This window comes from Acomys russatus, chromosome 24 (genome assembly GCF_903995435.1).
Source record: "Acomys russatus chromosome 24, mAcoRus1.1, whole genome shotgun sequence".
NCBI classification, from domain to species: domain Eukaryota; kingdom Metazoa; phylum Chordata; class Mammalia; order Rodentia; family Muridae; genus Acomys; species Acomys russatus.
The window spans coordinates 55,740,521-55,884,699 of NC_067160.1; the positions used below are offsets into that span (position 1 = coordinate 55,740,521).

The 144,179-nt window shown below is 38.9% G+C and overlaps 1 protein-coding gene and 1 long non-coding RNA gene across 4 annotated transcripts; one reads left to right on the forward strand and one right to left on the reverse strand.

The window, feature by feature from the left end:
- Positions 1-1,302: 1,302 nt before the first annotated feature.
- Positions 1,303-61,887, reverse strand: Spopl (speckle type BTB/POZ protein like). Its single transcript, XM_051167028.1, has 11 exons — positions 61,716-61,887; positions 19,495-19,630; positions 19,193-19,314; positions 18,780-18,931; positions 17,696-17,823; positions 11,825-12,002; positions 11,695-11,747; positions 7,365-7,487; positions 4,690-4,832; positions 4,546-4,599; positions 1,303-2,405 (listed from the first exon to the last, which is right to left on the reverse strand). The coding sequence occupies exons 2-11, from the start codon at positions 19,570-19,572 to the stop codon at positions 2,261-2,263; spliced, it is 1,176 nt and encodes a 391-aa protein (XP_051022985.1). The 5' UTR covers positions 19,573-19,630; positions 61,716-61,887; the 3' UTR covers positions 1,303-2,260.
- LOC127207575 (uncharacterized) lies at positions 34,663-35,028 on the forward strand. Of its 3 annotated transcripts, none has more exons than XR_007832934.1 (3): positions 34,663-34,707; positions 34,798-34,817; positions 34,920-35,002. It is a non-coding gene; the product is annotated as an uncharacterized LOC127207575 (long non-coding RNA). The 3 variants fall into 3 exon arrangements; XR_007832933.1 differs by lacking the exon at positions 34,798-34,817 and adding an exon at positions 34,838-34,857; XR_007832935.1 differs by having other exon boundaries at positions 34,684-34,707; positions 34,798-34,857; positions 34,920-35,028.
- Positions 61,888-144,179: the final 82,292 nt, after the last annotated feature.

Sequence of the window (144,179 nt, forward strand, 5' to 3'; positions counted from 1 at the left end):
ATGATAAGTGACAATGGATTCAACAGCTGAGGAGAATCTTTGTTTTTGGTCAGACCATGGGAATATCTTGTATTAAAGGTGTGTGTGTGTGTGTGTGTGTGTGTGTGTGTGTGTGTGTGTGTGTTAAAATTGTACAATGTTTATGTAACAGGTTTGCATTACTATGAAAATAAGGGAATAAATTTTTGCTTGTCATGATTATCTTGTAACAGGGTGAAGCCCACTGTCAGTTGAAAATTTTTCCTGTATTCCAAATAATTATTTCCATGAAGTGTAGTAAAAGGAGAAGAGTGATAAGTGAAAAATTGGAACTCCAGATAAAACCCGTAAGGAGGTAAGTGTAAGAAGGGGAGAGACGGGGGGGGGGGGGGGGGGATCGGTACTTGGTACTTGGAATAGAAATGGCTAACTCTGAGTGGCAAGCTTTGGGAACAACTGCGTATGTCTCAGGGTTCGAACTTCTAGAAAAATCTATTCAGTTTTGAAAGAAAATGCTAATAAGATAAAGGTAATGCTTTTAAACATTCAATTCTTGCTAAGTAATTGTTGCCATAACAAAGAATCAAACTAAAATATCTAAAAAAAAAAAATAATAACTTTGCTTGCTTTTGATTGATAAGTAATGCTTATTTGAGAGCATTGGTTCAATATAAGGATTTTAAGATTGCTTCTGTTAACATCTAACAAAGTTATAGTAAATTAAGGTCCATTTTAAAATCATAAGCTTGGTTTCTTTCCTGAATTTTAAGACCAAATAGACAAATTACACACATTTTAATATAGGGAATAAAAGTATATATGCAAACTGTAAGCATATACACCTGTTTTCCCAGTAATATGCTCTCTCTTTATGTAGAAAGCAGATGATCAATGTTTCAGTCGCATATGATCTGACACTGACCACTTCTCTTTCTCTAGGGACAATGCATCAAAACAGATCTCACAACGATCAAATTCCAAATATGTGTGGGTTTAAACCTAAACTCCTAATAAAGAACTGGCTTATCATAAACAGTTGGTAATGTTTATTCTGTTCACATTATGCAAAATTTCAATAATCTACCATGTTAGTAACTGAGCCACCAAGGAGAAAACAAGGGAAAATAAAGTTTCCTAGTGTGGCTGCTCACACTCTCAGAGGGTTCTGTTTTCCCACAGACCCCCCAGATCCCACAGGCATATATTATCCATTCACTGCTTAAAAAGACTGTCCAGGACTCATTTATTGTGAGCTGCCTTTTCTAAGTGTGATAAAACAGTAACAAATTCAATAATGATAATTTGAAATACAGGTCAATTTATCTATTATCACAAACATCCAAGTTGAATCCATGTGTCATAAAAACTTCTTTTAAATGTTAAAGCATAATTATACCTTACTAATTTTCACAAAAAGAAGAAAATATATATATGTACCATTCTTCATAGAAAACTTCACAGATAAAAGTGCATATATATCTTTCTTAATTGGCCCACTCACGACATGTACATTTGGTCATCCTGACTTTAACATCTAGTAAATTATTCTTTCAAATGTAAGTCATTGTAAATTTAAAACATTAACAAGAATCATGCTTTCTTTTTACTCAAATTTTAACTTCAAATTATTTTTTTAATCACTGCAAATGTGCATAAGCCCAGTTTCTTGAGCAGTTAATATACAGACAAATACCGGAAATATTAGTAAAGGATTAGGTCAACTCATTTCTATCTGCTCCCTGAAAAGAAAAGTAAATTAAGCTGGAGCAGTGTATGGCCATCACTTACCCGGACGGTAACAGGCTCTTTAGTGTCCACACAACTGAGACTGGAGGTGCCTTTGACAATCTCCAAATTCAATAGAATCTAGTTTTATACTTGGAGATTGCATAGAACAAAACCTAGAAAATTCTTTTGTTTCCAAAATAATGGAAGATCCTTTGAAACTCAGCATCTTCAGTTATCAGTATTACTGCATTGTGGAGCTAGTGCAATCCTGCATAGCCTTGGCAAACTGACAAGGCACAATAAAAAAATTAAACTACTATAGGAACAAGAGAAGTCACTTAAGATAATTTAAGGCCTTGAAGTGAATTCATCAGTCTGATTTAAAGCTGAAGTATAAACCATAAATTATTCACCAGAAAGTACTCAGTATGCTTTTCCAGCTTCTTCTCTGTAGACATGAGACAGAAACAACCGTTGCTTATGGTTTGTGTTGGAATCCTCCTGGACCTGGAGTAGTGAAGGCAAATACATTTTCCTACTGTTTTTGGAAGACTCAAGACTGCTTTAGCCTTTTGCGTGGAATACCAAACTGTGGACACTGCGCGGATGCTAGTGCTCGGAATGCCTCTGCCACTAAGTGAGGATGAGACTGAATCATGGACTTCCACCCTGATGTTTCCATTATGTCAGTTGCTTGGCTGAAAAAGAAGATGAAGTGATTTTACCGAAAGTGACTTCTCAAATACATTGCTGAATTACCAATTTTTGGTTTTGTTTTGTTTTTTTAATGTGTGGATTTAAAAATTTTAGACACCCTACTTCTTTTTTTTTTTAATTTTTTATTAATTTATTTTTGTTACATCTCAATGGTTATCCCATTCCTTGTATCCTCCCATTCTTCCCTCCTTCCCATTTTCCCCTTATTCCCCTCCCCTATGACTGTTCCTGAGGGGGACCTCTTCCCCCTGTATATGCTCATAGGGTATCAAGTCTCTTCTTGGTAACCTGCTGTCCTTCCTCTGAGTGCCACCAGGTCTCCCCCTCCAGGGGACATGGTCAAATATGAGGCACCAGAGTTTGTGTGAAAGTCATACCCCACTCTCCACTCAACTGTGGAGAATGTTCTGTCCATTGGCTAGACCTGGGTAGCCAGCCAAAGACAATACAGACACCCTACTTCTTTCCATACATTCACTTGAATGTTTAGAAACACCACCTTTATCTTATTAGCATTTTCAGTCAAAACTGAACAGAGTTTTCTGCAAGCTTGACTCCTAAGACATGTGCAGTCCTTGCAGCAGCTCTCCACCCAGGGTTAGCAGCCTTTTTACCCCTCCCTCCCACCAGGCTTTCCCTGGAGCCCCCATCCCTCACTTAACACACTCTCCTCCCTTCACCTCACTGCGCATTCTATCTCATCTAGTTGTCACATTCCTCCTAATCACAGGCAGTAGTTAACTATTGCTAAATTAAATCCTACTGCTTCATGGTGGCCTGTGAACTCTGTAGATCAACCTTTGATAATTTTCACAAGTAGAACTTAGGGGTTTATATGTAAAACAAATTGAAACCTCATGAACAATCTTTAACTTATCATCTCTTCCTTATGTTATTTCAAATAATTACAAAGAGTTCTCTAAGAGAAGTAAAAAAGTAGAAAATTAATTGCTTTTAATACTTTGTATATAAAGATCTAGGCTCAGCACAACTCAGCAATCTTCATGCTGCTGATTTACAGTATTAGGCAGCTTAATATATAATGAAAGGTAATTGGCTGATGTAAATAGTAGTAAGTTAGCTCTGGAAGTAGAGCAGGAAGCCTCTTGAGTTTGATGAAGGTCTAGAGTATACAGCAAGAATTTAACAAAAAAAAAAAAAAAAAAACCAAAAACCAAAAAACAAAACAAAACAAAAAAACCAAGCAAATCCAACACAAAAAATGACAATGTTTCATCGGACTCCTGAAGTACTTCTAGTCTGTAATCCTAACTATTTGGGAGACGAGGGCAGGAAGAGTCAAGTCTGAAGCGATCCTAAGAATCCTACTAAGATCTTGTCTCAAAAATAAATTTCAAAGAGAGTTAAGATTTAGGTAGCTCTGTCGTAGAATCCCTGTGTAGCAAGTGCAAAAACTGGGGTTCAATCATCAAGCATCATCAAAATCATCAAAAAACAAAAAATTAAAAAAATAAAGACTCCAAGGAAAACCGTGAGCATTTACTTTTCCTTAAAACTTCCTGACAGAACAGAGAGCAGCTTTCTAGCAACACTTAGAATGCCTGTGCTCAGCTATATATGTGACATGCATGCGTGTGTGTTAAAGAAATGAAGAGCAAGGTGTGGTGGCGCACGCCTGTAAGCCCAGCACGTGGGAGGCAGGTGCAGGTGGATCGCTGTGACTTTAAGGCCAGCCTGGTCTATAAAATGAGTTCCAGGACAGGCAAGGCTACATAGAGAAACTCTGTCTCAGAAAACCAAAAAAGAAATAAAGAGCACCCATCCTATGCCAAGCGGTGGGAGAGCACACCTTTAATCCAGGCACTCTCAAGGTAGAGGCAGGCGTATCTCTGTGAGTTCCAGGCCAGCCTGCTCTACAGAGCTAGCTCCAGGATAGCCAGGGCTACAAAAAGAAACCTAGTCTCAGAAAACAAACAACAACAAAGAGCACCCAGCCCAGTTCACATGAAAGGCCAAATGTCAAGAAATCTACTAACAGTGGTGAAATTATTATTTAAATAACTGACAGCTTCATCAGGAGCCACACTTATCGTTCAAGAGCAAATGGACACACAAAACACGTCACTGAACTTATGCAGATAGAAACTGACGCAATCTTACCTGTTGTTCCAGCTCTTCCCATCCTTACACCCAAGCTGTCGGAGAACACTGCACCTGCATAGAAGATTTGAACAGGGTTTAAGAAAAGCTCAGTGAAAATCATGTTAAACGCATCATGTCTGATGAAATGCAAGCATAGCTTACCTATTAATAAAGTCTATTGCCTGAGCTTTCAACTGTTCTGCACTGTGCAAATCTGCAAGGACAAGGGTATCAGCAACATTTTCCACGGAGAGGCTACTACACAGAGCTTCCTCACACATGCCCTTGAGTCGCTCCAGGGCGTACTACCCAAAAGAGAACACAATTATTAAACACTGCCACTTCTCTACTTGTAACTTAGCAGATAAAGTTCAAGAAAATTTGTTTTCAACTAATGTTATTTTAAATCAAAAACTACTGTAAATGACTGCATTTAAGAGAGAAACTAATTTGCTTTAGAAAGTTTCTTAAGCATAAAATATGGTGATTTTTAAAGTACAACTTATGCAAGACAGCTATCTTTGTAATAAGTTATCCCAAAGAGTATGTTCTCATCAGGTAAACATTTATCTCAGTTTTTGTCTTGCCAAAGGAAAGAATGTAGCTAAGAGACAATACAAGCTATATTTTATTTAGTAAAAGAAAGCAAAGTAATGAGCATATCTTATAAAGAGACATCCTCGTGGGCTGCCCTTGCCTAGGGGAAGCATAGCAACCGTCTAGCAGATTCTACAGTATAGATTTTCACAATCCCTGTTTCATGTGACATCATTTTTAACTTTCTCCTTCAGGTTAGCAACTTTGTTTCATCCCACTCTAATGTGTACAGTCTGGAGCTAAGGTGCCTTTGTTTTAAATTCCCTACTTATTAGATCTCCACTGATGAATATACACACCATTGTGAAAAGTGCCCTAATACCTCACTTTCTAAATTGATGGGAAGAACCCAAGCTCGGCTTTAAGGATGATGGGCCACAGAAAGGCATTCCACTCTGAGGAGACATAGGCAGGCTATGGCTCAGCTGGGTGTCCAGAGCTCATATGTGCTTTCAGTTACACACTACAACAATTCCTTTTCTTCTCTACTACTTCACACTTAGTGTGCAGCATATTATATTTATTTGGCTAATATTCAATCTTGAAGAATGATAGGACTGAAAGCTAAGTAAATATTAATAACCACTAACTTTTTCCAGATATTGGTGTGAATCTATGGCACTACTAGGTTTACTGAGGCGTAAGGACATAAAATAAATAGCACCTGCAGAAAGTTTTTACTTTGATGACTTAATACCACCATAAACCCATCATCTACTCAAAAGAATGAATATCCTCTTTGAAGTCTATCTATCTCCTCTGTACCATTCTAAGCAGTGTCTGTGCCACCGAGAAACCAGCTTGGATTTTCCTGAAGTTATTTTTACAAATGAATTACACAGTATGTACTTATCTAGCACCCCTACTCAGTGCAAGTATTTTCAGAAGCATGAACATCTTTGCTTAGAGATCAGCCCCTTCTCACTATTCGGTGGTAAGCCATTAAACATTACCTTCTCTTTCCCTCCTCCCTCTCTTGGTCTACATACTTATACATGTGTGTAATACCTACACATATGCACGTGTGTGTCAGCTACCTACTATAACAACTCATTTTCTTTTCTAGTACTTCAAACTTAGCATTTACCACACACTATATTTTCTTTGCCAATACTCAACCTTGAAGAATGAGCAATGAAAGTTATGTAAACATTAATAACCAACTATTTTTTGCAGCTAAATATAAACACATACATATATTCACCAGTTGATGAGCATTTGTATTAGTTGCCAATTTTTAGCTATTAGACTTATAAATACTTTTATAAATCTTAAATCACATTATGTATTATGTTTTGGAGATTCAGGGGATAAAAGTTTGAAAGTAAACTCAATGGCGTACATAGTAAGTTTATATTTATCTTCAAAAGGAACTGCTAATTTTCTAAAGTGGTTGTACCATTCCATACTCCTATCAGCAGTGTCTGAGAACCCTAAAGCCCCCAGATCTTTAACAAGTCCTATATTTTATACAGTCTTTGTAATTTTAGCCATTATAAGAGGTATGTAGAGGTACATCTCTATTTCTATAAGGATACTGGACATCTTTATTTAATGATTTTATTGGTTTTATTTTAGAATTATCTATTTAAACATTATCTACTCTTAGGAATAACATTTCTTTTAGTTGAGGGTAAAACGTTCTTTATATAAAACTGAACATAAAATTCCTAAGTATATCTACCACGAATATATTTTAATATTGAGAACCACAGGATTTAAAACTTCTCTAACTTTAATTTCTGCAATTTTTCTGTGTTCAAAAAGACAGAACATATTTATAATACATTACAAAATTATTAAATTTCCCTTCTATGGTATAGTAAAATAAATCTATAAAGAGAATAATATAAAGCATATTGTTTTCAAGGAGAAACACAAAAGCTATGCACAGTACCTTAAGACTAACAACAGCTGCAAGTTCCAATACATTTTATATACGGCTTTATGTTGTATTGGCCCTAGAAATTATTAAGTTTATGGTTTAATCTTCCATAAGAGTAAATCTAGGTTCCTCATGCTTTCCTATCATGTTGATATTTTACACAATTTTACTATCATAGTATTCTACTTTATGCTATTTTTTACAAACTATCCAAGCTATCTAACAAATAGTACAAATTTAGTTATTATGTCAAAAGCTATTTGTAGTTCTTTTTTTTTTTATGTATGAAAGCTTTCTATAAGTGGCAAGTTCTATCTCTGTTTTGTTTTGTTCCTTTCAAAGCCATACTACTTACTTTGTCTGCAGCTGCCAACAAGTTGTCAGCCATTTTATCAAGATTTGGTGCTTTTCCTGTGTAAACAAATCTCATCATTTCTTTAAAAACCTCAGGGTCTAAATCATTTATTTCCACTCGGTTCTATTATTGAAAACAACACGAAAAATTAGAAACAGGTGCATATATGTGAGTCCACATGAATTTTTGAGGTAATACAAAACATTTCAAACTATTTTAAAATTGAGGTTAAGTAAATCTGTAGCTAAGTTAACCATCCAAACTACAGCATAGGCAATGCTAAAAGCAAAAGCATACACTGTGTAAGAGCCAATAAATCCTTATATTAAACTTAAATCAGACGATGTAAATAGATAGTGAGACCATGTTGAGTATTACCATGTGTTAAGATTCTCATTTTTTTCATAATTAAAAGAGTCCAAATAAAATACATCTGTGTCAGTTTCTGAACACAGTTTCAGGAGAAAGTCCCTGACTTTCCCTGAGTACCTAGTACAACACCTAAGCCCTGTAACTGTAAGCTCTAGTCACAGTTACAACGTGAGAGAAGAGGCTGTGCAGCCTTGTGAGGAGCGCTCACGAGCAGAGAATACTTGCTTTTGCAAACTGCCCTGTGACATTACTGACTAGTCCTTCTGTGTTACTTGAGACATACTCCAATTCAAACAAGACCGGCTGCCCTTATACTTCTGCGGCCTTATGTCCAACTCTCTTCTAAGATAAAGGAAGCAGAAAGTGTTGACACCTTAGAAACCATCTTGGGTCATTTTGTGAAGTCAAGGTACTACAAACATAACATGCCACTCTTACTATCAGACAGGTCACCCAGACAAAAACAGAGAAACATGGAATAAAACTGCTTCAAAAGATCCATTAGACCTAACAGATATATAGAATAGTCCTCCAAGTAAACACTAAATTAATCAGAGGAAATTTTAAAAAACACACTATTCCAAATCTAAGATGATATTTCTATCCTAAACATGTGCACCAAACTCTCTGGCACACTCAATTTCATAGAATGTGTATTCCTGGAGTTAAAAGCACAGATTAATATCAACCCATTAGGTAGTTTAAATACCCCATTTTCTCTAATAGAAAGGCCAGCTAGACAAATAAATAAATTCATGCATGCTCCTTATTTCAAACAGACCTGACACACAGACACACAGACACACACACTCACACTCACATGGGGCATCGGGGTAGGCGGCGCACTTGGGAGAAGGCAGAGAGGGAGAGGGAAAAAGAGAGGAAGAGAGAATGCACATCCAAGCCTGTGTGGATTATACAGATTTGCGATTAACTCTTAGTAAGCAATAATGCCTAAGTATCACGTTCAGGAAAGAAATAAAATCACTTTCTGCTGGGAGTCTTTAACCAAGAGCAGTCCAAATTTAAATTATCTCTGCTTCATGCTCCCTCTGTCTTCTGCCCTGTCTGTTGTATGAGTCTTAATCTGTGCCTGCCTGAAGGCTGTCTTGTGAATCTGTGTTTGTATCTGTGTGTTTGTCTGTCCATTATATGAGCTATGTGTGTCTCTGTGTTTGAGTGGTGTCGGCCTGTTGTTCTGTGTGATTGTGTGTGTATGTTTTATATATCGTCCCATCACCTCTTCCAAGAAGATCCCTGAGACGTGAAAGGAGGAGTGTGGTGCTTACAGCTGAGGACTTTGCAGTCTCTTATTCTCTCCCTGTTGACCAGTTGAATGCCTCTGGATTAAACGCCAGCTACTACAAGTAGTTTCTCTGATGATGGTTGAGTGATACACTGATCTATGAATATAGCAGTAAGCCATAAGGAGTTGTTTTTAATATTATGTCAATACAACTCAATCACATTGGGTTCTCACGTGTGACCTAGCTAGTGAGACGGATAAAAATAGGAAAGGGAAAATGAGAGCATCCCTGTGTATATGGTACTGTTCCTTACTTAAGAGACCCTATGGAGATTCTATTAGAAGAAAACTCTCCGGCATAGTAACCATGATAAGCTGCAGGATGTAAAATCAGCACACAGACAGACAGACAAAGGGCTGGAGAGATGGACGAGCCGTCACGGGCTAGGAGACTGCAGGTACCAACAATGAACTGGAGGAGAAAGAAACCAGGAAAACACCTCATTCCAAAATTTTCCCAGAAATAAAGTGTCTATGAATAAACTCAACAAGGTTGTGAAAGACACATACAACTTGGCTTTAGGATACAGAAAACTTATTTTAAAATTATACAATAGGGAATCATTCCATATGCCTATCTGATAGTCAATATTGTGAAAATGGCAAAATTACCAACTGGCAAAAGTAATTCATAGGTTCAATGTAATTACCATGAATTTGCAATGCCATTATTCATAAAATTTAAAAATACTTAATAACAAGAATGACCATACATAACCAAATATTATTTACCAGAAAGGATAATACTGGAGATATCACAACATTTGACCTAAAATTAGGTACATTGTGACAAAAATCAGACTGGCACATACAGAAAACATACATGTAAATTAGGGGAATAGGATAAATGATTCTGAAAGAAACCTAAATATTGTTAAAGTCCAGCTAATTTTTGACAAAGTTATTAAGAACACAGTGTTGAAAAGACAGCACCTTCACCAAATGGCGCTGGCAAAAGTAGATCTTAGAGGCCAACATCTCTCACAGCACGTGAGTCTTGATTCAATAAAGACCAAAGAGCTTAGCTTAAAGCCTGCAACGCCAGAACTGCTGGAGAATAACAGAATAATCTGAATATCTGAAATAGTTTACAGACGCAAGAACTTTCTTAACAACACTCTAATAGCACAGAACATAATCCAAGGAATTAATAAATAGCGCTACATAAGACTTAAAATTTTCTAAATAGCAGGGGACTCTATTAGCAAAGCAAAGAAACAGTTCATGAAATGTGGAAAATGTTTCAAGCTATACCTCAGACATAGCACGATGCCTCTAACGTCAACAGAGCTGCAAAAGTTAAACTACGAAACTTCCGACCAATAAATGGTCTGACAAGATGAATGGATAGATCTTAAGAGACAAACAGAGATGACTAATAAATAATAATAAAAAAAACTGTTTAACATCCTCAGGAAATGTCAGAAATACCAGGGAAATGGAAATCAAAACCACTTCAAGAGTCTATATCACCCTAATTGGAACAGTTATTATCAAGAAAAAATGACAACAAATGCTGGCAAGACTAGCAAGAAAGAAAGTCAGTGGGAATATAAGCTAGTGTAACTATTTCAAAAATTAGAGCGGCGGTGTCTCAGAAAATTAAACACATACATATCATATGACTCAGCTAAAGCACTCCTGAGTATATACCTAAAGGACTCTCTGCCCTGAAAACCATTATTAAAATTTGTGTGGATATTTCTTCAAAACAAAACAAAACTGGTCTGCCATATGACACAGTTATACCACTCTTGCGAATAAGTCCAAAGGAATAAATACATTTTTCTAGCCATTCATGTTTATTATTATTCTATTTAAAATAGCCAGGCCAGGTAAGCACAAGACGTCCATCAGCTGATGAGCAGACAACGCACTTTAGAATTTTATCCAGGTGCAAAAAACAAAAAGAAATTATGAAAATTTCAGGTAAACAAATTGATCTGGAAAATACCATATATTAAGTGAAATAATCAGGCCTTGGACAGAAAATTTTCCCTAAGGTCTTTCTCAGGATACTAGCTTTGAATTCTCCTTCTATGCTGTTTAACTTGTAAAATCATGGAAGTGGAACAAAACACAGGCCTAACTGGAGGGGACAGTAATACAAGACATGTGCTATGAAAGTGGGGGGGGGTGGACACTAGGATGGAAACGATTACTTACATGGGAAACAAGTCAGGCAACACAAGAGACGGTAGAGGAGGGAGAGTCAAAAAACAATGACATAAAAAAAGTTCCTCAAAGCTAATTATTGATTATTTTGTAAGTCAATTTATTAAAAGTATAATTCAAAAAAATTAATATAGCTAGCTTACATGGGTGAGTAAATTATACCCTAGACGCCAGAGGTTACTTAGCAATAGTCCCAGTGTGGTGCTCTCCCTTCCCGGCCTGTCGCTGGGGAAAACCTCACAGCTTTCTGCATGCTACGCAAGTCTCTAACAATGAGGACATCAAACAGTCGCTACGTCAAAAGTCCAGTGAGCATTCACACTGAGAGGTGTCTACTGTTTTACCAGAGAGTACATTTTCCCCGGTTTCTAAAGTTCTGTTATAACTTGAGAACAAAAACAGGTATTTTACTATGTGCTTTCTATTATTATACATGTATACAAGTTAAATAATATTAAGCCTTTTAACAACATTTACCTTTGTGTATTCCATTTCATGTTCAAACATTGCATTAAAAACTGGAGATCGAGCTATAACAAGAATAAGCATCATTACTTAGTGCGCCAATTTATGTTTAAAATGTTAAGTTATCCAAAGGAGAAAGTACCTGCAAGCACAGACTTATGAGCTTTGAATTCTTTTCCTCCCACAAAAAAGCAGCAATCTGTAAATCTTGTGTTTTCCCAGAGGCTACCTAAGTCTTCTGCCAGTCGACACTCTGGCACCTTCAGAGTGTTTGCATTAGTATGTCCTGAGACATTTACTGAGTCTTGGACTACACTCACCTAATAAAGAAAACAGCAAGGAAGACAGTTTCATACAGCATTGTCAATAATCAGCTACTACATATACCTTTACTTTTTAAAATTTAAGATATCCTCGTTAATTCAAGTCCCTAGTACCCCCAAATCCTAGTACCCTCAAAACAAATTTAATGATCTAAGTTAGAGAAACAGCAGAGGGAAATTGAGAAATACCCTACATCTTCCTCAGTTGTTATACTATATATAAATAAATGGCTAGAAAGCTCAATTATTACAATCACAAAATTATTTCTTACTACAAACTGCACAGTATTGTCGTCAGATTTGTTAAGTTGACATTTTGTGGGGTTTTTGTTCTTGTTTTTCACTTATATTTCACACCTATTAACATTTCATTTTTATTATACATACAACTTTTATAGTTTTCAAAGACATCATATAAAAATTAGAAACTTGGGGCGGGAGAAATGGCCCAGAAGTGAAGAGCACGGCCTTCCTTTCCAGAGGACTCAGGTTTGATTTCTAGCACTGACATGGCAGCTCTCAACCATTTCTAACTCCATGGGACCCAATACCCTTTTCTGGCCTCTCTGAGCACCAGACAGTCCACTGGTGCAAAGACATAGATGCAAAACACCCACACACAAAATAAAATAAGTATAAAAAGAAAACTGGAAACTTTACTATCCCTACATTTCAACACCAATAGACTTAAATATCTGCTAAAGTTGATTTAAACATTTAAGTAAAAAATTCCCACAAAAATTTTAAAAATAAGGATTCCCAATGTTCACAGTATTTATGGAAAGTCAAGAGAGAGTTCAATACAAATTTACTTTAGTTTATTTGCATATACTTTATTTATTTGTGAAATACTAAGTAAAAATTGGGACATCTGTGACCTTGCTTTTATGTACATCCTTCATTAAAGATCACTGTATACCTCACACTATATTTACAAGAAAGCCCTCCATGATATTATGTTGGAAATTTCAAATTACAATTAAGAACAAACAAGAACTACTTCAACTAAGACAGCAAATGGTTAGGAACAAATGAACAGCTTTTAAGAATTAAAATACATGGACTATGTTAGTTATGTTTTTGAGTGCTAAATAGTGGGAATATATGCTACAAAGCAATAGACAACTGAATTCATTTCTTGAGACTATAACTTCAGGGCACACACTGGCCTGGGAAGATGGCTTGGTTGGTAAACTGCCTGCTGGGCAAACGTGAGGACCTGAATTTAATTTCCAGGACCCATGTAAGAAAAGTAAAAATTTTAAGTGTAATCTTAATACTAGACAGGCAGAGAGAGAGAGAGAGAGAGAGAGAGAGAGAGAGAGAGAGAGAGAGAGAGAGAGAGAGAGAGAGGAGGATCCCGGGTGGTCGCTGGCCGGCCAGCCAGCCAAAGGAGGAAGCGCCAGGTTCAGTAAGGGCCCTGTCTCAAAAACAAAACAAAACACAACACCAAGCAGGAATCATGCAATCCAACAGATCAGGTGGAGAGTGAGTATGCATAACAAGCAAGCTGCAGCCAACCACTGACATGCCATCGCATGGCCCTGTATAACAGGGTTAGGGGCTTGACGTGCTAGTCTGTAGAACATGTATTTGATAAATTGGTGGTCACTTCTAAGGAAAAGCTAGCTAAGGCCTTAACTGGAACTGTGTGTGGCATAGAGGTCTTTGATCCATCTACCCTATCTTATCGACAGTTCAAAGTGGTATCCAGATGAGGTAAATTAAGCAACATAAACCCCACTGACAGCACCAGAAATGTTCCTCGTGTGTCTCTAGATTCCTTAGCTCTTCCTGCTGTATGCTGTCTTTAATATGTAAAACTATCTCATAACAATTATGACTGACATACTATTACCTTTACCAATAGTGAACAACAGTGTTTATTACAACGATCTTATGAAATGCTTTTCTATATACAGGAGCAAGGGTATCATATACACAAAGACACTAATAAAGTTCTATCTTAAGGCTTCTATCATTCAAATTCTCTACGATTTTGGTAACTTCAAAGAGAAAATATTGCTCCCCTGATCTTCATTTGATTGCCCTAATTTTATTATATATTAGAAGTCAATGACACGTAAGTAGAATGTGCTGATACAAATAAGCACTCAGGATTTATTTAGCTTTCATTTTTTTTAGCATACAATATATTTAATTGCGTACATTAAGCATTACTCTTGAAATTTTAAGATAGAGAGAGCTGGATCTGTTTAATTACCTGTATAAATTATATAGTAGTTATAAAATATGGTAACATTTGATTGAGGAAAAGATTTCTTAAATTCTATATATTGTCTCTAATTCATAATAATCTATTTGTGTGTGCGTGCGTGCGTGCGTGTGTGTGTGCGCGCGCACATGTCATACTATCGATGCAGAAGTCGGAGAAGCACTCTGAGGAGCCAGTCCTTTCCCTCTGCCTTGTTTCTGAGGTTGAGTCTGACTTGTCATCATCCTGTTATTTGTGGTTAGGCCACAACTTTCTGATTCTCCTGTCTCAGCCTCTCATGTGCCATAGATGTGCTGGGATTACAAGTGCATGCCAACACATCTGGATTTTTTTATGCCTGTGTTCTGGCCATTAGGCATGTGTGGCCCCCATATTTATACACATACATATATAAATCTTGGCAGAAAACATTTGAACAGTCAATCAATTAAGGAGTAACAAAACGTTACCATCATGCGAGGGATGCACAACCCTATTCTGCATAAGCAATTAAAAACCTCCTATTCCTGCCATACCAATCTAGTGCTTTCAAAGCAACCACGCCTTTCAATTCAGATGGAAATTGATGACCTAATATATGTTGGGAAGTGATGGGTTCTCATTGTTTTGGTATCTGTAATTTGAAATGATAAAAATATTGAGAACAGGTAATGAACAATTTTATGGAACCTAGAGAGAAAATTCAGGAAGAAGGCTGAGATTCTCTGCTTAACATATAAGCCAATTCTCTTTTTATACTTGCTCACCCTAAGAATATAGCTTAAAACGAAGATGCCCATTTGAGGGGTGTAACTTAACGGTACGCATCTAGCTCACAAATCTAGTGACTCTCTTCTGTGGGACTGAAGACAGTACTAGTTCTAACTTTAAAAAACCTTAATCCTCGAAAACTATCCTAAAAAGGAGCTGTTTCTAAAACCCAACAGTATTACAATGTTGTCACTCTCATCAACTACTTGCCTCTATCCCCACTACAAAGGCAGAAACTTTTAAAAGTCCAGTTTTACATATCTCCTAGAAAAGGCAGATAATAGGAGCTTGGGGCCTTCAAGAGACCATGCTACAGGATATGATGACAGCAACAGAGTAGCCAACTTTTCATTTCTTAGAGCTAAGAGTTCACAAAATAAACCTATCTTCCACTCATTACCATAAATGTTTTAAACAGACTTTTAAAAAAATCTTATCAAAAGGAAAATGTTTTTAAAAAAATCTATCCTTAGGAAAGAGTGAGTTTAGCTTTATGAGAAGCTTCTCGTATATTTTGGCTTTTTTTTTTTTCTTTCTGTTTATCAAGGGATGCCAGAGATCAGTAGACTATCAAGAATATTTTTTTAAAATTTAAGGTTTCAAAAGATGAATGACTCTAAAATGTCTTCTATTTCTCCAACTTATTCTCATCTCTTGCTTGTGCATCACTTTGGAGAAAGGAAGCAGAGCTGTTTATACTGTTGGAAATTTTCATCTAACTCTTGCCACTTGAGCCACTACACAGAATGCAAGACTAAGCTATGTCTTGCACAAAAAGGGTAGCACCCAGCTGCCTTACCTGTCTACAGCACCACTTGCAGTGGAGGGGGAGGGGCCGGTTCGTTAGGGAGGGCAGTGCAATGCTTCCTCCTCTTCTGCAAGCAGTGCTGGAGAAGCTGTAGAAGGAAGGGTATCCATGAGAGGAGTGGAAGGAATGACAGAGGGCACAAAGAATGCTGGTTAAAGGTGGCTCTTTGCTCACCTATACTAAAGAGAGTGTCCCAGAGATCATGTCTGGGCTAGTGAAAAGTACATTTCCAGATCTAAAAATGGGATCTGATCATTATCAACTTAAAAACATGTATCATAAAACATCCTACGGGCCACTAGCATGTGTCATTTAGCATACAGACACCAGACAGACTTCAAAAATGCATACTTGAATAATTCTAAAATTAATTTCAGCCTTAATTCTGAATTTATTAATTGTCTAGGTTCCAGTACAAACACCCAGGTAAAATATCTATTAACAAACACTGCTTCAGTCCTGTAACGGGGAGCACCTCCTTTAAAAGGGTCAGTCAGTAGTCAAGGCTATCAGGCTAGCTTTTTGTTTCTTTGTTTGAGTTATTTATTTATTTATTTGGTGGGGAGGGGTTTCGAGACAGGGTTTCTCTCTATGTAGCTCTGGCTGTCTTAGACTTGCTTTGTAGACCAGGCTGTCCTCAAACTCACAGCGATCCACCTGCCTCTGCCTCCCAAGTGCTGGGATTAAAGGCGTGCACCACCACCACCCCGCCTTTGAGTTTTAATAGATTGATAAATAAACTTTAGGGACCATTAAACTCTAAGATTACATTGAAAAAAAAAACACAAGCATTTTTTGAATAAAGGTAAACTCTAAAATTCTGGAAGAGTTCACTTTAACAGCAGAAACTTAAGCAATATAACCTCTATTTAAAATACTATTTAAATAACTGCTTATTGCAAACAAATACTTCAGGGTTTTCCCCTTGAAATCATGAGAAAACAAACAATTGTAACAAGTGATTTATACAGTTCGTTTATGAAAGCAACTCTCTGTAGTTGTATCTTAATTACAATACATCAATATGATACAAAACAATGACACAGAGGTGGCAATCTTCAAACTTTTTATACACTGACTGACTAAATGCTAATTTAGTACATAAGTAAGTTACTATAGTCACCTGTTCACATTAAGTTGCCAAAATACATTGACACTTCAGCTACTTTAAGCATATCAAGAAAATTGTACTGGAAACAATATAACCCTGGGTTTACTACAAAAACGGAATCTTATGATTTTCTATGAAAAAAACTACACAAAGATAAAATGACAGAAGCAAACCTAAACCTAAACTCAACACAAGTTGTAATAGTAAATTCCTGATAAGGGAAACACTCATCAACTTTTCAAAATATAATGCTTTTATGAATATTAATTAATCATATACATTTGCTTAAATATATAAGTGTATCATTAAAGTCTGAATTGTTTCTCAGAATATTAGCACCAATCAGACTATGCTAATCCATGAGTTCAAAGGACCAAAAGGCTTCCCAATGTTTTCCACATGCTTTTTTATTCAAACTGATAAACTCTGAGTGATAAAGCTACATCAGCTTAGTCTTTAAAAAACTGGCTATGTCAAAGTTACTCAGAATGAAGAAGATATTAAATGAGCAAAACAAAGGTGTTATATGTCCAGTTTTTAAAATCAGAACTTAGTCCATGGGAGGTCTAACTATGCAAACAACTAGAGATAGAAAAAAAGGATGGAGCAGCACATTGATTTGTAAGATTAAATTTAGTCAACTTTCGGATGAATTTGCAAAAGAAACCTTGTAAAATACACAAATCACATTAACTTTAAACGTATGCTCAGTATTAACCTAGCTCAGCCTTTTGCCACAGCACCAAATGAACTATCGAGCTCTCTATGAACAGAAACATACTCACCTCACAGAACAATGTAAGTTTGTCATCCGGTAAGAGACCGTTAACTTCATCAAGCAAAAAGTCCCTTCTAATGAATTTTTTAAATCCCCAGTCCTTTCCCTGTACAAATCGGTAAGCTCTTTGGCTTTCTGGTGGAAAACAGAGGTTTAAATAAAACAAGTATCAAAACAATTTTTCTTAACAGTAAAGAAATATAGATATACAGAAAACAGCTAGAGTATTTACTATGATGGATTAGCCATGTATACAAACAAGGCATCTGAAGACGTGAGAGTCAAACCACTACGTTGTTGCTCTCAGTGATGCCCCAGAGGACGCACAGAAACACAGACACACGTGCACATATTCTCATTCCCCCCTTTACACACACACACACACACACACACACACACACACTCTCTCTCTCTCTCTCTCTCTCTCAACAGAAAATATTTCTTCTATATTATATATTATTATTGATATAATCACATAACATAGAAATGTAAATATTAGAAACGATGTGTGTAATGAAGTTACTGGTTTCTTTGACTCATTTCTTAAAAGTATTTACAACTCAGTGCGGCAGTTCATTGGCTAGTACCCTATTAAACACATTGTAACTATTCGCTAACATTGTTCTCTTATGAAGCACTAAACTAAAGAATCTGGGGTAGGGTTAAAAGGCTCTGACTACCAAGTAATAATAATAATAATAATTTTCTTTCATTTAGTGTTAGCCTACTGTTAAAAAAAAAAAAAAAGAAAGAAAAAAGAGAAAATTCTTTTGTTTTGTGTCCAGCAAAAAGCCATGGGAAAGGAGAACTTTTCTTGGAGTCATTGGAACCCTGATTTGGCAGCAACTATTATTCCAGGTGACAAGTGAAACGTCACTTTAGGACACAAAGCAATTGCAATTTAATATTATTTAAAGTACTTCTATATGTCTATGGAAGCTAAAACTTAGGACCAACTTTAGCTCGAATGTAAAATGTAAAATCAAACAATGGCTAAAGAGAAATGTTTTAGACTAAGGACATTTAGGGGAGGAAAATAATCCCAGTATGTAAATAAAGAGACTCCTTCATCCAGTTTGCTAACCACTTACCCATTGCCTTTGTCTCTTCCCTTTTAGCATTCAGGAGGGAGAATTTGAACTTAGCTCGAACCTCACTTTTTGGGCAGCTGACTAAAAGCAAATACAAGGACAAGTAGTCTTTACTTTCATCATCTAATCCCTTTGGGTTTACCCTCAGGCACCTAAAATAAAACAACAGGTCACTTAGAGGAATTTGGTATAGGACATAAACAAAAAGGATAGGAAACACTGAAATCACCTACAAATTGATATTGCAACAGCACTTTTCTAATAACCCCATGGTTTTTTATATTTCTCTATTTTATTAGGAATTAACTACTAATTTAATGTAAAATTATACTAATAACCATAGGGCCAACAATAACAATAAATACAAAGTGACAAACAATATACAAAATAATAATAACAATAATAATGCTTACCATTTCATTTTATCACTTGGGCCAGATGAAAATGTTGAGCTCTTTAACACTTCACCCATTTCTTCTCGACAAAAGCTGAAGTTATTAATAGTCCACATGTAGGAAAATTTCACAACTTTAACCTAAGAGATCAGAAAGCCACTTCTAGCACCATGACTTAATCTCTAAGCTTGTCACAAATCACATATGTGTTCTAATTCTTCTAGTGATAATGTCACAATGTTTTACAATTTTACAATAATACTTATTATCAGCAGCAAATGTCTGCGAGAAGCAGCAAATGCATTTTAAGTGGCATGTACCTGTGTGTAACACCAGCTTTCTGCAACAGGACTAGTAGACATATCTCCAGGCAGGGGTGGAGTAGGTTCCCGAGACATCACCACCTTATTACGGTCTTAAGATTCATAAAATATTCCACAAACTTGAATAGTTTAACTATAAACAAAGAAATTAAATTCACTGATCAACCTTTGAGAAAATCAGGAGACAGAATATATTTAAAGTTGAGGGAAATTAGTATTAAAGTTAAGATTTTGAAAGAATACATAAAGTATTCATATAATTTTACAAATTTTTAGTAAATGAAACCATACATATGTCCACTAAAATGTTTGAAACCTAAACAAGCTTAATATTTACATAAAAATGTTTTTCAAAATATCAAAAATATCGTGTAACGTATCATAGAAACCTGATTGACATCAATGTCTGATTCGTTTTCTCCATCACTTCTTGAAACGCAAAGAGACACGAGCAGATACCACTGTAACTATGTGCTCTCCCCTGTCAGACCCCAGCTCTCACCAAAAAGAGACGTCCACAATAGCCCAGAGACAATTCAGACAACCAGGCTGTGTCATAGGGCTGTTATTTGTGTCATGGCGTTTGCTTCACAGATGTACTAACTGGTATCCCAATCAATTTGGATGCACAAATAATAATCTATCAAGACGTTGCTGAACAACATTTATTTGAGAGGCTCTCTTTTCTCCAGTGTGTGCTTTTGAAATCTGTCAAAAAAATCAGTTGGTTGTAGTTCCATGGGAGAGCTTTAATATACAACAGGGATATTTTTCATTACTGGTGACCATGTTCTTCTCGTCAGTGCTCTGCCTTCCATTCTCCTTCCCTCCTATTGCTAATTTTGTTGAATACATTGTATGTGCATTTGTAGGAGCGGACTGAAGAACTGGCATAAAATCATATACAGGGAAAGATTTGGGAGAAGGTGACAAATCCTTCAATGAAAAAATATTTTCTCTAAAGCTATAAAACAATAGCATAAGATAAGATAATGAAGATCGGGGTAAGCCACTTGACAGACTGAGGAAGAAATAGAGTTATGAAGATAAGCAAGCATATAAAACCACGAGTGAAGAAGCACTTTAAAACTGCAACAGAGGCGAGAAGCAGGAGGCAGGAATCCCTGTGCAGACCTGACCTGAGCCTGAGACAAACCCCAGGAGGGCCACAGACACATAGCCTGGTCTACACGGCAAACCCCAGGAGGGTCACAGACACACAGCCTGGTCTACACGGCAAACTCCTGAGGGGTTACAGACACACAGCCTGGTCTACACGGCAAACCCCAGGAGGGTCACAGACACACAGTCTGATCTACACGGCAAACCCCAGGAGGGTCACAGACACACAACCTGGTCTACACGGCAAACCCCAGGAGGGTCACAGAAACACAGCCTGGTCTACACGGCAAACCCCAGGAGGGCCAGACACACAGCCTGGTCTACACGGCAAACCCCAGGAGGGTCACAGACACACAGCCTGGTCTACACAGCAAACCCCAGGAGGGCCAGACACACAGCCTGGTCTACACGGCAAACCCCAGGAGGGTCACAGACACACAGCCTGGTCTACACGGCAAACCCCAGGAGGGTCACAGACACATAGCCTGGTCTACACGGAAAACCCCAGGAGGGTCACAAACACACAGCCTGGTCTACACGGCAAACCCCAGGAGGGCCAGACACCTAGCCTGGTCTACACAGAAAACCCCAGGAGGGCCACAGACACACAGCCTGGTCTACACAGCAAACTCCAGGAGGATCGCTGGAGATAGGAGGTCAGCCATTTCTATACAAAAAACTCTACCCGCCTGTCTCAAAACAAAAATAAAGAAAACAGAAAGAAGAGGAAAAAGTAGGGAGGAGTTGGCACTGGTGGTCACAGAGCAGGAGGGAAGAACACTGGGGAAGGAGAGGTGACCAGGAGGAGGGGGGACGGAAGGTGACAGCACTGAAGAGAAGAATACAGTCACCAATGATGGAAAACATTACTGTAATATATTAAAGCTCTCCTCTGCAACTACAACCACCTGATTGTTTCAAACTTTATTCTTTCTGAATTTTACATTATGTACCCTAATCCTCCTCATCTCCCCCAACCCTTGTTCCCACACCCCACCTTCCAACCCCTCCCCCAAGAGGAAAAAAATCTCATCAGGGAAACTCTAGTAGTTGAGTTACAGTGTGACACACAGAGTAAACTGTTGTCCACACTGCTTTGCCTGCAGATGTTCACTGCCATGAGTCTTGGTCAGGTAGGAGGCCTCTGGCTTCTGCTGCACTGTCAGTACTGGAACTGTACTGGGACTCCTCTCAGATATTCTGTTGTTGCCCTGTGTCATGGAGAGCCCATAATTTTGGATCTGTAGCACTGGCCCCTTCATGCACTCCTGTAGTACACTGATGGTGCAGATGTGGGGGTGGGCCAAGTTAAAGCCCTAGATGTGGGTGTGAGAGGTGGCTGAGCTGGTTAGCAGGCCGGCTCTCCCACACTCACACCTACAGGGTGAACTCTCCTGCCCTTGCCACCGACAAGTGGACAGATTCAGCTCTCTTGCTCCTGTGCCTTTGGGACTGGCTCATCCAAAGCAACACACTCTCAAGGCCAGCTCTACTGTGCTGCCTAAGAGAGGTGCAGGTCCTCTCTCCAAGTACATAAGCCGGGGGCCAGTTCTCTCTCCTGCTGCAGGTGGGGAGGGACGAGGTCCAGTGGCACAGAGAAGAGCAGGATGAGAATACCTTCCAACTGGTATTTGACAAACATTTCAAAAGTACACATTAGAGAAAAGAGAGCACCTCAAACGAATGCTGCTAGAAAACCAAAGTTATCTACCTGCAGAAGAATGAAACTTGATCACCATTTCTTATCCTGCCAAAATAAATACATAAATTATAAATGGGTCAAAGCTCTTAAGCTCAGACAAGAAACAATATGATACTATTACAACAAAAAGTAGATTATACATGTCAAAATCTAAGTACTTTTGAACAGGACTCATGTCACTCAAGAAATAAAATCAATAGTGAATACATGGGACCTCATGAAACTAAATAGCTTTTGTACATCCAAAGAAACTGTAAATTAATTGAAGAAGCTGCTACAAAAATACAGAAAAATCTTTCCTAGCTACATAGTGGACAGAGAGTGGATGTCTTGAATCTACAAAGAACTAACTAACTAAATAAAATATATTGTGAAAAAAGAATTGGCTATGGAGCTAAACCACTTCAAGTGAAGAAATATAAACAGCCAGCAAGCACTTTGGATTGATGAACGTCTTTAGCCATCCCTCAGAGAAACTGTTTTGTGTCGTTTGAGGTGCTCTCTTTTCTCTAATGTGTACTTTGGAAATGTTTGTCAAATACTGGTTGGAAGGTGTTCTCATCCTGCTCTTCTCTGTGCCACTGGACCTCGCCCCTCCCCACCTGCGGCAGGGCAGAGAACTGGCCCTGGGCTCGTTCTATTCTAGAATTAATCTCATTCTATTCAAAATGGCTACCATGGTGGGGACACTAGACGCTGGCCTGATATGGTAGAGAGAGAGAGAAAAACACTGATAGACTATGAGTGGGGATAAGAACTAGTACAGCCACTACGGAAATCAGTCTGGATTTTCCTCAAAAAACTAAAAATAGAACAAATTATGACTCAGGTATAGCATTCCTAGGGATATACTCAAAGACTGTTTTAACACAGAGATATTTGTACATCCATGCTCCTTGGTGTTCTAGTTACAACCCCTAGGGAATGGATAATATCATTGTGCTAAATATAAATTTTATTTAGCTGTAAAGAAAACTAAATTTTTCTGGAAGATGGGTGAAATTGGAAGATATACTGAGTGAGGTAACCCAGGCCGGAAGACAAATGCTACATGTTCCTTCAGACATGGATAATACTCTGAAATTTTTAGACTTGGGGAGTATAACTTGGAATATCTGTAGAGGACAGAACATTAGAAAAGGATCACTAATAAAGGAAAAAAGTTCCTATGGTGGTTGGGAGTGGGACAGAGCATATGTAATATGAAAGCATACTGGGGATAGTATTATTTAAACAGGAGAGTGAGAGGATGGAGGAGAGCGAGGGTAAGAAGGGAAAGAAACTAAGACTAGTGACTTATGAAGAAGCCATACTACTTTTTAGGCTAGTTAAAATATAATTCAACTAATAACTTAGAATGGAGGTACCTACCACAGGCAGAATGTTGTCTGTCCCTAAGAACAATGGATTACTAAATAAAAATCCCAGTGGCAGGTATAAAACACCTTGACCAGGATGACCTCAAAGGTCCCAAAACAATACAGGCTATTGTCACTGCTCTTGCTTGTTCATCAGACCTACAAGGTTAGACCCTATTGTTGAATGTAGACACCAGATACTTTGGAGGCAGGAGTTACACAATCAAGCTGGCACTAAGCTGGAAGGTCCCTCCTACTGGATAGTTTTTAATGGTGCTAGTTATTTCCTTCAGACAGCTGAGGGAAAAGTCACTAGGGGTATAACTCAGCTGTGAATCTTGCATGCTACAATGCCAACCTGCCAGGAAAGATGTGCCCATTGGGCCAATAATAGACCACTCTGCACCAAGGACACTCAGCTTACCGATATATCAGAAAGACACATGTACGCCACACACATTCTCTTTTACCAGCCTTCTTCTACTCAGGTCATCCCTAAGCCCCATAATAGCTTACTGGGAACATCACCACCTCCTAGTCTCTCTCTCCCTTCAGGATTTCCCAGTGCTCAGTCTGCTCCCCACAAAGCACCCTCCAGCATGGAGAGTCATCTCTCTCCCTTCACAACTTAACAAAGCCCTGACAGCTGCCTGAGATCTTCGGTTGCCTTATCCAGCCTTGAAACTGAGGCCAAGGTACACATCATGTTCCAAGCAACTTGCCCATTTCACTGACGGCTATAGTGGTCAAAGGACAGAGAACATAGACATCCCAACCCTGCTATCAATTAGCCTCCTCCTAAACACTGTAACCACCCATGATGAAAAACGGGGATCTGAACAAAACAGAAAGAAAAATTCAACCAATTACAAATGCACAAATCTAGCATAGAAATGAAAACATGAAATATCAAATTAACATCTCACCCAAAAAGTAAAAATCCCACAATAATGGCCCTTACTAAAAGTAGCACGGAAAGCACCAAATCCTAGCCTTTCATCCCAGCACTTGGAAGGCAAAGATAGGCGGATCTCAGAGTTCAAAGCCAAGTTCCAGGACAGCCAGATCTATACAGAGAAACTCTCTCAAAAAACAAACAAACAAAAAAAGCGTTTTAAAAATAACATGGAAAAGCTCCCAGATGCAGAATTCAAAGGAATGATTGTAACTATGGTTAAACAACTCAAAGAATACTCAGAAAGAAATGAATGAAATAAAGAGGTCAACCCAAAACAGGAATAAAATACAGAAGGGTACTGAAAGCTACAAATGAGAAATGTCAAGTCAAAGGCAGGTCAATATGATATTTGACAGAAATTTTTAAAAACAAAAAGGGCCTGGTGTTGGCATCATGTTCTTGTGGACTGTATACAATCTACTCCTGTTCATTCAAATGCTGCTTTTTGCAGCCCACTATCTGGTTTCAATCCAGACACTGCATTGTGATGTTTATTCTAAATATTCCCCGTTTCACGTTGGAGTAAACATGCCACCGTCTGTTCTCTATATTGCCAATAAAAATCAACTACTCAGCAGTGAGCAGTAACAAAGAATAGGGTGGGACATCCTGGTGAGTGACGGGTGGAGAAAGAGGAGGGAGGAGAGGATGGAGCCATGAGGAGAAGACTGGGAAACAAGAGGGGAAACGAATTGGGCCTAGGAGGTGATTTAAAAGCAAGTATAATGTGAAAATCTGAATGGGAGGAAACTACACTAGCATGGAGGTTTGGGATGGAGTGATTTGTACAGAACTGTGCTCTAGGCTAATTAAATAGATCCTAGTCTCTCTGTGGTTATTTGAGCATAAAGCTGGCTAAGGAGTAACCACTGATTTTACTAACATAATAACTCAATAGTAAATATTAATAATCAATCAACAGCCTGGAAAGATATATTCCAACTTTCAAAAGATTACAATTATAAACAGATTGCCATACCAAGCAAAAACACTGAATGATATATAAAAAAATCTCCATGATAAAAACAGACTAAAGGTATTTTAACTACTAAGAATGCTCCACAGAAGATACTGGTGGGAATAATAAGACCCGAAGAGAAAACAAACAAAACAAAACCCCCAAGAACTCACATGGAACCACAACAAAAACAACAAGAAAACAAACAAACCAGTACCAAGACAAGTTATCAAAAGAACCCCTGCCCCAAAAAAAAAAAAAAAAAAAAAAAACCACAAAAAACAAAAACCAAACAAAAACCCAAAAACAAAAAACAAAACAAACCCCAAAAACAAATAAACAAAAATCCTATATACACACAAAATCAAAAAATTAATAAGAATTAACACTAAATGCACATTGTTCAGATAACTCTGAATACTAGCAGTCTAAATTCCTCAATGAAGTCACAGATTCAGACTGGATTATAAATCCATCTACCTCCAAGAAACACACCTCACCATCAATACTAGGTAACAACTGTGGATAAGAAGATGGGAAAAAGCATCCCAAGCAAACAGAACAAAGAACCAAAGAGACATAGCTTCAAACCAAAACTGGTCAGGAAAGACAAGGAAGAACATTTCCCTTATTAAAGGGAAAATGCACCAACAGGATGGTAAACTTCTAAACATACAGGCATCAAACATAAGGGCACCAAATTCCACACAAGAAACACTATTGGATATAGGCTGACCCCAATACAGTGATAGTGGGTAATTCTGATACCCTACTCTCATGAATAGAGAATTCTTCTGGGAAAAAGAGAAACAAAAAGCTTTTAGTTTTAGTGACGTCATGAATGAAATGGACCTAACAGATATCTACAGAACATTCCTCTCAAACACTAACAAATACATATGCAACCCATGGAACTTTCTCCAAAACCAACCACATATGAGGGCTCAAAGCAAGTCTTAACAATCATAGGAAAGTGAAATAACATTTTGCATTCTATCTGATCACAGTAGAGTAACACTGGGTATCAACTGCAATACAAATGACAGAAATTATACACATTCATAGAAATAAACAATATACTATAATAAACAATACTCCTATTGAATGAGAATTGGATGAAGGCAGAAATGAAGGAGGAAAATCTAAAATCCCTAGACTTGAACAAAAATGAAAACATGACAAACTACAATCTATGAGACTAAGTCATCACAACAATCCCAAGAGAAGACTTCATAGAATTAAATCCCCATACCAGCAGCTCTCAACCTGTGGGTCTAAGGACCCTTTCACAGGGGTCACATACAATCATCAAAAAAATAGAGATAGTTACATTACGATTCACAACAGTAGCAAACTGTTATGTCATAAAGTATAATGAAAATAACTTTAATATCTTTTTCTTTTTTTGTTTTTTGAAACAGGGTTTCTCTGTGTAGCCTTGGCTCTCATTGACTTGCTTTGTAGACCAGCTTCTTTGAACTCACAGAGATCCCCCTGCCTCTGTCTCCTTGAGTAGTACTGAGATTAAAGGCATGCGCCAGACAGGCCCAGCTTTGGTCAGTTTTCTTTAAGAGTGTTGCCTCAGTTGAGGGGTCCACACTCCAGTAAAAGCAAACACATCCAAGAATATATGAGCAACACAAACTAGATGGGGGTGTGGAAAAATTAAAAGGACACAGCATTAGAGGCAGAACTAGAACAGCAGTTCTTAATCTGTGGGTCATGACCCCTTTGAAGGAGGGGGTCCAGTGACTTTTTCACAGATGGAAAAAGAGAAATTTTGAGATATTCAAGATAGTTAATATAAACAATTTATCAAAGAAATATCATAATCCAAGGTATTAATATAATTCCTCAAGGGAAGCACAAAGAAAAAGTCTTTTTGTGAGTACAAAGAGCCAGAAGAGAGCAAGTGTAAAATTCAGTATCTTCACTTTATAAGCAGACTGGACTGGGCTGGCTAAGGATGGTCGTGGTTTTAGCATCTTGGCAAATTCTAAGAACTGTCCTCCAACAGACATGGAACACTGGATTACATAGATTTATTAAGGCATGTCAGTTCAGACGCAAACAGGACACACACAGACTTACTCTGAATATCTTAAGAGATATTAGGTACGAGAAAGAAGATAATAGAAAATAAAATTAAAGCTCTTTTCTATATAAAAAAAATACCCTCTCTTATTTTGACATGTGTAAAAGTCCCCAACATACAAGGAAGTCAGACTGAGACACTCTGACGTCTTACATTTAAAGTGTACACAGCATTTGTACTCAGAAGAGCATTGCTGAGGAAACAGACCTGCACAATGTGAGAGAAAAACCGTAACAGCCTGACACCATTACTATGCAAAGTTGTTCCGTATCTTAAAATATAAGCAGACCATAGAGGAGAAACTACAGCCACCAATTTACTAAACCAGCATTACCCCCTCAATATTTATCCTTAATACCCACAGATAAGTGTAGCTCTCACCTCTCATCAATGAAAATTCTTTGGAACAGATCTAGAGACTATTACAAAAAACCATCCCCATAAAATGAAGAGCTGCAGAAGCCAGTCCTAACCAATAGCACCCACAACACAACTACACTACAACCCGAGATCATTTTAGAAGATTAGAAGAGCCAGAGAAACAGGAAGTTTGCTGTGAGATCATTTCTCTTAGAAATGTCAAAGAAGCTATAGCCGTGAACTCTCACCAACACAGCTGCCTAGAGAAGACCTGAATAAAGATGGCATTAATAAGCACGCTAATATGGAAGAATGAAAGCACTTAAGGCCTCAACTCTGGTCAAAGAACTATGAACAATTAAGAAAAATAGTCTTGCCCAGGGAGAAGTAAACCAAATAACCAAATGGTCAGTCCTAAAAAACATATACATACAATTTATACAAGTAATGTTATATGGATTGAGCAGGTTGTGTGTGTGTGTGTGTGTGTGTGTGTGTCTGCTTACGCATATGTGTGCATGCGCATTTTGACTGTGTGCATGTGTGTGAAATAGTAAGACAAAAAAAAGAGGTCATACATTTGAATGAATGGGCAGAAGAAATTGGAAGGGGAGAGGTAAAGACTGAAATGATGCCAATAAGGATACTTATGTATAAAAGTTCTCAAAAAATCAAATAAAAATTAAGTTTTTTTCTAATCCTCTCCTCTTATAATATACTTTTATAATGTAGATGTCTCATTTTGAAAACTATAGCACTAGTAAAAAAGAAAATTGAGAATGAAAAAACTCAAAAATGAAGAAACGAGAAAAGTTACAGTCTTAGGGGAAAATGAAAAACTGAAGAGTTAAGAGAAAATCTACAAAAACTTGTTCTTTGTAATTTATTTTCCCAGTGAATAATGTTAATACATATAGGAATATAGCTATTTTATAGATCATTAAACTGTTTTCCAGAGTATGCACAGAATCACATATTTCTAGAATTAAATATTTTAGCACTGACTCAGAAAATAATGAAAATATAGTACATTACATAACTACTTTGGCTATATAAATGAGCAGAAGAACTGGAAGTATGAGGGGCAGGGGAAGAAGTGACTACGATCACAGACATGGGTAACACTGACTGGAGCTAACAGAGAGAACTATCCTAGAAACCTGCTAACAAACTCCAGCCAGGCGCAGTTCAGGGACAGAAGCAGGAGTTGTGTAGCAATTTGTTCTCTTCACTCTGTAATTGGAAGACTGACACAACTGACACTTCTGTTTAAAAAGTGCATTTTAAGCAAGAGAAAATAAGTATATAATCCAGTATGCCTATTTTAAAAACTGAAACTATATTTGATTGTTAGGCATCTCATTTAAACACTCCTGTCATCCTATAGACCATTGAGTGTGCATGTGTGTATGGGGGGGGCAGGCATTCATTATTGTTTTGCAAAGTGGTCATGTTGTCAAACCTGATTTTTAAATATTTATATTTATATACATGAATTTGTGCTAAATTCAACTTTGGTCAGAAAAGCTTTTTGTAGTAGGCAGTGTTTAAATGAGATTTATAAGTAGTCAAAGACCATGGACCAAGATCGTGTGTGCATGTTCCTGATAGAGACTGGCCTGGCTAAGGGCTATCTGCTGAAGGTTTTAGGTGCTTGTGGCTCCCTGAAGCTTAAGTGTTCTGACACTTGGCACAAGTTTAAAAACCTTACATCTTGTATGATGTAACCCTTTCGGGTCTGCTTTTAACTAGTGTAACTTCTTCATGCAATAAAATGAAAAGAATACTCCCTCCCCTAAAAAAAAAAAAAAAAAAGTGTGCTCAATACTACATAAGACACCTCTATCAATCAAGCTCTGTATCCCCACAAGGGTCAGGGACTAATTCAAAAGAGGAGACAGAAAGAATGCAAGCTAAGCAAGTGCTGTGAAATGTCTAGCCATAATGTGGCTCTTACAGTTATGTCAACCAAATCAAATCAGCCAGAATTTCACACTAAAAGAGAAGGATGGTCCTGAGGCCTCATTTCTAGCTGAGACCCTATGATGGCAATTGACAGCCACTGTGAAGGAAGAGTGACTTTTCACTGGGGGTTGGCAACAGATAGTCTGCTCGCTGCCCGAATGATGGCCCTGCACACACATAATACATGGGCACCACTAGCTGCGCTCAGTGGATTATCAAGGGGATGGAGAGGATACAAGATGGCTCAACACGTAAGCCCTCATGCCTGATGCTGTAAGGTTGATCCCTAGGACCAGGACAGTGGGTGGAAAAAGAAAAGTGACTTCCAAAAGATATCCTCTCACCTCCACTTGTACACCAAAGCACAAATGTACACACACACGCACACACACACACGCACACACACACACACACACACACACGCACACACGCACACACACACACGCACACACACACACACGCACACACACACACGCACACACACACACACCCCGAGAGAGGGGAGGGAGGGAGGGAGGGAAGGGGGGAGGGAGATACACATTTAAAATGTAAAACCAAAAGTTTTAAAGAGAACAAGAAATTGGGTAGTAGACTTGATAGAAGGAGTCATCCGAGAAAGTTAGAGGATTAGATATAATCAGAACATATTTTATACATTTATGATTGCTTCAAGAATAAAAATATTTTTAAAAGCACTTGTCTTGTCAGTTCTACCACAAATTAACAGAAGGATTCCCAAACTGTGTATTATGGTTACCTCAATGTCAACAAGTAATATTCTTACAATCCTACATTCTTCCAAAAAATAAGCTACAAGCCATCCAGAAAATGATTGTGTATCTGGCAGAATAATAAATTCAAGCCACTAGATCTCTGGGCACTATTTTTTAAAATCATCATTTGAAATGTAATAATATTTGTGTCAAGCTTTGTAACAAACAATCCCAAATGTGTTATTACTTGTATGGCAACACACATACAGGGCACAGTGAGATGTCCTTGGCATCTACGCTTACAGCTATGTAATCCTTAAAATAAAGAAAGCAAAACGCTTCACATCTAAAGACCATGCCCAGAAAGACAGTTAATAGCAGTGTTTAAAATCAGCTTGATTTAGCACAGTCTGTGTGGTGGACCATTTTGATGCAACTTGACACAGCTGGAGTATCTGAAAGGAGGGAGACCCTCAATTGAGAAAATGCTTCCCTAAAATCCATCCGTAAGGCATTTTTTAAAGTTACTGATTAAGGAGGGAAGGACCAGGCCACTGTGGGAGGTGCTATCCCTGGGAGGTGCTAGTGGTCCCGGGTCATATAACAGAGCAGGTTGAGAAAGCCATACGGAGCAAGGCAGTGAGCAGCATCCCTCCATGGGCTCTGCATCAGCTCAAGTGTCCAGGTTCCAGCCCTATTTGAGTTGACTTCCTTCATTGCCGAGCAGCAATATGAAGCATAAGACAAATAAGTCATTTCATCCCTAACTTGTTCGTCCTGGTGTTTCATGACAGCAACGGAAACCCTAAGACAGTCTGTAAATAAAGTTATTTTAAGCAACAGCATTATGTAAACAACATACTGAATCAGAGCTGCAAGCAAACGGATGACCAAGCCAACCTCATCATCTCTTTGAAGATTTTTTTAAATCACTAGTCTTTTATTCGTACACTTTCTCTATTAAATTAACTCGTGTGAGTATTTACAGGTAGCTTACACTGATTTTGTCCTTGTAGATACAAAGAGGGACAATAGGAGGCAATTCCAATTTCAAGCACTCACATACTTTGGATATAACTTTCTACACTTCGATAAGGTTTAAGAGAATAAACAGCAGCACAAGAAGACAGACAGAGTAAACTAACCTGGGCCCATGGGGATCACAGAGACCAAAGCACCAGCCAAGGGGCATGCACGGGCTGGACCTAGGCCCTACACAGATGTAGCAGATGTGCTGCTTGTTCTTCATGCGGGCCCCAACAACTGGAGCGGGGGCTGTCTCTGACTTTGTTGCCTGCCTTTGGGTCCCTTTCCCTTAGCTGGGCTGCCTTTTTAGGCCTCAGTGCGAGAGGATGCAGCTTATTCCAGCTGCAATTTGAGATGCCGGGTTGGGTTGGTATACTTTAGGGGGCCCCCTCCTCTAAGAAGAGAGGGAAATAGAGGGAGGAGGTATGAGGGTGGAACTGGAAGGAGAGGAGGGAGGGAGCTCAGATCAGGCTGTAAAGTGATTTAATAAATAAATACATGCATTCAAACATACATACATACACAGGAGAAAAGAAAAACTAGAGAATAAACAAGGTAGCAGAAATCTGGCAGTCCCTTTTTTTTTAAGAGGAAGAAAGTTTAAAATCACTAAAATTTATTCTAACTCAAATACATGTATACATGCACATACATTTAAGCATCTATTGCCATGTTAGCTTTTCTTCACAGCCAGATACAGCTTCTTTTCCTAAGTTTTCACTCCGAGTTCACCCTGTTGGCCAAGCATCCCAGTATGTGAATGTGGGGGCTACGTGCTGTCTATGAAACATGATGAGGTCCCTCAGAGCTAGGAATTTCATTCCTAGGATTTAACGTAGATGAGGCTGAGAAGTGGTCAAGAAAACAGTCTTCAGGAGAGAGGAGCAGCTGGTAAAGGCCATAAAGAGAGAAAACTCCTGGATCATATCAAAACTAGTAGCCACTATGCTATGGGTCAGAATTTTTAAAAGTTATTTTATTTTTGTACACATACATTTATATTATTACACATATATACAATGGATTACCTATAGGAAGAAGAACTGTGACACAATCAGGAATTATATAAATGTTACATTCTTCGTGTTTTGGCTATTTGTATTCAGAATTTTTTTAACCCTCTCTGTATCTACCATAGTTTACATGTCACATAAATTATTGTAACTAAAATTAAATGTTCATGAACATATTTTGGCCTAATGGAATGAAAATCATAGATGTCTATAATCAAAGATTACAGAAACAACTGTCTAAAATATGCACGACTTATGAGACTGACTACATACCTCCCTCATTCCTTACAGTTATTTGCAGCTAATGAACTCTGACTTATATTTAAATGGTTAGAAAATGACATTTGTAAAGGGAGTTACTATAGTATTCTCTCCTTTATATTAATAAATTAATTTTAATCCTAGCAAATTGTACTACAGAACATTTTAGATGCAAATTTAATGAAGAAATCTCAGTACTTAAAGTGTAAAACATCATGAATACTGTTATTAGACACTGATGTCTTTGGTATAGTTTGGATAAAAGAAATTAACCAAATCCTTCTGTACATCTAGCTACAGTAAATGAAGTTGAAGTTTAATGTCAACTTTTATCTCTGACGACCTTACCAGGCCTCAGCCTAGTGTCTTTATCATCCTTAGCATCTTTATAAAATGCCTAAGCTAAAGACCTGACAAGGTCACAGGAGAAGCAGCATAGAAATTCAGAACTGTGCATTTGAGGAGCGCCAGGAGACAAAGGCCAAAGGACAAGAAGAAATCAAAACATTTCAAAGACAACGAAAAAATAAGACAATCAAAATGAAAGCCAAAAGCCTTTCAAAATTCCAAAGTTAAACAAAATACTGAAAACAAGCTAAAAAGCCAGAATCCAAAATGCCCAAAAGCAAGCAAAGAAACCAAACCAAATGTCTTGATCAAAACGCTTTCAAAACAACCAAATGATACTTTAAACTAACTACTCTGAAAGCAAACAAAAATGTTATCTAATAAAGTAGGATCCTCTTCACCTGGTCAGAATAAACAAAATGGATCCTCAACCAAAGCAAGGGAGGTCCAGGGCCCTGGGAAGAAGTCACCAACAATCCACCTGAGGATATGACATCAAATGCACTATATTCAAGGGTTCTAGGAAGGTACCTGGTTTCCAATCATGGGATTCCTCCTGTGAATAGTGGGTCATTCTCAAGTGTCCAATGTAAAACCCATAGCTCTCATTTTAAAGGGCATAAAATATAGTTCACAGTAGGCAGCCGTCTCCTAGTAGTGTGCACTGGAAGGATACTCCAGTCCCTGTCCTGGGCAACTGTCCCTAGACGCAGCCCTGCAGGCAATACAGATAGCAATGTATCCGCCCCCTCCAGACATGGCCATTCTAGTCTGTGTCCTACATGCAGTACTTCTTTGAGGAAAGAGAAGACTGTCATACTTGTGTGTGCCCAGTTTGGTGCTGCAGATATGTCCCCGGATCCCCATGCTGGCTGTCACATCCACCTGGTGGTTCCCATCTAAAGGATGGTGGTGCAAATAGCCAATAAATAGTAGCGATGAGGTTCTTGTAGCTGTAGAAATGTTACTTGGTACCGTAAGCCAACATACAGGGCTGCTGGGCGCATTTGCTGGTGTCCATCTGCAGCCCATGGAGGCACCAGTTATCTTAGCTATCATCATCATTAAAGTTCAGCTACTGCTTCTCATTTAGTGCCATGCTCAGGTGCTCTTACACACGCCCAGGTGCTCTTCTTACACACGCCCAGGTGCTCTTACACACGCCCAGGTGCTCTTCTTACACACGCCCAGGTGTTCTCACACACGCCCAGGTGTTCTCACACACGCCCAGGTGCTCTCACACACGCCCAGGTGCTCTCTCACACGCCCAGGTGCTCTCTCACACGCCCAGGTGCTCTCACAGACGCCCAGGTGCTCTCACACATGCCCAGGTGCTCTCTCACACGCCCAGGTGTTCTCTCACACGCCCAGGTGCTCTTCTTACACACACGCCCAGGTGCTCTTCTTACACACACGCCCAGGTGCTCTCACACACGCCCAGGTGCTCTCTCACACGCCCAGGTGCTCTCACACACGCCCAGGTGCTCTCACACATTACCAGGTGCTCTCTCACACATGCCCAGGTGCTCTCTCACACGCCCAGGTGCTCTCACACACGCCCAGGTGCTCTCACACACGCCCAGGTGCTCTCACACACGCCCAGGTGCTCTCACACACGCCCAGGTGTTCTCACACATGCCCAGGTGCTCACACACCCCCAGGTGCTTACACACGCCCAGGTGTTCTCACACACGCCCAGGTACTCTCACACACGCCCAGGTGGTCTCATACACGCCCAGGTGCTCTCTCACACGCCCAGGTGCTCTTACACATGCCCAGGTGTTCTTAGACATGTCCTTCCTGTCATCTATATCATGTTCTGACTCCCAAAGAGGTTCATGCCATAGCTGACCATGGCCGCGGAGCTGGAGAGGGTGCTGATCATGCATTAAGCAGCTGATCTTTGTGACATGGCCTGGGTGCAGTTTGCTCATGAGTACATATAGCCTAGCCCCATCGTTTATACCCTCAATCTAGCTAAGGAGCCAGGATTTCTTCTAACAGCTGTATGTGAACAGGAGCTGGCTCATCACCTCAACTCCCCCTGGTCCAACTGCCTGGAGCTTCCTTGTGGGAGCCACCATCACCACACAGAACTGGACACGGCTGGCAGGGAACGGGAATGGCGGCAGGGCTACTCTTCTTCCTTAAGTAACACCTCGTTCCCTTAGTTAAAATAATTTGCTCACAAGCTACCTGGACCTTACTGTGATGTTCCTTTAAGCATTAATGCAATACATTGCAGTTAATATCATTATGGTTTTGCTTCACACCTTAAAACTTTATTTGTACACGTATTATTTCATTTGATCTTCTCAAAAGTTCTGGGGTGGGGAGAGGCTAGAGAGATGGCTTAGCAGCTAAGAGCACTTGTTGCTCTGCCAGAGAACATGGATTAGATTTCCAGCACCCACAACTACCTTTAACACCTCCTAGAGCCCTCAGGATGTACGTAGTAGTAAGACATTCACGTTTACAAAACACCCAAACACATAAAATAAAAACAATAAAATATTAAAATTGTATTAATGTAATCAATGAAATATTTGAATAAATAAATTTAAAAAGTCATGTGAAGAGTCTATTTTGCTGATAAGGAAACATTAAAAGCAGTAAAATGGTATAACCTTAGGGTACAGATTTTTTTCCAAAAGGCTAGGGAATCAGAAACTAATAAGTTGTAGTTGAAAATAGTAACACTTTTTCAATTCTAAGGTCCTGTGGATTACTGTACTTCATCTATATACAACCACTGCTTGCTTAGTATAGTAAGCTAAATTATATTAACTGTATTTGAAATTAGCCACTGCTAAACAATGACATACTTAGAAAAAGCAATTCATAATTTATGCCTTCAAGTAAAAAGCACAAAGTTAGCCTGCTCTTAACAGAATAATCCAGAAAATATTATCGAAGTTGAGAATTTGGTTACACATATTACATTCAGGGTCAAAAGCAGTGTGAACTCTCTGAGCCTCAGTTTTCCTATCCATTGAATAATACTTTCAAAATATTAGTGTGTTCAGGGGACACAGAAAATATTCAATAGTCTCTAGCACAGAAAAAGCACTCCTTACAGAATTAACCTAGAGAACAAGCATTATCACAAACCATGAAAGAAACAGCTTACCTAAATATGATTGTTGAGATCTTATCCTTGCTTTTTTTCTTTTTATAAGTTGGGCTCTCCTTCCGTTTTTTTGTTTGTTTTTTGTTTTTTTTTTTTTTTAACCAGCTATTAAGTTAGATGGTCTCATGGTACTTTTTAATAACAATTTTGCCTGCCTTTAATCCAAGTCAGGTGAAGGGAGTTGATACCCAAGCATTGTCTTCAGATGGCATGACCCGAGGGAACGTCCTCAAACAGTGGAATTCTTTTCTATCTTCGCTGAGCTGTTGAATACCTCATTCAAAGCTCACTCAAGTTACCTTTAAAATTGTATGTTTAAAACATTCTAAGTTAAATGAAAGGGCTGGGGGCTCTGACAGGAGATGCATAGTACCTCTGTCCGGAACAACTGAAAAAGGGTAGATCTTATGAGCAGCTTTTAAAAACTGGTCCCATGAAATTGGAAGAAAAGACGGCAGAGTAAGGTCACATGTGTGCAAAGCTCCAGTGACGCATATAGGAGTGGGATGAGAGCACTGCAACAGGGGACAAAGGAGCCTATTGTTGCTAAGTAGGACCCTTAGTCAGCTGGGAGGTCAGGGCCAGAGGCCAGGCCCACAACACAGAGCTGCTCCTGCTTTGGCTTGGGCTGCTCACCCTGCTTGTGTGGAGAGGTGAGGGAAGAGGGGTATTAGAGCTTGGACCTCTGGCTGCAAGCAGAACATAAGCATGAGGACAGAGAGATGTGCAGTGTCCTGGAACTCTCAAGTATCCTGGCCCTGGACGATGGAAAACCAGTTGCTTTCTGGATTGGGCCTCCTCGAAAGACCTCCACTATGGTCTACACTGCCACCAGAGGCCCATGTTGTTATCCATAGTCTGTGCTGCAGCATGAGTGGGTGGGGAAGGAAGCCATGAGAACGTCCAGGTTGATGTGTTGGTCAGTCCTGGGGGCCATGATCTTGGGCCTGTGCTGCTTCCAGCAGTTCTGAGAAAGGAAGTTTCTTTTGCAGTGGTATTGATGACTCACAGGTGAGAATGAGAGACATTTAAGATTCTGTGACAATCCCCTCACAGAAAGAAAGAGATGGAAGGAGGGAGGGAGGCAAGGAGGGAGATAGAGGGAGGAAGAGAGAAAGAGGTAGGGGAGGGAGAGAGGAAGGCAGGCAGGCAGGCAGGCACAAACAGTCTACACAGGAAGCCACTAAAGAAAGCCCTTAAAAACTGTAACAAAGTGAAGACTTTCATGGGACATGGCCCTTGGGCTAGTGTGCTGATATAAGTGAGTATATACCATTTGACTCTTTCTGCTTCTGGGTTAACTCACTCATTATGATCATTTCTAGTTCAATCCATTTGTCCACAAATTTCGAGAATTCCTTGTTTTTAATAGCTGAGTAGTATTCTATAGTGTAAATGTACCACAGTTTCTTCATCCATTCTTCTACTGAGGGACACTTAGGTTGTTTCCATGTTCTGGCTATTATGAATAAGGCTGCCACGAACATGGTTGAGCATATATCCCTGTTGTGTGCTGGAGCATCTTCTGGGTATATTCCAAGGAGTGGAATAGCTGAGTCTTGAGGAAGCCCTATTCCCATTTTTTTCTGAGAAAACACCAGATAGATTTCCAAAGTGGTTGTCTTCACTTACCAGGAAAGTGGGTCAGAGGGGAAGACATCCTATTGAGACTCTAGGTGAGAGAAGCACAAGAGAATGGGGAAATAGAAGGATCCAGAGGATCCTAGAAACCTACAGGAACATTGTGACGGGCAGATCTGGGCCTAGGAGTTCTGCTCAAACTATGGCACCAGCCAAGGACAATATATGCAGTAAACATCGAACCCCTACCCAGATCTAGCCAATGGACAGGACATTCTCCACAGTTGAGTGGAGAGTGGGGACTGACTTTCACATGAACTCTGGCGCCCCATATTTGACCACGTCCCCTAGATGGGGAGGCCTAGTGGCACTCAGAGGAAGGATAGCAGGCTACCAAGAAGAGACTTGATACCCTAATGGGCATATACAGGGGAGGAGGTCCCCTCAGTCACTGACATAGGGGAGAGGAGTAGGGGGAAAGCGGGAGGGAGGAATGGGAGGATACAAAGGATGGGATAACAAGTGAGATGTAATATGAATAAGTTAATAAAATATTTTAAAAAACAAAAAGAATTGTGACAAAGATGTTGAGGTGTAGCTCTTCAGTTGATGGTCTCTAGTGGGGAGGTGGGACAGGACTCAGCTAAGTTTTTGTTAGCCACTGGGAATTTCTTATATTCCAAAGAGTATATGGGCAACATGACTTGAACCTGGTGTGTCTGTCTTTCTTTTCTTCTCGTTTCTCTTTTCTTTTCTTAAGAGGAGGATACAAGGATTGGAAGCTGGATCTGGGAGGATTGGGAAGTGCATGTGATCTGCGTGCATTGTGTGAAATTTCCAAATAATTAATAAAAAATATTATGTTGGAAAGGGAAGGGCTATTTTATAAATTAAACTATTTCATTTTCTGGCCATAGTTTTCTCCCTTCAGAAAGGAACACCTACTTTCTTAATCACTAAAAGACTACAGTAAACAAGGGTGAAATGAGTAAGGTCTTTAAAGTCCCTGGGACATTTTCTGTACTACCAATTACTAATTCTGCACGCACTGACATCCACTCTAGGCACCTTTCAAAGCTACCTGACTGCCAAAACTTTCATACCAAATAAAAGCTATACTTTCTCCTCCCTCTAAATTCTTTCCTCTTTCCCTAGTTTCTCCTGTTTCAGGAAAACTTTATTAATTTATTAATGTGTATCTTCCAAATTTTTCAATAAAATCATAAAAGTTCATTGCCTTCATATTTTTCTCCTTGCTTCATGAAACAATGGTCAGAATTTTTTTTTACTTTAAATTGCTTCATTTAAGCCAGGTGTGGCAGTGCACGCCTTTGATCCCAGCACACGGGGTGGATGGTTGTGAGTTTGAGGCCAGCCTGATCTACAGGGCAAATTCAGGACAGCCAAAGAAACCCTGTCTTAAAATTTTTTTTCTTGACTTATTTACTCACCATTCTCTAATATTAATCTGCTATAATTCACTGAAAAGCACAAGAACAAACAAACAAACAAACACCAAAATAACCTAGCTGGCAGAGACGAGTGCAGTAATGTCTACTGAAAATTCTATATTTATCTTTCAATATCCTCCTGCCAACCAAATGCTAGCATATAAGCCTGCCTCCAGGTTGCTTAGCAACCTCTGATACCACAGCCCGCAGGCACCAGGTATAGGCCCAGGATATAAAAAGACAAACCCACCACAGGTCACTCTCTTACTTGGTCTCTCTTACTCTTGTGTTTTCTCTAAGGGCACTCCTTTCAGTCTGTCTGTCTTCCCCCTCTCCCGTCTCTGTCTCCATCTCTGTCTCTGCCTCCATCTCTGCATCCGTTCCCATCTCTGTCTCTGTCTCTGTCTCTCCCTACCCTCACAGCCCAGTCATGCACCAACTCCTTTCCATTGCCCTTCTCCCCACATAAATTTCTCCATATCATAGCTGTGTTGTGCCATCTCACTTTAATGATAAGAAATGAAGAATAATCTCTGAACCCTCTTAAATCCATCACAAGGGACTAAAGGTATGGCTCAGCAGTTAAGAGTGAACAATGCCTTTGCAGAGGCCCGAGGAATCTGAGTTCAGTATCCAGCACCCATGCTGGTTAGCTTATAACTAATTTAAGCTGAAGTTAACCCTTCCATCCCCTCTTGACTCCAGCAGTACTGTACTCATATATACAACCACACAAATGTATACTTATGAATAAAAATAGAAGTAAAGTCTTTCCTTAAAAAAAAAATCAAGAAACTGCCATCCACTAGTTTGTATAAATATTTATGTTATTATTTCCTGTTTTCATTGTTTTCATCCTTTGAAACAAATGTTTTATTACAACTTGTTAACAAAATACTTAAAATATATATTAATGTAACATTTGTTTTACCAGTTTTTAGAGTCACTTAAACAAATCTATGCAATGCTTCTTGTTCTAGAACTCCAAGATAATGGAGAGGGGGGCGGATATCTCATTTCTTTAGGGTGCCCAGAACACAAATGTATTAAGTTTCTAAATAGACCAGGAACTGAAACAAATACTATAAAGGTAAGATCACAGAGGTGAAGCAGATACATAAAGTCCCCAAATTAATTTGACTTTCTTAAACATCCTGTGACGATCTAGAAGCATTGGCGGCCGAGCTCCTCCAGCTCCCCACAGTTGTTTAGTTCCACACCACTTTCCCAATTCTCTTCTCCTTTCTCCTCACTTCTAGTCTGTACTATTCCTAACATCAGCTAAGTTTATTCCACACCTGTGGACTTTCAGGCTACTAGCAACAAAATCCTCTGACATTTCCTAAATAATCTCATCTAATTAACAAGCTATCAAAAAATAGCTACCAATTTTTCTCATGTAAAGTTGTCTGATAGCTTTACTAACTCCGAAAATAAATATTGCTTTACCCTTTTCTAACAGATTTAATCATGTATTTATTTATTTATTTTGGTTTTTCAAGACAGGGTTTCTCTGTGTAGCCTTGGTTGTCCTGGACCCATTTTGTAGACCAGGCTGTCCTCAAACTCACAGCGATCCACCTGCCTCTGCCTCCCGAGTGTTGGGATTACAGGCGTGCGCCACCACTCCCGGCTAGATTTAATGCTTTCATGCCTTACTACCAATATATCCTTGCTCTGTCGCCAGTCTTTCCTTACAATTGTCTTCTTTATCAAACAAAATCTACATACATGACTTTCTAGAGGTCAAGCCTAACAATTCACTCTTTTATTCCACTCTGATACCCTCCTGGTAAACAATCTGTTCCACATCAAACTCGCCATCTTCATTTGAGCTGATGAGTGGAGCACAGAAAGGCTTCAAAAGCAGCAGAACAGCAGCTTTGTAGCAATACCGAATTCCTTAATTATTATCTTTTTAAACTCACAGCTGTCAAATAATTTGATTCAAATTAAATGCCTTAGCAAATGATTAAATAATTAGTGGAAGATTTTATTTAAATATGTCTCAAGAGCTTTCAGCCCATTCAAAATGGTAGGCCCTAGCCAAGCAAGCCTATTTGTGAAGTAATTTGAATCTAGCGACATGGCTGCTCTGATCACATCCAAAGACCTTGTAAGTCTTTGTGATCTCCATGGAATACAGACACGCCCTTAGTACATATATCTTCAATCCCAAACAATGAAGGTAAAGTTAGTGTATAGAAGGGAGCACCCATGTTTGAAAGTGATATTTATTTGAGGGATCTTAGAACTAATGTCTCACAGATAACAGAAGACAACTATCAGAACAGCAGGGAGGACTTAAAATCTAACCTAAATTTTTCCTGAGTAAACTAGAAAAAAAAAAAAGTAAATTAAATACAAGGTTAATAAAAGAAATCAACAAAGTTGAAAGTAAGAAAGCAATAAAGAAAAACAAAACAAAAAAAAAAAAACCCAACAAAACCAAATTCCATGGAAAGAGCCATGGAACTGGTGAGCTTTCACTCAACAGATAACTGGAAAGGGAGAAGAAGACAGAAAAATCATAAAGGACTTCATGATGGTAAAATGAATAATTTAGAAATAACACAACCAACTCTATACCCACTGTTTAGTATTCAAAATGTAATAAATGTAATGAACCAATTTCCTGAAAAAATATTTTCAAAATTTACACAAAAGGCTGATCCATTAAATAAAAAACAAAACAAAACAAAAACAAAAAACAAAAAGAAACTTAATAAAATATAATTACACTTCCAAAACAGAAAGCACCATGCATTAATAATTTAACTGATAATTCTACCACATATTTAAGGAAGAACTTACAACAATTTGGAGCTGAAACTAGTTAAGAGTGCTTCCTATATTTGGAGAAGCTGAGGCTTTGTTTCCAAAACGTGCATGGCAGCTCACAACCCTCTGTAACTCCAGTTTCAGGAGAGCTAACGCACTCTTGTAGCTGCCATGAACTTTTATGCAAATGTGCACATAAACTCACAAAAGTATATACATACATACATACACATAACAAGAATAACTTATTATGGAATGAAGAGATGGCTCAGTGGTTAATAGTGCACACTGCCCTTCCAGAGTACCTGAGTTTGGTTCTAGCACCAATGTTGAGCAGGTCACAACTGCCTGTACCTCCAATTCCAGGGTATCCAACACCTTTTTGTAGCCTTTCTGAGTACCTTCATACATCTGCCATATACACAGAGTGACACACACATGCGTAATTTTTTTTAAATCTTTAAAGTAAAAGACACGAAACTTAGAGCAAAGTTAAGTGTAGTCCTCACCTCTCATCACGGAAGCTTCTCTTTGCCAACAGTCAGGTATCATTACAGAGGAATCCATCCATGAAAGAACTCCCATACCCAAGGCTCAGGAAAATTGTAAAAGACGGAACAGAAAGAGTACAAAAGCCAGGAAGCTGAGGAGATTGCTCAGAGTATGTTTCCCATAGCGCGAGAAGCTATGCCCATGGGGTCTCATTAACATGAGCTGTGCAAGGACAACAGACATGACTGTACTTAATACATGGGAAAGACCACAAGGTCGCAGCCTACACACAGAGCTCTACATCACTGAGGAATGAATGCTAAGAGTGAAGTGAGAGTCTTCCCCGGGAAAGACCACACAGTATCAACGGTCAGCCCTGATTATATATGCATGTAACAAAAATATCCTTGTTATATATGCCTGTAACGAAAATAAAGAAACTAAGGGAGGGAAGTATAGGAGGATTTAAAGCAAGGAAGAAAGGAAAGAAGAAATGGTAATTATATGTCAAGCTCAAAAATAAAATAGTAAGAACACATCAAAGATATCATTCATCATGACCAGGTAGGCTTCATTCCAGGCATGCAGGGATGGTTTAATATACGGAAATCCATCAATGTAATCCACCATATAAACAAACTGAAAATAAAAAACCACACGATCATCTCCTTAGATGCAGAGAAAGCATTTGGCAAAATCCAACACCCATTCATGTTTAAAGTTTTATAGAGATTGGGGATACAAGGCACTTTCCTCAACATAATAAAGGCTATATACAGCAAGCCAATAGCCAAAATCAAAGTAAATGGTGAGATACTCAAGGAAATTCCTCTAAAATCGGGAACAAGGCAAGGCTGCCCACTCTCTCCATATCTCTTCAATATAGTACTCAAGGTTCTAGCCAGAGCAATAAGACAACAAAAGGAGATCAAGGGTATCCAAATGGGAAAGGAGGAAGTCAAATTATCCCTATTTGCAGATGATATGATAGTGTACATAAGTGACTCTCAAAATTCCACCAGAGAACTCCTAAAGTTGATAAACACCTTCAGCAAATTGGCTGGATACAAAATTAACTCAAAAAAGTCTGTAGCCTTCCTATACACAAATGACAAGCTTGCAGAGGAAGAAATTAGGAAAACCACACCCTTCACATTAGCCACAAGCAATATAAAATATATAGGAGTTACTCTAACTAAGCAAGTGAAGGACTTGTTTGAAAAAAATTTCAAAACTCTGAAGAAAGAGATTGAAGATGACATGAGAAGATGGAATGATCTTCCTTGCTCATGGATCGGGAGAATTAACATAGTAAAAATGGCCATCCTACCAAAAGCAATCTACAGATTCAATGCAATCCCTATCAAAATACCTACACAATTTTTTAAAGACATTGAAAGTTCAATTCTGAACTTCATATGGAAAAACAAAAAAACCCAGAATAGCTAAAACAATCTTGTACAATACAAAAATCCTCCGGAGGAATCTCCATACCTGATCTCAAACTGTACTATAAAGCAATAGTAATTAAACAGCATGGTACTGGCACATCAACAGGCTGGTTGATCAGTGGAATCGAATCGAAGACCCAGATATGAATCCACACACATATGGTCACTTGATTTTTGACAAAGAAGCCAAATCCATTCAATGGAAAAAGGACAGCATCTTCAACAAATGGTGCTGGTCTAACTGGAGGTCTATGTGTAAAAAAATGCAACTGGACTCATATTTGTCACCTGCACAAAACTCAAATCCAAGTGGATTAAAGACCTCAACATAAAACCAGAGACACTAAGTCACTTAGAAGAAAAAGTGGGGAAGAGCCTGGAACATATTGGCACAGGAGACAAATTCCTGAACAGAACACCAACAACCCAGACCTTAATGTCAACAATTAATAAATGGGACCTCATGAGGCTGAGAAGCTTCTGTAAGGCAGGAGACACTGTCAAGAGAACAAAGCGACAGCCTACAGACAGGGAAAAGATCTTCACCAACCCTACATCTGACAAAGATCTAATATCCAAAATATATAAAGAACTCAAGAAATTAAACACCACCAAACCAAATAACCCAATTGAGAAATGGGGCTCAGAATTAAACAGAGAATTCTCAACAGAGGAATATTGAATGGCTGAGAAACATTTAAAGAAATGCTCAACCTCCTTAGTCATCAGGGAAATACAAATCAAAACAACTCTGAGATTCCATCTTACACCCATCAGAATGGCTAAGATCAAAAATTCAAGCGACACCACATGCTGGCGAGGATGTGGGGAGAGAGGAACACTCCTTCATTGCTGGTGGGAATGCAAACTAGTACAGCCACTTTGGAAATCTATCTGGTGCTATCTCAGAAAAATGGGAATAGGGCTTCCTCAAGACTCCTTGGAATATACCCAGAAGATGCTCCAGCACACAACAAGAAAACTTGCTCAACCATGTTCGTGGCAGCCTTATTCATAATAGCCAGAACATGGAAACAGCCTAAGTGTCCCTCAGTAGAAGAATGGATAAAGAAACTGTGGTACATATACACTATGGAATACTACTCAGCTATTAAAAACAAGGAATTCCCGAAATTTGTGGATAAATGGATTGAGCTAGAAATGATCATAATGAGTGAGTTAAGCCAGAAGCAGAAAGACTCAAATGGTATATACTCACTTATATCTGCATACTAGCCCAAGGGGCATGTCCCATGAAAGCCTTCACTTACCAGGAAGCTGGAACAGAGGGGAGGACATCCTATTGGGACTCTAGAGGAGAGAAGCATGGGAGAATAACAAAGTAGAAGGATCCAGAGGGTCCTAGAAAGCTACAAGTAGAACATTATGATAGGCAGATTCGGGCCCAGGGGTCCCACTCAAACTAAGGCACCAGCCAAGGACAATACAGGAGGTAAACTTCAAACCCCTACCCAGATCTAGCCAATGGACAGGACATTCTCCACAGTTGAGTGGAGAGTGGGGTATGACTTTCACACGTATCTGGTGCCTCATATTTGACCATGTCACCTGTAGGGAGAGACCTGGTGGCACTCATTGGAAGGATAGCAGGCTACCAAGAAGAGACTTGATACCCTATGAGCATATACAGGGGGAGGAAATCCCCCTCAGGAAGTCATAGGGGAGGGGAATAAGGGAAAAATGGGAGGGAGGGAAGAATGGGAGGATACAACGGATGGGATAACCATTGAGATGTAACAAGAATAAATTAATAAAAAATAAAATAAAATAAAATAATAAAAAGAAAGTAGAGGAATTTTCTATAAATTGTTTTATGATCAAACCTACTATGACCTCAATACCAACCCTGACCAGACCAGTACCAGAAAAGTAAAAACAAGTATTTGCCATGAACAGAAAATTCCTTAAAACAATGTAGGCAAATCAAATACAAGAAATTGTCAGGTCAAAAGGAAACTCTATTTCCTTGTGGTTAGACAAAAGCCAGCATTCCTCAGGAAATTCCAAAGTAGGTTTCCCCACCTCCACCTCCACCCCCAAGACACACACACCAAAGGAGCCATTTCCCTCACCAACGGCAAGAGAGACAAAAGGCTTTCTGTGGCACCTACTAACACACCAAAGCTCTGCTGGCCTCCAGCCCACCTCAGTAACACAAGCACCTGTTACACACTTCAAAGTCTATGCTAGCATAGTAGCTGTTCAGTCTCCTCCCCTACCCTAAACTCCCTAGCTCACAGCTTCCCTCCCTCAGCTATCTATGCTCCTCAGAACTCTGCTACTTAGGCTATGCTCTCTCAGTCTTCTTCCCCTCCTTTTCAGCCCCCCACCCCCATCCCCTCCCTGCACCTCTGTTCCTGCTTCTCCCATGGCCAGGTCCAGTAATACTTTCTCTCTGCTTTGGACTCTTCTAGATGCCTCGGGCTATTCTCTCGCCATATCTACAATGAAAATCTTCCTCTTAACCATACCATGGAGCAGCCACATTGATCACCACTATATACATAAATACACCACAAACAATTGCTATTCATCACAGGAACACACATTCCCTAAACATTTGAAAATCCATTCACTAATCAGTCACTAATGTGACCAACTGACAAAAGGAGCAACACAGAGCAGGGTTCAAGACAAAAAGTACAAAAAAGCCATGGCCGGAGACGGGCAGCAGAGAACAGAAACTTCTGTACAAGTTCCCTCCCTCTTCAGGGATAGGCACACTGTGAGCTTCGGTACCTTTTCAAGAACCAAGAGTTCTCCAGCCCCACAAATTGGACAATTCCGCACTAATTCTTCTCAGTTTTTCACTTTATTTGCATGCCTGCATTGTCAATCAGGGATCATCTGCACCGTCAGAACACAGGCACAGAACTGCAGGAAGATGGAAAAAACAGACTTTTGCCCTGCCTGTTAACTATAGCCATCCACCTGCACCCACACACACCTCCGCACATGCCCGCACGGTGGTCCCACGCTTTTCAAAGAAAAGCTAACCTGAATGAGGACTCTAGTGGCTGTCTCTCAGCTTGCTTCTTTGGAGAAAGAGGACCTAACTCGAGACTCTGAGGACAAGCCCACTGAAGGCTAGGCAGGTCAAGAAGCTTGGATGGGCCAGCTGCCAGGGCTGTAAACTGAACTTTTATTCACCTGCTTCAGAAGCTGTCTCGGAAGAAAACTGCCTGCCTGCTAACCTAGGCCTAGTCCTGGAGGCTTCTTGCCTCTGTACAATCAAACTTCGGCCTGCAACGTATTTAGCCTCTGAGAATTACTGCTTACTCAGCTCATTCTTTCTAGTTCTTGATGAACTCCACTGGCTGGTGCAACTCAGCTGTTCTGGTTCAAACTCCTTTCCCAGCTAACTTATTCAATCTGGCTTTTCTCTAGGCCTCTGAATTACTATGCGTAGCCTCAAACTAATTCCAACAATCTTTTCTAATCTTCTGGTTCCTTCTCATTCTCTGGCTTGTTCTGTCTTCATCTATGCCTGGCTTGTTTTCTCATTCAACTTCTCTCTGTCAAACTCTCCTGGTAAAACTTCCTCCATTCTCCTGTTTTCCTCTCCTCTCTCTTCTTTTGAGAGTTGGGTGGATCCTATTCTGTCAAATACTCTCTAATTCATCACTTTTCCTGCCACTCAATCAGACATCACTTTCAAACACGGGTGCTTCCTTCTACAAACTATCTTTACCTTCATTGTTTGGGATTAAAGGCATGTACCACCATGACTGGACCTTGCTCTATACAAGGCTGGATGGAACTCAGATCTGTTTGCCTCTGTCTCCTGGACTAAAGGCGTGTTTGCATTCCCCCAGATCACACAGACCTAGAAGGTCTTTGGTTGTGATCTCTTGCCAGAGCAGCATTTTCTGAACTAAATTTCCTCCACACAGCACGGGACCAGCGGTGCTGGAGGCTCATTCCTCCCCCAAGTTTTGACTATAAACTTCAGCTGTGAGAGGGAATCCGTTCCTGCTGCCTCCCAACCCTGGCACTCCCTTTCCTCTAAGCTTGTTCTGCAAGCAACTGCTCCTCTTTGCTATGCCAAAACGCAGAGAACTTTTGAGCTAACATACTTCTCATAACTGTATCAGCTTCCTGCTGGTATATTAGTTATTTTTCTATTGCTGTGATAAAACGCCATAACCAAGGCCACTTATAGAAAGTAGGGTTTATTTAGGATTACCACTCCAGAGAGATTAAGAGTCTATCACAGTAAGAAAGCAGCAGACATGATGCACTTAATCTTGAATGGCAAGCAAGAAGCAGAGAAAAACAAAAACAACAAAACAAAACAAACAACAAAACCCTAGCAACTGAGTCTTTAAACCATCAAAGCCCGTTCCTCAGTGACATACTTCATCTAGGGAGGCCCACCTCCTAAACTGCCCAAACAGCTCCACTGGGGACCAAGTTTTCAATGCCTGAGGTTATGGGTGATGTCTTATTCAAATCATGAAAGGCAGCATCAGACCACAATTCAAAGTTCAAACCTGTTGGAGGATTTGGCCCCAGTCTGCCTGTGACGTCACTGCCTAGCTGCCACTGGGCACCCCCTGCCAGGAGTATATAAGACAACAAACCCATCCACCTCTCTCTTCCTGCCTCTGCCTCTTCCTCTCCTGCTGTCTCTGTCTCTCTCTGGGACACCCCTCTCACATCCTTCTCTCCCCATGCTCATATAAAAACCTCTCCATATCATATCTGTTGTGTGGTGCATATTTCATATTTTATATTATATCTCATTAAAATTGTAAACTGGTGGCCCCTTACCGGTAAGGCTCTTCCAGAATTACCTAACTCTGGCAGCTGAACTCACTCTACCCAACACACTGCTCGCAACAATCGGCCTCCTGTTCCAAACTTTCCTAACTGTTCTCTCTGCAACGCTAGTACTGCCTGAGCTCAGCAGCAGCACTGGTCACTACCACTCTGAGTTAACCTCTCCCCCTGCAGCACCAGTCACTGAGTAGAGTAGCCCTCCGCTTTCAGGGACAAGACTCTGGTCTCTCAAAACTCACAGCTGCTAGAACTGGGCACCTAGCACTTCCCTGCCCCACCCCCCCCCCCAATTGGGTCAGACTCTCGAATTGCTCCAGCCTCTTGGTGCCAGTGACTTTGAGCTGGTCATGCTCACTCCCACCTCATGGCCGAGACCTTTCTACAGTGCCTGCCCGGCCCTTCCTGCACAAGCACTGCTGCACTAGCTGGCAGCGTGCAGAAGGCAGGAGCCAGGACAGGGTCAGCAGGAGCCAGCAGCTACCAGTGCCTCAGCATTTCTCCCAGCTACTAAAACACTATGCACAGCCACCCTAAGCCACTGCAGCCTGCTGTACCAACCATGCCCCTGCACTGGCTCAGATGAACATTATGGCAGCTTGTTAACATTTTCAAATCTGTCTGCCAATGGTTGCTCACAACAGGTGGCAGCTGGTACGCTAGTTTTTAGATAAAGGAGGTTGAGATATTGACCCACGCCATTTTCAAAACCTCCGGCTATGGGCTGCCCAGGAAGTGGATCTATTGCCCTCTGAGCCATCTTTGTTAAGGGCAATCACGTGACTAACCACCATCCTTACTAAGTGCTCCCAGCCCTGTTCAAATCCTTGCTACACTTCAAATACAGCTTCTGTGTTTTACAGTCGTTGTCTACTATATTTTCCGGCACATAAGATGGCCTTTTAACCCTGAAAAATTCATGCCAAAGTCGGGGGTTGTCTTATACGCAGGGTATTTACCTGCAGCTTGCTTCCCCTTGTTTCATATGTCTGTCACATATAGTGGGGGTGGCTGCAGCCAATCCCCCACTCTCTGTGGGGAGTATGACACAGGGAGCAGCAAGCTCCATACATCTTCCTGTACCTAGAGGAGGAGAACGTGAGCGTAATTTGGCTCTTCACCAGAACCCACCCACTCAACTAAGAGGGCTGTGCTACTTCGGGTTGAGTGTGCAGCATGCCTTACAGGGGCAGTGTAGGCTGGCACTGGCTGTCTGCCGGCATTTAATAAAGCACCTGACTGTCTGTGCCCTGCCTGCAAATAGACACATGCCCGAGTCTTCTGCACAGCGTGTGCACTGGGAAAGAAGTAGTCTTATACGGCGAGTATATTCCAAATTATATTTTAACTGGAAAAGCCGGGGGTTGTCTTATGTTTTTACCCTGGTTCAAAATGTTTTTATTTCTAACTTATATCTTTATTAATTCCTAGACAAATAAATAAAGGCTGTTCCTTCTATCACCAGCTACCCTGGATTCAACTACAGGCTTCCTGGCTAATGGGTTTAATATGGTTTCCTAAATTACTCTATAATGTTCTGTTGTATTAACTTCATCTGTTTACGATGTTACAACTTAATCACTACCTTATAAATATACTCAGCCTTGTTCTTATTCATTTAAAGCATACCTTTAAATTTTTATAAGCTATAGACTTTTATAAACTAAAACATACAGGAAACTGCTCTGCTCTCTTTTTATGGACTGTGCTTATAAAATTTAAGGCTCCAACTAAACATGGATAAAACCTAAATTCCTAGTCTTTAATTATTAAGGTCTTGTAAATTATCAAGTCCTTTAATATACTCAAAAATGTATTTTAGTCATGCTAAAAGCCAATGCAATTAATTATATTTTCAAGGTCAAACATAGAATAATATCATAACATTCTACTTTGTGTTTACAAAATATAGTTTAGAACAGATAACTAGATACAAAGACTGCTTGAGATTGAGATTCCGATTCCCAGATCATAACAGTAGTTGCCAAGGTCTCAGAATATTTGGGCACAATGACAGGTGACATCAACCCTGGAATGTGGTGTGCTAACCATAAGAAATACTGCTCTAAATGTCTCGCCCTCTGCTAGGGCCCAGCATGAACTGTGGACAAACTGGACACCAAGAGAGTGTTAGCTTATGTTGATGAAAATAAGGTGAGGTCAGTCTCTTCCATGTTCTCCTTCCGCTCAAAGAGCCTCTTGTCTCTCTGCGCCTGGTGCCATACTGTCTCTGCCCATGGTGCCATGTTGCCACAGGAGACTGTCTCTGCCCATGGTGCCATGCTGCCACAGGAGACAACTGGAACAACTGTCCATTTACTGGGATATGAATAACAAGTCACCTCTGCCATTTTTATTTATACATGGATCCATTTAGGTTACAATTTATCCTTTACAGGTCTCTGATTATACCGACGGCTAAGCTGATGCTAGCTTGATAGCTAGAAAACAGGCAGCTCCTTAGCCCACAGTAATCTGCCATGTTAGTTCATTGGTCAATTCATTGGCTAGTTAAAACTACTAGATACTAGATCTCTTATTTAGAAAAGCAAACAAGTTTGTCTCCCATTCAGACCTCAGGTTAAAGATAAACAGGCTTCAGATAAACTTCCCTATCCTCTTCACACACAAAATCCGAGGCCTTAAGTCTCACTCCTAGAGCTGCTTTCATGTCTAGATATGGTCTATCTTGTTACCATTCTTTTAGCTAAAGGACAGTGAGTGTTCACAGCAATCTCATCTATGTCTTAAAACTTTCAAGAAGATGTTTTGTGAATTTTGGAGGGTCTAAAAGGGCATTTTATAAATACCAGAAGGTCTAAGAAGATGTTTTAAGGTTGATACATACAAGTTATGAATATTAGAAGATCTAAGAAGTTTTATGAATGTTAGAGGGGCCTAAGAAGGTGTTTTATGAATGCCAGAAGGTCTAAGAAAGTCAAAATATCTAAAAGGATGTTTTATTTCTTATTGCTATCCTGTTGCTAAGCTATTGTTGTATTGGCTGTTCAGAGTGTTGACATGGTCAATGGAGCTCTGATTCATTAGTCTAAATATGGTAAAACATTACACAATACAATTTTATCATAGTTCCAAACGCTAGATTTTAAATTTCTTTTGATTTGTCTTTTATTTAAAATATTTTTCATTGTGCTTAAATTATATACCTCCAGTCTTCTGCACAGAGGGAAGAAGCCCCTCTTTCATGACGTGTACTGGTGCTAAAAATCAAGACCAAGTAAGCTTTTGCTGTTCTGCTCTACAGGAGATTTCTGTCCTCCATACATTACTAGTCCACAGACGTCAAAAAGTTCCATAAGGCTTCTGCCTTTCCTTAGCTCACCTCAAAGAGTGTGCACGCTTTTAACACAACGTTTTTCCCCAAGCCTCTGCTATGCTGTATGTCTACTTCCTTTTCCTACAGTGTGTGCACGTCTAACAATATGTATTTCACTGCAGATTGTAAACAATAATGATACTAACATGTCCAAAATTTTCTTTTTGTAAACTTAAAAGATTTTTGTAAACAACAGAAAATCCATCTCTCAAGTCAAATGGAAGCCAGCTAAGTACTGCCAATCATCAACCTAAGTTTCTCACGTATCTCCTATCCCTGAGGGTGGGGTTCCTCCCCTCTTCCCTGGGACTCTCTAACTACCCTATTGCTGCATTCTTAGACTCAACACCGACTGATTGCTGAGTCTTCCCTTCTGGTTGATGTGAATGCTTTCTATTGGTCTCGCCACCCTACATCCAGAACCTTCATCTAGTACCTTCCCCCTTAGGTCAGATCTCCCTTTACCAGCACAGTTCAGTCCCCCCTCTCCTCTTGTTTGTATTCAAAACCCCAGGACTGGGTAACCATGTCTACTCTCGGACACTGCCCTTGGTCTCCGCCTAGTGCTGAGGAGCTGCTGGAACAGTAGTACCAGGAAGTAAAGCCTTCCTCAGGGGATGCTTTGACAGGTCACTGACTTCTACTCTCCCCAAGGGAACAGTCCATTTGCTGCCTCTCCAGGCTTCTCTGGGATGCCTTCTAGAAAATTTCAAATCCCTATGCCCACATTAAGGGCAACCACACTTGGACAGATGTAGAACAAAACCTTTTTAATTACTGCCAGCAACCGGGTGAAATTGAAGGACGCTCCCTATATCCAAACCTTCTTTGCTCTCCCAAAACTTTCAAGCATTGTTTCTCTCCTTATGTTCCAAACTTTCCTCTTCTTTGTTCTTCCAAGAGTTTCAAATATGCACCTAAGGTAAAATAAAAGGAACTTCCCTTTGTTCAAGCTTTTCTCTTCTTCACTCCAAAACTTCCATCTCTGTTTGCTCTCCCAAAAGTTTCAAGTGCACACCAAGAGAGAATTTCTCCCCAACCTACCAACTTTGTCTTCTGCCCACGTATATGTTCCTGTATCCTGATAAGACTTCCTACATTCAGGACATTGTCAAAGCAGCTACCCACAGGTGCTCCAGTCCATGCAGTCTGAAGCCCCATTGTTCCTCCTAGCTGGACCTGCGCTGCCCCTCCTAGATGCACCAGTTCTCAGACCCTGGGCACTGAATTCAACAGCCTATTCATTTCGGCCTGCTAACCCCTGTCCCCACCCTAATGTCAGCAGGAAGCAGTCAAAGACATTGATTTCTTTACGCCTAATCCATTTACAAAAGGCCGAAATGATGTGCTCCAGACCTGGAACAAACAGCTCCAGGTTCTCCCAGCACTCCTTGGTCCCGATCTGCTGCAGCACATGGCTGGCATAGCCTTCCCTCTACTCTGAAATTTCAGGGCAGAGCTTTTCCTTCCCCTTCAGCATATCATCTGGACATTTTGTTACTTTTCTCTCTCTCTCTCTTTTCATCTTACCTACATTTATATACTTTAATTTACCTTACATAAGAAACAATTCAAGGTCCTCGTTTTTTTTATAGGAAAAGGGATTCTGCCCCAGTCTGCCTAGCAACCTGTGACGTCATTGCCTACCTGCCACCAGGTGTTCCCCTGCCCAGGAGTATATAAAGGACAAACCCACAATACCTCTTTCTCTCTCCCACCTCTCTCTTCCTGCCTCCCCCTCTTACTCTCTTCCTCTTGCTCTCTCTGTCTCTCTGTTTCTCTCTGAGGTACTCCTCTCGTTTCCTTCTCTCCCCATCCATGCTTATATAATAAACCTTTCAATATCATATCGGTTATGTGGTACATATTCCATGTTTCATATCTCATATTTCATTAAAATTTAAAACCTGTTTCATTTAAATCCTACGTGGTAATGTGTTCTAAAGTTTGTTTGATTTTATCCCATTTAAGGTCATTAGATCCAAATTAAGAATGAAATAGTTCCCACTGTTACTCTCCACTGTCTCCCCACTCCATTCTTGGAGGAAGGTAGAATATTGCCTCGACACAACTAAAAGAAACAGAGGAAAAACTCTTGATGGCCATGGGTATGATGGGGATTTTAAATATGAAACCACGCTCCATTAAAGAATGGATGCAAATAATATAATAACAACAACAACAACAACACTGATAATTTTTCTGGTTTGTTAAACACACTGTTAACAGAACAAAAAGACAAGCCAGACTGGCAGAAAATACTTCCAAATGGTGCTAAGAAAACAAGCAACTGTAACAGAAAATAAGGAGACCTTGAAATAGAACAAGAGAATATACATATACCAAACATGTAAGGAAGAAGTACTTCTTATTCTGTATTAGAGAAACATAAGTTAGAATAATGAACCATCACTTAAGGACTTACTAAAATGCTCAAGATATAGAACACTGACAACCCCAAATGTAAAGAAAATTATGGAACAAATTGTCTTATTCACTGCTGTAGGAAATGCAGTGACACAACTACTTTAGAAGACAGTTAGTCAACGTGTCATTAAACAAAATACAGCAATTACACTGCTTGTTATTTACCCAAAGGAGCTGAAACTTTGTCTCCACAAAAAGGTTGTTAATAACAGCTATATATATAATTGCCAAAACTTTGAATATATGTCTTTTAGTAAGGCAAATAAGCAAATGGTCAGATATCTATAAAATGGAATACTAGTAGGCATTAAAAAGCAATATTCTATTCAAGCAATAAAATCCTGAGGAAGTTTAAGTGCATACTAAGTGAAAGACACTAGAATGAAAAAACTATGTATGACATCACATTTTAGGAAAGGCAAAATAGTTCTGCTTTGTTTTTTAACTTAGTGGCTTTCTAGGGATTGAGGATAAGTGTATGAATGGGTACTGCTCCGAATTTCTATGGCAGTTAGCATGCTCTGTATGACATTATCACGATAGGTAAATATAAATTTGATGAAAGTCATAAAATATACAGTAAGAGTGGTTCTTAATATAGGATGTGGGGGTAATAATGACCTGTTAATTCAGACTAATCAACTGTAACAAGTGAACCATTCTAGTACATGAAGGCAATAATGGTGGAATGTCTGTGGATATGGGCACAGGGGGAATTTGAAAAGTCTTTGTGCTTTCAGTTCAACTTTGCTGTAAACTCCCAACAGCTTTAAAACTCTTTTCTTTAAATTATTTAATTACTTGGGTGGGGCAAGCAAATTTACAAATACACTTTATATAAAACTTTTTAAAAATTACTTTGCTTCAGAAAACATAGCCATGCAGGAAGCAACAATATGTTATTTTATTTTAGTTTTTCATTGTGGTATGTGTGGGTACTTTGCCTGTCTGCATGTCTGTAAGTCACAGACAAACAATGCCCATGGAGGCCAGAAGAGGGCGGTGGTTCCCCTGGGAAGGAAGTTACAGACAGTCAAAGTCGTGGGTGCTGGGAGGTAAACCCAAGTCCTCTGGAAGAGCAACCAATAGTCTCAAGTACTGAGCCATCATCTCTCAAGCTTCAATATGTTCTTTTCAATGAATCCCCCAAATATTTAAAAAGCATGTTACAGCGCTTTAGGTATAGAACATTTTATATCTGTATTAGCTACTAAAAATAAAACTGATCCTTTAGTTATGATTTTCACTTCTGAATTACAGAATGTAAGCAAAGGTGTGGGGATAGGGAAGCATATTTTCAAATACATTACTGTTCTACAGGTTACTATTCCCAGCACATCTTCAAGTCAGGGGTGCGTACAACCTAGCACAAACAGTTTGAATAAAGACAATACTGGTGTTATGTGTTTTATAGACATTGCTTCATTTCGTGGTCCCTGAATACCTAGACTGACAATCTTTCAATGTCAGCCTCTTGAATGACAGACTTAAAGGTATATGCCACTATACCTGGTAGCTTTAGTTTTAGAAAAATCAGTGACATATAATTATGTTATACAACTCAGATAGAATGCCAGTAGTTAACAAATAACAACTCAAGAACATATAAAAATCACAGTTATTACTTAATAAGACCTTCAAATCTAAAGAGCAGGGACAGCACAGAAGTAACAGATATATATATGGCAATAAAATAACTGTAAAAAGAAATTTCAAAAATCACAACCTTTTAACATAAAATTTAAAGAGACTACATTAGACAGGTAGGTGCACCTACAGCCAAGCCTAGTGAGTTCAATCCCTGGAACCCATGGTGGAAGGAAGAAAGTTGCTCCCTCATATGGTCTTGTGTTCTGACCTCTACACATGTACTATGACACACAGACACACACACACACACACACACACACACACACACACACACACACACAGTGGAGGGGGTAAAAAAAAAAAACAATTAAAAGTCCATTTTCCTATGTATCCAACATACTAGAGAATTAAAATTCAAGGCCAGTCTGACGTACAAAAAGAGATTACCTCAATAATATAAAATACAACGTAAGCTGGGCATGGCGGTGCACACCTTTAATCCCAGCACTCAGGGAGTCAGAGGCACGTGGATCTCTGAGTACAAAGCAAGTCCATGACAGCCAAGGCTACACAGAGAAACCCTGTCTCTAAAAAACAGAAACCAAAATAAAACAAGCAGACAACAAAGATACATCTTAAATCCCTTTTCAAATCAACGTTTTCTTTGATTGGGACCCTTTTTGAACCATGCCCTTTCCAACTACATCATTAATAACCCCTGCCCATGCATGCTGTCAAAACAGCTAAAGTAGTTCTTTCCACTTCCCAGCTACTGTACAACCCACTCAACCTAAGTTCAACTTGCTATTAAACACTCTAGCCCAAGGTCACTCTTTTTCCAAGGCAACTTAAACTGCTTTGCTAGCACTATCCATGCAAGAGTAACAAATATTTCTCTACCGGTCCATTGTTACTACACTCTGAGGTCTTAACTCCATAACTAAATCTAGAACTCGGTATCTGACAATAAGTCTTCTAAAAATGACTTTAAATTAGTAAGGGGGAGGGGGTACAATGGGGAGGGAGTACAGGTATGTATCCAAATGTCACTTAAAAAGGGTTGAGGACTGAGCCCAGGAAGAAAAAGATGGCTCATACGATAGATTTTACCCCCTCCGTGTTTATAGTGCTGGCTTTAGCAATGAAAACCGAATTCAATCATCAAATAATTAATGGGCAGGCTGACAGAAACCCAAAACTGCATGTCACTAAAGCCAATGTGTACTTTGTAGTTGTTAACTGATTCCTAGGCTGCATTCAAAATTGTTTCCTGGGGTATGCAGAGATTGCTCGAGTGGTTAGGAGCACTTGGTGCTCTTGCAGAGGACCTGGGCTCAATTGCTAACACTGACATGACGACAGCCCACAACTATCCGTGACTCCATTTCCAGGAGACCTGACGCCATCTTCTGGCCTCTGTCGGTACTGCACACCTGTAGTACACACCCTGTAGCACGAATGTAGTACTAGTGATAGACACTTAGCTCTCCTCCCCCGCCCCGCCCCCTCTCTATTTCTCTTCATATGTATTTTTTCCTTTTTTTTTTTTTTTCAGTTATGAGCCTTCTCCTCTCCCTGATATGCCAAATCTAATCTATCACCAAGTCCTATCAACTTTGCCTCTCAGGTATTAATGAAAGCTACTCGACGCTTACTCTTGCCACCCTAAAGTTTCATCATTTTTTTGCCCAAATTACTTTACTTCCCAGTACTTGCAACAGAACGCAGCGTCATAAATGTGCATTATTCTAGCACTTGGCTACATGCTCAACCCGCTAAATTACTTACAGCTATATTCAAAGTCATTCCAAGTATGTTCTTTCAACTGACAGTACCATTGCTCCCCCAACTTAAACGTCAACAGCCATCTGAAATACCAAAGCACTGTGTTGTTCTGTGGTAATGAAACCGGACAACGAGCGAGACAGTCAAACACAAACATCTTTCAGGACCTGGTCAGGCATAAGGCCTCAGATAAACTGTCCCAAGTGCTCCACAAAAGCACAACGTTACTTCCCTACACAACCTAAAGGAAACCTCAGCACCTAGATGCAACGTTTAAAAATAAGTGATATTTAGAAAGGTGAGAAGGTTATCTAAAGTAGCCAGCTAGGCAGGGGCAGGTCTGAGAGGCAGCAATGGATAAGAGACTCTGAAGTATTCCGTGTGACTGTATAGCTTACTCAACTGTGGAAGGAATGCTGTTTCAAGTTCCTCCTTTCAAAAAGGAGACTGCAACAAAGCCTTCTTTAAAGGATTCCCAGTCTAAGCAAGTTAGTATGTGAATATGTATTTGACACAGTGTTCTATGAATATTATCTTCAATATTACTACCAGTCCTCACTTAAGTTAATGTGCTTGCTTCCTGCCATCCATCAGTGGCATTCTAGACTGACTGGGGTGGGGGCGGGGGCCAGCATTATCCTTCTCTGACAGAGTATTCTCCATCCCATTCTCTGCAGAAATGAAACCCTGAAAACCTGATGGTGCTATTCTCTGAAGTCAGCACTCTCTCCAGAATGATACCCAGCCAGTACCATGAGGGTGTTTAAGAGATGAAGTAATGGGCTGGAGAGATGGCTCAGAGGTTAAGAGCACTGGCTGCTCTTCCGAAGGTCCAGAGTTCAATTCCCAGCACCCACATGGTGGCTCACAACCATCTGTAATGAGATCCGGTACCTTCTTGTGGTAAGTAGGCACACATGAGAGCAGAGTACTGTATAAATAATAAATAAATCTTTAAAAAAAAAAAGAGAGATGAAGTGACTCTTTATCTACTCTGGAAGACATTAGAGTATTAAAGGTTTGATTTTTGCTGGGACCACACAGATAAGGGCTTCAGTGTTTTTCAATGCGTGGTACACAACAGATAGTTATTAAGTATCTTTTTAAAGAAGTAAACCTTTATAAAATAAAGGAATAGTGCTAAGGAAGTGATAGGCACTAAAGTGTCCATTTTCCACCTCTCAAACTTTCCATAAGCTTTAAGAATCAGATTTCATATGTTTTCTTCTAATTGTGCTGCCTACGTTATTTTAAAGCCAATAAACAAATGCAAATATGACCAAACCAAGAAACTAATGTTAGCCACAAGTAGGTTGAAGGTGGGAGACAGAATCTGGATCTACAAAACTTGACTACTCTAGGCGAAGGCATAACTTTAGCAAAGGCAGTGTCACCCAAAGCATAATGCACAGTCCATAGGTAATATTAAAACCATTTCAGGCTCTACATGCAAAAAACAAAATGTTTTTATTTCAAAAGTTATGCACTGTGATTTTAATGAGAAATGTACCCCATGGGCTCATGTGTTTGAACATTTGATTTGGCTGGTGGTGCTGTTTTGGGGGGCTACGGAATCTTTAGGTGCTTCATTCAGTCTTGCAGGAAGAAGCACATCACTGGGACACAGACTTGTCCCACTTCCAACTCTTGCTGTTTCTGCCTTGTGTGTGTGGTAGATCTTGTGCATTATCTTGGCTTCTTGGCTCATATTTACGGCTGCAATACATTTCCCACCGTTATGGGCTCTCTGGGATAAAATTAATTCTTTATGTTGCTTTTGGTAGTGGCATTTTAGCACAGCAACAGGAAACTAATACATGTATGTACATATTTTTTTGTGTAATCAGAACAGCAAATAGTTCCAATCTTTATTAATTAGAATACGGAAGTGAGTCAAAAACATCTTATAGTTCACAGAAGGTAGACAAATACAGAAAATGAAGAGAGAAAAGTCACCACCTACAAGTAAGTAAATTTTAATAAACAGTCAAAAGTTTGGGAATATGAAGGAAAAGACCTGCCAGTCTTATAGATAAAGGCAGAACTTTGCCTCACGTAATGATTCAATATAAAAGTCATGTATAACGACTACCGTCCAAGCTCTGAGTATTTAACTTATAGTACACTAATATTGTGATGTAATTTGAAAATTACACTCTGAAAAGTCTGCTGCATGCTTCATTTTACTTATTCTGAAAACAATCATAAAGTTTTACATGTTCCAGTTATTAAAAATAGGAACTAACATATTTTCCTCCAAAAAAAAAAAAAAAAAAAACAACAGGAAACATAAATAAGCTAAAACCTTGTATCTTTAAAGAAGAAATAGACATAATAATGTAGGTACAAATGATATATACACCAAAAAAATGTTAAGTAAAAAACAAGTAACTCTCAATTCTTACCTTCCTCGCTTATAATCAACTTTCCAACAAACAAGTCAGGCTAAGAAGTGATGATAAGGGTAACATTTCCTAAGTATTTAACACATTCCAGGCACTGACAAGTACTTTAACTGTAATAACTTATGCAAGCACTACTACCAAAGAGTTTTATCGCCATCCCTAACGACTTTCTCAAAGTCAGAACAGAGATGTTTGACAATTCAACTACACAATCTGAGCGCCTGACTAGGAGGCAACATTTCTCTCGGGGATGACAGAATATTAATTTGAAATGTTCTGTGGCTCTTATTATTGGAGGGAAAATGTAATTTTCGGAGTTATCAGTTTTTTACTACTTGTTTCTAGCCCAATAATCAGTGGTTTTCAACTGTTGAAGAAAAATGAGAAAAGCCTCCTAGTGGGGCAAATAAGCCCAGAATTATTCAGATATAGATGAGGTGTCAGAAACACGGAAAGAATGGGCAGGCACCTTAACCACAGTATTGAGTCGAGGGAAAATAGTGAGTGACTTTTATTTCTACAAGGATCTTCAATTTCTTGGAGGGAGAAAATCCTATCGCCCTTTCCCTTGAGTCAGCACACAAATATATTGAAGAGGGGGAAATTAGGGGGGAAGATAGCAGCCGTAGTTAGGGGGGAGGAATTTTGATATTCAAGTGTTAGACTCTAACTCACGAACTAGCTTGTCACGTCCTGGTAAATATGAGCAGTTAGGGGCAAGTATGTGGTTGGAGCCACACACTTCTGGTCCGGGAAGCTCAAGTCGCCCCAAAATGAGCTAACAGGGACGACAGTTTTCAGTACCCATGACTGCTAGTCTGAAGACTAGAGAGGGGGTACAGTTGCTTGTTTTGGGAAGACAGGATAAGGCATAAAGCTGCAGGCGTATGTAGATACGTGGAAGGTGAAGAGGGAGTTCGTCGCGAGCAAAGGGGACCAGGAGGAGAAGAACCGCACTCCCGAAGGGGCAGAGGCGTCCTAAGAAAGCGGAGCCGCCCGAGGGAGAGCGGGGGGGCAGGGCCGGGGGGTGGGGGCGCTCGGCGGAGCACCGGCGGCTGGCGCGGCGACGGGGAGCCGGCCTAGGGCGGGCCAGCGGCCGGAGCACCTACCCGGACACGCGGGGCGGAGGGCGGACGCTCGGCGGCCTCGGGGGCCGAGGCTGAGGCGGCGGCGAGCTCCTGCAGCGGGCGCCCCGGCCAAGCCGCATCCTCCTCCCGGCCTCCCTCCCAGCTCTCACCAGCGGCTAAACTTCTTCCCCCCACGGCCAACACACCCGCCGCCAGAGGATGCGCTTAGCCCGAGCCCAAGCCCCCCGCCCGCCCGGTCCTGGAGCTCCGGCCTCCAGTTTCCGCCCGGCCAGGCACCAGGGCGCGTGCGCGCTAGGAGCTCTTCCTGCTCGGAGGCCGGGAACTTCCGGCGGCGGTTTTGTGTGCTAGGTTACAGGCTTGAGCGTGTTAGGGAATTTCCCACTGTCCCCTGGACCTAGCATCTCCCAAGAGAAAATGTACGAGGGGCAAAAAGCCCTAGGATGCCTCCTAACTCGGAAAATTCCACACAGAAAACAGGAGAGGGCCCTCTTGGGTTAGGACGCACCAGGGTGTAACTTTTGCTCACCTCCCATTCTGAGCTCCAAACTGTACTAATAGCTGAAACCCAAGTCAGTTGGGGGGTAAAAGTTGGAGGTAAGACACTTTATGGTACAGTTCATACAAGGGAGGAGTCTGTAGACTTCCTTCGCACAAGACCAGCCAACAACTGGAGATTGGACTGTGGTAAATTACAGTTTAGCAAATGTAGGAGGGCGGTGCATGGTGGCACATGCACTCGGGGGACAGAGGCAGGAGGATCGCTGTGAGTTCGAGGCCAGCCTGGTCTACAAAGTGAGTCTAGGCTAGCCAAGGCTACACAGAGAAACCCTGTCTCGAAAACAAAAAACAAACAAAGCAAATGTAGGAATACAGAGGTTAATGCTTCCTCTTTTCAGCCATTTGGAGTTGAGAGAAATGAATGACACCGACACCAGAACTTGCCACACTTACATTAGCTACTTATCTTGTTCCTACAACAAAATACCATAGGAAAGCAATCTAAGAAGGATTTATTTGGGTTCCTCGTAGTTAGTGCAGTCCACAATGGCAAGGAAAACATTGCAAAGAGCTAAACAAAAGCCATCTTGTGTTAAGCCTCTGTCTTGCCCCCAGAGAGAGCCCCCCTGCCCCCACACCTGGAGGCCAGCTCAGGAGGTAAGAACTCACAATGTTACAATAGATGAGAAAAAACAAGTCCCCCTGTAGATTGGCTCAACCGTCCCACCCCACCCCCCATCCCCAGCTCCCCGACTCAACCCCCGTGCTCTGCCCGCCCTGCTCTGCACCTTATATAAACCCTGTTCCTTAAGAAGGGGCAGGGGTGCCACCTCCCTCAGTTTCTGGGGAACTGACAGTCCTTGCTCCGGAGCTTGCTCAATAAAAAAAGACCCTTGTGAATTGCATCCAGCTGGTCTCTGGTGGCCTACGGGGGTTCTCACGACTTGGGCATAACAACATGGTGAAAGGAACTGGAGGCATCTGGTCACGTTGCATCCTCTATGAGGAAACAGGATGATGAATGCTGATTGCCAGATCATTTTCTTTGTACTCAGGCCCATCAGGTTAACAAATGTAACTATCACAAATCTACCCTTTGTTAACTGAAACCTAGCTAACAACAGAGAAATCTCATGTACCACAAGCAGAACCAGCAGTTAAAAAGAAGACATTTATTTTGGGGTAAGGAAACAGGCACACAGCAGAAAAAAAGACTTTCTGCAAAGCAGAAGTAACATGAAAAGCCCCAAATCCAATCTCTTAAGACCTGGGGTTATTAAAGCCTCTGAGGAGTTTCCTAATCCTGTGAGTCTGACAAATGATATTTAATTGCCTCATTTAATCAAGAAACATGGATGGTTAGGACACAGCATGTTGCATTGCAGTTATGGGCAGTTGGTTTCCAATAGAGTGCTGAATCTCCAAAATGATGACATTCTAGCGGCTCGCAGGTGTACCTGGAAACTGCAGATTCCAGGAAGTCTGTTGTAGTCTCACTAGCTGCCCAGGGCTTGACACAGATATAATAAAGTCAAGGATCTAACTCTGCAACTCAAACTGCCGTGGGAGTGGACCAGAAAACAAGATATAGACCCTCCCATATGGGATGAGCAAGGTCTTTATTGTGATCTGGTGCTTACCAACTCTCCAGAGCAAAAGACTTAGGTCCTCCTTATTCCTCCCTGGGGAGTTCTGTTTGTAGCTCTGACAAAATCTGTCACACGTTTTTGGTTTTACGGTCCACTTCAAGATCATTAGTGTAGAAAGGGCTGCCATATAGAGCTTCAAAAAGTGTAAGGACCTAGTGACTAGGCATATTTCTAAGTCTGAACAGGGCTATTGGGCAAGGAGATTGAATTAACATTTTTAGGTGTCTCTTTTAGGAGATTAACTTTATTTATAACTTTTATTTATTTATTTATATTTATTTATTTATCTTAATCTTTCCAGGGGATTTGAGTTGCCACACAATATGTAAATTTTATTGAGTCCCCAAGGCTTGAGTTAGACCTTGCACTGAAGACAGAACTGTTGTTGCTCTGGAGACTTTTGGGTAGCCCCAACCTGGCAATTATTTTAGAAAGCAGCACCTTAATTACTTCAGTGACCTTTTCTGTTTTACATAGGAATACCTCCATCCATCCTGTGAAAATACCTACAAAGCTTAGGAAATGTTTGGAGTTAGGCCCACCAGGCATGGAGTAGAGCTAGTTTCCACTCTTCCTCGGGATAAGTGCCCTGTCTATGGGTATCTAGAGGCTTTTTTGTTTGTTTGTTTGTTTGTTTGTTTGTTTTTCGAGACAGGGTTTCCTCTGTGCAGCCTTCACTGTCCTGGGTTCACTTCATAGACCAGGCTGGCCTCAAACTCACAAAGTTCCACCTGCATTTGCCTCCAAAGTACTGACATTGAAGGTGTGCACCACTACCACCTGGCTGGTCTGTCTTTCTTAAGCCTGTCCAATAAATGTTTTATTTGCCTAAATAAGTGTGGTTTTTTCTGTTCCAGTTAATACATATGATGTAGAGACTTTAAGGTTTTTTCCATTTTAGTGACTTTGGCAACAGCTGTTGGTCCTTGGATGTTAACCACCATCCCTGGGCTGGGTTTGGGCAAGAATTCTAGACAACAGCCTGTCTAGAGACGAAGACCATTTCTTTCAAGTAATACTGGGGTCTCTTGAGAAGCAGTAGGAACTCTTCCCAGAGGATGAGACATTCAAGGTGCCCCATGCAGCTCTCTTTGCCTCGGAGTCAGCTAGCCTATTTCCTCTTGCTCTTCACTCATTCCCTCCCTGATTCCAGCAAGTGGATCCCTGCAGTGCCCACACTGCTTGTCTAGGCTCAACGAGGGTCTGAGGATTGAAAAGACAACAGAACAATGGGTCATTCCTGCTAAGAGAATGCAGTTTATTGGGATTAACAGAACTGCTTATATAGGGGAGGAACCAGCAATTGAACAGCACTGTGGAAAGTGCCCAAGAGGGAGCAAACCGAGGGCCAAATAATGAGACTCAAAATAAGAAAAATGAAGGCAACCAGTGGAGCACAATGTTTCAACTGCAGAGAAAAACAAGTAATGTTTCAACTCCATACAAAAACAAGTAAAGGTCAGTACCAGCATAGCGGCAGTTCCCCACAGGTCCCTCTTCTGTATATAAAATGAGCTCCTGCCTTAGGTGGTCCAGATGTCAATGTATGTCTTACCCATCATGGGAGAGGCCATGTATATCATGAACTTCCTTTCTTAGGTTGATCGTACATCCCCCGGATCTTACCCGTCATTGAAGAGTCATTTATCCAGATTTGGGAAGTGGGATTGTCCATAGCTAGGGACAAGACTACTTGCTTTAGTCTGAATTGTTGAGCAGCGTGTGTGTGGAGTCGACATAGAAGCATAAGGGAGAAACAAGCCATAGTACCAATGGCCAAAGTTCCATCCCACTCCTTCATCAGGTTGCCAAAAGTCTACAATCATTGCAAAAATGTGCCTCCCATAATAAGGGGGATCTGTGTCCCTTTAATTTTAATAATTTGGGTAGCCAATTGCCCTGTATAATTTGTAAAATTTACATTCCAAGGTCCAGCCAAATATTGATTGAGTGTGCGAAGGTGATGGGAAGCGTGAGTGGCTGGAACAGGGGTGACACGAGTATGGGGGTACACAGGGGAGCATGTAACCATGTGCACGTCCCACAGCATGCCAACCTGCTCCTGCAACAATGCAGTTTACTGATTCAAATTCAAAATGCCATACTGTATCATGGAATTCAAATGATTCTGAGTAGCCAAAGCATTGGAAGCTTCCCTTGACAACTTATCCACGGTGTTGACAACAGTTACTGATTGAGAAATGGCAAGGACAACAGCTGCGGTGACACCAACGTCTCATTTCAAGGTAAAGGCACAATCCCAGGGACTCGAACAATAACAGCTGTTTCTTCATTAGTCGAACAGCTGCAGGGATGGCATGTCTGTGGGGAGCAATTACTTCTCTGCGAATCCTCTGGTATCGCTGCCTTCCCTTTGCTGAGGTTGGTACTCATCTTTTGCGGCCATACTCTGCTATGGATTCCCACTGGCATGAGTAAGGGCGGGTTTTCCACCAATGCCCATATATTCTCCTATTGGCTGAAAAGAGGAAGCAGCCACAGGACGCACACAACGCTCGGGGACCCAAAGAGGGGATTCATGGTCCTGTGGAAATATGCAAGCAGACCCTCAGGCCCAGACCAACATAGGTCTGGGCCATTCCATTTTCCAGTGGCTAGGTCCTTCCATCGGGCCATGCCTTTGTCTTGTACAGGGGCCTTCCAATGCCTATCAGCAGCTGAATGACCTGAGGGATCGACAGTCAAAAAAATTCAAGATATATAAAATATGGACTAAATAAGAATGAGGGGAGGAAATGTGCTCTCTTTTCTTTATTTTTAACTAGATAGGCCTTGAGAGTACAATGGGCTCATTCCACAAGAGCTTGTCCTTGTGGATTGTAGGGAAATTCAGTTTTTAAAGTAATGTCATAATTACTAAAAAAGGCTTGGAATCCTGAACTGGTATATGCAGGTCCATTATCTGTTTTGTACTGCTTTGGAGCACCTATGTAGGCAAATGCTTGTGGACAATGAGCCTTAACATCCTTCAACTTTGCGCCTGAATGGGCAGAAGCACAGATAAAGTGGGAAAAGGTATCAACAGAAGTATGTACATATTGAAGCTTCCTGAAACTAGGAATATGGGTAACGTCCATTTGCCAAAGGTGACTGGGCATAAGACCTTTTGGATTAACTATTTGAAGAGAGGGTAGAAACTGCACAGGAGGGGCAATATTTTTTTTATATGTAGAGTTCTTTTTCTTTTTATTAATTTATTCTTGTTACATCTCAATGGTTATCCCATCCCTTGTGTCCTCCCATTCTTCCCTCCCTCCCCTTTTCCCATTCTTCCCCTCCCCTATGACTGTTCCTGAGGGGGATTACCTCCCCCTGTATATTCTCATAGGGTATCAAGTCTCTTCTTGGCTACCTGCTGTCCTTCCTCTGAGTGCCACCAGGTCTCCCCCTCCAGGGGACATGGTCAAATGTGAGGCACCATAGTACGTGAGAAAGTCATATCACACTCTCCACTCAACTGTGGAGAATGTTCTGACCATTGGCTAGATCTGGGAAGGGGTTTAAAATTTACCTCCTGTATTGTCCTTGGCTGGTGCCTTAGTTTGAGCGGGACCCCTGGGCCCAAATCTGCCTATCATATTGTTCTACTTGTAGGTTTCTAGGACCCTCTGTATCCTTTTATTTTGCTATTCTCCCGTGCGTCTCTCATTTAGAGTCCCAATAGGATGCCCTCCCCTCTGTCCCAGTTTCCTGGTAAGTGAAGGCTTTCGTGGGACATGCCCCTTGGGCTAGTATGCAGATATAAGTGAGTATATACCATTTGAGTCTTTCTGCTTCTGGGTTAGCTCATTCATTATGATCATTTCTAGCTCAATCCATTTATCCACAAATTTCGGGAATTCCTTGTTTTTAATAGCTGAGTAGTATTCTATAGTATATATGTACCACAGTTTCTTTATCCACTTTTCTACTGAAGGACACTTAGGCTGTTTCCATGTTCTGGCTATTATGAATAAGGCTGCTATGAACAAGGTTGAGCAAATTTTCTTGTTGTGTGCTGGAGCATCTTCTGGGTATATTCCAAGGAGTGGAATAGCTGGGTCTTGAGGAAGCCCTATTCCCATTTTTCTGAGATAGCAATTTTTAACAATTTGAATGGCTTGGTCTCTGGTAATGGACATATAACATTTTAAGGAACAGCATTTAATGGAAGCGAGAATGTAAGGTATATGCCCTATGAAAATTATTTTCTAAAGAATGATCTGCAGCAAGACTTATGGTCACTCACATTTATGCATCAGCCAGGTTATTTCCAGCACTCGGGGGTCCAGGACGATTAGTATGGGCCCTGAGGTGGCCAAGAAACAAAGGCTCAGTGCGTGACCAATTGAGCCCCTGAAGGTGTAACAAACTATCATGTACTGTGGATAGGGGGGGCTATAGAGGGTGCAGTTTCTAAAGGAGTGTCGCACCTCACTCGGCCAGCAAGAAAGACGCGACCACCAGTTCTTCTCCAAGCAGCTTATTCAAGCTCTTCATGCAAGCAACTCCCCCGAACCACATCCATCACACACTAATAAAGCATACTATCATCCAATCAATTCACACCACGTCTTGTATCCTCATAGGTCCACGAAGGCGGAACTACCACAGGCAGTGGGCTATACCCAAATAAGGACCTGTTTGTCTTTTACTGAGGACGCTCTGGCGATGTGCCAGGCGCCATCTTAGGGTGTGGTCCTTGGGGGCTTTCCACAAAGGAGGAACTATTTGGGTAACATATTGATTATTTGTATAAATATTTAAAGGCACAGAATGAATAAGGTTGAAGGGCGGTAATTACAGTAATTAATTCTGAAACTTGGGCAGCACGAGAGGGGACCTGTACCCACTTAACTATGGACCTGGACACAACCACAGCAAAAACTTTAGAGGTGCCACCAGTAAAAACCATCTGAGCACCAGGAATGGAGTTATGGTGCACAACCCAAGTAAAAATAATAGGATGAAGTTTTAAAATATCAACCAACTTATTAGGAGGATAATGAGTATCAAAAGTGCAGGTCGTAAAGGATAAAAACGCAGCCCAATCATCATTAGAATTCGCAGCCATGTCAATTGTGAAGCAGTCAGGGGTGAGATAATCAAATCGGGTTTCTTGCCAAAAATTTGGAGACTAATCTTTATGGCCTTAAACAAGAGTGAAATCATAGTCTGAGGGTAAGAGACCCACCACTTTAGCTGGTGACGCTTGAATGTGAACCCATAAAATAGGCGCAGTTTGCCAAAAACAAAAACAAAAACAAAAAACCCTGTGGGACTGTGGGAAGTACAGAAAACAAGAAGCGACAAAGTTTTATTATAATCCACATAAGTGACATGTGCAGTGGACAAGGCCTTTTGGAGCAACTGTAAGCATTCTCGCCCCTGTGGGTAAGGTGCCTAGGAGAGGTTGGACTAGAATTCCCTGTCAGAATGTCAAAAAAGGGTTTTAACTGCCCTGTTGTTAATCCTAAAGTGGGACATACCCAGTTAATATCCCCCAACAGTTTCTGAAAGTCATTGAGTGTTCACAGGCCATCAAGGCGAAGAGTAATTTTTTTGCGGTTTAATACCATTGTGAAGTAAATGGTGGCCTAAATACTGATAAGGAAATTGCTTCTGAACTTTCTCAGGTGCTATCTGAAGTCCAGCTGCTCCTAGGACATCCTGAAGATCTCCAAAAGCCTGTAATAGTTCATTCTCTTGGGGGGGGGGCGCTGCCAAAAGTATGTCATCCATGTAATGGACGGTATATAAGTCAGGGTACTTTCTACAGACAGGATCAACAGCAGCTGCCACGTAGGTCTGGCAAATGGTGGGGCTGTTAGCCATACCCTGGGGCAGCTCAACCCACTGATACTTCTGATAGGTGCCCCGACCTGCAGGGTTTGACTAAAACTCGGGAGGGAGGTCACCTGTTGAGAAATGCAAGACACAAGGAAGGAGAGCAAGTCTGATTGATCAAGCTCTCAACTTTATTAGCCAGGCAGCAGCTTTTATAATTCAGAAGGCAGGGAAGCATATTGCTATAGCAATGCAGTTGCGGGTTTTTCTCAAAACATAGGGAATTCCAGGCAGGGTCATGACGTCCTGCCACGCAGGGTATCTTGCTTTGTCTTCATCTAGCTTTAGTCTAACTGCTGACTCACAACAGGCTCGCTCCATCCCTATCTGTCCTTAGCTGCTGACTCACAACAGGGTCGCTCCATCCCTGTCTGGCTTTAGCTTCTGACTCACAACAGGGTCGCTCCATCCCTATCTGTCTTTGGCTGCTGACTCACAACAGGCTCGCTCCATCCCTATCTGGCTTTAGCTTCTGACTCACAACAGGGTCGCTCCATCCCTGTCTAGCTGCGGGCTCACAACAGGGTCAGCTAGTTTCTGGTGAAAGGTAAGCTCTGGGAAAGACAGAGACTTAAAGGTGCAGACTTGGACAAGATGGCTGAACACTGGTCATATGGCCTATCATCCCCAACAGATAGGGCCGCCTTAAATTTGTGGATGGCATACTAAATGCAAAGCGGGGGCAATCGTTAGGATGCAAAGGAATGGAAAACACACAATCTTTTAACTCAATAACCAACATATGCCAATTCTTAGGAATAGCCATAGGGATGCGCAATCCGGGTTGAGTGGCTCCCATAACTGCCATGGTTTTATTAACCACCCGTAGGTCCTGCAAAAGTCTCCATTTACCAGATTTCTTTTTTATTACAAAAATAAGAGTGTTCCACAGGGAAGTAGATGGCTGTATATGACCTGCAGCCAGTTGCTCATTGATAAGCATCTTGGCAGCCTCTAATTTTTCTCTAGAAAGGGGCCATTGCTCAATCCACACAGGATCATCACTCTTCCAGGAAATAGCAGTTGGTGCTATAGCAGGCTGCCTTACAATGGCCCCTAGGGGAAAATCCCCAAATTCCCGTCTATCCAATGACTGCCGAGCTGGGCCAAGGTCATAGGATATTGGAAAATTGCGTCCTTGCAAGTGCTTTCCCAAACCCAGCCACGGGCAGAATCCCCCTGGTCTGCAAGCATTCTTTGCACAGGCTGTGTAGTCAACACAGCCCCCATACCCACCAGAATATCCCTTCCCCATAGACTTACAGGAATAGTAGGCAGCACATATGGTTGGAAAGTCCTGGAGTGGCCTTAGTCATCCCTCCATGTTAAAGGCTTAGAACTCCGCATAGGGGCTCTTGCTGTGCCCACACCTTGAAGTTGAGTGCTGGTAGCTTGCAAAAGCCAAGCTTTTGGCCAGCGAGTTTGGGCAATAACGGAGGAATCCGCTCCAGTACCGAGCAAACCCTGACTTCCTACTATTTATAGCAAAGGTTAACATGGGTCGATCACCTAAGGTGGAAACCCAGCAAGAGCAAGAGGTCCAGTGGATCCAAACCCTTCATCTGACCTGGATGATTTTAAAAAATGGATTGTTGGTCTTAACTTTAGGGACAAGCATAGGCCAAGCAATACAGGCGCCCTGGGAAATGATAGTAACCCCTTTAATTGCTTCAAGCATAATTTTAATCTCTCCCATGCTATCTTTATCTATCGTCCCAGAAATCACCTGTACCCTTCTCATGACAGTACTTCTTCTTTCAAGCAACAGTCAGAAGGTTCCTAAAGGTAGGGGACCCAGGACGCCTGTACCTATAGCCTGGGGTCCCATTTGTGGAGTTAGTATGACTCGGGAGGAGGCACAGAGGTCCAATCCTGCACTCCCTGTGGTGCCTCGGACAAGGTCCCGGACAGAAAGGGATTTCTTTGCAGGACAAATTGGATAGAAAGGGTGAGTGTTTGAACATTCTCTTGGGCAGGTGTCTGCAAGGCTCCGTACACCTGCATCTGCAGGGCCTGGAGCTGCCCCGCTTCCCGTTTCCCTGTAGGGGATTTTCCTGGACTTCATTCAGAACAACTTCAGCCTTCCCAAGGTTTTCTTTCAATTTCCTATCTTCGATAAGTAAAGTGTCTCTCACTAACCTCCAGAGAGTAAAGGTAGCTACAGGAATCATCTCTGGGCCTTCCTTATGTAAGTCCTTTTGCAAATCTGACTTTACCTGGTCCCTATCAGAAAGATTTAGGCCCACAGAGACTAAAAACCATGGGCTGCTCTGTTCTATAGTTTGGATAAAATCTTTTGCCGTTTTATACTTAATCCCGGTGCCTTGTTCCTTAAGTAGTTTCACTGGTTGCCCCACCAAGATGGTGAAAGAGCTAACACCACCCATCCCAACACACCTGTGTCTTACCTCCAAGAGGTGCTGGCCAGCTTCCCCGGGCAATCCGTCAGACTTTCCCTGCTTTCCATATCTTGGTGAGACCTCCACTTGCAGCGCTCACACTGCGAGGGTCTGCAGATTGATGGGTCATTCGTGCTAAGAGAATGCCATTTATTGAGAGTAACAGAGCTGCTTATATAGGGGAGGAACCAGCAATCAAACAGCACTGTGGAAAGTGCCCAAGAGGGAGCAAACCAAGGGCCAAATAATGAGACTCAAAACAAGGAAAATGTGGAGCACAATGTTTCAACTGCAGACAAAAACAAGTAATGTTTCAACTGCAGACAAAAACAAGCAATGTTTCAACTGCAGACAAAAACAAGTAATGGTCAGTACCAGCACAGTTGCAGTTCCCCACAGATCACAGACACTTGGTGGGTGAAAGGACTATATCCAAAAGCCTTAGAATTTCTTGATAATTTTTATAGGGGTCCCAGCCACAACTGGGAGACCTTCCTAATATCCTTTCCAGATGGACATAAAGGGTGAAGAAGACATACTGGCTCTGTTTCCTCGGGACGATACCAGAGCACAACTGAGGGCTATCTCCTCAGCTAACTAGCACTTGAGTTTCTACAAATAGGTCCTAAATTGAGTGCCTCAAAGTCAGCGACTATTGCATATCCTGAATCCCAGATTCTGTCTTACAAAAGAACTTCCATCTGTATAGAGGAATAAGGCAGGATTTTCTTTTTTACATAAGCATTTATATTATTACATGTATATACAATAAACTACCTGCAGCAAGAAGAACCACAAACCAATCAGGAGTTATATAAATGTTACATGTGTAGCATTTTGGCTATTTGTATTTGGCAGTCTTGAAGAGAACATTTTTCCTATCTTGATGTATCTAAAATTCTGAGTGTAAATCAGTATCTACTACGTCTTGTCATTATGAACTTAAAACATCTATCTAGACCTAAAAACATCTTAACCCCAAAACATCTAAACTTCATTGTAAAACTAAACTATCTAGTCCTCAACCCATTCAGAGACTTGAGGAGGAATAAAATTAATTATCTAGGTGGACAGGAAGTATAGGTAAGCAGCTTTCAAAATGAGAAAATGACATAGACATTACAAATATGTCTGTTACATCCTGATTTTCTTTCTTTTTTTGTTTTGTTTTGTTTTTGTTTTTGTTTTTTGAGACAAGGTTTCTCTGTGTAGCCTTGGCTGTCCTGGACTCGCTCTCACTTTGTAGACCAGCATAAGGAGCTTTAGAAGAGTAAATAACCCCAAATTAGTAATTTATTAAATATACATGATTTTATAGCAAGAAATATATTTATTAACTAAAATTCATATGAAAGTTTAAGAGAATAATAAAGCTTTGGTCTAAAGTCACAATAATTTATAATTGCCATTTCATTGACCTTTGGAGTTGAAAAATTATTTTTTGTTGTGGTATGTCTTGTAAGATCTAGGACATTTAGCATTAATCTTCTCTGCAATTTCTATCTATCTCAATGTGGTAATAAAAATATCAGTCACTTCCAAATATATACTGATATAAAGAGGGCACATGTTGGTTAAACACATTAAAGAAAATTCAGATACACCAAAGCGTCACATTAAGAAAAGAAAGCTTAGTAGTTCTCCTTGGATTAATTTGATCAAAAGCAAGACCTCGTTAGAATTTTCTACTCTTAACCCAATGTCTTCTGTCTGTCTGTCTGTAGTTTATGGTCTCTTGTTTATCTGTAACCTGTATGATCTGTCTCTACTGTCTATGTCTCGTGTATTGTTCCTAAGTAAAGCCTATATTCTCTATTATTAAACAGGATAGAAAGCATCATTTGGAAGCAGAGTAAGGGATACTTGACAAAAATCCCTAAAAGAATTTTACAAGGGATTAATTTATTTTTTCCAGCCCAATCCAAAGGCCCTTGTACTGAAACACAGCATTACCAAGCAATAGCTGTATGTTGTTTCCAAAATTATGCTACATTATGTGTGATATAAGGTCACTTTCCACCTGTTCACTGTATTCACCAAAAGATAATCATAGCAAACATGCCTACATGTCTGCAATACTCTATGAGTTAAGGGCATAAAAGTGTACATGATTTAGGATTAAAAGTATGCGTTAGCTTGGGTTGTAGAAGATAATTACATAAGAAACCTGAGTCAAGTAAGGTTCATGGTCACATTATTCTTGTAAAGACAATTTAAGCAGGTTTGGTACACAGCAGGATATCAAGCTGAGTCTTAAGTGATATCAAGACATATAATTAACTTGGCTATGAAGTCTAGAAAATATTCCAGTTTAACATTTAAGCTATATTTTCATGAAAAGGTACTACCACTAGACATAAGGTGGTAGATTAAAAACCATTAGTCTAACCACACCGACTCTCTACTCAGTAACAACTAGGTCAGGGAAGAAATAAAGAAAGAAATCAAGGACTTCCTAAAATTCAATGAAAATGAAGGTACAACATACTCAAACTTATGGGACTCATTGAAAGCAGTGCTAAGAGGAAAGTTCATAGCACTAAGTGTCTTCATAAAGAGATTGGAAACATCTCTTACAAGCAATTTAACAGTATATCTGGAAGCTCTAGGAGAAAAAAGGCAGGAACATACAAGAGGAGTAGATGGCTGGAAATAATCAAACTCAAAATCAACAAATTAGAAACAAAGAGAAAAATACAAAGAATCAACAAAACCAAGAGCTGGTCCTTTAAGAAAATCAACAAGATAGACAAACCATTCACCAAACTTAAAAAAGGGCAGTGAGACACTATTTAAATCAACAAAATCAGAAATGAAAAGGGAGACATAACAATAGACACCAAAGAAGCCCAAAGAATCATTAGGTGTTACTTCAAAAGCCTATGTGCCAAAATTTTTGAAAATCTAAAGGAGATGGAAATTTTTCCTGATACATTTGACTTAACAAAATTGAACCAAGATCAGATAAACATTAAATAGTCCTATAATCCCTATAGAAATAGAACCAATAATCAAAAGTCTACCAACCAAAAACTCCCAAAGCCAGATGGTTTCAGCGCCAAATTTTACCAGACCTTCAAAGAAGATCTAATACCATTATTCTTCAAACTATTCCACAAAATAGAAATGGAAGGAACTTTACCAAAAGCATTCTGTGAGCCATAGCCACCTTGATACCTAAACTACACAAAAACCAAAGAAAGAGAATTTCAGACCAATTTCTCTTAAACATTGATACAAAAATATCCAATAACATACTAACAAGCCAAATCCCAAAGCACATAAAAATACCATTCACATGGCCAAGCAGGCTTAATGCCAGTCATACAGGGATGGCTCAATAAGTGGAAATCTATCCACGTAATCCACCATATAAACAAACCGAAAGAAAAAAAAAAAACCTCACATGATCATCTGATTAGATGCGGAAAAAGCATTTAACAAAATCCAATGCCCACTCATGTTTAAAGTCTTGGAGAGAACATGGAATACAAGTCGCACACATACACATAGTAAAGGTTATGTACAGCAAGCCAATAGCCAACATCAAATTGAATCAACAGAAACTCAAAGCAGTTCCACTAAAACCAAGCACTACACAAGGCTGCACACTCTCTCAATATCTTGTCAATATAGTACTTGAAGTTCTAGTTAGAGCAATAAGACAACAAAAGGAGATCAAGGGGATTCACATCAGAAGGAAGAAATCTAAGTATCACTACTTGCAGATGATATGATAGTGTACCTAAGTGACCCCCGAAATTCTACCAGAAAACTCCTACATCTGATCAACACTTTCATCAAAGTGGCTAGATAAAAGATTAATTAAAAAAAAATATCAATAGATCTCCTGTATACAAATGAGAAACCTGCTGAGAAAGACATTGTGGAAAACTACACTCTTCACAATAACCACAAATAATAGAATGTATTTTGGTATAACTCTAACCAAGCAAGTAAAAGACTTTCATGAAAAAAACTTCAAGTTTCTGAAGAAATTGAAGAAGATATCAGAAGATGGAAAGATATCCCATGCTCATGGATCAGGATGATCGACAGAGTAAAAATGGCCATTTAACCAAAAGCAATCTATGGATTCAATTTAATTCTAGCCAAAATTCAAACACAATTCTTTACAGACTTTGAAAGATAAATTCCTAACTTCATATGGAAAAATAAAAAATACAGGATAGCTAAAACGATCCTGTACAATAAAAGATCTTCTGGAGGATCCCTGATCTCAAACTGTACTATAGAGAAACAGTAATAAAAATGTCATGACACTGGGATATAAATAGGCTGGTTGATCAATGGAATCGAATAGAAGGCTCCAAAATAAACCCACCCACCTATATACATGTTATGTTTGAAAAAGAATCCAAAACCATACAATGGAAAACTGACAGCATCTTCAAGAATGGTACTGGTCTAACTGGATGGCTACATGTAGAAAAAATGCAAATAGATCCATATTTATCATCCTTCACAAAACTAAACTCCAAATGGATTAAAGACCTCAACATAAAACCAGACACATTAAATCTGTTAGAAGAAAAGGTGGAGGAAAGCCTTGAACTCATTGGCAAAGCAGACAACATCCTGAACAGAACACTAACAGCTCAGGCTTTAAAATCAACAATTAATAAATGGGACTTCAGAAAACTGAAAAGCTTCTGTAAACGAAGGAAACTGTCAACAGAACAAAATGGCAGCCTATAGACTGGGAAAAGATCTTCATCAATCCTACATATGACAAAGGGCTAATATTCAAATTATTTAAAGAACTCGAGGAAATAAACAACAAGCCAAATGATCCAGTTCAAAAAGGGGCACAGAAATAAACAGATAATTCTCAACAGAGGAATATTGAATGGCCAAAGAGCACTTAAAGATGTGTTAAATTCCTTAGTCATTAGGGAAAGGCAACTCAAAACAACTCTGAGATTCTATCTTATACCTGTCAGAATGGCTAACATCAAACACTGAAATGACAACACATGCTGGCAAGGATTTGGAGAAAGGGGAACACTCCCCCATTGCTGGTAGGAGTGCAAACTTGCATAGCCACTCTGGAAATCAATCTGATGCTTTCTTAGAAAATTGGGAATAGTTCTACCTGAAGACCCAGATATAGCACTCTTGGACATATACCCAGAAGATGTTCCACCATACAACTAGAGCATTTGCTCAACAATGTTCTTAGCCACTTTCTTCATCATAGCCAGAATCTGGAAACAATCTAGATGTCCCTCAACCAAAGAATGGATACAGAAAATGTGTTACAAATTACAATGTACAATACAATGTGGTACAATACAATGCTACACAGCTACCAAATACAAGGAAACTGTGAAATTTGCAGGCAAATGGATTGAACTAGAAAAGATTATCCTGAGAGAAGTAACCCAGACCCAAAAAGACATGCATGGTATATGCTCACTTATAAGTAGATATTAGTCCAACATAGATGTCCACTGAGAGACTCCATCCAGTTGGGGATTAAGGCAGATGATAGGATTCACAGCTGGACTATGTGTGGTGAAGTGCTGAGAGTCCTATGGAAGAGTCGGGAGATGGAAGGACCAGAAGGAGTCAGGATCTCCATCAAGGTCATGGGATCTGGACCCATGGGGGTCTGTGCAAACTGATGCCCCTACCAAGGACAATGCATGTGAAAAACCTACACCCTCTGTTTACAGGTAGCCTATGGACAGCTCATTCTCTACATAGGGGGAGGAGGAGCAGGGACTGCCTCTGACATGAACTCTGGTACCAGTGATTTGATCACTTCCCTTTGGCAGGGTGGCCTTGAGGTCATACAGAGGAAGACGAAGCAGGCTATCCTGATGAGACCTAATAAAGTGTAGCCAGATGGTGGGGGAGGAGGTCCTTTCCTGTCAGAGGACTAAGGGAGGAGAATAGTGTGGAAGATGGAGGGAGGGTAGGAATGGGAATATATGATCGGGGGGGGGGTAACAATTGGGATATAATGTGAATAAATTATATTTAAAACCCTGGATGCCAAGTAATACAGAACATTTCTTCTTCAAAGATGAGAAGCCAAAGAGATGAAACCTATTCCAGTCTCAGGTTATGAACTTCAAAGTTTTCAGTGATAAATGGACTTTTATCCTAATTTTACCAGACAAGTATGAAAGCCCAAGAAAATCAAGGTAATGAGACTTTCTAAGATTGAAACTAGGAAGCAAAATCTGGTAGTGTACAAAAATATTCAATACAGTTCTGGTCAGTTCATGATTATGAAAAGGCTATATACATACTTTTTATCCTTAGGAAACAGAAACTATGTCCAGTCCCACTACTAGTCAGAGTAGTTATTTGTTTCAAAGTAAAGACACCACCTTAGGATAATAAATATATCAATATCCATGCCCCTAATTTTGATGCAATTGTGAAATGTATTCATCAAATTCCTAAAATTTTCCCTGTGTGTGTAGGAATGTTTTGAGTGGATGTAACAACTGTCAATAAAGGCTGTTTAGCCAATCAGCTGGGCAGAAGGACAGGAAGTGGAAGGTGGGAGTTCCTGGAGAGGGGGAGGAGCCAAGATTGACAGTTGAGAAGGAGGGGAGACAGTTGACGAGGGGAGAGCAGGGCTGACAGTTGAAGAGGAAGGAGGAGAGAAGTGGTCCGAGGATCAGATTGGCAAGTGCTTGGGATATATGTATGCTATGAGGTTTAGAGTAGTTTATTTTAGTTTACGAGTAGATTCGAATCAGTTCAGACTATACCTGGGCTTGAAGCTTTAAAGTAATTTCAGTCTCTCTGTGTTAGTTATTGGCTTCCTAGGCTGAACTGATACAATTTATTGTAATGTGTGTGTAGTCTTTAGTTAGGTTTTCACTGCTGTGACAAAATACAATAACCAAAAGTAACTTGGGGAAGAACGGGTTTGTTTCAAGTTAGAGTTTATACTCTCTTAAGCAGAAAGTTCAGGACAGGAATTCAAAGTTGGAACCCGTGTGTGGGAATTAAAGCAGAGACTAAGAAGAAACACTATTTACTGACCTTTTTCTACATGGTCTGTGTATCCTATTTTCCAACACCTTCCCTGACTATCTGCCCAGGTGTGCAATCACCTACAGTGAGCAGGACACACACACATCACTTACCAACCAAGACAGTACCCTACAGACTTGCCTTTAGGTAATTTGATGGAAGCATTTTCTCAGTTGAGTTTTTGTTGTTGTTGTTGTTTTTAACCAGATAACACTAGTGTGTGTAAAGTTGAAAAAGCAACAACAGCAAAGCAGGACACTAAGATGTACCAAACTCATTTGGCTGAAGTAAAAGACCCCACTCTTCATTTCCAAATGGATGTTAGACACAAGCTCATCATCATCTGTGAATATTTTTAAAGTCAGCAAAGGCAACTTTTTGTTTTGTTTTCTAAAAATCAGGCCTCTATTTTTCCCTCAGGGGTAGTGGCTAAGGCCTGGAGTATAGTTTGCTGTAACTGAGCTGATAGGGAAGGCTCCTCTCAGGTTTTAAAGATTTTAAAATTATTTTTACCAGTTCCTATATGGGGATCCAGGAAACATCCTCAGCCTTTTAGTTAAAACAGCAGTGAGACCATGGTCTTGTCTATCTTAAAAATATTTAAATAGACAAACTTTGATTACAGTTTATCCTAATACTTAAAGACTAAGACTTTCGGTTTCATCTCTGTTAAGTTGGCACATTAAAATCAAAGTACAGTTCAAAAGGAGCAGAACAGTTTCGTATGACCAATAGTATCACATTTAGAATTTTAGGCCAAACATGGTTTCAGGTAGTGATTTAAAATTTAACATTGTAAACAAATGAAAGTTAATACAGTAGAACATTATAATAACCGTATAAAACCCATTAGCCAGGATTGATTGAATCCAGGTTAGCTGAAGACAGGAGGAACAGCATTTATTGACTTGTCTAGGAATTAGCAAAAGCATAAGTTAGTAACAAAAAAAAGTTTTGGATCAGGATAAAACATAGCCAATAAACAATCATAAGATTTTTTGATAGTAGAAAGAGAAATCAGAGACAATTTTTATTTTTAAGAGTTGTTAAATAGTTTTACAGTAAGGAAGCCAGGTGTATTTGATTCTTTTAGCCCATAGTTAACTGAGTTAGCAAAGCTCAGAGTTCATGGGTCTGGGGCCTGGAGCCAGTTACTGCGTGTAGGGGATTGACTCTGCCCATGTCCCTGCCTGGCCAGCCTCGGGCAGGCTCGGCTCAAGGAGCAGGGGCCGTGCACGCACATGTCCACTGAGTCTCCTGCATACCTGAGGTGGGAAGGAGGAGGGGCCAGGGCAGCAGCAGGAAGCAGGTGACAGTCAAGTGGTTGCCTATGAAGATAGTGGCAAACCATGTGGTTGACCCAAACATTTTCCCTCCTCTATCCCGAACCAACATGGGGACTGTAACGGTAGGCAGATTTAAAATCCTAGCAGGCTGCCACGATGCCCAGATGTTGTAGCTGCCACTGCAGGGTCAGGGTTGCACAGCAGGCTGCTCAGTGGCTCTGTCACTAGGGGAAGCTCTGCAGAGACAAGGCGGAGGCTGTAGTCTCTCTGCTGACCCCGTTCTGTCCCATGCAGCCCCGGCTCTGTGCAGCCCTCTTGAAAGTCCCAGAGCCCAAGAATGCATCCCAGAATGCAGCCTTGGTGATGGCAGGGCTGCAATGGATTTCAATTAGCGCCGCTGGGGTTTGGTTCTAGCTAAGGTGGCTGAAGGGAATCACCTATGTACTGTGAGTGGCTGGAAGAGCGTGGCCAGCTCAAAGTCGCAAAATTGGTCACACTCTGTGGTGGGCATTTGCTTACCAAAACCAAGTCTGGCAGGGCCAACAGCGATGGTGGGGCACTGGGACAGCAGACAGGTTACTCTGGCCAACAGCAGTCTGTTGGTTCAGACCGGGTTCACCGCTAACAGCACCTTTGGGGGAGGTGCAGCCACGCGGCAGAGTGAATTGCCTGCATTCCGGGGCCCAGAAGAAAGCGAAGCAGCAGAAATTGTCTCAGCTTAGAATCGCGGTCTGAAGGCAGGGTGGTGATGGGTATGACAGGAATGAATGGAGATTTAGAATGAAACTTGGAAGAACGGAGCTCAGTATAAAGGATTTCAGACCTTCGGCTTATGTGTCAAGCACTTTACTTGACTGATCTACATTTCCAGTTCCCCAGGGTATCATTTAATTAATTAAATTTGAGAATCTTTGAACATAAATAACAATTAATGATAAGACTTTCAACTCATAACTTACTCTGCTAAGGGTCACAAAAATATTAATATTATAAAAATTAACAGTCTACTATGGGGAGGCCTGGTGGCACTTAGCAGCATAGCAGGCCACCAAGAAGAGACTTTATACCCTATGAGCATATATAGGGGGAGGAAGTCCCCCTCAGTCACAGTCATAGGGGAGGGGAGTAGGAGGAAAGTGGGAGGGAGGGAGGAATAGGAGGATACAAGGGATGGGACAACTATTGAGATATAATATGAATTAATTAATTAAAAAAAAAAAGAAAAAATTCAAGAGTTTGTGGGTTGGGCAAGAACTTTGAGGTCACTTATAGCTTTGTTGAAGAGAAACATCGCCAAACTTCTGAACTCTTAGTTTTGTAATCTGTCCCTCCAGAATAAATTATTCTTACAATCACCTTTCTCACACTTTCACAAGTTCATTGACTTGTTTTGATATCTCTGAACATCAGACAGGTCATCGACTCATGTGTTCCTTTTCCCCACTTGTCATTTTTCATAGTACAATCAAAATTACTAACCTGATTGAGGTCTTATTGGGGAAGATATAAATAAAGTCTATGAGTGTGTAAAATTTTAAGCCCTGAGCCTGTCCTATGCCCTGTGACACCAGGCATTAGAGGATTTTGACTAAGCTAATGCATGCAGTTAAGGAAGTGTGATTATGAAAGTAGTTATGAATCACAAGGAAAAGATCATATGAAATTTGGGTAGAATTTACAGCCTGCTTCTTTCTCTTGTCTTTCCTCGAGACTAGTAATTCAAGAGAACATTTAAACCTTACTTCTTTTTCCGAAGTGATTTTAATGATTCACTTCCTAATTACTTAAAATTTAACAATTCTAAAGAAATGACAGTTTTGCTGTGATTTTAAAAGCTATGCTATTACTGAGCTATTTTTGAGTATACAAGCTGAATATTGGAGAAACATTAGAGCATTCTCCCCCCCGCCCCCCGCATGTCAGATAAATTTTCCTGTAAGAACATTTCTTTCATTATTGAAACTTAAAGTTTTTAAATAAGGGGGGATTAGTAAATAAATGAATTATATTGTATTATGGAGTGAAAAGTGAACAATCCAGGCACTAATCTAGACTTAGAAGACTCGTTTATATTAGAGCCTAAACCCCTGACTTTTGGGTAGAGAAAGAAAAGAAGTAGAGTACAAACATCAGACCAAGGTGTGAAACAGCATTAGTGCATTTCTCAATAGGAAGCAGGGAAGATGCTAGTTAATTCAGTATTTCCTTGCATTACACATCTGGGGCCAAGTAAGAAGAGCCTAGAATAAGTGGCTCAAAGAAGGGGAACTAGAATAAACATGTTATCTAGAAACATCCTGAGGAGAATTGTACAGATTTAGATAAGAGCCAGCAAAAAAAAAAAAAAAAAAAGGTTCGAGGAGAATACAGAAAACATAGAATGAAGATGAAATTATGTTTATCATCTCAAATAATTAAGTAAAAGCTTGAAAAATCATAAACTGTTAAAACAGCAGTAGAAGAACACAGGCAGGGACAGGTAAGGCAAGTTCTGTAGAATGGTGGCCTCTTATTTTCAGAAGAATCTGTAAAGAGAAATAACAGAAAGGTCCAGGGATGTGCATATAGCCAGGATCAACTGGGGAAAGTGGAGGGCCCATATATAGATGCAGAGACACACATGGTGACACAGAGGAATCCCACAAAACCACAAAACCAGAAGCTACAATATACACATAAAGTAAGTGTAAGGTTAAAAAAAATCCCTGCCAAAACATTATTAGATGACATTGAGCTCATTTTGTGTTGGGCATCTATTGCTGGGCACAAGGCCTGATATTTATTATGGTTTGCATCCTCAGTGAGATTTGGCTGGAGAGAGTTATGTTTTTGTGCAAATGACTACCAACCAATTGGACATGGCTTATGGGTTAGAGATGAGGACTTGTGTCTACTTCTCCTCTGGGTCTTACACTGGGAATCTATTCCTCTTTGATGTGTTTCCTTGTTTTTGTTGTTCTAGAACTTTTATGTGTGCTGTTAAGTTGCTGGTATGGGTTCTCTCCAGTTTCGTTATGAAAGCATTTAGTGCTATGAACTTTCCTCTTAGCACTGCCTCCATTGTGTCCCAAAAGTTTGAGTATGCTGTGCCTTCATTTTCATTGACTTCTAGAAAGTCTTTTCTTTCTTTCTTTCTTTCTTTCTTTCTTTCTTTTTCTTTCTTGTTCAGTTTCCATGAGTTTGTAGGCTCTCTGTTGTTTCTGCTGTTGTGGAACTCCAGCTCTAATCCATGCTGCTCTGATAAGATACAAGGAATTAATTAAATTTTCTTGTATCAGTTGAGGTTTGCTTTGTGACCAGCCATATGGTTGATTTTGAAGAAGGTTCTATGCAAAGCTGAGAAGAAAGTATATTCTTTTGTGTTTGAGTAAAAAGTTCTGTAGACATCTTAATAAGTCCATTTGATTCATGACCTCCATTAGTTTTATTTCTCTACTTAGTTTTTTATTTTTATTTTTGTTGATCTGTCCATTGGTGAGAGTGGGGTGTAGAAGTCTCCCACTGCTTTAAAGTGTGGGTTTCTGTGTGTAATTTATGCTTTAGTAATGTTTCTTTTGCAAATGTGGGTGCCCTTGCATTTGGGGCATAAACATTCAGAACTGAGAGGTTGTCTTGGTGTATTTTTCCTTTGATAAGTTTGAAGTGTTTTCCCCCATCTCTTTAAATTAATTTTATATGAAAGTCTATTTTATTAGATACTACAATGGCTGCCCCAAGTTGCATCTTTGTTCTGTCTGCTTGGAAAACCTTTTTTACAGCCCTTTGCTCTGAGGTAATGTCTATCTTTGTTGCTAAGATGTGTTTGTTGTATGCAACAGAATGAAGGATGGGTCCTGTTTTCACATCCATTCTAGCCTGTGCCTTTTATTGGGGAGTTGAGACTGTTGATGTTGATAGATATTAATGACCAGTGGTTGTTAATTCCTGTTATTTTGATGGTGGCGGTAGTGTGTGTGTGTGTGTGTGTGTGTGTGTGTGTGTGTGTGTGTGTGTTTCCATTCTTTTGGTTTTGCTGATATGAAGTTATTTTTCCCCTTGATTCCTGGGTGTAGTTAGCCTCCTTGAGTTGAATTTATCCTTCTAGTATCTTTTATAGAGCTGGATTTGTGCATAGCTACTGTTTAAATTTGTTTTTGTCATGGAATATTTTGCTTTCATCCTCTATAGTGACTAAAAGTTTTGCTGGGTATAGTAGTTGTGGCTGACATTTGTGGTCTGTAAGATATCTGCAGGATATTAAGGCTTTTATAGTTTCTGGTAAGAAGACTGGTGTAATTCTGATAGGTCTACCTCTAAGTGTGAGTTGGCTTTTCCCCCTTGCAGCTTGTAATATTCTTTCTTTTTCTGTACATTTACTGTTTTGATTACTATATGGTGGGAGGATTTTCTTTTCTGGTCCAATCTACTTGGTGTTCTGTAAGCGCCTTCCATGTTTATAGGCATCTCTTTCTTTAGGTTGGGGAAGTTTTATTCTATAATTATGTTGAAAATATTTTCTGGGCCTTGGAGATTGAAGTCTTCTTCTTCTATTCCTATCCTTGCAGATTTGGTCTTTTCATAGTGTCCCAGATTTCTTTGATGTTTTGTATCAGGAACTTTTTTAGATTTCACATTTTCTTTGACTGATGTATCGATTTCTTCAATCATGCCTTCTTCACCTGCATGAAAGCTTGCCCATATCTAGGCAGAATTCTGTCAGTGATAAAAATGAGGACATTTTGCCCAGAGGCTGGTTTGCCGTAATTGAAGCCATCTCTTTAAGAAGGTTCTTTGATGTTCATCGTCTTCTTTGAGGTAGGCTGGGTGTTGCCAGGAGTTAATCTGTCTTGTTGTCAAATTATCCTTAAAACAATAAAAATATCTTTCAATGTCATATTCTGTAGGACTCTGAGGTTTTTGAAGACCTTATATAACTATTTTACCTTATCTTTCTGTAGAATCAAACCTATCTGTTACACCTAGGATGTATGTATGTATGTATGTATGTATGTGTGTATATATATATATATATATATATATATATATATATATATATTTTTTTTTTTTTTTTTTGGTTTTTCGAGACATGGTTTCTCTGTGTAGCCTTGGCCATCCTGGACTCACTTTGTAGACCAGGCTGGCCTCGAACTCACAGCTATCCGCCTGCCTCTGCCTCCCGAGTGCTGGGATTAAAGGCGTGCGCCACCATGCCCGGCTTAGGATGTATATTTTTCTGATATAAATAAACTAGTAATTGACCAAACCATGATTTGATCAATCGACAATTAACTTGTCTAACTTTCTTATCCTAAACAGCGTGCAGTAGCACTTTCAAGGTGTTAGAGGTAAACCTTGTATTCTGTCTTAGTGGCATGAATACAATACCTCATATTAGAGTAGAAATATATATAATGTGTGTGAAGAATAATCTTAAATTTGAATCTATACCAATGTATCAAAATTAAACTTATTTTGCATCTATATACAAATTTCTATATCTATGAATTAAAAATGACCTTAAATAGGTCTTAAGTTGAGGAGTTAACTCAATAATCTACTTTTTCTCCTATCATCACTATATATTTCTATATTCCCTCCTCTTTATTTTCAGCCCTTATCTATTTTCTTACTTAAAAAATTATGTATTTATTATTTATACAGAATTATGACTACATGTGTGCCTGCAGGCCAGAAGAGGACATCAGATATCGTTACAGATGGTGATGAGCCATCAGGTGGTTTCTGGAAATTGAATTCAGAACCTTTGGAAGGGCAGCCAGTGCTCTTATCCTCTGAGTCATCTCTCTAGCCACCCAAACTTTTTTTAAAAGTAGACTACATATTAATAAGACACAAAGCAAGTTTCAACAAATATAGGAATTTATAAAAAGCACTCTGCCTTTTATTTGAGAACCTGGAAGTGAAACTGTATATTAACAATAGTAACCACAAAAAGCATAAAAACTTGGGATGACTAAACAACATAGAATTTAATGATAATTGGGTCAAGAAAAAAATCAAGCAGTCAAGTAAAACATTTCTATAATTGAATGAAAGTGAAAAATACAATATACCAAAATCTATGAATAAGAATGAAAGCAGTCCTAACAGGACAGCTTATTAACAGTGCCTACAAACAAAATTTGAGATATTGATAATTAACAATGTCTTGCTATATCTGGTAATTTGGAGAAACAATAACAGAAAGAGTATATGGGAAAGAATAATTAAAATCAGGGCTGAAATTAATGAAATACAAGTGAAAAGAAAATAAACAATCCAATGAATGAATGAAATGAAAAGTGGCTCTTATAAAAGATTAATAAGAACAAAAACATTTTTAAAATTAGCCAAAGGTGATGATTCTTCAATAACAAATAATTATACTAAAATGAAAATAGAGATGGAACTGGAGTTATTACACAACTAAAGTGGGAACTCTAAAAGAAACAGACATATCCCTAATTACATATGACCTACCAAAGCTAAATCAAAATAAATAATTTAAACAAACTCATAACAACTGTGGATAATAAAAAACATCCCAACTTATGCACAGGTCCAGATGAATATGTTATCTGCATTTCTGAAAACCTCAATCCGCTCATAAAGCTTCAGCTCAAGCAGGACGCTGGGAAGACTTTCTGTGCATGGATTTGAAAGATAGCAAGGAAGATTATATAGAAGAATTTGAAGAGAAGAAAGGGTAGTGGAAAATGCTAATAGCTTAACCTCAAAGGGGGGAAAAAGCAGAGAAGAGAACCCAAGAAAAGAAAAGAAAAGGGAGAAAATTCACTGCTGACTTGTCTGTAGGCAAATATTATGGAGGCTCTGTCTTTGTTATGGCTTCTCTTTTGATAAAACATGGGACAGATTGTGTTTATTTTGCCTACTCTTCCGTACCACACTTCATCACCAAATGCAATTAAAACAGTAACTAAAGCAGTGCAGGAACCAGAAGGCAGGAGTTGATACAGAGGCCGTGTAAGAGTGTTGCTTACTGGCTTGTTCCTTAAGGCCTACTCATCTTGCTTTCTTTTGGTATCCAATGTCACTATCCCAAGGATTGTATCACCTACCAGGGGATAGACCCTCCTATATCAATAACTAATTAAGAAAAAGCCCTATAGGTTTGCCTACAGCCCAGTCTCATGGAGGCATTTTCTCAATTGTTGTTTATTCCTCTCATAAGACTCTTAGCTTCTATCAATTGGCATAAAACTAGGTGGCATATTTAGCCAGTTGTCAACTTTACACACAAACATATAACCTTTCAACTAAAACCTTTCTTATGTTTTCCCAAGATCTTGAATTAATATAATTACAGTCTTCTGAAACATATCAGAAACTTAAAAAGTCTCAGTCTTCACAAATTTAATTGCTTTAAAAGTTTAGTCTCAGCTAGGTGGCTATGGTGCATGCCTTTAATTCTAGCATGCAAGAGGTAGAGACAGATGATCTTTATGAATTCAAGGCCAGCCTGGTCTACAGAGAGAGTGCCAGAACAGCCAGGGACACACAGAGAAATCCAGTCTCAAAACAAAACAAAATCAAAATTAAACACCAAAAAAAGAAACAAACAACGGTTGAGTTTCTTTAAAAATGTCCAAAGTTTCTTGAAATTCGAAGTCTTTGTAACTTCCAAAATGAAAAGATGACAGAAACAGTTTGCTGCTTGAACAGTCACCCAAAACTCCCTATAACGTTAGAGCATCATCTTCAGCCTTCTGGCTCAGTATATTTGACAGACATATTTGTGAGGCAGGAACTATTGAGGACTTGCTTACCTTAATTAATTTTATTCCTTCTCAAGTCTGTGATGAGGTTTAAGACCAGATAGCTTAGTTTTACAATTAAGCTTAGTTGTTTAGGGGTTAAGATGTTTTTTTTTTTTTTTATCTAGATAGATGTTTTAAGTTGACAAAGATGAAATATAATAGATATTGATTTACATTCAGAATTTTAGACACACCCAGATAGGAAAGATGTTTTCTTCAAGGCTGCCAAATACAAACAGCCAAAATACTTTGAATGTAACATTTATATAAGTCTTGATTGGTTCATGGTTTTTCTTGCTGTAGGTAGTTTATTGTATATATGTGTAATAATATAAATATATATGTAAAAAATGAAAAATAATAAAAAGAAAAAAGTTTTTTTATAAAAGGAAAAAAATCTTTGTAAAACTCCAAAATCTCTTTAAAAGTTAAAAGGCTTTTAATGGGGGCTCCTATAAAATAAAAACAAATACTTTCTTTTTCTAAGAAGGAAGAAAGTGTGTTGTGGTTGATATCGAGCTGCTATGTATTCAAATGTTAATTAGTTGTCCCCCAAGATACTTATGAGCAAATTTTTCACATATCCAAAATGATATCACATAAACCTTGCCTTCTAAGTTATCCCTGGTTGGCAAATAAATTTGCCTACACCTTTACTGGGCAGAAGAGAGGTGACAGAAGAGAGGTAGGTAGAGCCAACGTTCAAGGGCTTTGGGGATTGGAGAAGGGCCACGGGGAAGGGGGAGAGAGAGGAGGAGAAGGGAGCAGGTTGTCATGGCTTAGCATGAACTAAAAGCATGTTGCTGGGAGGAGATTGCTCTGAGGACTGGCATGAGGAAGAGAAGCAGTCAAAATGAAAAACACATGCAGGTATTTATGGGGTTTTAGATGGAAAGTAAACTGATTAATTTACACGGTTAATATCTGCCCAGCCCCAGTGCATTAAGGCATATATAAAAAAATCTGTGTCCTCTATATAATAGCGGGCTAAGGAGTAACTGCCACCTTAATATTTTATATAAGTCAGTATTAAATACTAATGATAGTACAACAAACCTGGGAACAGTACATCCAAATCAAAGCAAAATTAAAGTTCAACAGCAGGAAAACTTCAGTGTTTGATGTATGAGACCCACTTATGACCTGGGCTTCAGAGCCTAAACATTTAGACCCACTTCTTGAGCCCACCAGCCACAGCACATGTGACTTGTCTCGTAGGCTCAGCCCTACTCCATTCAATGGCTGCCATTGCTCTTTTGGCTGGTCCATGGTACTGGCATTTGCAGAATGCTTGGGACTCCTATTTGCAACAGGACTAGACTTTTACTGATTGCCTCTCCTAGGCTTTCTTCATGGTCTCAGCCACAGCTTCTCTGCATGATCCCTTTAATCCTGGTGTTTTAAAAACTACTGCGGCTGCTTCTTTCCCCAGTGGCCTCTTCTATCCTTTCAGAGTACCAGGAATCGGCTGCTCTCCATGCCCCCTTCATGTCTTTAAAACCAGTAACTACTAGAGATTTTTACAGTACCAAGTTTGACTGCAGCTTGTGTTGTCTCTGTCCCAGCTTTCCTGATTCTGACCCTAAGGAAATGCCCACTGATTTATAATCATCAATTGTCTCAGAGAAACAAAGGTTTTACTCTATGGCCCGGGTCTTTTGTTAATCATGGCTGATTCTTTAGAGCCAGAACTATACATTCTTTTTTTTTTTTTATTGTATTAATTTATTCAGATTACAACTAAATTGTTATCCCACCACTTGTATCCTCCCATTCCTCCCTCCCCCTGCTTTCACCCTATTCCCCTCCCCTAGGTCTGTGACTGCGGGGGACCTCCTCCCACACTATATGGTCATAGGCTATCAAGTCTCATCTTGGTAGCCTGCTTATTCTTTCTTTGAGTGCCACCAGGCCTCCCTACCGAGGGGAGGTTGTCAAATATAGAGTACTAGAGTTCATGTAAAAGTTAGTCCCCACTCTCCACATACCTGTGGAGAATGTCCTGTCCATTGGCTAGACCAGAGTAGGGGTTTGATTTTACTATTGTATTGTCCTTGGTTAGTGCAATAGTTTGAGCAGACCACCCTGGGCCGTGATCCACCCATCACAATGTTCTTCTTGTAGGTTTCTAGGACACTCTGGGTCCTTCTATTTCCCCATCTCCTATATTTCTCTTACCTAGAGTCTCAGTAGGATGTCCTCACATTTATCCCAATCTCCTGGTAAGTGAAGACTTTTGTGGGACTAATGCCCAATTATAAGTGAGTATATACCATGTGAGTCTCTCTGCTTCTGGGTTAACTTGCTCATTATGATCATTTCTAGTCCCATCCATTTGTCCACAAATTTTGGGATTTCTTTGTTTTTAATAGCTGAGTAGTATTCCATAGTGTAAATGTACCACGGTTTCTTAATTCAACATATCAAACAGTCCTGATGGAGACCCTGTTACCCTCTGAAATTTCAAAATTCCAGCCTTCATCATGACATTGCCTCAAGTTTGTCCTCAGAGTTCTTACAACAGCTAACCAAACTTTGAACACTCAGTGGCTACTCTAGCCCCAAGCCCTTCCGTGCAATCCTCCTCAAAACAACACGGCCAAGTCTGTCACAGCAATACCCAACTCTTGGTTCTAATTTGCATAATAACTAAGGTTTTTATTACTTCAACAAGACACCATGATCCAAAAAATTTGGAGAAGAAAGGATTTATTTTATTTTTTTCTTTCATACCACAGTTCATCATCAAAGACAGAGTAGAAAACAAAACAGGGCAGGCACCTGGAGGCAGGAGTTGAGGCAGAAGTCCATTAGGAAGATGGTTTGCCTCTCATGAATTGCTCAGCCTGCTTTTTTTTATTTATTATTATTATACCCAGGACCACCATCTCAAGGATTTCATCATGACCAATGAGATAGAGGCTTTTGTATAAATCACTAATTATGAAAATGCCCTAAATGCCTTTCTGTATGTTATAGATGTTATGCCCAATCTTACAGAGAGAGTTTCTCAATCGAGAGTCATTCCTGCCACGTGACTTTAGCTTGTGTTAAACTGAAATAAAAGCAACCATCATACTAATTCTCTCAATTGAGTGTTCTTCTTTCCAAAAGACTCAAGTTTATTTCAAGTTTGCATAAAACTAACCAATACAAGAGGTATTTTCTCGAGCATATTGCTTCTCTCTTCCCAATAGCCATAAAATGCAAAGTGTAGATGTCCATAAATTGATTAACTTAAAATAAAAATGTGATACATTCATACAATGAAATATTATTCAGCTGTTAGGTAAAATGGAATTCACAAATAAATCTATGGAGCTGGAAACAAGTATTCTGATTAAGGTAATCCAGTTCCAGAAAGCAAAACATCTCAACTTTTCTTCCCATATGTTGTTGGTAGCTTTGAACTTTTATATATGTATTTTTTTTGTTGTTTTTTTGTTTTTTGTTTTGTTTTGTTTTTCGAGACAGGGTTTCTCTGTGTAGCCTTGGCCATCCTGGACTCACTTTGTAGACCAGGCTGGCCTCGAACTCACAGCGATCCGCCTGCCTCTGCCTCCCGAGTGCTGGGATTAAAGGCGTGCGCCACCACACCCGGCTTATATATGTATTTAAATGTGAGTACCCAGAGATATCAGGAATCTAGTAATAGGCCATGAGAAAAGACATTTCAAACAAAATGATGGAAAGACAAATGTTATGAATGGGTGAAGGAGAACAATAAATCAGCAAGAGTAAATAAAGTAGGCATGGGAGGACAGGATAGAGGAGTGAGTATGAGAAAGGATAGATAACACTTTAAACATTTTAAACATTTTAGACATTTTAAAAGCAATGGTGAGACATACTATTGCAGAAGTTTCCTGAAATCATTATATGTATTGTGTATACATATACATAATATATATATACACAATATATATATGTATATATAGTACGTATGAAATTTAAGATAAGATACCACATAATGAGGTTAGTAGAGCTTCCAAATGTTGAAGACATTTGTTATGTCTCCTAGTTTTCATCCAGAACTTGATGATAAGACCCTAATGATGAAACATTGCAAATCTGAGTCGTAAGACATGTAGAAATCAAGATGATATCAACCTGGAAGCTTCTTCCCTCCTAGCTTGTTTCATAATTCTAGACAGTTCTATAGATGCTAACAGTTAATGACGTCTTCCTCATCTCTGAATCCTGTGAGACACAGTCACATCCGACCTTGCAAAGTATGCCCACTGGTGGCACAAATGTGTCAGTAAACAACTTTATGATTTGACTTAAAACCTGCCCCCATTAATTCACCCATTCCAAACCTGTATCTGTTATAGGCCTATTATTATTATTTTACCAAATTGACCCAGCAGTAACCTGCCCTCTAGGTTTTTATCTTTTGATCTTATGGATTAGGGAATCTCTCAACCCTTACAGGAGAAGCTTCATTTTGCAGTAGATTACAGTACAGAGGTCAACAACAAATTGAAGTTCAGAGGAAGAGTCTAATGAGTGAGCACTCTGATTTGAATGGAATGCCTATATCACACTTTCGCCAAGGACCAGAGTCATAATGAAAGAGATTATAAGAGCCAGAGGAATGGATGTCCGCAGAAGCAGCATTTGCTAAAAAACAGCACAATCGTACACATAAGTTTACACGGTAGGAATGTGTGCACAAGAACTGTGTGAGGTTGAGCCAACCCTAATGCTACAATGGGTCAAAGAGAGGCTCATGAAATTCCAACCGTAGCTGAGGAGCTGTTAGAAATTGATGATGTCAGGAGAGGTAGGGTCAGTTTTCTTCAGGCCTGAGTCCCTAAGACTGACCATGCTCCAGCACATGGTCCTGTGTTGTTCTGTGTTCAGAGGGAGCCAAAGACTTGTAGGCTGCTCTCCCAGGCCTGGAAGGGCACCAAACTGAGAGTGAACACTCCTCCATCAGAAGGTCAGGGCTATACTGGTTTCCAGCAGAAAAGGGTAAAGTGCGGGGTCAAAAGTTCTACCTCTCCGAGAAATGCTGATGTCTAGGCAGAGAAGAACCTCCAGTTCAGCTGAAGGTGCTGGAGAAAAGATTTTTCTGGCTCTAAGTGTTTACTGCTCTTTTAGTTGAGCTGCCAGCACCAGGCCAGATGGAAGCAAGGGGCTCAGGGCTCTGAAACCCTAGCCAGGAGGCAACAAGGATTTGGCCTAACTTGGGCAAGACAGAATGACTGCTTTGAAAACAGCTGATAACAGATGCTCAAAGCTCAGAAACTGAGCTGCAGTGGTGGCAGCAATCCATGCTGACACACCAATGAAGGGCAGAAGCTTGGGAGTTCCCAGGCTGGCAGTGATGCTGCAGTGTTACATCCCTTTAGTTAAGCTGCCCTGCTAATGGTTAGAAGGTGTGGGCAAACCCCCGCCTGGTCAGTTTACAACTGGAATGCAGGTCTCATGTCTGCTCTATGGAAGTCAGCACCTGGAGTTGGTCTATCTGACTTCACTGGCAAATTCTTTGGGGGAGAAGGGAAGCCCCCATACCCCCAGATGATGAGTCTCGGAATGTCATGGTGGAAGAACGGGGCGGGGGAAGGAGAGAGGGCGGGGGGAGATATTTTGGTTTGTGAATCAAGGACACTGTATACCTTGGGCAGTGGGCGGGGCTTCAGGGATGAATGGCTTTATTCGGATGCTAGAGATACTTCATTTGCCCGCAGCACCACAGTCCTATCCTATATAAGAAAGGAAACGCGGCACTCACTTATCCTATGGGCAGCAGGCTGTCGGGGTGGGATGGGGAAGAACTACAGTTATAGTTAGAGATATGGAAATGGGTCACTGGTTGAATTCTAAGGTACCAAGGCATCTCATTAGCATGGAGGAATCCCCATTTTCACACTGAATAGGTCTCTTATTGTGAAAGGGTTGGGCTTGTAATCTCCTCAAGGCTTATAAGATACTTGTTAGAGGGTCTGGAGTTTCCCCAGACCGGGTGGAGAGGAGGGAACCCAGCTGAGGTAGGGAGTCCATCCATCGTTTCAGCACTGAGCTTGGAGGTTATCCTGTAATGTCAGACATTGACCTTAACATCAGGGCCCAACAGTTCGACAGTCATGCACACACTGAAATCCCTAAGTGAAACGTTGTTGTTGCTGAAGTCACTTTGAGTTGGAAGTGAAAAGTAGAGATGGAGATAGGGGAGAAATTGGAGGGAAGGCATTGCCTGGCGTTGAGGAGGTAAATGGTTTACATTAGAACCCTGAAAGCCATCTTCTTTTCCATCTCAAGTCCTTTAATAGATTATTAGGGTGATTCTAGCTCATATATTTGTACAAGAGAGATGGAAACTTTTAAAAGCAAAACTATTTCCTTCACAGTCTACTTAAATCAGATACCTTATTTGTAAGTAGATTAAGGCCATTCAACTGCAACAAAGAATCTAAATCAGAGGTTGACAAAATAGGCAAGAATCTGATTATGTTTCTGGTCGTATTCAATGGCTAATCAGAACTAATCTTCTCTTGATTACATTTAAGAAGGATAACACTTTAGTCTTGTGTCAGTTAATCATGAAACAAAAACAAACCTAATAAAATACTTCATAATCTTTGTTTCACTCATTCATAGTTACAGATATTACTGAATGGCCAGAAAGAACAGGGGCAAGGAATATACCTTAAAGGGTTTCAATCTTAATATTTAAACTAAAGTCAGAGAGATAGATGCACTGAGTACATTAAAGTGGTTTAGGGGGGGTGACATTCATATTTAATGTAGGGAATGATGTTTATTACTGACTGTGCTGGTGTATTCACTTTTGCTTTGTAAAAATTATTGTTTTTAAATGATTAGTTTGGGGAAGTGGAAATACATGACATGGGCCTTTCAAACGAATAATATTTCATGTGACACCTATTATCACATTGGTTGTAGGAAGTTTATAAAAAATTATGGTGTGTATTTCCCTTGTATATCTGAATATCATGGCAAAGAAAATAATAAATAGAAGTGTGTGGTGAATTTCTTGACATCTATCAGCATTTTAATGTGACAAGTATAGAACAACAAAGTTATTATTCAGTTTTGTACATAATTTCAATGACATGCAAAAAATAAATGTTGATGTACACACACCAGAAGATGCTACAAAGTGTGAGGTGAAAAGCAGTTTTACCTCTCCTTAAAGACAACTGTTCTAAACATGGAAATAATATACCAAAAATTATATACTGATGTCCAATGTATTATAGACATATATTCTGCCAAATTCATTACAATTTGAAACAATTTAAATTTAAAAAACTGATTTTAATACCTGTTACCTATCCAAATCCTAATTAAGCAGCAAACATACAATGGGACATCAGTTGTTGATTTTCATGATTTCATACCTGACTGAGCCATAGATATGGACATAACAACTCATTTTTCAAATAAATATTTCTACCTGAATAGTCACCAAAAACTCTCTATTATGTTGGAACATCTTCTTCAGCCTTCTGGCCCAATATATCTGACAGACATATTTGTGAGGCAGGAACTGTTGAGGATTTGCTTACCCTGTCTTGGCAGAGTTTGGCCATCAACCCTGCCTGCATCCAAGCTTCCCCTTTTTAGGCAGAATTCTGTCTGTGGCAGAAATGAGGACATTTTGCCTAGTGGCTGGCTTGCCCCATTTGAAGCCATCTCCACAAGGAGGTTCTTTGATGCTCATCATCCTCTTTGAGGTAGGCTGGGTGTTGCCAGGAGTTAACCTGTCCCATTGTCAGTGACTCTTTAAAATAGTAAAAACATTTTTAAATGCCATATTCTGCATGCCTCTGAGGTTTTTGAGGACCTTATCTAACTATTCAGGCTTACTTTTTTTTTTTTTTTTTTTTTTTTTATAGAATCACATCTATCTGCCCCACCAAGGATGAATATTCTTGTAATGAAAATAGAGTAGCAATTGACATGGCCATGATCTGATCAGCTAATAATCAACTTGTGTAACTTATTTATCCTAAGCAGCCTGCAATAGCATTTTCAAAGTATTGGAAGTAAAACTTGTATTATAATTGAGTTATATGGGTACAATACCTCATATTAAAGTAGAAACACACACACACACACACACACACACACACACATTGCATGCGAAGAATAAACTTACATTTGAATTCTGTACTATTACATCTAGAATTAAACTTATTTTACCTCTATATAAAAATTCTATACCAGTGAATTAAAAATAACCTTGTGAGTGACAGACAATTGAGGCATTAAGTTGAATAGATTCACTAATCTACTTTTTTTCTAAGTTCCTTATATATATATATATATATATATATATATATATATATTCTATATTTCCCCTTCTTTCTTTTCAACCCCAACTCCAAACCTAAGAATGTAAGATAAGGGAAAAGAGAGACATCGCTGAGTTTAACCTTGTTTTCCTTCTAAACATGACTCATAATAACTAGTAACCTACTCCCATTGATAATAACCTTCTATTGAACAAAAAAGGATCCAAAAACCTACCCGACCCACAAAGGAAATGGGGCATCGTTCTCTTAAGGTTTGTACTGGATGGTTTGGGGTGAATAGTACCTAGTAGGGGCCCCGAATATAATTGAGAAAATGTTAAACAAGCTAGGAATCACATTTGTGGTCCTGTTTCTAAATGAGAAATTGCAGGCTTAACTAGAGTCCTGTATGGGACAGTCTAAAATGCAGGACCAATTGGGATTGGAAGCTTCCTTTGACAATGTCCTGGGAGCTGTCTTGTTCTAATGAGGGACAGCAATTGCAGCATTTGGTGCTGGAACATGAAGCATACAGGATGTCAGTGTCCAGCATGCTAAGAGGAATGTATCCTGTCAGGTGTGCAGGAACGAATTCAATCTCAGTGTCCAGTTCTTCTGTTCTAAGAACATATAAATTCTCATAAGCATTATACAGTCCTAAAATTATAAGTGTGTAAGTTGTGTGTGATGCACAGAACAATTAAGGCTGGTCTTCTGCTCTTTGTATAAGCAGGAAAAAAAAAGACATCTGTGAAAAAAAAAAGGACATCTGTAAATCTTCATTCATACCATATGAGGAATGGCATCTAGTAATAATTCATAGGGGTTCTATAGCCAACAAGAAGCATTGCCTATGCCTAGACATTCATGTTTCAGCCAGTCTCAGAGCTATTCCCATATATTTGGATTAGCAATATAAATTACCTGCTTGTTCTGCAGTTTAAATTCTTCACATCCCGATTGTATTCCCCTCCCTCATTCCCTCCCGATCTCCCTCCCTCCTTCATCCCCTCTCCCTCCCTCCTTTAGTACTCAGAAAGAGGAACCCTCTTGCCCTCACATCTGACCTCAGCCTATCAAGTCTCATCTGTACTACCTGTAACCTCTTCCTCTGTAGCCTGGCAAGGCTTGCCGGGGGAAGTAATCTAAGTTCAGTGGCCAGCGTACATGTCCAAAGCAGTTCCTACTGTCCACACATGGAATCCAAAAGGAGACTGCGCTACCACATCTGAGCAGGGGGTCTAGGTTCACATCACACATGGTTGATGTTTCAGTCTCTGTGATGTAGTGTAGTTATCCTGTATTATGTGGCTAATGTCCACTTATGAGTGAGTATATACCATGCGTGTCTTTCTGGGTCCGGGATACCTCACTCAGAATGAAATTTTCCAGTTCCATCCATTCGCCTGTAAATTTCAAGGTTTACTTCTTTTTAATAGCTGAGCAGTATTCCATTCTGTAAATGTACCACAGTTTCTTTATCCATTCTTCAGTTGAGGGACATCTAGGTTGTTCCCTGATTTTTATGAATAAAGGTGCTTTGAACATAGTTGAACAAATGTCCTTGTTGTATGGTGGAGCATCTTTAGGGTATATGCCCAGGAGTTGTACGGCTGGGTCCTGAGGTAGAGTTATTCCCTATTTTCCGAGAAAGCACCAAATTGATTTCCAAAGTGGTTGTACAAGTTTTCACTTCCACCAGCAATGGAGGCATGTTCCCCTTTCTCCACATCCTTGCCAGTATATGCTGTCACCTGAATTTTTGATCTTAGCCATTCGGATAGGTGTAAGATGGAATCTCAAAGTTGTTTTGAGTTGCATTTCCCTGATAACTAAGGATGTTGAGCATTTCTTTAAGTGTTTCTCAGCCATTCAATATTCCTCCATTGAGAATTCTCTGTTTAGCTCTGTACTCCATTTTTTAATTGGATTATTTAGTTTGGTGAGGTTTAATTTCTTGAGTTCTTTATATATTTTGGATATTAGCCCTTTGTCAGATGTAGGGTTGGTGAAGATCTTTTCCCTGTCTATAGGCTGTTGTTTTATTTTGTTGACAGTGTCCTTCATCTTATAGAAGCTTTTCAGTTACATAAGGTCCCATTTATTAATGGTTGATCTTATTAGGGCCTGAGCTGTTGGTGTTCTGTTCAGAAAGTTGTCTCTTGTGCTGATGAGCTCAAGGATCTTCCCCATTTTTTCTTCTAACAGATTAAGTGTGTCTGGTTTTAATGTTGAGGTCTTTAATTCTTTTGGGCTTCGGTTTTGTGTAGGGTGATAGATATGGATCTATTTCCAATTTTCTACATGTATCTATCCAGTTAGACCAGAACCATTTGTTGAAGATGCTATCTTTTTTCCATTGTATGGATTTGGATTCTTTGTCAAAAATCAAGTGTCCATAAGTATGTGGGTTTATTCAATTCCATTGATTGACCACCCTATTTTTATGTCAATACCATGCTTTTTTTATTACTGTTTCTCTATAGTATGGCTTGAGATCTGGGATGGAGATTCCTCCAGAAGATCTTTTATTGTACAATATTGTTTAGCTATTCAGGGTTTTTTGTTTTTCTACATGAAGTTCAGAATTCATCTTTCAAGGTTGGTAAAGAAATGTGTGGATATTTGGATGGGAATAACATTGAATCAATAGATTGCTTTTGGTAAGATGGCCATTTTTACTATGTTGATTCTCCCGATCCATGAGCATGGGAAATTTTTTAAACTTCTGAAATCTTCTTCAAATTATTTCTTCAGAGATTTGAAGTTTTTTTCATAGAAATCTTCCACTTTCTTGGCTAGAGTTACACCAAGAGACTTTATATTATTTGTGGCTATTGTGAAGGATGTAGTTTCCCTAACTTCTTTCTCAGCCTGTTTGTCACTTGTATACAGGAAGGATACTGATTTTCTTTTTAGTTGATTTTGTATCCAGTCACTTGGCTGAAGGTGTTTATCAGCTGAAGGAGTTCTTTGATAGACTTTTGGGGGTCACTTATGTGTACTATCATATTATCTGTCACTAGTGATAGTTTGACTTCTTTCTAATTTGTATCCCCTTGATCTCCTTTAGTTGTCTTATTGCTCAAGCTAGGCCTTAGAGTACTATGTTGAAGAGATATGGAGAGAGTGGACAGCCTTACCTTGTCCCTGATTTCAGTGGAATTGAGAGGGGGGGAGGGAGGGATGGATGTGTGGGGGAATTAGTCATTTCCAGGGATAAGCCTCCGATTTGTTATTGAATATAGAAGAAAGAGACCTAGTAATCTTTACATGCAAGCAGCATTAAGTGGACATAGCAGGTTGTTTTGTGTGTTTAGTAATTAGTAGCTGTGTGTAACAGTGGTGAGAGAAGAGGAGCCTGGCACTTAAAAGGCGGGTGGAGAGAACATGGGAAGGGTAGGAGCGAGGAGGGGAACAATGATGTGGCTGTGTGCTTAACTAAATTAATAAGAAAGAAAATAGAAACAGAGTAGAAAGACTTGGAAAACTCTTAATTTGGGCATGTAAAGGATAAAACAGCACGTTCAAAAAAGAGATAAGAAAGAACTTATAAATAATGATAGGTTGGTTTTTAAATTTTTTCTCTTAGTTTTATAAGCTATTTTCTATAAAGCTATAATTAATAAACAATTCTTATTTATTGATCATAGAATTGTTATTTTTAATTTTCAACTTGGCAGGATTTTTTCCTGTCTCAGTTTTAAAACAGTAAAGAAGGGTAATACATCAAAAATACCACAGTGGAAATAGTCATTCTGAAATGTCATGAAGGATTGTGTTTCTAGGGAAGAGCGCTACTGCGATACAAATGTCTCAAATGCAATCTGGAAATTTGAAAAAAAAAAAAGTCACTAATGGTTTTCTTTTCTTTTCTTTTTTTTTTTTTTTTTTTTTTTTTTTTTTTTGGTTTTTCGAGACAGGGTTTCTCTGTGTAGCCTTGGCCATCCTGACTCACTTTGTAGACCAGGCTGGCCTCGAACTCACAGCGATCCGCCTGCCTCTGCCTCCCAAGTGCTGGGATTAAAGGTGTGCGCCACCACGCCCGGCTTGGTTTTATTTTCTTATATTTTGGGAGAAAGAAATGAGGAACAGTAGTGGGCTTCTTGTGTCTTTGTTTTCCTGGTCACAAAGTCTATAAGCATTTAAAACCATGGAGTATTTGCTAATTTCTAAATAGCTGTTATGCTGGAACTTAACTTTCCTGGGACAGGTTTGTCAAAGTAGCTTGGCATTTGAAGCCTCTCCTGCCTCTGGTCTTCACTCCCCACATCTGACTACAGAACGGACTTTTCTTTCAGGCGACTTTCCCTTTCTATTGTGTATTATGGGATAACACGGAGTACCAGTTGTGCAGAGAGACACTGTACCAGCTAATTTTGACTCTGGTTTAGGAAAGCACTGAGAGACCTGGGAGAAGATAAAGGTGGGTCCAGAATTCTTGTCTCTGACTCAAAGAACGCTTGTCAGTGACTGATGTCCTTCATGCATCTGTGATGGTTTGTGACTCCCCTGACCAGTTGGATCTCAGCACAGCCTACCCTGTACTGGTTACCCCCTAATCTTACCCTGTTTTTCAGTTCTCATGTTATCTGGGGCCTATTATGTATATTAAATTTTCTCTGTTTTAAAGACTATATATTTTTCTTGCTCAAACTTAATGATAAAATTTAGTTTAATTTACGCATAAAACTCTGAAAAGTATAAATGAGTCTGCCTTAATTTTGGTTCAGTCATGTGATTGAGATTTCCCCCAGTTTCCTTAAGGAAAATTATATATTACATAGTTCTCTTAGAGGAAAAAAATCAAAATCTTAACTTAATTTGCATTTCTAATGGGTTTACCAAAATTCAATGCACTGGATTAATTTTTGCTTTTGTTGATTTTTGTTGCCACTATATTGGAATCTATTATCAGACAAGTCATTTCATCATAACAGAAATTTGAAGAAAAATGTTTACTCTTTTAATAACACTAAGCCTCTCAGATGCATCTCAGTGGTAGAATCAGTTTCTACAGCTCTACTCGCTTCACCACACGACGTTATTTCAGGCACAGGACCCAGGGTGGGGCCCATTGCTTTTTCGATCATTCAGTTTTGGTCTAGTTTCTTTACTTTCTGACTTTGTCAAAGAGAGCCTCCTCAGTGATTATGTGGGCAGAGTGTGTTGCATGATTTTCAGACAAAATTGATTTGAAAGTCCAAACAAAAATGAGATGAAAAAAAAATGGTTTTGTTTTGTTTTGTTTACAGTCTTTTAGACCCCTTTGCTGTGATATTACTGGGACTTAATTGCAAGTGTTGTGCATAGGTGGTTTTATTGTGGATGGACCCCCACAGTCAGTTTGTCTTTGCATTTTGTCCAGTTATGGTTTTTTATGATGGTCTCCGTCTTCTCTTGGTAAAACTAAAATTCTTAATGGTTACTGTTGACTCTAAGGAGCACATGTCCATCAAGCATGGAGTGAGTGGACACTATGTATTTCAAAATGTGAATACTTTACTAATTGCCTAACTCTAACAGAAGTTTAAGTTGTTTTTTAAGTCTCTAGTATAGTATGAATATGAAAAATAGAGAAATTTCATAAACCTGAAAGAAAAAAATCTGCAAGACTGGAGAAGATGAGTGAGATTTTTTTTTAAAGCAAATGAGTAGTACTGTTTTTTTTTTTTTTTCCTGTGAAGAATTGACAACATCAAGATAAAAAACAACAACAAAAAAGAGAATCAGAAAGATAGAAAATAACTATGACCATTATTGGAAATCTAAATGCTTTTTCCAGAAAACAACAACAACTCCCTGAAAACTTGCCTACCTACTCTGAGTTCTCAAACAGAAGACTGGTCTTCTGGGACTACTTCTATGAAATGCATCTGGTACTCTTCTCAGCATACTAGCTCCTTGGACCAGGAACAGAAGTGCGTAAACCCAATCTATTCCTCACAGAGAGAGGAGAGATGACTCCAGCTGAATACACCTAGCTGTCTGCTGAGATCCACCTGTGCTACGCCAATCTTCCTTTTGAAGTGGGTAAAAATACAAAATGGATAGAGATTTCCTTTTCTGATTCAAGATGAAATAGAAGTGAAAGAGTCCATCAGTAAATACATAGAAAATATATGTAAGGATTTTTGATTTAAGGATATTTTACCTTTAGATAGCATCTCATAACATTGAAATATGGAAATACATAGCAGATATTTTCTTCAAATTAGCATGAAGATTGTCATTTCAACAAGTCTTCAATATAAAAACCCTTAATAAACTTAAACGATTTCTTAAAAGATCATAGATAAAATACCGAGACATTACTTTACATTGCAGGCAAATTAAACTCCAAACAAGAATTTGGAAATTTAGCCTAGATATATGGCACTATGATTCAATAAAATTATTTTAACAATAAATGGTACTGACTGTTGTTCCACAGGAAATTCAATGTGATTTTTATACAACTAATAGAACCAAAATCTATATTCACAATATGAAGATCAAGGCCATTAATTGGGTTAACATGACAAAAGCCAGAGAGAAAACCATCCTGGGTTCTGCTTTCTGTCAGAGGAATGTTGAAGAGAAATCAGGATTGCTCTTCCAACTGAACTGTTTTCTGTTCTCATGGGTTTCTGGAGCTGCTTTACCTCATAGGGAGAACTGGTATTACATTACCGATGCTGGCCAGGAGCCTTGCCATGACATTAACGATCCTGGCCAGGAACTAGGTTATGGTAAGCAGTGAGCTTGTCGGAACTCTATCAGGACCGAGTCTAAATAGTTACCAGGTCATAATCAACCTCTTTAAAACGTTGCTTTGACTTGTTATAATAACTTTTTTGGGAAAAACCCTAAAAACTAAAGAAACTACAAAAGCACTAGTGCAAACGGCTCTCTATTTAACTTTACCCACACACTTTGGCCTTCCTCTACATAATGGTTTTTTTTTTTCTGAAATATTTCGTACTTGGAATATGACACATCATTTCCCCAGAATTATTCAGCACTTTTATCATACAGCATAATACTACCATCAAAACTAGAAAATCCACTTTGATGCAGTTTTATTATCTAACCAATTGATTTTTCTTTAAAAAATTGCTAATTGCTCGAATAGTTTTCTTTATGTGGTAGAACTTTTAATTCTGACACTTCCTGAATTCTAACTTAAGGACATCTATAGATACTTCAAATAAAGCACGAAGTGCCCATTATGGCACATTCCTCTAATTGCACTGATTCTTCTTTTTCCTCCCCCTCTCCCCACTCTTCCTCCTTTTCCCCTCCCCCTCTCCCCACTCCTCCTCCTTTTCCCCTCCCCCTCTCCCCACTCCTCCTCCTTTTCCCCTCCCCCTCTCCCCACTCCTCCTCCTTTTCCCCTCCCCCACCCCCCCCCCGTCCTCCTCCTCCTTCTTCCATCAATTACTTTATTTATTAACTTTACAACCTGTTCCCAGCCCCTTCACGTCTCTCCTCCTTGTCCCACCCTCAACTTCTCCTCTATTCCACCCTCCATCTCTTAAGAGAAGGGCAGGCCCCAAGGAGCACCAGCCCACCCTGGCACCTCAAGTGGCTACAGAGTAAGTGCACCCACTCCCACCGAAGTTAGAAAAGGCAGCCCGGCCAGGGGAAAAGGATCCAAAAGGCAGGTAACAGAGCCTTCTTCAGTTGTTAGGGGATGCACGTGAGCAACGAGCTCCACATTCGCTACATTTGTGTACGAGGCCTAGGTCCAGCCCATGTATCCTTTTTGGTTGGTGGGTCAGCCTCTGTGAGACCCCCTAGGCCGAGGTTAATTGACTCTGTAGGTCTTCTTGTGGAGAACGTGGGGGGTATCCTTCCTCACGCTCTTTCATAAGACTGCCAAGCTCCTACAACTGTCTGCCTGTGGGTCTCTGCATCCGTTTCTATCAGCTGCCACATGAATCCTCTCAGAAGACAGTTACGCGAGGGAAGCATAGCAGAGTGTTATCAATAGTGTTGGGTGTTAGCTGCTCTCTGTACACACAAACTTTGACTGATGTGGAACATCGACCAAAGTTTGCTTTCAGTGAAGCTTCCCAATGGCCCTTCCTAAGTCACACCAAGACTTACAACATCCTAATGTTAAGTTCTCTTAACTTTTCCTGTAGCTGCAACCACTGAGCGTTTCCTGACAAAAAATCACCATCAACTCATACACCTGGCATCGTTGTTCCTTCTCTCATAGGACTTCAAGTGATGTATTTGTTTCCAATCTATGATTCTGATGCCTGCATCGATCATTGTTTTCTTATGATTTACTTGGATTTTGTAAACTCACAAAATTTTGGATAATGTCTATTACTTTGTCATTCTTTAATTAGTCTTCACATATGTACACATTTTCACACTCTTTCTATTTATTTTCCCAGCTTAATTCTTCTTTTAGCGATTAGAGATCCAAGCCAGATTTGATTCTTGGAATCTTTTCTAGTTTCTTCCCCAGATTACCTTACTAAAATGTCGCTTATCTCATATAGATCTCCAGTTCTTCAATTATGATAATTATATGTCAATATGCCAAAGTGTTGACACAATGTAATTAGTACATAAAACATTCTTTCTCATATATATATATATATCAAGATGAAACTCTTGTGTTGTCAGCATCAAGGTCTGTCTTACTCTTCATGAGAATCAGGAGATAAGTTGCTTGCTATAGTTCAGATGGCTAATACCATCTTATTACAGTTAGCCACCCTCAACTTTATGTTAGTTGTTTCTAAATAAGGCAGAAAAATAACTAGTGAAGGGTACGGTTCAGAAAGAGTTGGGCAATGTTTCTCTGTGGAATAACTTGTAAAGATTTTGCAATTTTAGAAGTGCCAAGGCTAGCTGTAAGAAATTAAGTCACCTTAAACACAATGCTTACTTGCACTTTTGGTGACATCCATCCAAATGGCCATATTAGGTTAGCATAAGTATCAGAGATCAGTAGATAATTTTGATACCTGTGCTCATAGGAAAGAAAATTACAGTAATAAATTCATGCAATGATAACTACTTAAAATTAGATGTATACTGACCACTAAGTTCTCAACTGTTATTATCTAACATGGAGTAACTGCAAAAAAAAAAAACAGGTGTGTGGGGCAGCGTGGGGTGGGAATATAGAATACAAGTGATGGGAAGTGTGAAATAAAATAATAAGAGGAGGAGGGGACAAGTGGCAAGGAGCATCAAGGTTGTTGAATAAAGCCTTAAAGAATAATAGTTTATATTGACTTAAAATAAGCTACTTGGGCTAACAATGCTCCTCACAGGGACCAGAAACTAAAAACCCCCAGTACCAGACAGGAGAAACTTTCTTTCAAACGATTGGACAGAGGAGTCCATGTGACTCCCAAACAATATAGATTATTGTTGTAGCCTTTGGTCTCCCCTAAAGGTTTGAGGGTGGGTTCGTTTGGCTGAAAATACCATACATTTAAAACACAGAAGATAGGAAGAGGTGTTATTTTAGAACAACCAAAGACAATGTAATGAACCAAGGGATGATCTGGACATCAGTCCATATAATAAAAAAGCTGCCACCTACAAGCTAAATATTTTAAAAGAAGATTTAATTTTTGTGCATTTTCATAAAGATTCAAGAAATGTATAATCATGAAAAATATACAGTAAGATATAAAAATGGAAAAAAAAACTCACAAAACTTAGGTGATTGAGCTGTATCTGACTCAAAAACCTCTTACCAGTAATGACTTATATTCACAAAGTCAGAAAAATCCTACATGAATGGTGAAATTTAATCCATACTTGTACATTTCTGTATAATTGTTTTTAATTGCTATATTCTACACATACTAGTTTTCTTTATCGAGGTCCAAGGTCTTACCTGTCAGTGCAGTGAGAGAGGTTTTCTCAAGATCTGTGCTAGCTACTTGGACTTCTGAAAAAGCCTCACGTCTTTGGTGCATTTGCTTTTCTTCATGCGGATGACTGTGTCCTTCCTCCCTCTGCCTAGATGGACTCTTGTTTGTTTTCTCCTTTTCTCTTTAATTGACTTCCTAAAACTTACTAGGTTTCCTTCATATTGTATGCATTATTGTTTATTATTATTATCATTATATTATTTACTGTGTGTCCATACGTATGTGTGTGTGTGTGTGTGTGTGTGTGTGTGTGTGTGTGAAAGAGAGAGATGGAAAGACAGAAGGAGGGAGAGTAGAAGGGAGGGAGGGAGGGAGGGAGGGAGGGAGAGAAAGATGTGCACATGCAGGCAGGCACAGGCACATTATGGTTTGCATATATAGAAGCCAGGTTATAACTTTTGGGAATCAGTTCTTATTTTTTTTTTTCCTCCATGGGTCTCAGGCTTTGGGTCATTAGGCTTGCTGTCCCAACAAGCGCTTGTACCTGGTTGGCCATCTTGCTGGCCCTTTTTCCTTTAAACTGTTTTCATAATTGTACTGTTAGCACTATATTCATGTGATTTCCCCTCATCCCTCGCCCCCTTTCAAATCCTCCATGTCCTTCCTCACTCCTCCTCCAATTTGTAATCTTTCTTTAACTAGTATTGCTGAGCACACATTCCGTACTGTCAAAGTCTTATGTCGTTGTGATCTGTGTGCTACAGCCTTTTTTTTTTTTTTTTTTTTTTTTCGAGACAGGGTTTCTCTGTGTAGCCTTGGCCATCCTGGACTCACTTTGTAGACCAGGCTGGCCTCGAACTCACAGCGATCCGCCTGCCTCTGCCTCCCGAGTGCTGAGATTAAAGGTGTGCGCCACCACGCCCGGCTTGTGTGCTACAGTCAACGAGTGAAAAGCAATGCATAAGTAGCGGCATACTCCGTGCGTATTAGGGCTTTCAGAGCTATGTGTTAAATAGGTTTGAACCAATGCAATGAATTATTATAATCAACCTTAAAATCTGTACCGACCTAACAGTCCTCTGTGTCCCACTTGATCTCATTTCTTTCTCTAAAGCCCCTGATGATTCTTGCTTGTACATTTTTTTTTATTATTCTCTTCTTTTCTACAAATGATTTACCAATGTTAGTGACTATTTATTTTTATTATTATGGACTTTACCTTGAGCTGCCTGTATAACCTTGGGTTTAAGAGCCTAGCAGACTCACCAGTAGCTACGTAACTGGATACCATGCCCCTCCCTTTTCCAGAGCCTGTTACCTATAGTTTTGCACTGCAGAGGCTTTCATTCTCAGCTGTCTGCTGGCTGAACCAGTGTGGTGTGGGCTTAGTGACAGTTAGCACAGCTGCTGTGAGTTCATGATTGCCATGGCCTTGTTGTATTTGGAAGATGGTGTTTCATCGACATTCTCTGTATCTTCTGGCTTTTACAGTTTTTCCATGCCCTTTTCAATGATGATCCCTGACTCATTTATTCTCCATATGTTACACATCCACTGTCTACATATAATGACCTCTGTTCACTATAAGGAGAGGGTTCTCTGATTATGACTGACAGTAGCTCCCCTCCTTTTTGAGGGGTAAATATATATATATATATATATATATATATATATATATATATATATATATATATATATATGGTAGCTTGATGCTATGTCAATTTAGCTAAGCAACTAATAGGTTGCCCTTTAGGGCACAAGATGTATAGAGTATATTTCAATCTCATTTTTAAAAAAGTATGCTTCTGTTGAATCAGTGGTCATATCTTGACTATTAAGTTGATATTATAATTCACAGACTTTGTAGCTATGTAAGACTGCTAATACCTTAACTCCACAGGCATCCTGCACAGCTTCCAGTGCACTGCCAACTTTATTTCTCTATCTTCTCCATTCAAAATATATGCTGTCTTTAGTAATATGGTCTTATCAGCTATTTCTAGTTGGTAACTAAGAGAAATGACAAACAACCTGTATAGTTTTGGGGCCTCTGTACCCAGTAATTCTTAAAAGGATGTATTCCAAAATCAACATAAGATTTAAAAAATATATTTATATATTTATGATGTACACAACACTCTTCCTGCAGGCCAGAAGAGGACACCAGATCTCATTATGGATGATTGTGAACCACCATGTGGTTGCTGGGAATTGAACTCAGGACCTTTGGAAGAGTAGCCAGAAGAAGCTGCTTTTAGCCTCTGAGCCACCTCTCCAGCCCCCCAACATAAGAGTTTTTAATGACCCATTGCTCCTAGGAGCATTATCTGGCCACGTAAAATACTTGCCTTCAAAATTCTTTAGGTTTTAGATCTGGCTTTTTAAATAATTACTTTCTTTGTGGTTTTTTTGTACTCTCTTCATTTTGGTAAAGCTGTGTCTATCCCACCCTTTAATCTCTATCTCCTTACCACCAGACCTGATTAAACCTTTTTCAACCCCAGTATACCCCATCTCCACCTCACTGCTTTTCACATGCTACTGTTCCTCTTCCCTTACGGCAACCCTCTTTTCCTTCCTCCCTGGTACTTTTAGTTCAGGTAAAGTTAGGTCTCTGAAACCAAGTGGAGTTTTATTGAGTCTTAGCTTTATTAATAGCTATGCAACCCTGGAAAAAAAAACAAATGATCCTCCATATCTTCATTTAGAAACTGAGCTAGTTATAACAGCTACTCATGGGAATGTGATGGAGACTGAGTGAGAAAATACATGTAAGTGTACAGAACACTATCTGTCATTTATTAAACTCTCTATAAATAATAGTTATTATTTTCACATTTTTGAAACCACAAAGGAAAATAATCACAACTTATTCAAATTGTCAATCATATTATTAGTGCTTAGTACAATGTGGGTACCACTGATTTTTGGGATCAATGACTTAACTTTGTCTCTCTCCTATAAGTTCACATTAAATGACAATTTCTATAACGGCGTTCATAGTGAACCGCAGCTATCAACTTGACACAGCCTAGAGTTATTAGAAAGAGCCTCAGTTGATGAATTGTCTTAGTCGAATTGGCTTGTGGGCATGTATTTCCTTCATTGCTCATTGATGTAAGGATTGTCCAGACTACTATGGGCAATAGCATCTCTAGAATGTATGGCCTGAGTTATAGAAGAAAAATAGTTCGATAAGGCATGGTAGGTAAGCCAGGAAAACACATCTTTACGTGGCTCTTGTTTTAATTACTGCTCAAGGTCCTGTCCTGATATCCCTTAATGATAACTGAGATGAAGTAAAACATTTTCTTCTCACAAGTTGCTTTTGGTCAGAGTGTTTTATCACAAGAAACCCAATTAGGACTTTAAAGAATGCTGTAACATTCATTGACCCAGCATTCATAACTTGAATTAGGAACAAACCAATTAAGGATTCAAAAGACAGACATATTTGTGAGGCAGGCACTACTGAGAACTTGCTTAGCCTGTCTTGACAGAGTTTGGCCGTCGACTCTGCCTGCCTCCAAGCTTGCCCATCTTTAGACAGAATTCTGTCTATGACAGAAATGAGGACATTTTGCCCAGTGGCTGGTTTGCCACACTTGAAGCCATCTCCATACAGAGGTTCTTTGAGGCTCATTATCTTCTTTGAGGTTGGCTCGGTGTTGCCAGGAGTTAACCTGTCTTGTTGTTAAAGAATTTTTAGAATAATAAAAACAGCTTTAAATGCCATATTCTGTAGGTCTCTGATGCTTTTGAAGACCTTATCAAACTATTTTACCTTATATACCTACAGGATCGTATGTATCTGTTAGATCTAGGATATATAATCTTGTGATAAAAATAGACTAGTAATTGACATGACCGTGATTTGCCCAACTAACAATTAGCTTGCATTACTTAATTATCCTAAACAATCTGCAGTGCCACTTCCAAGGTATCAGAAGTAAGCCTTGTATTATAATTGAATTGGATGGGTACAACACCTCATAATTGAATAGAAATATATATATATATATATATATATATATATATATATATATATATATATGGAAGAATATTCTTAAATTTGAATTCTGTACCAATGTATCAAAAGGCTGAAGATGATGCTCCAATGTTTTAGAGAGTCTTGGGTGACTGTTCAGACAGTGAACTCTCTCTGCAATTTTTTCATTTTGGAAGCTGCTAACCTGCACTTCCGGTTCACTCAGGTAATTAGGTTTTATTCCTTCTCAAGTCTCTGATGGGGTTGAAGACCAGCTAGTTTAGTCTTACAATTAAGCTTAGTTGGTTAGGGGTTAAGATATTTTTAGGTAAATGGTTAAAACAAACTGAGATGAGATATTATAGACATTGATTTTCATTCAGAATTTTAGAATCAACGAGATAGGAAAGATATTTTCTTCAAGTTTGACAAATACAAGTAGTCAAATCACTATGAAGGTAACACTTATATAACTCCTGGTTGTCTTGTGGTACTTCCTGCTGTATGTAGTTTATTTTATATATGTATAATTTGTATTTATTTATAATAATATGTGTATATGTTAATGATATAATAATAATAATAATACTTAAAAATGATTCAAAAGAATTATCAGCGTTGTCTTCTGATAATTATTTAGATGTAATAGTATCTTTTGGGATATTTCTACAGAAAGCAATGATAATTTACTACTGACTATGTACGTAAATGCTCACATGATTATTTATTTTAGTTCTAAACCATGAATTTGTCATGACAGGAGGTTGCTAGACCACTGCAGGATCCTTTGATACAAAGAAGTTGGCAAGTTGTCCCTCTGCCACTAGCCATTGACATGTATTGTGAAAGGTCAACCCATTTGGCATTAGTTAAACATTATATTTGAAAAATGCCACTACTGTGAAAATATCTTTTTAAAATGCTTAGCTATTTCATTCTTTGTAAGCATTAATGTGTCAATGAAACTTTAAGAATGAATTTTATTTTGTATTTTACACCAACCCTATTTTCTATATGTAGAGAATTCTTTAGCAAGGTTTACTGAAGCAACTTTTCCATTCTATTGTCTTCCTAATTGAAAAAGAAGCATTCAAACTACAGATAAAGCACATCATATTTGCTATTTATAGATCTATGTTGAAAGTTTTGCTACTGTATATAATGTGGTTAATCTCAATAAGAAATCAATTTATTTTCTTTTAAAGTTAACTAAAATTTGACTGGCTTTCAAAGTATATAGAAGATAGAAGAGTAAAAGTTTAAAACTAATGAAGAAATATGTCTGATACAACAGCTGTGTACCTGGCATCCTTTCTTTTCTTATGCAAACAGTTAAAAATTTTTCATTACTCATTTGCCCAATTTCACATTTAAATATGAATTCATTTAATTTTACTTTGCAATCAGGTAAATTAGTGAGAAGGAGACTAAACAATATTCTTTAATTGCATTTATAAATGATTCTCTCTGTCCTTCATAAGTTTTCTTTCTTTTTTATATATTGAAATGTAATATCTAAATATAAAGTGCAATAACATCTGGTTCTAATTGCTAGTTTGAATAATACAGACAGACCTTCAACATTTCACGCTTTTGGAAGGATGTATTTAGTAGGAGGTTTTGAGTCAAAGGTTATAAAAATTTTGCATCACTAAAAATAGTTGAAATTTCAGATCTGTTAAAAATGAAAATTACCACTCTCTGAACAAATAATTCCTCTGAGTACAAGATGTACTTTTGCTAGAGATACTTTACTGAAATAATGTATTTTTATATCCCTTATATCATGGTTCTTATTATGAATATAGTTTTATTTTTCAGAGATTTCAAAACTTGTTTGGATTCAGAAGTAAATAGTCAAGTCACTAACTACTAAACCCACATACCATGGAATGTTTTGTTTGGGGTTAATCATCTATGTCTGCTGTTACACAGTGAGCTGAAGTGGAAGACTTCAAGTCTCGTCCAAGTGACTGGGGCAGAAAAGTTGTTGTACTTAGAGGGGTGCATACACATGCGTGTGTGTGTGTGTGTGTGTGTGTGTGAACATGAGAGCACAAACATGCACGTTTATTTGAGCATTCACTCCTCGCCTCAAATATTTTAACTGCAGTAACTCTTTAACAAATTCTTATTTTATGGCGTTATTGCTGACTCTTGAAAAATGTCAGTAACACTTTCATTTGTTAAGCACTTAAAAAACATCGTGACACGATTAAAGTCTGCTAAAATTAGTAAAAATAATCTGAAATCTATTTCAGGCTATTATTTAGTTTTAATAAAATGTTATTTATATCTGATTAAAAATCTTCTTACAAAGATGATCATTGTTCTTACTTGAAGATCATTTGCCCTGGGTTGATAAAAAAAAAAAAAAAAATCTCAGAAAAAAAATTCTCTATTACTTGTTATGGATCAGTGACCATCTGACATTCTACAAAGTTCCAGGTAATGCGGCATTTTCAAACAGCATTATAGTTCATTTTGCCAGAAGCATGTTTTTAAGTCACCAGCTGAATCTCAACTATGGTGACCATCTAGCATAAACACTAACAGGCCTGATGCTTAGGAGGCAGGTACTCAGGGGCCTGACTTCCTTTGGTTGACACTTGGTTTACTCTCCTTTTGTTGTGTTAACAGGATCAGCTCAGTTTTTCTGCATCTCGCTGTTGTCATCTATAAAGTCAGAATACGAATTATACCTACTTTTCATCTAGTAGTGATACCTAAAGGAGTTAAATCCTGCAAGCTATTTATTATTATTGAAACTGTATTTGTTTATTTGATTGGTTGGTTTTTTTATTTGTTTGGCTTTTGGTTTGACTTTTTTTTTGCATTAAATTGATTAAGATATAGGAACAAAATACTCATAGAACTCAAAATAACTTACAGCTTTAACAATATCTTACAGAGGGTAAACATGCCCCTTTGCCCATTGTGCCTGTGTAAAGTTCTGCTTCTAATAGTCTGTCATGTCTAACTTAAGGAAAACTGGTTGGTCCTATAACTAAAAGGGATGATATCATGCATTTATAACTTTGATCAAGGAAAATATCAAGTAATTAATGTTATTACTAAAATTTTCTCTTATTCTTATTTTCATCCCCTTTCAGTAAAATTTTATTCAGTTTGCAATTATGTTTAAACTTGAGTGTTGCTTACAGTCCATACCACTTTCTTAGCTCAGGGCTTCTTCATTTTTAAGGGTAAGGGGTTATTGGTGCATGGGTACCTGACCAGTGGCTATACAACTAGGAAAAAAATGTTGCTTCCTCCCACAAACATCACTCATTACCAGTAGGTGCTCAGAGTTGGGGCCTTGCTCCATCCTTACTCACCCATGAAAAGATGTTTAAAGACCCAAACTCATCACTTGTTTGGTTTTTCATGACAAAATAAAACAATGAAAAAAAATGTTCACACAGAGGCTAGACAGGGTAACCCAACAGCAAGGAGAGAGTCTCAAGTCCAGGCACAAGAATCATACACCTATTCATTCACATACTCAGGAGTTCCACAAAAAAAAAACTAAATTGAGAGTTCTAATGTTTATGCAAAGGACTTGGTATAGCTACTTGCAGGCCTTGTGCTTGCTGCTCGCGTCTCTGTGAGTTCCTATGAGTCTTCCTTAGTTGACTCAGAAGTCCTTGTTCTCCTGGTGTTCTCTAACCCCTATGGCTCTTACACTTGTTTTGCCTCCTGTCCCAAAGTGTATCCTAGGTTCTGAAGGGAGGGATCTGATGGAGATAGCTCATTTAGAGCTATGTCTTCTAAGGACTCTTTCTACACATAACATATGTCTCTGCAACTGTTCCCATCTGCTGCGGGAGAAAGCTTCCCTGATGATGGTTGAATAAGGCTCTGATCTATAAGAATATCAGTAGGGGTCATTTAATTGATACTTCTTTATTTATTTTTTATAACAGAAGTGTTTGGTTTTACCCTAGTTCTCTGGGCTGTTTATTCTCTGGCTCTTGATCACACAAGCGATGCCAGGTATGAATTCCATCTCAGGGAACGGGCCTTAAGTTGTGCGTCATACTTTGCTCTAGCATATGTTTCAGGAAGAGGGCAGATTATGGGTTAAAGTCTCTGTGGCCCAGGTTGATGTTTATGTCTCTCCTTCGGTAGCCAGCTGAAAACTTTCCCTCACCAAAGACATTAGAATATACTGTGAATGCTCCTTGTAGGCACCACCTTGACCTCTCCATGTTCAGTAAGTTGGATGAGTGCTGTCCTCAGCAATAGAGATGCTGCTATCAGTTTGCAGAGAGCAATTCATTGTGTTAGCATCAACTTGACTTGATTGGGGAGTTCTCTGAGGCCTGATATGGGTTAGCAACTCAACTGAATGTAACCCAGTCGTTATACTGGAAGTTGCATTTACCAAGAGATAGGCAGCTAGGACTCTGTATCCACTACTGTTAGAGGACATTGTTGGAATTTCCCCTCAATTCCGTCTCCCCCTTTTACTCTTCCTCAACCATATCTTCTCTCCCTTGCCCCACCTGATCCACAAAATTGGAAAGAAATAGATAATAGATAATCTTCTTAATACATATCACTTACTGAATTTAAACAAAAACCAGATAAGCATTTTAAATAGACCTAAAACCCCAGAGAAATAAAAAACATTAATTAAAAGTCTGCTAAACAATAAAAGTCCAGAGCCAAATAGTTTAGCATAGAATTCTACCAGACTTTCAAATAAAAGTATATGCCAATAATACACCTTTTCCCTCAAAATAGAAACAGAAGGAACATTTCCCAATTCATTTTATGAGGATGCAGTTACCCAATACCTGAACCACATAAAGACCCAAAAAAGAAACACCAACAATTGCAGACCAATTTCCCTCATGAACATAGGTCCAAAAATACTCACCGAAATACTTACAGTCTGAATCCAAGAACATCAAAAAATCATCCACAATGATCAAGTGGGCTTCATCCCCCAGATGTAGGGAAGGTTCAACATGCAAAACACAACAAATACAAGCCACCGCATAAACAACTGAAAGAAAAAAAATCCTACACAATCATCTCACTAGATACGGGAAAAGCCTCTGATAAAATACAACACCCCTTCATGATTTAAGTCCTGGAGAGATTAGGTATACAAGAGATATACCTAAACATAATAATGACAGTTTACGGCAAGCCTACAGCCAACATCAAAATAAATGGAGAGAAATTTAAAGTAATTCCACTAATATCAGGAAGAAGACAAGGTTGTTCCCTCTCTCCATACCTATTCAATATATTACTTGAAGTCTTAGCAAGAATAGCAAGAGACTACTGAAGGAGATCAGGTGCATACACCTGGAAAGGAAGAAGTCAAAGCATTATTATTTGCAAGTGATAAAACATATATAAGTGACCCAAAAAATCTCACCAGGGAACTCCAACACATTTTTAACAAAGTATCTGGATACAAGATTAAGTAAGAAAAATCACTAGCCCTCCTATATGCAAATGACAAATTGAAAAAAAAAATCAGGGAAACACTCTTCATAATAGTTTCATATCAAATAAAATATATTGGGGTAAATTTACCAAGCAAGTGAAAGATTTGTATAATTAAATAAAAAAAAAAAAAAAAACAACAACAACAAAAAAAAAAAAAAACAAAAAAAACAAAACCTTCCAAGTCATTGAAGAAAGAAATTGAAGAAGAAATCATATGAAAGGATATTCTATCCTCATTCTATCAGTAGGATTAACATAGTAAAACTGACTATCCTACTAAATGCAAATACATATTCAATTCAATCCCCATCAAAATTCCAGTACAATTCTTCACATATGTTAAAAAGACAATTATCAAATATGTACAGCTAAAACAACCCTGAACAATAAAAGGGCTTCTGGATGTCTTACCATTCCCAATGTGGAGTGGGACTAGAGAAGCAATAAAAAAAAAAAAATGCATGACATTGCCATAAAAACAGACACATTGACCAATGGAGTCAAGTTGAAGACCCAGACATAAATCCACACACATATGGGCACATGATTTTGATAATGAAGCCAGAAATACACACAGGAAAAAAAAAAAAAAAAGACAACATCTTTAACAAAGGATGCTTTTCAAGCTATATGTCTGCATGTAGGAGAATGCAAATTAATCCATAGCTATCGTCCTGCATAATATGCATGTCCAAATGGATCAAAGCCTTTAACATAGAAACAAATATAGTCGACTTGATGAGAAAGAAAGTGAGGAACAGCTTTGAGCTCATTGACACATGAAAAGACCGTCTGAACAGAACACTCAACACAGGTACTAAGATCAATAATTAATGGGACCTCATGAAACTGAAAAGCTTTCATAAGGAAAAGGGTGCTGTCATTTGGACAAAGCTGCAGTCTAGAATGGGAAAGGTTTTTTTTTTTTTTTTTTTACTAATTCCACATCAATAGAAAACTAATGCCCAAAATATATAAAGATCAAAAGAAACTAGATATCAAAAAACCAAAATAGTCTAAATTTTTAAAATGAGCATAGAACTTAAGAGATAATTTTCAATACAGGAAACTTAAGTAGCTGAGACACACTATGCTCAACATCCTTATCAATCAGTGAAACACTAATCAAAACTACTTTGAGATTCTATCTTACATGTCAGAATGGCTAAGATCAATACCACAAGTGACAGCTCATGCTGTCATGTATGTGGAACAGGGGGAACACTCATTCACTGATGGTGGGAGAACAAACTTGTCTAGACATTATGGAAATAATAGGGCTGATTTTCAGAAAGTTTGGAATTGATCTACCTCAAGAATCAGTTATACTCTTTGTGAGTATATATACCCAAATGACTCTTCATCCCAACACAAAGACACTTGATCAACCGTGTTCATCGATGCTCTACTTTTAATAGCTAGAAACTGTGAACGGACTAGATGTCTCTGAAGAGAAGAATAGATGTAGAAACTGTGATACATTTACACAGTGGAATATTACTAAGCCATTAAAAATGACATTGTGAAATCTGCAGGTAACTGGGTCGAGCTAGAAAAGGAACATCCTGAATGAGGTGACTCACACCCAGGATGATAAATATGGTTTGTATTCACTTATGTATGGATACTACCCATTAAATACATGATAACTAACTTTCTATCTAGTTAGTTACGGAGGACGGGACTAGAAGAGACACATGAATCTCCCTGGGAGGGGGGAAACATAATAGATTTTATGGGTGGGCTTGGAGATGGGTGGTGACAGGAATGGCAGGCTTAATTATTTTTTAAACTAAATTAGCAATAAAAGGATTTTGACCTGAGAAACTTCTCTAGGCTTCTCCTCACAACCTGTGTTACTGCCAAAGTTTTGATTTTCCAAAGAACTCCTTAAAATCTGCTGCTAAAACTCACTCATTTAAAATTATTCAGGGGCTCCCTCCATGTCCAAAACAAACAAATAATAAATGGATTCCTAACCTCAGTCTTCTTTTCCTTCCAGTGCTGTCTTTCTCCACCCTCTCAGCTATTTTTACTCAATGGCTCAACCACTTTTTGTGTCCCATGCCGTTTCACACTTCTGTGGAGCTTCTATTTCACTGCCCTTTTTTCTGTGATACCTCTCTCTGTGCTGTCTGATGATCAATTGTCAAGTCTTTTCAGTGAGACTTTCAGGAACCTCTGGTGTAGACTACAAGGTTTGAACTTGGGTTTCTCATAGTAAGCTTTCCCTGTCTCTCATAACTCAACATTTAGTATTCAAATGTGAATTTTCTCTTTCCTACAGTCTTCTGCTCACAGATAAATTATAATCCAGCTCCACAAGTACTAAACTTAATCCCGTCCATGTTCCATGTTCTAAAGCTAACCGTAGACAATTCTCTATTAAGAGTAGGTGAAGCTATCACTTACATGGACAGTGCCTTGGCACCTGAAGAGGCATAGCTATATGAGGAGAGATACTTGTATGTTCCTGTGCAATGTAACTATGTGAATGTTTAGGTGAACCAGAGGCTATTTGTCCATCTAATTCAAGCTGACCTTTGTTTAAACTTGTACTTCTCCGTGGTTTGGTTTATACTGCTGAAACATGATTCAAATGTGTCTCTTGAGGTAGAAATTTGGATAATGATGCAAATTCTATCCCTTCTCTGAAGACTCCATTAGCATATTAGCATCCTATGGGATGGAAAATGCCTTTTATTGGATACATTTAGCTCTGCTTAAAACATTATGTTATAGCCCCAGAATCTTGTTTTTCTTTTTCTTTTCTTTTTTTTTTTTACATTTTTTTATGAATTTATTCTTGTTACATCTCAATGTTTATGCCATCCCTTGTATCCTCCCATTCCTCCCCCCCCCCCCATTTTCCCATTATTCCCCTCCCCTATGACTGTTCCTGAGGGGGATTATGTCCCCCTGTATATTCTCATAGGGTATCAAGTCTCTTCTTGGCTACCTGCTGTCCTTCCTCTGAGTGCCACCAGGTCTCCCCCTCCAGGGGACATGGTCAAACGTGAGGCACCAGAGTGAATCTTGTTTTTCATATGGCTTTTAACATTTGTTTAAGTAATGTCCCATGAAACAGACACAGAAAACATTATTTTTTGCCAAAAATACTTGCACAAAGACCTTGGGCTATTTACTACAAGTCTTTTCTGTCTCTGTCTCTCTCTGTGTGTGTGTCTCTGCCTTTCTGCCTTTCTGTTTCTCTCTGTGTCTGTGTGTGTCTGTCTGTCTGTCTGTCTGTCTGTCTCTCTCTCTCTCTCTCTCTCTCTCCTGCAGGCCCTTTTTTCCATCTTATAGTCCTTTCTCTATATAGTAGCATATGATTTTAATGCTTTTGGTAAGATGGCCACTTTTACTATGTTAATTCTCCTGATCCACAAACAAAGGAGATTTCTCCATCTTCTCAAGTCATCTTCAATCTCTTTCTTCAGGGACTTAAAGTTTTTCTCAAACAAGTCCTTCACTTGCTTGGTTAGAGTAACTCCTAGATATTTCCCAAAGGGCACGGCCCATGAAAGTCTTCACTTATCAGGAAAGTGGGACAGAAGGGAGAACATCCTATTGGAACTTTAGGTGCATGGGAGAATGGGGAAATAGAAGGATCCAGAGGGTCCTAGAAACATACAAGAAGAACATTATGATGGGTGGTTCTGGGCCCATGGGTCCTGCTCAAACTATGGCACCAGCCAAGGACAATACGTGCAGTAAACATTGAACCCCTACCCAGATCTAGCCAATGGACAGGACATTCTCCACAGTTGAGTGGAGAGTGGGGACTGACTTTCACATGAATTCTGGTGCCCCATATTTGACCACGTCCCCTAGATGGGGAGGCCTGGTGGCACTCTGAGGAAGGATAGCAGGCTACCAAGAAGAGACCTGATACCTTATGAGCATATACAGGGGAGGGGGTCCCCTCAGTCACAGACATAGGGGAGGGGAGTAGGGGGAAAGTGCGAGGAAGGGAGGGAGGAATGGGAGGATACAAGGGACGGGATAACTATTGAGATGTAATATTAATGAATTAATTTAAAAAACCTGTCAGAATGGGTAAGATAGAAATCTCAAGTGACAGTACATGTAGGTGAGACTGTGGAGAAAAGGGAACACTCTTCCATTACTGCTGGGAATTCAAACTTGTACAATCTCTTTGGAAACCAACGCACACTTTCTCAGAAAACTGGGAATAGCTCTACCTCAAGACCCAGCTATACCACTCCTGGACATACACATAAAAGATTTTCTACCATATAAAAAGGACATCTGCTCAACTATGTTCATAGAAGCTTTATTTCTAATAGCCAGAATCTAGAAACAATCTTGATGTCCCTCAACTGAAGAATGGATAAAGAAACTGTGTTACATTACATGATGGAATACTATTCAGCCATTAAACAAACTAACTAACTAACTAACAAACAAGGAAATATGAAAATTTCAGGTAAATGGATTGAACTAGGCACCCACACCCATAAAGACGCACATGGTATGTATTCACTTATAAGCAGATTTTTAGCAATTTAGTACAAGATAAACACTCTATAATGCACAGACCCAAAGAAGATAAGTAACAAGGAGGACCCAAGGGAGGATGCTTTAAACCTCCTTTAGAAGGGGAAATAGAAAAGACAGAGGTTGTGGTTGGAGAGAGGGAACAAGGTAGGAGAGGGAAAGCAGAGAGAAATAAGGGTGAAGATCAGGTGTTTGAAGAGCAGGGGCTGGAGGACAGAGGCCTGCAGAGAAAAGACAAACTGTGGGTAGGGGCATCACTGGGACAGGCTGGAGACCCATGTTAGAATAGTCCTCTTGGAGGATATGAGAGTTCTATAGCTGAGACTCCTAGTAACAAGGGCCATGGAGACTGGAGAGGACACATAGTACATTTCTAAATAATAAAATAAGAATCTTGGTTTTAATGAAGTTTCAAATGAAAATCTAATGGCACTTCCTTGGTCATATATTTTTATGACTGCTTTCAAACTAATATTTGAAAAACTGAAGATTTTGTCTTTATGAATATATGTTAATATATACACACACATACATATTCATAGATATCCTTATTTTTTCAGTGTAATTTGGATTAGAAAAGATTCTAGTCTTTAAATTAAACTTCAACTCCATTCACTCTAGCTAGCTATACCCAGAGATTTCAGTTAATTCATCTTGTCCAAATTATACAAAGATATCAACATCTAATAACAATATTCATGATGTTTTATATTTTAAGCACTGGTGCTTCTTGATTTAGTTAGTATCTAAAATATTATTTAGCACAATAAGTCAATATTAAAAACTTAACCAAATAATATTTTAGTAACATAAAAGAGACCCCGATACTACAGTACCTCCTTTTAAAGTACCATTTCTAAACATTTAACTGTAAACAAGACAGTTTATCAAATGCAAATAACTGTAAATACAGAGGAAACTATATAGTCAATGTAATAAATTTTATTTTAGTCATTCGTTTGATCTATAATTCTCACTGCATTAGGCCAAACAGTGTTCTTGATTATTAACTTTTAGGCATAGTATTCTATGTCACATGCAAATGTTATGCTAGACAGAGAGGGTGTAAAAAATAATTCACATCCAGATCATAGTGGCTAATAATTTTGATATGATTTTGGAGTTTCTTCTTTAATGGCCCTTTTTCATTTACTCCTCTCTCCTGCCTACTCAGTCAGTCCCATCTGTATTAAATATTAGATATAAGCACTTCTGGCTACAAGGAATCTTTTAATTCAACGCGTGGTCCTCGCATGGACAAAATGTGACGCCAACAAGAGGGAGTTGTGATGAGCTCTTTCAAAGAAAATGTCACTCTCCTTCCTTCCTGACTCATATTTCAAAGTGTGACGTCGTGAATGAGAACGCCTTACTAGCCTTACATGTTTAAATACTTTCTTCACAGTAGATCTGATTGTTTGAAAAGGATTAGCAGACATGAAATTCTTGGAAAAAAGTGTGTGTCACTGGGGGAAGAATGTGAAGTTTCAAAAGCCCAGCTTCTCTTTCTCTTGGTGTGTGTCATGCTGTCTCTGTTTTGTTTGCCTTATAGGTTGTTTGTACATATATTACGGCTTTGATTGCTGGTCTAACTGGATGTCTACATGTAGAAAAATGCAATTAGACCCCTATTTGTCACCATGAACAAAACTCAAGTCCAAGTGGATTAAAGACCTCAAAATAAAACCAGGGACACTAAATCGGTTAGAAGAAAAAAGTGAGGAAGAGTCATTTGTGTATAGGAAAGCTACTGACTCTTATGAGTTAATTTTGTATCCAACCAATTTGCTAAAGGTGTTTATCAGCTGTAGGAATTCTCAGGTGGAATTTTGGGGGTCACTTATATACACTATCATATCATCAGCAAATAAGGATAATTTGATTCCCTTCTTTCCCATTTGGATCCCCTTAATCCCCGTTTGTTGGCTTACTGTTTTGGCTAGAAGTTCAAGAACTACATTGTCTTTCTTGTTGATTTTCTCAAAGAACCAGCTCCTGGTTTTGTTGATTCTTTGATTTATTCTCTTTGTTTCTAATTTATTGATTTCTGCCCCGAGTTTGATTATTTCCAGACATCTACTCCTCTTGGGTGTTTCTGCTTCTTTTTTTCCTAGGGCTTCCAGATGTGTCGTTAAATTGCTTATATGGATGTTTTCAATTTCTTTATAAAGGCACTTAGTGCTGTGAATTTTCCTCTTAGCACTGCTTTCAATGTGTCCCACAAATTTGGGTATGTTGTTCCTTCATTTTCATAGAATTTCAGGAAGCCCTTAGTTTCTTTATTTCTTCCCTGACCCAGGTGTCTAAATAGAGAGTTGTTAAGTTCCCATATGTGTGTAGGCTTTTTGTTATTTCTGTCATTGTTGAAGTCCTGCCTTAGAGCATGGTGATCTGATAGGATACAAGGTATTATTTCAATCGTCTTGTATCTGTTGAGGCTTGCTTTGTGACTGACTAAGTGATCAATTTTGGAGAAATTTCCATGGGGTGCTGAGAAGAAGGTGTGATCCTTTGTGTTTGGGTGAAACGTTCTGTAAATATCTGTTAGATCCATTTGATTCATGACATCGGTCAATGTAATTACTTCTCGATTTAGTTTCTGTTTCAATGATCTATCCTTCGGTGAAAGTGGGGTGTTGAAGCCTCCCAGTATTAATGTGTGGGGATTGATGTGTGGTTTAAGCTTTGCTAATAGTTCTTTTACAAATGTGCGTGCCCTTGTATTTGGAGCATAGGTGTTCAGAATTGGCTTATGTGTTTTCTAATGAGATATAGAAAGGATATAGATTCAGATAAAAGGTAGGTGTGAAGGAATTGAGTGGAGTGGGAGGAAGGGAAACCTTAATCTGAACATGTTATATGAAAAAAAAAACTATTTTCAATTAAAAAAGAGATAGTACTAGATATTTTTAAGTGCTTGATTAAGATTTAAAACTGAGAAACAGTAAAATCAAAATTATTTTGAGAAATATTAAAAAGACAGGTCTCACTGAATAGCAACAAATTGAAATAGACATTACTCTAAATTTAATTTTTTTTTTTTGTCTTTAAGGCTTTCCATATGCCAGGCAAGGATAATATATTGGCAGAGCTTGGAAGAAGTTGAAGGGAGGGAGAAGGGGTAGATATGATGAAAATATATTGTATACATGTATGAAAATTTCAAACAACAAAATTAAAGAATTTTTCTTACATGTTTAGATCTTTTATGTATTGATATGCCAAATCTATACTTTTATTTTTCTCTGAAATAGAGAATAAATATGCAGTAAAAATTGAATATTGCTTTCTAGTAGTGGCAAAACCATTCTCAGCTGTGAATAGCAAAATATATAAGAAATATATAAATTATTATATATGAGTTTATAACAAGTTTTTCTTGATGATTTGTAAATTGAATTTGAAACTAAAACAAAGGAAGAAGCAAAGGGAGACAGAAATTTTTTTCTGAGTGTTTGAAAACTGGGTTTATTTATTTATTTAGATTTGTTCTACTGTGATTCTAATTGTACTTGTACAAAGATGTTATTTTTAATTTTTCATATACTAACATTATGTTTATAGAAATTCATTAAATTATATGGGTTTAATGTGACCAAAACAACTCAACAAATAGTCATAAATAAAATATTTTCTTAAATGCTTCATTTTTATTACTAATACCATTTATTTATTGATTACTAATACTTATTAATATTTATCCCAGCTCTGGCAATACAATGAGACTAGTTTTCTACTTCTTACTGACAACTTTAAGATTACAAGCTCCATTAGCATAACATGAGGATATACCAAAATTCAATGTCTCTACAGAGGTTTTGAGATTTGCCTCATAAATGTGTTATTCTGCTTTCTTTAACAGGAGGAATGGGATTCTTTCATAAAAAGAACCTTCTGAACCATAAAAGATAATGACCAGAATAACGCACTGATGATAACAAAACCCTGGAACCTTGTGTGAACTAAGTGCTGTGAGCGAAGATCTAAAGCGCATAGCATTAGATAAAGGACTCAGAGCAGAGTCCTCGTAGTGTTTCCTGGTGGCTCACACCGTTCCAGGTGTTTCTTCCCTTCACTCCAAACCTCAGAGTCCTAAGCACTAATGAGAGAATTATACCCCACAAACTTGCCAATACTTAACAGAATGTCACACAACGAGTTTGCTCATTTACTGAGAAACACCCATGAGTATTTTCAAACATACAGTCCTCTTGTGAAGTTATTTGGCGAAGATTTATTATGCTCTGGTTAGCCTATTAGTTCATTCTGGGTCTGTAGTTTGCGGGCATTGTCGTCAACTTTCTAGAAATTAGGACAACAAATGCCTTCAAATCATCTTTGCTTACTTAACCATGTCATTGCAGATGTTCATCACATGTATGCCTATTATTTGAAAAGCACACTATGCATGCATTCAATTGTAAATGTCTAATTTTGAATAAATTGAGAAGCTTATAAGCAAAACCGCTAAGAAACATACTTTCTTTTCAAAATTGCATATTATATGTAATTTATTTAGAGCATGAAAAGGTCATTTATACACATCCCTGCATAAGTAGCAGAGTGTGTGTGTGTGTGTGTGTGTGTGTGTGTGTGTATATATACACACACATACATACACAAACTTAGGTTAGATACAGCTTAAATTATTATATAAATGAATACCAGTTCATTTTATATTGCTATAAGAAATAATAAGATCAGGAAACACAAAAGTTAGAAATTCATTTGGCTTACAGATGTAAATTCTGAAAATTGAAGAACATGGAGTGGGCGTTTTCTTACCTCCTAGCACCTCCTAACAGCATCCTGTTACAATGGACGGCATCACATGACGAGACATGCCAGATATGGTCTTCCTTCCTACTTTAATTAGCCACTAATATCATTATAGGGTCTCATTCTTAGGACTTAATCTAAATCCAATTTCCTTTCATGTCCCATTTTTAATACCATTACCACACAGGTTTGAGGGACAGCGTATGGATTTTGACATAGCCAAAGCAAAACAAATGGAAGTTTGAGTAGGAATGCTTTAAGGATTATGTGTGTAAAACAATTGTGTAGAAACATTAATTGTGTTTCCCAAGAAGAGCAATGCAAATGTCAGCTCTGATAATTTTTTTTCTGACTCCTATTAGGCATAAATAAAGTACCATAAAATGACTAGACTTTCAAGAGAGATATGGAAGTAGCACTGCATAACACCACACTGATGAGTAGCAGTTATATAAGCCAACTAAATAATAAAGTTATTCAATATGCATTCTGGATGACAATACACAGTGGTCTCAGAGATTGAGTAAATACTATTGGGCAAATTAGTGAATTTCTCAGAGATGCGATTTTCTTATCCATAAAATAAAGATGATTTTACCTACCAGATACAGTACTTTCAAGAATAAAAGTAGTTGCATAAAGTTCACTGCTAAAATAACATTTAATATAGCACCAAGGTCTTTTTGTTTTGTTTTGTTTTGTTTTTTGAGACAGGGTTTCTCTGTGTAGCCTTGGCTGTCCTGGACTCACTTTGTAGACCAGGCTGGCCTCGAACTCACAGCGATCCACCTGCCTCTGCCTCCAGAGTGCTGGGATTAAAGGCGTGCGCCACCACGCCCGGCTGCACCAAGGTCTTAATAGATGTGAAATAACTGTTTACCTTGGAAGTAGATAATATGGAACTGAATAATAGTTAAAGGAGAGATAGAACGGAAGAGTCAGTCTTCCCTAGGGAAGAACACATAAATTATCTACCCAATTCCAAACCGTGAGCCCTAAAAACATACACATCTAAGTAACATTTTGTGAACTGAGAGGTTGTCTTATATAGTTAATATTATATAACAAAAGTTAATGAAAAGAACTGCTATGAATTTATGAATTTGCAAGGGAGTAAGGAAGGATTTATGAGAGGGTTTGGAGGAAGAAAGTAATGGGATGAAATTATGTAATTATATAAAATCTCAAAAATAAAAGAAAATATATTTATTTAGAACCATAAAGCTTAATGGGATATTTTCCATAAATTATTTTAAAAAAAAGGTTTTAAAAAAAAATTGTCAGGGTTTTTATGTGCTTGTATGTATACACATTGTGCCCAATCATGTGTACAAATATAGTCTTTAATTTTCAAATTCACACTGAAAAATGTTGATTTCCATCATATAAATTTAGATACATGATACATAAAATATATCCTATAAATTAGTTAGCAAGGAAAAGTGTTCCAATGAAGAAAAGTTGTAGTCTTTCATATTTCTATTTAATAAGAGGACAATTACCACAGCTCTCACTCTTCAATAATTTGTGAAGACTGTTGTATAAAATTCAATTAAGCTTTACGACATTTGTGGTTACAGAGTGTAAACATAACAGATGCTACAGTATTCAGATGCCCGGCAGCACTTATCTTTTCCTCTAAACAATTAATGTTGACTATATGAAAATGTAATACTACAAAATTAGAGAAAATAATTTTATTTTAAAAATAACAACTTGACAACTGAGAACACTTATAATAATACTCTAGTGTTTGTTTCGATCAGATATATTGTGCAAGAATGCAAACAATTTAATGACCAGGTATCATTTTAAATTTCAATGTTGTAGAAAATGAATACTAAAAAACTGACGTTGAGTTCAATTACTTTATCGTGGCATCCAAAGATTATTTCTTAGAATAGAACCTACTTTTCACTGTTCTGAGTATGTAAGGGATTATGTATTGGTGCTATAGGAGAGACGTCCAACGCTGAGATTTCAAAGACAAGTATTTATGATGCCACAAGTAATGTATTAATGTTTATTGTTTATGAATTTCATAATGCACATAATGTGTTTTAGTCAAGTACATTATCCACTTCCTACACTCCAATGTCTCCTACACAGCCACCACAAATTTATTTTATTTCCAAATTCGTGTACTGTTTTCAAAACCCCCTGATCTATCAGTGTGCACATGAATATAGGCCAATCTACTGAACATCAGCAGTTTAACAGGGGCCGTAGAAGAAAATTTATTTTCTCTCATACAGTATTTGTCAGATGCTCCTCAACTAGAGGTAAAACTTGTGGATCTCACTACTATCCAGGCTGGCATTTTGGCTGGCTTGACATCTGGGCCCAGGGGTCCTGCTTGATTTATGGCACCAAACAAGGACAATATGTGCAGTCATCATCAAACCCCTACCCAGATCTAGCCAAGGGACAGAACATTCTCCACCGTTAAGTGGAGACTGGGTACTGACTTTCACACGAACTCTGGTGCCCCATATTTGGCCATGTCCCCTTGATGGGGAGCCCCGATGGCACTCAGAGGAAGGATAGCAGACTACCAAGAAGAGACTTGATACTCTATGAGCATATACAGGGGGAAGAGGTCCCCTTCAGTCACAGTCATTGGGAAGGGGAATGGGGTGAAAGTGGGAGGGAGGGAGGATGCACGGGATGAGATAGCAATTGAGATGTAATATGAATGATTTTATTTTTCAATAAAGAAAAGAAACTGTAGTACATTTACACTATGGAACACTACTCAGCTATTAAAAACAAGGAATTCCCGAAATTTGTGGACAAATGGATTGAACTAGAACTGATCATAATGAGTGAGTTAAATCAAGTTTGTGTTTTCTTTATTGTTTGTGTTTCCATTTTAAGGCCTTGAATCATTTTATTCATTTCCTTCACCTCCTTGATTGTATTTTCCTATATTTCTTTAAGGGATTCATTTACTTCCTCTTTAAAGGCCCCATCATCTTCATATGAATATATTTAAGATTATTTTATTGTATTTTAGCTGTTTTAGGAGATCTGAGGTTTATTGTAGTGGGACATCTGGGTGCTGGTAGTGCCATATTGCCCTGGCTCTTATTGATTGTGTCCTTATGATGGCATTCAGGCTTCTTGTTGTCCTCGGCATTTGCTGGTTGTTCCTGGTGCCTGCTGGACTTCTCAGAAACATGGGAAGAGCCTTGGGCCAGAGCTGGATGTTCCTGGGCTCTGGCAGCCCTCCTTGAGATGGTGGGCAGGGCTATGGGCCAGAATCTAAATCTCAGGATATAGCCTTGAACTCTCCTATACTGTCTGTGTTCCAGTTGGGGTTATGGTGGTGGCAGAGGAGGGTCTAGCCATGGAGGATCCCGAGGTCTGGCTGGTCTCCTTGGGAAGGAGGATAGAGTTATGGGCTGAATCCAGATGATCCAATCCTGTGGCCTGAGAGACCTCCTCAGGAAGAGGGTAAGGCTGTAGGCTAGAAGCTGGGTGAACCTGGAACCTAGGATCCCTCCTCAAGAAGATGGATAATCTCAGTCGCAGGGAAAATAGTCTCAAGCATTTTAGCCACTTGTTCATTCTGCAGTCATTGAGTTTGACCTCCCACTACTCAAACACAGTGCATGTGGTATGCAATCTTGACTGAGAATATATAGCAGATAACTGTGTTTTAACTTTTTAAAAATGTGTTTAAAGCAGGCAATGGTGGTGCATGCCTTAAATCCCAGGATGTGGCAGAGGGAGGCCGGTTGATCTATGAGTTTGAGAATCTATGAGATTTCTTTTCTTCAATTTTCTTTTTCATTGTCTTAATATTTATGCATCTTCTACTTTCTTCCTTAGATTAACTGCAATACATTTTTATTTGAGTCAATTGTGAATAGTATTGTTTCCTTCATTCCTGTATTTTGTTTTTGTTGTTGTTTACATGTAGAAAGGCTACTGAATTTTGTGTGGCAATTTTGTACCCTGATATTTTAATTCACTCTTACAATGAAACCATGCTAAAACTAAAATTTAGTTTTGTTCACCCAACTAAGACACAAAAGTGTAGCCCAATATCTCTGATGGGCATGGACACAAAAGTTCTGTTAAAAACTGAGTTCAAGAACACGTGAAAAAGATTATCCACCATGATCAAGTTGTTTTCATCTCAGAAATGGTTCATCATATGTAAATCAATAATTGTAATTCAACACATAAATAGACTCTTGGACAGAAGGTACATACATGATCAGATCATTGAGTGCAGAAAGGACCTATGACAATCTCCAGCATCCCTTTATGATGAAAGTCCTGGAGAAACAAGAGTCACAGGGAGTATACCTCTGTTATTGTTATTATTTTTATCCACTGGTATGAATAACTCTTCTACATTTGGAGACAAGATTCTTTTTATGGAGCGTCTTAGTCCTGAAGACTCAATTCCAGTATTACTTGGTCAGGAAGATACGAACTCTTTTAGGAGAATGTTGTACATGTTCCATTTAACTCTGTGGCTAAGGGTGTGTTATGCTTGTTTCTCTGTGTCTTTTTTCTTAGTTTCTGCCCTTTGTTCATATCCTTCCAATTCTCTCATGGGCTTCTGAAGCTTTTCCTCTATATATTTCTTTGGGAAACAGTTTATATATTTTTATTCTTACTTTCTTTTTTCTTTTTTCTTTTTCTCAACCAAGCCTCACAGAACAGCCTATATTTGTAATCCTACACTCAATTTTTTATTGTGTGATTCTTTATATTTAATTATTAAATTGAATGACTCTAGAGAGCCACTTTGAATCTAAATCTCTGGGCATGCCTGTGATTTTCTAGACTGGGTGAATTCAGATATGTAATCCCACCCTAAATGTATGTAGATTCAATGTGCTGTGGTCCTCGACTGAGTGAAAATGATGAAACTATCTCAACACGGGTACACATTGCTCTTTAGTCCTGACTATGGATGTAATATGTCCAGGTACCGGAGAGTCCAACTGTTATTTCCAACCACTCCCTGTGATGGACTTCCCCTAAAACTGTATTCTATCTTCCTGTTTCTCCTCACAAAGGTCACCACTTCAGGCAATTTTTTTCCTATATTCTATTTGTACAACTATTTTATATATTTAACCTGTATATATAAAATGCACATGTTTAGTGTATAAAACAGATAACATGTAAAGACACCCACATTTTACTATCATATATATGCCATATATGGTTCCTCTTCATATAAAAGTCAGGTTTTTATTTGTTTCCAAGAAACATGCAAGCTGAGGAGCTCTAGCTTCTTGCCTTACCGATGCTACATTCAGAAAAAAAAACAAAAAACAAAAAACCTCACATATTATTTGAAGCTGTCTCTGTTGATCAGCATTGAGTTAATTTGCCTCTTGAAGTTGATTGTAGTGCATTCTTTGGACTCACAGGACCCGCAGGTGGGAGACCTAAGTATGGAGATACTGTAGCTGATTATAAATGCCTACATGGAGGCATTCTTGTTTGGCTGATGTATTTTGATTCATAGAATGATATCATTATTCAAAGTCTTAAACCAAATAAATGAGCCAATCACATTAGGTATTTGTTCATGTTTATAAAAAACAACAACAAGTAATACCATTTTGATAAAACTGTTGCTAAGAAATAGGGTTAAATGATATCCAGTATTTTCTTTGTGTGCAATTTCTTTCTAAGTGGTATAGAAAACTGATTAGCTCTTAATGAAACCCTGTTGCCTATGAAGTGATTTCCATAGATTTCCTCCCTTATTAATTGTTCTAGTAACTTTGCCAAAATGATTTATATAGAATATTTCATCTTGTAACAGGCTCTACAGTCAACTAATTGATTGCTGTATGAATTATGCATTTAAAACTGAAAGCAAGAAAGCATGAAAGATACAGCAAGGTCATTTTCAAACAAAGAAAGGTGTATTAACCAAAAGCTTATTGTAAAGATAGGCTTTATTTTTTTAAGGGTGAAATCTCCAAATTATATTGAATGAAAACTTCTTTCTAGTCAGCACTTCTCACAATATATTGGTAAATTGACATTTTGAGAATTTATAGCCTTAAAATAATTGCTGGAAATCAAAAACAAAACAACAAAATATCAGGGAAACAGTAATCCAGTGGGCTCCAATGTACTTGCATTCAAACTATATTAGATCTGATATGTTAAAATAGGCTTTATTATTTAAATTTTGCTATTTTCTTGATTTTCTATATAAACACACACACACACACACACACACACACACACACACACTACAGAATATAAGAAAACTCTGAAGTTGCACTTTTACAAAGTTCTGTGTTCTGCAGCCAGACAAAGCGTGTAACTTAATTAATTTTGTAAAGTTAAGAAAAGTATCAGAAATGAAATACAGATGTTTTGTCTGGGTCAAAAATATTGCCAATGCAGTATAATATAGATTATTATTTGCCAATAATTTATTAATATTCAAAAAAGTGCAGTTCCAAAAATAAGCAGTTTAATTAGGTAAAGGACATGATGGGACCTAGTGAAGGATTTCTGTCATTTCAGAGAATGTTGATGACTTTTCAAAAGGTAATTCCACTATCATTTATTCATGTTAAAAGGACATGATTTCTATATTCTGGGAACTGCATAGAGCAGAGTATATTTGTAACTCTCTGATGAAAAAAATCATGTTGAATCTTAGCCTTTGGTGTCTAAATGTTTTAATTTGATTACTTAACCATCTAGTAGTTGTTTTTCTTAAGAAATTTAACTTACTTGGACCTTAGCTCTCTAAGGTGAGCACAATCACACTGTCTGCCCAGTAAAATGTAGATGTAAGTAGGACCACAAGAATAAGTCAAAATAAGAACATTTTGGGTTTTCTTATTTTGTACTCTCTGCCACAACCCCATCTCCCATCACCCTGATCTTCCCACTCTTGTCTCCAGCCCTTCCTGTCCACCCACACAATCTGTTATATTTCCTTTCCCAGGGAGGTCTGCTTTAGCTAGTCCCTCTGTGTCTGAAGATGGAAGCTTGGGTACCATTTACATAATAACTCATATCATATTTATCTTACTGGGTCTTGGGATGAGTTTTTCCAGTTCCATCCATTTGTCTACAAATTTCATGATACTATTTATTTATTTATTTATTTATTTATTTATTATGTATATAGTGCTCTGCCTGCATCTACACCTATAGGTCAGAAGAGGGCATCAGATCACATTACAGATGGTTGTGAGCCACCATGTGGTTGCTGGGAATTGAACTCAGGACCTTTGGAAGAGCAGGCAGTGCTCTTACCCACTGAGCCATCTCTCCAGCCCCAATGATACCATTTTTTAATAACTGAGTAAAACCTGATTGTGTAAATGTACCACATTCCCTCTATCCATTCTTTGTTGAGAGACACCTAGGATTATTTCAGTTTCTAGCTATTATAATCAAAGCTTCTATGGCCATTAGTGAAAAAGTGCCCCTGTGGTAGATTGAGCATCCTTTAGTCATATGTTCCAGAGTGATGTAGCTGGATCTTGTGGTAGACTGATTCACAACTTTCTGAGGAACCAGAAATGTGTACTGCCACTAGAAATGGAGGAATATTCCCCCTTGCTCCATATCCTGCCAGCATGAGCTGTCACCTGTGTTATTGACCTTAGCCATTCTTATAGATGTAGTGCAGAATTTGAATATAAGCTTTGAATTCCATTCCCCTAATGACTGAGGATGTCGGACCTCTCTTTAAGTATTTTCTCAGACATTTGGGTTTCCTGTATTGTGCATTCTCTGTTCAGATCTGTACTCCATTTTTTAACTGGAATTCTTTTATATCTAGTTTCTTGTGCTTTATATATATATTTGGCTATTATTCCTCTGTCAATGTGGAGTTAATAAAAATGTTGTTTCCATTTTTTAAGCTGTCACTTTGTCTCAATGATCATGCCCGTTGCATTACAAGAGGTCAAATTTGTTGTCCCTGCTCAGGACTTGTTTACACAGCCATAGTACTCAGGTATCATGGATGAACTTTCTTTGATATTTATTGGAGCCAGTCTCATAGCAAAGTTCCTATTCCTCTGGCTCTTACAAACTTCCACCTGTTTCCACCGAATGGTCTCTGAGTCATAGATGCAACAGTTTTTTTGTATTTCTCCCATATATCACTTTTGTCCTGCTAATCCTGTCTGTAAGTCTCACATCTCCATAGTACGTTTTTAATTTTCTGATGTCTGTGGTTATTCAAAGTTATGTCCCTGAAGGTTTGGAGCTAGGAACCAAAGAAAAGAGAGATCATGCTGTGTCTGTCTTTGAGTCTACGTGACATCTTTCAATACAATATCTTAGAGTTCTGCATAGTTCTGAATAGTTTTCCGTAATATATATGTATGTACACACACATATATTTTGCATTTTCATTATCCATTCATCAGCTAAGTTACATTTAATTTCTTTCCATTTCTTAGCTCTTGTAAGTAAAATTGCTGAGAACTTTCTATAGAGTAGGAATTCAATCCTTTGGGCATGTGCTACAGAGAGGTCATGTGGTAGATTAATTTTTTAGCTTTCTGAGAGTTTTTTGTACAGATTTTCAGAATGGCTGTAATTCCATCAACAATAAATAAGGATTCGTTTTCCTCCACAACCCAGTGAACATGTACATCATTTGTTGATAGCCATTCTGGCTGGGCTGAGATGAAATATCCAAATTGCTCTAATTTGCATTCATTTCATTTCTAATAACAAAGCACATTTTAAAAGACTTTTCTTGGCTATTTTTAAATTTCTTATTTTGAGAACTTTCTATTCAGATGCACGGCCTATTTTTTAGTAGATTATCAGTTTTCTTGATTCTTTATGTTTTGATTACTTTACATATGCAGTGTTTCAATCTTATGTCAGATTTACAGTTGCCAGATAGTATCTCCCAATTTGTACACTTCCTATTTATTGTAATGACCATTTTCTTAGCTCTGAGACAATTATCAGTTTCATGAAGTCCTACGTACCCATTGTTGGCCTTAATTCCTGAGCAAATTGAGTCCTATGTGGAAAATCCTTTCCCATAGTTATATTATGTAAAGTACTGCTCATTTTTCTTCTGGTAGTTTCAGTATCTGAGATCTCATAAATTTCATTTATTCTTGGATAAATTTGGTGTTAGTTTTTGTACCAGATACTATATATAGGACTTAATTCACTCTTCTACATTTGGATAGCCAATTTCCTCAACACCAATTTTTAAGATGCTTCTTTTTTTTCTCAGATTATGTTTCTGGCATCTTTGCCATATATTAAGTTGTTAAAATAACTTTTATTTGCCTGAGGTGATTGTCATTTTGGAGGCTTACTGCTCCCATCTGCTAACTTAGGTCTAGTCCAGAAAACTTCTAGCATCCATACAATCTGGAATCTAGAATGTTTTCAGCCTTGAAGACTTACTGCTGAATAAGCTCAGCGTTTCTAGCTCTTTTTGAACTCTGCTGGCTGGTTCAGCTCAGCTGTTCTAGATGAAATTCTCTCCAAGCTCACAGGATTCAAACTGGCTTCTCTCAACTTCTGACTGAATTGCTCTGCTTGGTCTCAAACTAACCTAGCAATCTGTTCTGATCTTCTAGCTCCTTCTCACTCTCTGGCCTTGTTCTGTCTTTGCCTGTGCCTAGCTTGTTCCTTCTCTCTCTGCAACCTGTCTATATACAACTCTCCCAGTTAATTGCCTCCTCCTTTTCTCCCTTCGTGCTGTTCTCCTGAGTCCTCATTTTCCTGTCCCTTCTGGTGAGAGTCTCCTATCTCTGACTCATTTCGTCAAACTTTTTTCTGATTTGTCACTTTTTCAGGCCCTCAATTAGGTATAATTTTGAAATATGGGTGCTTCTTTCTAGAAACTAACTTTACCTTCATTGTTTGGGATTAAAAGTGTGTAATAAGGGTGTGTCTGTATTCCAGCCAAATGGATTAAAGGTGTGTGACGTGTCTACACTCCATGGCCCTAGGTCTTCAGATGTAATTCCGTGCCACAGCAGCCATGTTTCTGGAATAAATTCCTCTACATTAACAGGCTGAAGGCTGAAGGTATGTATACTCATGTTTGGGTCTTGGCTTTTGTTCCATTGGTCTAAGGGTCTGTCTTTCTGCCAGTGCTGTACTATTATTCTGTAGTATACCTTGAAATCTGGAATGCAAGCCCTCTGGCTTCTGCTTTTTTCCCCTCAGGATTGCTTTTTTTGGATATCTATCTTCCTTTGTGGTTCCAAATATATTTTAGGATCATTTTCTATTTCTTTGTTTTGATTTTTATTTCAGTAAAGAATGAAATTAAGATTTTCATTTGGGGGGCTGGATAGATGGCTCAGAGGTTAAGAACACTGCCTGTTCTACCAAAGGTCTGGGTTCAATTCCCAGCAACCACATGGTGGCTCACAACCATCTATAATGAGATCTGGTGCCCTCTTCTGGTGTGCAGGCACACATATGGACTGAATACTTACTATACACATAATAAATAAACAAATATTTAAAAAGAAGATTTTCATTTGGATTATATTGAATCTTGTAAAAATCTTTTTGGTTGAACTATAATTTTCAAAATATTAATTATACTAATCCAAATATTTCCTAGTCTATTTCTTGATCTCTTCATAGATTTATGGTTTTCATTATAGAAGTCTTTAAACTCGTTGGTCAGGTTTACCCCTAGATATTCTGTTTCTAGACGTTGTTTCTCTATCCAGCAACTTTGCTGAAATTGTGATCATTTCTGGAAGATTTTTGGTAGAATTTTTGGAATCTGGAATATCTTATGGAAAACATTACTTCATCTGAAATAATTTTTTTTTTTTTTTGCCTGTCTTCCTTTAATTTCTTGTCTTATTGCTCCAGCTAGTACGTAAAGCAGACTATTTAAAATGAGTTAAGATAATGGACACCCTTGTCTCATGCCTGACTTTAATAGGATTGCTTTAATCTAGAATTATGTTTTATGTGAGGTTTTAATACATAGATTTTATTGTGTTAAGGTATGTTTCTTCCAGCGCTGGTTTCTTTAGGACTTTAATCACGAGGACATGTTGAACTTTGTCACAGGTTTTTGTTACATCTTTTTAAATGCTTACAAAATTTGGGGATTTAAGTCCATTTACATTTATGGACTTAACAAATGTTGACACATCCTTGCAACTTGAAGATAAAGCCAACTTCATCACAGTAGTCAAGAATTTTGACATATATTGTATTCATTTTGCAAGCACATAACTGAGGATTTAAAATTCTTTGCTCATCAAGGATATTTGCCTGAAGGTTTTGTTATTGTCACTTCACTACATGATTTTGGTATTAAAATAATGGCTTCACCCAAGGAGTTTAGAAGTGCTCATTATGTTTCTTCAGTTTAAAAATTTAGGAAACATTGGTTGTATAACTAATAAAGTTCTGTTCTGACTTTCTACACACCTGGAGTTTGTTAGTCAGAGTGCTTTTTACTACTTTTTAAAGCTCATTTATTATGGATCTGCTTGGGTGGTTGGTATCTTCTTGGTTTAATTGGTTGGTTTGTATGATATATATTCATTTATTCCTCTTAGGTTTTATGTAGAGTATAGGCTTAAAGTACTCTTTTATAACCATATGGATTTCTTTAGAGTTCCTTGAAAGGCTTCCCATTCATTTCCGATTCCGTATGTTTGGATCATCACTTTGCTTTAGTTAGTTATATAAATGGTCTGTCAATCTTACTCTGCATTTTTGTTTTCTTTCTATTTCATTGATTTCTTCTCTTATTTTTATTATTTTTGTTGTCTGTTCTATTTGGAATTTTCTTCCTTTTATTAAATATAGATTCTTATAAAATAAAATCTGAAAGCACTTTCTTTTCAATTTGCTTGTCCTCAACTTTCCTCTCCAGCTCCTCTCCCACCGAGATCCACTCCCTCGCTGTCTCTTCTTAGCAAAGAACAGGTTTCTAAGAGACAACAACAAAATAAAATAAAATAAAATAAAAGTCATCATATCAAAGTTAGACAAGAGCAAGCACAAGAATCAGAGAGCTACTTTTTCAGGAGTCCCATTAAAGCACTATATGGAAGCTATAGTATATACGTAGATGACCTGGTGTGCTGACCCATGCACGCCCAGTGATTGCTGCTTCAGAGTCTGTAAGTTCAGTCTCTGTGAGCTTTGCTAAGCTGTTTTAAAGGGACTTGTTCTCTTGGTGTCCTTGATTCTCTCTGTACCCCTCTTTCCTTCTGCTTCCTCTTCAATGGATTCCTTGAGTTCTGAGAGGAGAAATTTGATGGAGACATCTTGTTTAGAGTTGTGTGTTCCACAGTCTCTGGCTATCTGTAATGTCTGACTGTGAGCCTCTGTGTTTGTTTCTGTCTGCTGCAGGAAGCCTCTCTGATGGCTAAACAAAGTGCCTAGCTATGAATATCGTAGAATATCATTATTGTTACTTGTTTTAGGACCAATAGCATTTTGTTCTACTCTGAGGCTCTGGCATATTTAATCTACGGTTCTTAGCCACCCAAGCAGTGCAGGTATGGGTTCCATTTCACGAAGTTGGTCGTAAATCAAAGCGGACATTAGTTTGCTACTCCCACATTGCCCTAACCTATTTTTCAGGCAGGACAGATTGACTTGATCCTACTTCTATTATAAAGTACGCCATAGCAAGTTCTTTTGATCTATTCCTGTAATCCATATTATAAAGAATATATATTACTGGGTGGGAGAGATGGCTCAGTGGTTAAGAGCAATGTCTCCTCTTCCAATGGACCAAGGTTTAACTTCCAACACCCACATGGTGGCTTACAGCTGTCTCTAACTCCAGTTCCGGCTGATCTGACACCCTCACACCAATGCCCATAAAATAAAATTTTAAAAAGAATATATATTCCCAATAGGAATACATCATTTTTTAAAAGAATATATATTACTTCCAAAGTATATTAAACTTCAGACCTTACAATGGTTCTGTCTGCTGAGTTTATGTTAAATAGGAGATACTGACCTAAAGAAATCAAATTACATTGCATAACGAAATCTAGTGCTGTCAACACAATTTAAGCAACAGTAGACCAATTTAAGGCATGTAGCTAAAATAGGTTTGTTAATTCAAAGCAGCACTTTATAAATGTTGATCATGGATCCTGCAGAACCAGTGAGCATCTTTTTAAGCTCAGTAATCACTTTAAAAAACCTGCAAAGTCCGGCAATTCCATTTGATTTTCAGGTTCAAAATTGAATCAAGAGAGAAACTATGGAGACTCGAGTTTCTCTCTGATGTTACTTAAGTTAGTTATGCTGTGCTGCTGTAAGCACACCATTCTACAGCCTTTATTGATTGTCAGCATTTCGAAATGTATTTCATAATTAAGCAAGAAAAAGCAGCACATATATTTTGTTTCAATAGTGCGATTTGTGAAAATGAATGCAATAAATGTGGGGAATTTAGATTTATCTGTTTTTCTGTTAGGACTATGGAAGATATTGTAAGAAGATTGCTAGTGACCTTCACTATTACCTGTACAGTCTACACACACTCTCAAGCAAAAATGACATTATTTTGAAGAAAATATCAACAGCATCAGTAAGAATGAACTAAAATAAAAAATCTGCCTTTAAATACAGGTTTTTCTTGTTGTTATTGGTTCTTTTGTTTGTTTGTTTTTTTGAGACAGGGTTTCTTTGTGTAGCCTTGGCTGTCCTGGATTCACTTTGTAGACCAGACTGGCCTCGAACTCAGAGTGATCTGCCTGTCTCTGCCTCTGGAGTGTTGGGATTAAAGACGTGGGCCACCACTCCCAGCTGAACACAGGTGTTTTTAGTAAGTATTTATCAAACCCAAGCTGTACTAGTGAGCTGCCATGGCACTAATTCTACAGAGTGAAATAGGACTATGTTTTCAAATCCAGTGATTCATGAATTGTACCTTGAGTTCAGTTCACAAGTCTGGTGAGTTGGCTCAATTAGGAAGCTTGCTGCCATGCTTAACAGCCTGAGATCGATCCCTCAAACACATAGGATGGAAGGAGAGAACCAACTTCTGCAAGCTGTCTTTTAACGTCATGCCCAATGTGCCATGGGTAAGTGTTCATGTGTGTGTGTGTATATACGTATATGTGTGTGTGTGTGTGTGTGTGTGTGTGTGTGTGTATCACACACACACACACACACACACACACACATGAGGGGGGGAGGGATAGGGAGCGGACACACATACAAATAAACATAAAATGAAAATTATTAAAGAACTTAAACTTGAAAACCCTGAATTTTATGCTTTTTCAACATTTGCCTTCTGCATGTCAAAGAACCAGAGATTTCTTTATTAGTTTTCTTATTTAAACTTAAATTTTAACAACAACCAAGAGCTCCATTTAAAGAGCATTATGAAATTTTGCTGTTATTATTTATCTTGAAATCATATCTGATCAAGATTTTTAGAAACTTTAAATATCAAATTTAAAACAGAAAAATATCAGTTTAGGGCAATAATAAAAATATCAGAGCTGATCATTAGTACTTTTACATTTTACCAAATGTTTTTTTTTTTACAATTTATGGAATGAGGCCAATAATTATGTAAAAAGAAAAAATCAGACAGCTAAAACTGTCAAAGTTAGATATTAAAATAGGAAAAATGAAATTGCATAACACATAAGGCCTTGTCCTTCAATAATTGTGTATAGTAGTTATTTAAACTGGTATATACTACCAAATATATAATGAAAATTAATGTCGATGTGTTGTAAACACTTAAGAAGGGGAGGTTTTCTTCTCTGGTCCATTTTCTATTACTAGTGTTTCCACAAAAACAAATTCAGACAAAAGCATCTTAAGAAATATAGAATATAATTTAATGATCCCCACTGTTGCAGTTGTAAGAAACCCTCAAAAATAATAGCAAATTAAACAGAGTAAAATGTAATTATGAACTGTTCTTTTTATTCTTTTTAATTTTTTTTTTTTTTTTTTTTTTTGCAAAACCACAGCCCTGCTTGAGCACTCATGAGGAGGCAAGGAGCCTGTTGCTGTGAACAGTCTGAAGAAGTCACATATCCCAAACCTGGGATTAAGACAAAATATATGTTCACATGAGACAACTGGGTTTTTTAAGACACCAAAATCTCACTACATGGAAGAGTTCTTGTTCCTTTAGAATTCTGGAGTTTGCTTTTCAGAACCCACATATCGTAGCTCACAGTGGTTCTGTAACACCAACTCCAGGTGATTCAGTGTCTTCTGGCTTCTTTTCATTTTAAAAAAAAATTATTTTATTAATTTATTCAGATTCACATCTCAATTGTTATCCCCTCACTTTTATCTTCCTATTCTTCCCTCCCTCCCTCCCTCTTTCACCCTTTTCCCCTCCTCTAGGTCTGTGACAAAAAGGAGACTTCTTTCCCCACCATGAGGTAACAGTCTATCACGGCTCACCTTGGTAGTCTGCTTATCCTTTTTCTGAGTGCCACCAGGCCTCCCCACCATGGGGAAGTGGTCAAATATGGGGCATCAGAGTTCATATCAGAGTATGTCCCTGCTCTCCAGCAGCTGTGGAGATGTCCTGTCCATTGGCTAGATCTGAGTAGGGGTTCTAGGTTTACTGCATGCATTGTCCTTGGTTGGTGCAGTAGGTTGAGCAGACCCCACTGGGTTCAGATCCGCCCATCATGGTGTTTTTCTTGTGGGTTTGTATGACCCTCTGGATCCTTCTATTTCCACATTCTCCCATATTTCCCTCACCTAGAGTCCCAGTAGGAAGTCCTCATATCTATCCTTATCTCCTGGTAAGTGAAGACTTTCATGGGACATCCCTTTTGGGCTAGTGTCCAATTATAAGTGAGTATATACCATGTGAGTCTTTCTGGGTCTGGGTTAACTCACCCAGGACAATCATTTCTAGTTCCATCCATTTTCCCATAAATTTCAGTATTTCCTTGTTTTTAATAGCTAGTAGTATTCTATAGTGTAAATGTACACTTTTTTTTGTTTGTTTGTTTTTCCATTCTTCGACTGAGGGACATTTAGGCTGTTTCCAGGTTCTGGTTATTATGAATAAGGCTGCTATGAACATAGTTGAGCAGATGACCTTGTTGTGTGGTGGAGCATCTTCTGGGTATGTTCCAAGGAGTGGAATAGCTGGGTCTTGATTGATTGTGCTCTTACATTGCCTTTAGCCATCTGATTGTCTCTGGCATTGGCTGGTTGTTTTCTTGCCCACAAGATTTCTCTGAAGTACTGGAAGAGCCCTGAGCAGGAGTCTTGGTGATAGATACTCCTGAAGCAGCCTTCCTCAGGATAGTAATTATGGTTGTGGACTGGCTGCTGGATCTCAAAGAATATCCTGCCTTTCTCCTCAGGTGGCTGTGTCCCAGTTAGGCCCACAAGAAGGGGGTTGGAGTGGGGTTGTCTACCCTGTATGATCCAGAGGACCAGTACATCTCCTCAGGAACCCTGGAGTCCTTCTCTCACAAGGGGATCTCCCAGAATCGGCAGCCCTTCCACTGGCTGGCTCACTCTGCTGTTCTGAGGCCAAGCTGCCATATACTGTGCACTTTGGTTAGGCACTGCCATCTTAGAGAGAGATCCGATATGCTCTTGAGATCTGGCCAGTCTCCTCAGGGAGATAGGTAAAGCCTTGGACTGGAGTCTGGAACCAGATTCACGGATCCTGGGAGTGTAGTTGCCAAAGGCTGAAACTCTACGCCACTGGAATTTAGAAGTTTTCCTCCAGGTGACCAGAGGCTGGAACCGCTCTGTCCAGGCACTTGTGGGCTCTCTTCTCACCTGAGAAACATGGACAGTGGCAGTTTGGAGTTCTCAGCACAACCTCTCACTCACTGTGCAGTCACTGCCAACATGCAACCCCAACACTGTGTCTGTGTGCTGGGTGCCATCATCTCCTGGAGTGTTTTTAATATGCTTGTTCAGGCCTGTATCTATTTGCTTGGTGTGACTTGAGGATGTTTCTTTACAAGAATATCAGGAGGATTCAATACTTAGTTTGTCAGAAGGGAACAACTCAAGCACAGTTAGAGGCTGAGAACACAAATATATATATTTTTAACATTCAGTATTTTGCAATGATTCAAGATTCTGTCAAACTGAGGTCATTTGTATAATACTGTAGCATTAATTCAACCTAAGGATAACCTCATAAGCCCATTGTTACTTTTAGTAGTTGAAGGAAAAGGCACACACACACACACACACACACACACACACACGCATGCGCGCATGCACACAGACACGCACGTGTGCATGTGCACACATGCAAGCATGTGCTAGTAATGAAAGAAGATCATAAGTAGAATCTCAATACAGGGAGGGTAAATTGTACTGATCTACTGTCAAGAGGGTCAAGAGCTTTTAGGAAATTGAATAAAGATACAGAAGCCCAGGAATAAATTTAATATTAGAGTCCAGTGAAGTGGCCCAGCAAGGGATGGTGCTTTCCACCTACCCTCATGAAGCAAGTTTGAGTCCCTACACTCAGAAATAAAGACTTACGTCCTGAAAGTGTTTCTCTGACCTCCACCCAGGTGGTGTGCACACTCAAACACACACACACACACACACACACACACACACACACACACACACACACACCACAATAAATAGATGATAGATATAGATACATAGATAGTTGTAAATAACAAAGGAGGTCAACAAACATATGATACTCAGATCTAAAAACATAATAAAGATGCTCTTTGGTGAATATCATTGGAGACCTCAACATGAGTTAAATCTTAGAGAAATGCAGAAGTAGACTTTGACTTACTTATGTGCAAGTTACATCTTGATAAATGTATAATCCCTGTGAAATAAAAAAGTCCTGTGTGACACAAGCAAGGAGGTTCTGTGGAGTGTAGATTTGTGTGTGCGTGTCTGGGTGTGTGTCCTTAGAACAGGTTCACCCCTTCTAGTCATCCTTCTTCCTGTCAGAAGGAAACACAGGAGAGAGAATGTTAAGTCGATCACTGATGAACTTTTATCATCAGGAAACCCCACAGAACCGTGGTTTTCTCATCTCTTGTATAATTAAGGTTTTTCTCTTTGACTGAAAGAACTACTTGTAAGACATAGAGCGATGGCTTAGCAGTTGTGAGCACTGGCTGCTCTTCCACAAAACCTGAGTTTGATTCCTGGTACCCATTTGGTGGCTCATAACTGGTTTCAACTCCAGTCCTGGGGGATTTGATGCATTATTCTGGCTTCTATGGGCACCAACTATACAACTGCTGCATAGACACACTTGTAGGCAAAACACTCATATGCTCATCAAATAAAATAACTTTAAGAATTAAAAAAAAAAAAGTTAGGGGTTAAACTGCTTGCAGTTAAACAGTTCCTGAAACAGTAAGACAAGGGATCTTATCTTAAAAGATCTGATCCCCAAGTGACCACTTTAGAAATGGTTTCTGAAGACTGTCTTCCTGAGGTTGGATGACAATATGCTAGCAACTCAGCTATCCCTGATTCCACGCAGTGTGGGCATCCAGACCTTTCCAAGGAGAGAATCCTGGGCCAGAAGTCATTGTTGTTAATGATGTTTGTTTTTCAGATGCTCTGATATGTGCTTAAGGTGAGGAAATATTTGGATGGTTGGTGACTTTAGCGGTTCATGACTGGATGGTTCGTTGGACCTCTGGTAATGCAGAGCTTTGTGACGGCAGAAAGACAAGACAGTGACATTTTCGTTTGTAATTAACAGGAAGCAGAGTAAAAAGCAAAAAGAGGCCAGGGCCAAGGTGTAACTTTCAAAGTCACATCTTAGGTACACGTCTCATACAACTAAACCTCACCTTTCGTAATTCTACCATCTCTCAATAGTCTACTAAAACTTTAATCTATCCATACATTAACCATTGATTAGGTCACATCTAGAGATGTGCTTTATTCATCTCTTAGGTTACCTTTAATCCATTCAACATGATGATCATGGTGATCCATTCAATAAATCCAGTCTTTAATAATAAGATTAATGAGTAAGAACTCTGTAAGGGCAGAAAAATTTGTGGGATTTTCTGCAGTAGAAGAAGCCTGCTCTTGCAGAGTGGACTTTCCTGAGGTCACTTTTCTTTCCTCCTCTTCTTCTGAGATCATAAGCAGACTTACATAGAGAGAGCAGAAAGCAGAAGTATATGGTTGTCACAGCCCATGGAAAGAGAAAAAGCCAGCAATTGATTCTGAGCAGATTTTAAAATTAATTCATT

What these genes read in the sequence shown, in the direction of transcription:
- Spopl (XM_051167028.1), bottom strand. Translation starts at nt 19,572, where the DNA reads ATGTCTCGGGAACCTACTCCACCCCTGCCTGGAGATATGTCTACTAGT. An exon ending in CCAAGTGATAAAATGAAATG is followed by an intron (nt 18,932 to 19,192) that starts GTAAGCATTATT and finishes GTTTTATTTTAG; the next exon opens with GTGCCTGAGGGTAAACCCAA. An exon ending in GCAATAGACTTTATTAATAG is followed by an intron (nt 4,600 to 4,689) that starts GTAAGCTATGCT and finishes TCTTCTATGCAG; the next exon opens with GTGCAGTGTTCTCCGACAGC.